General features: G+C 52.0%; 9 protein-coding genes across 25 annotated transcripts; 4 read left to right on the top strand and 5 right to left on the bottom strand.

Annotated features, from left to right (window-relative positions):
* Positions 1-9,153: 9,153 nt before the first annotated feature.
* On the top strand, positions 9,154-11,330 carry GP1BA (glycoprotein Ib platelet subunit alpha). The gene is made up of 2 exons (XM_068530812.1): positions 9,154-9,197; positions 9,426-11,330. The coding sequence occupies exon 2, from the start codon at positions 9,432-9,434 to the stop codon at positions 11,328-11,330; it is 1,899 nt and encodes a 632-aa protein (XP_068386913.1). The 5' UTR covers positions 9,154-9,197; positions 9,426-9,431.
* A 2,136-nt stretch (positions 11,331-13,466) lies between these two features.
* Positions 13,467-16,414, bottom strand: SLC25A11 (solute carrier family 25 member 11). Its single transcript, XM_068530024.1, has 8 exons — positions 16,167-16,414; positions 15,414-15,566; positions 15,124-15,330; positions 14,847-14,937; positions 14,675-14,765; positions 14,489-14,588; positions 14,357-14,408; positions 13,467-14,220 (listed from the first exon to the last, which is right to left on the bottom strand). Exons 1-8 carry the CDS (start codon positions 16,259-16,261, stop codon positions 14,065-14,067), a joined length of 945 nt encoding a protein of 314 aa, XP_068386125.1. The 5' UTR covers positions 16,262-16,414; the 3' UTR covers positions 13,467-14,064.
* A 132-nt stretch (positions 16,415-16,546) lies between these two features.
* Positions 16,547-21,259, top strand: RNF167 (ring finger protein 167). The gene is made up of 10 exons (XM_068530023.1): positions 16,547-16,708; positions 16,845-17,343; positions 17,426-17,506; positions 18,764-18,889; positions 18,995-19,082; positions 19,272-19,362; positions 19,592-19,697; positions 19,838-19,931; positions 20,580-20,660; positions 20,750-21,259. The coding sequence occupies exons 2-10, from the start codon at positions 17,260-17,262 to the stop codon at positions 21,046-21,048; spliced, it is 1,050 nt and encodes a 349-aa protein (XP_068386124.1). The 5' UTR covers positions 16,547-16,708; positions 16,845-17,259; the 3' UTR covers positions 21,049-21,259.
* Positions 21,260-21,718: 459 nt separating this feature from the next.
* On the bottom strand, positions 21,719-24,619 carry PFN1 (profilin 1). The gene is made up of 3 exons (XM_068530025.1): positions 24,315-24,619; positions 22,660-22,852; positions 21,719-22,050 (listed from the first exon to the last, which is right to left on the bottom strand). The coding sequence occupies exons 1-3, from the start codon at positions 24,444-24,446 to the stop codon at positions 21,953-21,955; spliced, it is 423 nt and encodes a 140-aa protein (XP_068386126.1). The 5' UTR covers positions 24,447-24,619; the 3' UTR covers positions 21,719-21,952.
* A 735-nt stretch (positions 24,620-25,354) lies between these two features.
* On the top strand, positions 25,355-32,254 carry ENO3 (enolase 3). 7 transcript variants are annotated; one of them, XM_068530016.1, is made up of 13 exons: positions 25,831-26,146; positions 26,552-26,660; positions 28,014-28,100; positions 28,370-28,465; positions 28,616-28,674; positions 28,850-28,919; positions 29,318-29,451; positions 30,341-30,563; positions 30,655-30,852; positions 31,054-31,255; positions 31,687-31,795; positions 31,958-32,016; positions 32,103-32,254. In XM_068530016.1, the coding sequence occupies exons 1-13, from the start codon at positions 26,012-26,014 to the stop codon at positions 32,170-32,172; spliced, it is 1,551 nt and encodes a 516-aa protein (XP_068386117.1). In that variant the 5' UTR covers positions 25,831-26,011; the 3' UTR covers positions 32,173-32,254. The 7 variants fall into 7 exon arrangements, with proteins under 7 accessions (XP_068386121.1, XP_068386117.1, XP_068386118.1 ...); XM_068530020.1 differs by lacking the exons at positions 25,831-26,146; positions 26,552-26,660 and adding an exon at positions 25,355-25,704; XM_068530017.1 differs by lacking the exon at positions 26,552-26,660 and having other exon boundaries at positions 26,063-26,146.
* Positions 32,255-33,069: 815 nt separating this feature from the next.
* SPAG7 (sperm associated antigen 7) lies at positions 33,070-37,889 on the bottom strand. Of its 2 annotated transcripts, none has more exons than XM_068531597.1 (7): positions 37,280-37,889; positions 34,733-34,800; positions 34,408-34,496; positions 34,183-34,267; positions 33,841-33,930; positions 33,585-33,741; positions 33,070-33,470 (listed from the first exon to the last, which is right to left on the bottom strand). In XM_068531597.1, exons 1-7 carry the CDS (start codon positions 37,362-37,364, stop codon positions 33,361-33,363), a joined length of 684 nt encoding a protein of 227 aa, XP_068387698.1. In that variant the 5' UTR covers positions 37,365-37,889; the 3' UTR covers positions 33,070-33,360. The 2 variants fall into 2 exon arrangements, with proteins under 2 accessions (XP_068387698.1, XP_068387699.1); XM_068531598.1 differs by lacking the exon at positions 37,280-37,889 and adding an exon at positions 36,124-36,531.
* A 242-nt stretch (positions 37,890-38,131) lies between these two features.
* Positions 38,132-53,380, bottom strand: CAMTA2 (calmodulin binding transcription activator 2). Of its 4 annotated transcripts, none has more exons than XM_068531595.1 (22): positions 53,152-53,380; positions 51,771-51,865; positions 51,424-51,527; positions 50,977-51,044; positions 50,759-50,894; positions 50,088-50,174; positions 49,674-49,827; positions 49,192-49,326; positions 47,699-48,642; positions 46,831-46,957; positions 45,000-45,134; positions 43,288-43,403; positions 42,476-42,660; positions 42,095-42,173; positions 41,725-41,947; positions 41,241-41,542; positions 39,953-40,149; positions 39,516-39,621; positions 39,238-39,309; positions 38,749-38,936; positions 38,498-38,572; positions 38,132-38,398 (listed from the first exon to the last, which is right to left on the bottom strand). In XM_068531595.1, the coding sequence occupies exons 2-22, from the start codon at positions 51,799-51,801 to the stop codon at positions 38,335-38,337; spliced, it is 3,528 nt and encodes a 1,175-aa protein (XP_068387696.1). In that variant the 5' UTR covers positions 51,802-51,865; positions 53,152-53,380; the 3' UTR covers positions 38,132-38,334. The 4 variants fall into 4 exon arrangements, with proteins under 4 accessions (XP_068387696.1, XP_068387694.1, XP_068387695.1 ...); XM_068531593.1 differs by having other exon boundaries at positions 39,516-39,699; positions 53,152-53,379; XM_068531594.1 differs by having other exon boundaries at positions 39,516-39,699; positions 50,088-50,159; positions 53,152-53,379.
* A 293-nt stretch (positions 53,381-53,673) lies between these two features.
* Positions 53,674-61,246, bottom strand: INCA1 (inhibitor of CDK, cyclin A1 interacting protein 1). Of its 6 annotated transcripts, none has more exons than XM_068531684.1 (7): positions 61,050-61,246; positions 58,525-58,612; positions 55,714-55,827; positions 55,438-55,477; positions 54,967-55,160; positions 54,337-54,502; positions 53,674-54,101 (listed from the first exon to the last, which is right to left on the bottom strand). In XM_068531684.1, exons 1-7 carry the CDS (start codon positions 61,171-61,173, stop codon positions 53,955-53,957), a joined length of 873 nt encoding a protein of 290 aa, XP_068387785.1. In that variant the 5' UTR covers positions 61,174-61,246; the 3' UTR covers positions 53,674-53,954. The 6 variants fall into 6 exon arrangements, with proteins under 6 accessions (XP_068387785.1, XP_068387786.1, XP_068387789.1 ...); XM_068531685.1 differs by having other exon boundaries at positions 61,080-61,246; XM_068531688.1 differs by having other exon boundaries at positions 61,099-61,246.
* Positions 60,498-83,069, top strand: KIF1C (kinesin family member 1C). Of its 2 annotated transcripts, XM_068531682.1 has the most exons (23): positions 60,498-60,700; positions 62,402-62,522; positions 62,785-62,917; positions 63,327-63,403; positions 63,745-63,924; positions 64,558-64,623; positions 65,342-65,520; positions 65,626-65,737; positions 66,201-66,278; positions 66,429-66,494; positions 66,586-66,661; positions 67,163-67,241; positions 67,445-67,590; positions 68,580-68,749; positions 68,860-68,939; positions 69,068-69,143; positions 73,681-73,760; positions 74,610-74,704; positions 77,888-77,971; positions 78,374-78,560; positions 78,709-78,781; positions 79,582-80,196; positions 81,838-83,069. In XM_068531682.1, the coding sequence occupies exons 3-23, from the start codon at positions 62,812-62,814 to the stop codon at positions 82,519-82,521; spliced, it is 3,309 nt and encodes a 1,102-aa protein (XP_068387783.1). In that variant the 5' UTR covers positions 60,498-60,700; positions 62,402-62,522; positions 62,785-62,811; the 3' UTR covers positions 82,522-83,069. The 2 variants fall into 2 exon arrangements, with proteins under 2 accessions (XP_068387783.1, XP_068387784.1); XM_068531683.1 differs by lacking the exon at positions 79,582-80,196.
* Positions 83,070-113,280: the final 30,211 nt, after the last annotated feature.

Raw genomic sequence — 113,280 nt, 5'->3', positions numbered from 1 at the left:
TTAGTTACAAAAGGAAAAATAGTATCTTGATAATGGAGACTGGGTGGATTCCCCTTAACCAAACTCTCAAGGTTTTAACATCACCAGTAATGGGTCAAATTGATATAACATATCTCCTGAAATAATGCACTGAGAAAGACACACCACTCTTGTAATATTCCTGCCAGAAAAACAACCCAAATCCAATCGTGAGAAACATCAGATAAATTGAGGGAAACTCTACATAATTGAGGGATATTCTTTGTAAGTACTGGATGATAGTTTTCAAAAATGCCAAAGTCATGAAAAATAAAAACAGGTTAAGGAACTAAAGGAAACTAAGAGATATGGTCCTGGATTGGATTCTGGACTGGGGATAAAAGCTATAAAGGACGTATTTCAGACAATTGGCAAGATGGGAAAATGAACTATGTATTGGATAATAGTATTGTATCAATATTAAATTTCTTGAAATTAATAACTATACTGCAGTTATGTAAGAAAATGTCCTTGTTTTTAGGAAATATGTTAAAATATTAGTGGTAAAAGACATGATGTCTCCAACTTACTCTCAAATGGTTCAGGAAAAAACACGTAAGAGAGAAAAAGTGATAAAGCGAACGAGACAAAATGTTAACAAATGGTGAGTCCCAGCCAAGTTGATACATAAAATTAACCATCACAATATACATGTGATGTTTATTGTCAACTGCAATAAATTTAGAAGTTTGCAATAAAAAGTTAGCCAAATCCACCTGAGAGCTTTCTGCTCCTGGGATGATGGAATAGATTTACTTTTTCCTATTCCACCTGCTAAGTACAACTAGACATTATATATAAAGCAAACATCAAGAGACGAAGATGGAGAGAAGAAGGCAGAAAGGCTAGGGACCTCGGGATCCAAGGAATAGCATGAAGATGGTGAGTTCCCTGGGTTTTCTTTTTGCCTCAAATGTCCCAGACTTGGAGGTAAAGAAATCAGCAACCTGGAAACACCACAGACACATCCCCAACAAAAGCCTGCTCTCTCTAGCCAAAGGGGCAGGAAAGGGACAGCCTAATAAGACAGAAAACTTCGAAAATAACCACTCCATTCCAGCCAAATATTACAGAAAAACTTCAGCCCCACCCACACCCATACTAGCAAAGACCAAGTGATGAGCATAGATTTCCACCCTCCCCAGGCTTGCCACGAGGCACCCCAACATCTCTGCCAGGGTGGTTTCCAAGAAGGCCAAGGAGGATGAGGGGACTTTCACCCCAGCCCGCTGGTAATGAGGCCTCTCACACTCAGGGTCCATGGAGACTACGTGGGAGCCTGGATTTCATCCAGACTGGCAGTCGCGAGGCATCCCTGCTGGGCTGGTGTCCGAGGAGCCCTCCTGGAGAGAAAACTTTCACTCATTTCTGCAGTACTGAGGCCATTCTCATCCAAGGGGCAGTGGAGACCACGTGGGGAACTAGAACTCCCACCCTCATCCATGAGATGTCAACAGAGGCTGAATGGGAAACTTGAACCTCTGCCTCCACCTGGCAGTAAAAGTAAAAAGGCAGCAACACCCTTTTCCCTGCCAGAGCAGTGGCAGAAAAAGCCAGCTGAAACAGAAGGGTTAAATAAGATCCAGAGTCTCATAAAATAACTTTAAGATGTCCATGCTTCATTAAAAATTAGTCATCATGGGGCTTCCCTGGTGGCGCAGTGGATGGAGTCCGCCTGCCAATGCAGGGGACACGGGTTCGAGCCCTGGTCCGGGAAGATCCCACATGCTGCGGAACAACTAAGCCTGTGCGCCACAACTACTGAGCCTGCGCTCTAGAGCCCGTGAGCCACAACTACTGAAGCTTGCGTGCCTAGAGCCCGTGCTCCACAACAAGAGAAGCCACCGCAATGAGAATCCCGCGCACTGCAACGAAGAGTAGTCCCCACCCGCCGCAACTAGAGAAGGCCTGCATGCAGCAACGAAGACCCAGCGCAGCCAAAAATAAATAAATAAAAATTTATTTAAAAAAAATTTAGTCATACCAAAAACTGGGAAGAGCTCAAACTGAATGAAAAAAGCCAATCCGTAGCTGCCACCACACAAAGGACAGAGATGTTAGGACTATCTGAAAAATATTTTAAAGCAGCCACGATAAAATGCTTTAACAAGAAATTATGCATATGCTTGAAACAAATGAAAAAATAGAAAGCTTCAGCAAAGAAATAGAAGATCTAGAGAAGAATCAAATGGAAATTTTAGAGCTGAAAAATATAATAACTGAAATGAAAGGTCAGGGAACAGGCTCAACAACAGAATGAAGGGGACAGAGAAAAGAATCAGTGAGCTGAAAGATTTAATAATAGAAATCACCCATTCTGAATAACAGAGAGAAAGAAGGCTAAAAAAACATAGTCTCCCATGGGAGCTGTGGGACTATAACAAAAGATCTACTATTGTGTCAACAGAGTCCCAGAAACAGAGGAGAAGGAGGATGAGGCTGAAACAGTTCTCAAGGAAATAATAGCTGAAAACTACCCAAATTTGGCCAGAGACATAAACTTACACATGTAAGAAGCTGAGCAAACCCCAAACAGGATAAAGTCAAAGAATAACCCAAAGATAAAGCCCCCCAAAATAAACATGCAACTACCATATGACCCAGAAATTCCATTCCTGAGCAATTTTTCCCAGGGAAATGAAGACTTATGTTCACACCCAAATCTGCACATTAATGTTTATAGCAGATCTATTTGTAATAAGCCAACAGCTGGAATCAGTCCACACGTCCTTCCGTTGGTAAACAGATAAACTGCAGAACATACATACTAGGGAAGACTACTCAGAAATAAAAAGAAATGAACTCCTGACGCACACAACAACCTGTACGAATCTCCAGAGAATTATGCTGAGTGGAAAAAAAAAAGTTCCAAAAGGTTATATACTGTATGATCCCATTTATATAACATTCTTGAAACGACAAGATTATAGCAATGAAGAACAGATTAGTAGTTGTCAGGGGGTAAGGAGGGGTGGGGAGGTAGGAAGGAAGAGGGTGAGGCTATCAAAGGGCAACATGAGGGAGGCTTATGGTGACGGAAATGTTCTGACAGAACAATGTCAGTATCATCGTTTTGACATTGTATGTACTACAGTTTTAAAAAAATATTTATTTATTTGGCTGTGCCCGGTCTTAGACGCGGCATGCAAGATCTTTAGTTGCGGCATGTGGGATCTAGTTCCCTGAAGGGGGATCGAACCGGGGCCCCCTCCCTTGGGAGCACAGAGTATTAGCCACTGGACCACCAGGGAAGTCCCTGTACTACAGTTTTGCAAGATATTACCATTGGGGAAAATTGGGTAACGAGTACACGGAATCTCTGTCTTATTTCTTACAACTGCATGTGATCGATAATTATCTCAAAATAAAAAGTTTAATTTTTAAAAGTCTACTTGAAATTTAAAAAATCTTTGTAAATAATTCTACTTTTAAAAAAAGACAAGAAAAAATAGAAAATACAATCTTTAAGCCCATTATGTTGCAAGTAACAATTCCAATAGCAATCAGTTTAAGAAATAAATAAGAGGATTTTTGGCTCACTGAACTTCAAATTGGTTTGATACAGCATTTCAATGATGCCAAGGAGATTTTTTTTTTTTCATTATACCTCTCCTGACATTAGCTTCATCCTAAGGCCAGATCCCCTTGTGATCACAAGATGGGTGCCAACAGCTCACCTGGGGTTACATATTTCCTTGTCTACAGCCAGAGGAAGTATGTATACCTCAAGCATCCAACAGAAGTCTTGGGCTTCATTATGAAAGGACCAACTTACTTCCTGTGTCTGTGCTTGGACCAATCACTCTGACCATGGAATACCCTGACCAGCTTGTATCAGGGTACTTGTCAAAGGGGAGGAAGTCTAGTGACTGACTTAGGTTCACTCATGCAGCTGGGACAGAGTCATTCGCACGAAAAATTCTAAGGATGGGGTAGGAGTAATTTCTCAAAAGAAAAAAAAGAGGAAAAGCTGAATGGGTCTTGAGTAGACCTCCAACTAACGACTTCTGCTCAAACTCTTTAAAAATGAACCACAACCAGAGCCCTGAATTGGATTTCTTTGGATGCATGCAACAGAAATCAACTCTACCTAACTTAATCCAACACAGACTTCTTGGAAAGATGCAGAAGCTCACGGGGTACAAGTGAACACTGGAAATCCAGGACTGCTAAGGGATTAGGTGAGGCTGAGGAGTTAGTAGCAGGAACTATTCCACAGCTTTTCCTGAGCACTTTGTTGAAAAGAATCAAGTCCAGTTCTATTTTCTCTTCTTTTGTCACCTCATTCACCATTTGAAATCCTAGGAGAGGGAGTATGGTTGTCCATGATTAGGTCACATCTCTGGGCTGAACTCAGGTGGTAACAGGAAGGATCTAGTGGAAGGAACTTCCAAAGACATTTTGGTTTCCAAAGCAAGAGGCCAGAATATCTACTCCCATCAAGTATACACTAATCTGGGGAGGTGTAATCTCTTAAAAGGAAATGGGGGTCCTTATTTTAGAGGAATAGATGCTGCATATAAAAATTACAAATATTCATCTTAGGTATTAGATGATAAAAAATGTGAGATGGCACAAAGCAGCACTCAAATGAAAAGTATAAATTAAGTGAATTTACCTGCAAAGCAAGAAAGATTGAAAATAAGTCAACGAAGATTTCAACTCAAGAAGGTAGAAAGAGAACATGAAAATAAGCTCATCAGAAACTAACAAAATGTTGTAAATCAACTATACTTCAATAAAATAAATTTTAGGGACTTCCCTGGTAGTCCAGTGGTTAGGACTCCCTCCCAATGCAGGGGGCCCGGGTTCCATCCCTGGTCGGGGAACTATATCCCAGATGCCGCAACTAAGAGCCCGCATGCTGCAACTAAAAAAAAAAAAAAAAAGGTCCCACATTCCCGCATGCCACAACAAAGATCCCGTGTGCCGCAGCTAAGACCCGGCATGGCCAAGTAAATAAATAAATAAACAAAAATATTTTTTAAAAAGACAATCCTTTAAAAATAAATTAGTTAAAAAAAAGAAAAGAAGCTCAAAGTATGAGAAATTATTAAAGATAAAAGTAGACATCTGTCATCAAATAAAAAAACCCAACAATTGACTAGTAAAAATAATAAATCTGGTTCCTTAGTCCAATAAAATAGACCAATCTTTGGCAAGTCTGGTGAATAAAGAAAGAAGGGCAGGGAGGAAGACAGAAAAGAGGAAGAGCAAAAATACAAACAAACAACATTAGGGGTCATAACTACACATATGGAGATTTTAACAAATGATAAAAGTATAAAATGCTCAAACTTGCAATAATAAATTGAACTGCCACATGAAATAGATATTTTATTAGAAAAATATCAGTTACCAAAATTGACTCAAGATGTAGAAACTTCAATAGACAAACAGAGTAGGAACTGGAAAGGTATCCAAGGAGCTTTCCCCCAAATGTCATCAGGTCCAGATGGTTTTATAGGTGAATTCCACCAAAACTGCATGGAAAATCCCTATGATCTCTAACTTTTCCAGAGGCTCTAAAAATTTCCAACCTATTTTACAAGGCCAGTATAACTCTGACAACAAAAGAAAAGAACAGAATAAGACAAAGGCCCCTCAAAAGAAATCTATGGGCCACTCCTATTTTCTAACTTCGATGTAAAAGTTCTAAATAAAATGTGAGCAAACCAACCTATAATTATATCTAAAGAATAACTCATAATGGCCAAGTAGGGTTAATCCCAAACATTCAAAGATGCAAAATTAGAAACAATTCAGGACGTCGACATGTGAAGAAAATAAAACATTAGGACTGGGCTTCCCTGGTGGCACAGTGGTTGGGAGTCTGCCTGCCAATGCAGGGGACACGGGTTCGAGCCCTGGTCTGGGAGGATCCCACATGCTGCGGAGCAACTAAGCCCGTGAGCCACAACTACTGAGCCTGCGCATCTGGAGCTTGTGCTCCGCAACGGGAGAGGCCGCGACAGTGAGAGGCCCGCGCACCGCGATGAAGAGTGGCCCCCGCTCGCCACAACTGGAGAAAGCCCTCGCACAGAAATGAAGACCCAACACAGCCAAAAATAAATAAATAAATTAATTAATTTTAAAAAAAAAACAAAAAACATTAGGACCATTTCAGTAGGTGCCAAAGTATATGAATCTCTTCTCTCTGTCTGCAAAATCCTTCAACTTAGAAATCTTTGGAGAAGCAGAACCTGCCTCCTATTACAGAAGCTGAAAATGCCAGATACTTGCTTTCCCAGACTCCCTTGCAGCTGGGTCACAGGTACAAGACGAATCAGACTCACACCCAGACTCTGAATCAGGAGCTAGTATCACAAAGGGGTAGGGATGATGCAGGATTCTCTCTCTGCAGCCGGGAGGTTGTGGTAACGCTGAGTTCCTGGCTCAGCAGCTGCAGCGGAGCAAGCTTCAGGGACCTGGTCTTGCAGCAGGTGCAGAGGTTTGCTCACCAGACTGGTTCTGCAGACTGGCTCTGGGCACTGCTCCTAGCTACACAGTCCCACGTCTGGTTCTGCAGCCCTCACTGAGAAGTCTGTGAAGTAGCCAACGTATTTTTATTTTTATTTTGGCCTCACCACGCGGCATGCAGGATCTTAGTTCCCCGACCAATGTCCCCTGCAGTGGAAGCGTGGAGTCTTAACCACTGGACTGCCAGGGAAGTCCAAAATGTATTTTTAATAAATTCCTTTTCAGCCTAAATTAGGCAGAACATTTCCTGTTACTTACAACTAAAAATCCTAATTGGTGCCAAAGTGGCAAAAAAACCAACCACCTTAGGGGCCTTACTCCACGTCAGGGCCTCTGTCTATGCAGCTCTCCCCCTCACTTCTTGCTGCTTAGTGCCTCGTTTCCTCCATGTTTTCAAGTACTTTTTGCAGCCGGCAAATTATATAAATGGCAAATCTATGGATTAACTGCATCTGGCTCAAGTGTCCACCCCTTGTCCAGTCACCAGTCAGCAGATAGGGGCAGGCTCACGCAGCTGCATGGTGCCCCTTCTAGGGACAGTTATAGGACGTTTTCATCATTGGAAGGGGCCATGGACCAACAGATATGATGGCTGACTTTCTGAAACAGGCACCTAACCTGGTCTTGGGAAATCCTAACAGGGTTTCCAGAGGAAGAAATCCTGGGCTGGAACTTTCCAGATAAGTAAGAGTTAGGCAGAAGGGGATAAGGGGTGAGAAGGGTCCAGGCACAAGAAAGAGAACAACCTAGAGTGAAGGGTGGAGTGTTAAGAGATGGGGCTGGACAGGTGAGCAAGGGTCAGATCATGCGGGACCCTGTAGGCCACATTAGGGATGTTAGACTCCCTCCTGAGGGCTACAAGGAGCCATTGGTGACTTTCAGGCAGTGGAAGGATATGAGAAAATCTGCATTTCTGAAAGACCACTTGGGTGGGGAGAAGGAGGGGAGTTAGAAAGTTGGGAGAGCATCGGGGAGGCTGCTGCAGTGAAGCAGTGGAGAGAACATGGCACCCCGGACAAGGAATGGTGGCAGGGGGGATGGGAAGGGGTGGGTTTGAGGGGCATTAGGAGGTAAAATCAGGGACTTCCCTGGCAGTCCAGTGGTTAAGACTCCACGCTCCCAATGCGGGGGGCCAGGGTTCAATCCCTGGACAGAACTAGATCCCGCATGCCGCAATGAAGATCCCACATGAGGCAACGAAGATCCCGTGTGCTGCAACTAAGACCCGGCGTAGCCAAATAAATAAACTAATTAATTAATTTAAAAAAAAAGAATTCTTAAAAAAAAAAAGGAGGTAAAATCAGCTGGACTTGGTAGCAGGTTGCATGTGGGATTGGAGGGGGGTAGTTAAGGATGACTATCAGGGATTTTGTTTGTACTGGTTGAAGGGCTACATAAATGAGTGGATGACAGAACCACTCACCAGGTTGGACAACACAGGAAGATTAGCTGTTTGGAGACAGATGATGAGCTCAGTTTTGAACATATTGCTTCAGGGCCTTTGGGAGAGCCAAGAAATCCAAAAGGCAGTGGGACATATGTGTTCGGGTCTCAGGAGAGGGGTCTGGGCTAGAGACAAAGATTTGAGAGTCACTGGGGGACAGGTGGTGGTCGAAGGCAAGGGAATGGATGAGGAGACTCTCAGGTGTTTGTGTAGCGTAAGAGAAGAGGAGGGCCAAAGACCGAATTCTGGGGGCATGTTAATTTTTCATGAAGGGCAGGGGAAGAAGAATCCACAAAGGACATTGAGAAGGGTCAGCCAGAGAGGCAAGAGGAAAACCAAGAAAAAATTACTCTCAGATAAACAACAGGGTCCTAATGTGTAGCACAAGGAACTGTATTCAACATCCTGGGATAAACCATAATGGAAAAGAATATGAAAAAGAATGTGTATATGTGTATAACTGAGTCACTTTGCTGTAACAGCAGAAATTAACACAACATTGTAAATCAACTATACTTCAATAAAAAATAAGCTTAAAAATAAATTTAAAAAGAAAAAATTACTGTCATGAGTCCCAAAGTGGGAGTGGCCACAGGTGTTCAGGCTTCGGAAAACAAGTAAGATCATGTGGAGGAGTGTCCAGTGGATGGAGAGTGTTGGGGGTCAATGGTGACCATGGTAAGAACTGAGTCAATGGAGTGGGGGTGGGGGAGAAACAGCCTAGAGTGGGATGAGGAGGGAGAGGGAGGCGAGGGTTAAAGTTAGGCAATTCGAAGAACGCAGCTGTGGGACTTCCCTGGCAGTCCAGTGGTTAAGACTCTGCACTCCCAATGCAGAGGGCACGAGTTCGGGGAAGATCCCGCATGCCGTGCGGTGTGGCCAAAAAAAAAGAAAAAAAAGAAGAAAGAATGCAGCTGTGAAGGGGAAATGAGAGGGGCAGCTGGAAAGGTTTTTTTAAAAGCTGGAAGAGAGTGGTGGCTGGAGTCCACTCCCAATCTCCTGGTGTAGAAGGACAGTAGGCAAGAGCGGGACCAAAAGGAGGGCTTGGGGAAGGTTGTGGAAGGAGGTGATAAAGGCCTGTGTCCGGGAGGGAGACCGTTCCCCGGGTCCCCGGAGCCCCTATCAGGCTGGCATTTCCTCCCCATCTCCACCCCCTTCCTGCCGCTGACCAGGCCCTCCCTGGAGCTGGAAGAGAGAAGGACCAAGTCACACCCTGAAAGAAGCTCTGTGGCTCCGGAGGTCTTTCTGCTGGCCTGTAAGCTGGGGCAGGGGGAGGAGGGGGCCTGAGGGACGGATACCAGCCAAGGACCTGGAGCTAGCAGTTTAGGCTTTGGGGGGCAAGGGGAGGAGAGGGGAGTGGAGGCAGGGAGGTGTGGGAGCTGAGTTTCTGGAAGGGATCCTGGAAGCTGCAGTGCGGGCTAGGGCCTGGAGGAATACTGCCGGGGGGTGGAGGGGTGCCCACTCAAGCCCCCCTTGCCCACAGGTCCCCATGCCTCTCTTCCTCTTGCTGCTCCTGCTGCCAAGCCCTTCACACTCCCACCCGATCTGTGGCATCAGCAAAGTGGTCAGCGAGGTGGAAATGAACTGTGAAAATAAGGGTCTGAAGGCACCGCCTCCAGATCTGCAAGCAGAAACCAACATCCTCCGCCTGGGTGGGAACCCTCTGGGCACCTTCTCCATGGTGTCCATGGTGAATCTGACTCACCTCACTCAGCTGCACCTGGAGAAGAGCCAGCTGACCAGCCTGCAGACTGACGCGACGCTGCCCCGGCTGGAGACCCTGATTATATCCCACAATACGCTGAGAAGCCTGCCCTTGTTGGGACGGGCGCTGCCGGCACTCTATACCCTGGACGTCTCCTTCAACGAGCTGGCCTCAGTGTCTCCTGATGCCCTGGATGGCCTGAGCCACCTCCATGAGCTCTACTTGCGTGGCAACAAGCTGAAGACTCTGCCCCCGCGGCTCCTGCAGCCCACGCCCAAGCTGAAGAAGCTCAACCTGGCTGAAAACGGGTTGAGTGAGCTGCCCCCTGGGTTCCTGGATGGGTTGGAGGAACTTGACACCCTCTACCTCCAGCGGAACTTGCTGCGCACAATACCAAAGGGCTTCTTTGGGGACCTCCTCCTGCCTTTTTCTTTTTTCCACGACAACACCTGGTTCTGTGACTGCGGGATCCTCTATTTCAGCCGCTGGCTGCAGGACAATGCCAACAACGTGTACATATGGAAGGAGGGTGTGGACGCCAAGGCCATGACCCCCAACGTGACGAGCGTGGGGTGTGTCAACTTGCCCAACACGTTTGTCTACACCTACTCAGGGGAGGGCTGCCACACCCCTGGCGACAGGGACAGCATAGACTACGATGTCTACGAAGAGGATGACGAGGTGCCTACCACAAGGGCTGCGGGCAGCTTCTCTACCCACACCAGCGCCCACACCACCCACTGGGGCCTGCTTTACTCAGTGCCGACTGCTCCGCTAGGCCCCCAAGTGTCCTCCTTGCCTCCAACTAAGGAACAGACCACGTTCCGAATTTCTACAGGACCCATCACATTCTCCAAAACTCTAAAACCCACCCCAGAGCCCACAGCCCCGAGCACCCCAGAGCCCACAGCCCCGAGCACCCCAGAGCCCACAGCCCAGAGCACCCCAGAGCCCACAGCCCCGAGCACCTCAGAGCCCACAGCCCAGAGCACCCCAGAGCCCACAGCACCGAGCACCCCAGAGCCCACAGCCCCGAGCACCCCAGAGCCCACAGCCCAGAGCACCCCAGAGCCCACAGCCCCGAGCACCCCAGAGCCCACAGCCCAGAGCACCCCAGAGCCCACAGCCCCGAGCACCTCGGAGCCCACAAGCGAGACCTCAGAACCCACCATATCCTTAACCTCCACAGAACCCACTTCACTTCCCACTATCTTAGAATCCACCACAGCCACCATCTCTGAATTTGTCAACCTCCTGAAGGCCCAGGGGGTGGCTCAGTGGAATGCGGAGAGTTCCAGAAACGACCCTATCCTCAACTCTGACTTCTGCTGCCTCTTCCTGGGCTTCTATATCTTGGGTCTCCTCTGGCTCCTCTTTGCCTCTGTGGTCCTCATCCTGCTGCTGTTCTGGGTCCAGCACGTGAAACCACAGGCCCTGGCCACAGTCACGCACACCTCACATCTAGAGCTGCAGAGGGGAAGGCAAGTGACAGTGGCCCGGGCCTGGCTGCTTTTCCTCCAAGGCTCGCTCCCCACTTTCCGCTCTAGCCTCTTCCTGTGGGTGCGGCCTAATGGCCGTGTGGGGCCTCTGCTGGCAGGACGGCGGCCCTCAGCCCTGAGCATGGGTCGTGGGCAGGACCTGCTAGGGACAGTGGGCGTTAGCTACTCTGGCCACAGCCTCTGAGGGGGGGTGGTTTGGGGACCTCGAGAGAGGCTCTGATGGGCTTTCCTATTGGGATCTAGCTGGGGGCGGGTGGGTACAGACTACAGGGTCGGGGGAGGGCTTCATTACTGCTTCTTTGTCAGGAGCCTCCTCTGCCCACCCCGGGCACACAATCCCAGACCCAGCATATCTGGAGAGGTAGTGAGATGGAGGCGTTGGGTGGGTCACAGAACAAAGAGAGCTCCTGATGCTGCATGGACAGCGGGGTTCCCAGACCACTAGGTTACTACCATCACTTTGGGGAAGTTTTAGGAAAAAGCAAACAACAAACAATATAGCACGGTTCCCACATGTATCCGTGTATTGAAGGAAACTTGGGAAGAGATGTCAAGATGTGAGCCCTGATTGTCTCTGGATGGTATAAATACAGGTGGTTTTATTTTCTATTCATCTGCTTAGCATTTTCTGGCTTTCCACCATCATATATTATTTGTATCATAAAAATAATTTAAAAATAAAATGTTCGTTCTTTTGGAGAGAGAAACGAGGCTGGGGCACCGTCACCAGTATTCCCAAGGCCCCAGCTGCCCCACCCTAGTTGCACTGCTCACTCCCAAAAGCTCTAGTCTTGGCCTGCACTTCCCCTGCCTGGGGTGCCTTTTCCCTCCTCCAAGGGTAACCACCCACCAGGCCAACCACAAGCAAGTTCCAGCTCAAGATCCAGAAGTTTCCTGGGAGCTCAGTGGTACTACTGAGGCTATCTGCCTGCAACCTGCAGTACTAGGAGGACAGGTGGGTGCCTCCTGGCACCTGTGGCCTCAGAAACGCAGCTCTCCTGCTCTGCCCGGGGCAGCAGGACTGGGGAGGGGAGGGCCTGGCAGTGAGTGCCATCTTGGTGGGTTTTACTGAACTACTCTCGGTTTCCTGCTGTCAAGCCAGGAGGTAGGCAGATGGAGCCCAGTTCTCTCCTCTGGTGCCATGGATTCTGCCATTCACCTGACCACGTTGGGTAGGGCTTTCTCTCCTGCCTCCAGCCCAAGCCAACACTTAGGGCCCAGAGAATGGGAGTGAGGGCTGAGCCTTTCTGGCTCCACGGAGACCCCTTCCTCCAGACGGTGCAGGAAGAATCCTCCTAACCTGCAACCCTGACCGCATCTTTCTCCTGCTCTGAACTCTTTCCGATATAGAGAACAACTCCTGAGCTTGGCGATCGAGGACTTCCGTGCACCAACCCATCTAACAGTGAGGTTTCCCCTCCCACAGCAGACACTTCACAGCCTGTGCTCCAGTTATTACAAACTTTGCAGAGATCACCTGCTCCCCAGCGTTTCTCCTCTAAGCCTTTGCTCTCAGTGGGCCAGGGGTGCTGCCCCTCCCCACTTCCCTGGCCAGTCGGGTACTGTGCACCGTCTCTCCTCGCCCAGGCTGGCGCGGGTGCCCCACATCACCCTGCAACAGTCTGTTGCTGACTCCCAGTTTCCCTGTCATCCTCCCCTCTGGACTTAGCACTCCTTAAGGACAAGGTCCAGGCTTCAAGTGTCTCAAAGCAGCCCCTGTGGCCCAGGCCAGCATGTGCATGGAGAGGGTAAGAAAAGAGGCAGAGATGGGAGGGCCCAACTGCACCGCCAGGCTGCTGAACTCAACTTCCACTGACGAGGTTCTGCCAAGGCGACAGTTCCCACCTGCCGGCTGCCTGTCCCCTGGCCTGCCTGTCCCCTGGCCTGGCTCTGGAGAAGCCTTCGGGCCTCGTGCAGCCCAGCCCTCCTTCCAATTGACCTTCCTATGCCCTTTTATGCCCCAAGAGGTTCCTAAGCTCCTTGAGGGCAGGGCCTGGGAGTCTCACATCTCCTAAAGAAATGGAGAAGGCAGTCACTCTCCCCAGCCTACAGCCCACATCAAGCCTCCAGGCTCTGGGGGCCCGGCTCCGTGCCCACTCTGCCCCCGACAGGTCAGCCTTCCCCTCTCAGACTCTATTCCCTCCCTCTTCAGGCTGCGGAAACAGTCACCAGACCCCAGAGGGTTTTTCCTGGGGATTACATGAGATGACCTGGGCGTCTGTTGCATTCTTGAGCGAGGGGCTGGGAAGCAACCCGCAGGGCCTGGAGTTTGGGTTTTTCTCACCCTTCAGCTGCTGCGACATGACTGATTTACATAACATTTGCATAAAAACAGCGGATACTTTTTCTTTAATAATTTTTCTTAAAAACTCCAGTTCCTGTTCTCCAGGGGCATCCGCTTCTTTGTCCAGTCTCCTCCCCCTCCTGCGCCCACAACTCTCCAGATTTGGGGGTGGTGTCATCAATCCAATTTATTGATTACGTCCTCAGTGAGAGGGAGGAAGGGCGGGCCATGTCCTCCCACTGCAGACCTTTGATCATCTTGACAGCTTCGGCTCTCTCCTGTTCCCTCAGCTCTGCCTTGGTTTCCCCACTGAGAAGGGGGGCCTCTGCTGTACTATGTGCCCTGAAACTAATACCCAAGAGGAGGCCAGAAATCTGCAGGGAGCTTTCCACCTCCGTGCAAGGCATAGGCAGGGACAGAGAGATCATGATGATTAGGACAAGGAGGGCGAGCTGGAGCAGGGGCAGGACAGACCAAAAGTCCTTTATCACAGAGGAGGGAACCATACTGTGGAGGGAAAATAAATAGAGGGGCCCAGGACAGCAGAGTCTAGGTCCCCTGGGGGGCACACTGACTGTAGGAGCAGCGGGCGAGTGGGAGCCCCGGCACAGCGGCTCCAGGCCCCTCGCTCGCCTCAGCCACTGAGGAAGAGACGCTTGTAGGCCTTGTTCATCTGCTCCAAGAAGATGAAAGTGAGGACAGTGTGGGGACCCAGGCGGGCATAGTATGGTGTAAAGCCCTTCCACAGACTGAAGAAGCCCTCGTAGCGGACGACCTTCACCAGCACATCCTAGACAGTCAGGCAGGCACGGCACTGAGGCTGGGACCTGGCCTCTGGGACCCTCTTCCTCTTACCCAGCTATCCCCCACCCCCACTCCCAGGGCATCCAATCCTGCAGCCCAAGCCCCTAGCCCTGCTTCCTCACCAGCCCGTTCTTGTATTCCGGCTTCCCGTCAATCATTCGCATGTTCTGGATCCTGAAGGAGAGGAGGCAGGGGCATGAGAGACATAAAGGGGGCTCTCCCGTCCGTCTTCAGGCCCAGGTCTGCATACTCACCGGGTCTTGACAATGTCCACAGGCATAGAGGCAGCAGTGGTGACCAGGCCGCTGATCATGCTGGCACAGAAGTGGCACAGGATGTTGTCAGAGAAGTAGCCTGGAGGAGGCAGAGCAGGGGGTGGCAGTCAGCTCACAGCTGGCCCAGGCTAGGCTGGGAGCTGAGGGCCCAGCTCGGGGTCTCACCTGAGTCCAGTAAAAACTGCTTGGACTGGGAGTAGGAGGCGAGCTGGGCGGCATTGACGACGACGGCCCGAGCCATGGTAGGGATGCAGCCCTGGGGTGGGTGGGATGGGGGAGAAGTCAGAAATGTCCAGGACCTGACCCCACATCCCCAGTCTCCAGCCCCTTCACTCACCCTCCAAAGTGTGGGGACGCCCTCTTCCCGGACAATTCGAATCAGGGCATTAAACACGTTTTTGTAGCCACGGCGCTGGTCAGCTGGAAGCCTGGTGGGAAGGTAGGGAGAGGCCAAGTTTGGGATAGACCACCCTGCCCCCACAGGAGCAAAGAAAGGAAAGCCAGAATGCTGTGAACAGGTGAATGCTGTGCTCTAGGTCTAGAATAAGAAATCAGTTCTTTCATTCTAGATTCCAGGGAATGGGGCTGGGGGCAGGCTCAGACCTGGAACTCACCGGCCATCAGCGGTCATGCGGATAAGAGCCACCTCAGCTGGTGTTCCCACAAAGGCACCAGTTGCACCTGCAGTCATGCCAATCAGGGCCTTCAGCAGAAAGCCAGGGGGTGTACCATCAGCCCCAGTCAGGCGCTCAAACAGCACAGTATAGATACCAAGGCGAGTAGTGGTATAGGTGGCCTGGCGCAGCAGGCCAGCTGACAGCCTGGGGAGCGAAGGGGTCAGTGCATCAAGCCAAAGTCTAGACCTGTCAACCCACACCCTACCCCCATCCTTTGGCCCCAGTACCCGGTGTAAATGCCCCTCAGCCCTTCTGCCCTCAGAATGCTGGTGAGGGCATGGAAGCTGGTTTTGTACTCTCGTGTCTTGGCTCCTTCCCCACTCAGCTGCATCCGGTTCTTCACCAGGTCCAGGGGCTGCACAAAAACTGTAGCTCCCATCCTGGGGGAAGACAGGGGTGGAGTCAAGGGCTAGGTGTCCCAGATCTACCAAGGCCCCCTGGAGCCCAGCAACAAGAGATCACAAAGGGCAGGGCCTGCCATGCGATTGACTACATATTCAGGAGGCTGGTGGGCATGTGTACAAAAGTCTCTGCGTGTACCAAGAGCAATGGGTCTGAAAAGTCCAGCGGTCCAGTAGGGGCCATGCAATGAAAGTGTTCCATGCAGCTCCCAGGGTGTCAAGCAGTGACCCAGAGACTGCATCCAGTCCGACCCAAGGAGGAGAGGTGGGCATTCATGACCTGGGACTCCACGTAGTCCAGCAGGAGCCATGCAATGACCTGAAACCCCAAACAGCCCCGCAGAGCCAAGCAATGGGTTGGGAAACTCAGGTGGCCTGGTGGGGGTCGTGTATGCAGCCCAGAAGGGGCCCTGCGATGGGTGAAAAGATCCTAGCAGCCCATCAAGGACCTCGTAATACGATGGGGACAGCAATGACCCCGTGTCACCTCGGTTCACTGCAACACACCCAAAGAACAGGGCCCGGTTCCTGGCACCCGTCCCTGCCTCCTCCTGTCCCATCCCTGGGGCCTGAGCTTACCCGGCCAGGCCCCCAAACAGGAACTTGACGGACTTAGGAGAGGTACGGGGCTTCCCGTTCACCCCAGAAGCCCCGGGACTCGCCGTCGCCGCCATCGCCACTCAATGGCCCTCGGCTCCCGGACCCGTGCGCGCGCAGCCCCGCTCGCGCCCAAGGTGACACCGCGCGCGCAACAGGGGCGAGGGCGCGCGCGTACGCCCCGGAGCTCAGGTCCAGCGCCAGCTGGAAGTTGGCGCAGGCGCGAGCGCAAAGGCGTCCGGGAGTAAGGCGGAGCTGCAGGAGGAGCTTCAAGAATGGGTGAGGGGACGGGGTGCAGCTATTTAGGCAGCCAGAGCACAGGCGCAATTTTCGTCGAATTGGAGTCGCGGGAAAATAGAGAGGAGGGTATTTGAAGATCTCGCGAGATCGAGTGAGCTAGACTAGCCAGAATTAGGCGGTCTCTCGCGATAATACAGGAAGCCGTCAGCAGGTGGGAGGGAGCGTGGTGACGACTCTCGCGAGACTTGAAGGTACGGCGGCTGCGGCCAGAGGGAGCAGGAGAGGTTCGTAAACCTGGCCCCTGAGGGATCCCGGGCACTAGCGGAGAAGCGACTAAGTCGTCTTCTGGGACCTCGGTGCTCCTTTCATCTCCACAGGCACTCCCTCCACCTCTAACCTTTCTTTTAATCGGCCTTTTAGGACCGGAAGTCCTTCGTCTTGAGCGTCCATTGCTGGAAGCGGCCTGACTTTCTTTGCCGGAAACCCTTTTCCAGGGGATGGAAAGACGGCCCACCTGGCCGGAAGTCCCACCTCCTTGAGCTCCCCCACCCTTCCAGAAGTTTTTCTGTCACCTGTGCTTGCCTCCGTTCTCTTTCCCCGTTTTATTCCTGTACCAGAAAGGGGTATTTTTGGTGTCTCCCAGCTCCATTAAACGGGTTGGCTGTCTCACTCCCCGAATCGGGGGTCCTTCCCCGCGCCCCCATGTAGCTGGGAAGTGGGACCTGGGGGTGGTTGAACCCCTGGGATCCTGAAGGAGGGCAAGAGAGGGCGCAGAACTCCGTTTCTGCTCCTGTTATCGGGACGCGGCCCCCTCCGCCTCTCCCCTCCCGCTACCATGCACCCTGCGGCCTTCTCGCTTCCTGTGGTTGTGGCCACTGTGCTGTGGGGAGCGGCCCCCACCCGGGGGCTCATTCGAGCGGTGAGTCTGAGGGACCGTTAGGAGAAGGGCGCTGAAGGGATAGGTTGCAGGTTGAAGGGCAAACATGGACTCTTGTCCGCAGATCTCGGACCACAATGCCAGCATGGACTTTGCAGACCTCCCAGCTCTCTTTGGGGCTGCTTTGAGCCAGGAGGGACTTCAGGTGATTTTCTTCCCTCTTTCCTGTTTCTCTGAATTCTCATTCTCCCTGCTGGGTAGGGGTTGAGGAGCCTTTCTTGGGTGAAGCTGGAGGTAGGAAAAGAGTCAAGTTAGGAACTAAGTGCAAGAGCACATCTAGTGTGGTGGAATCCAGAATCTGGAGGGAGAATACAAAGTCTACTCCTAGGACTCTGAGCCTTAGAAGGGAGACTGAAAGTGGACTAATAAAAGGCAGGACGAGTGGTGCGTATCAGTAGGGTCTCTAGAGCCAGTTACTGGTTTTATGACCTTGGACAAATTATTTCTCTGAGTCTTAGTTTTACTGTAAAATGGGATAGTAATAGAAGTTATCACATGTATTATTTTGAGAATTAAATTAGATAAGCAATTTTGTAGTAGTTTTTCACAAAGACTGCCACATAGCAAGAACTTAGTTGGGTCATAGATATCAGTATAGTTGTTTGTAAGATAGGTAATTGGAAAATTAAAGGGAGGTGTTAAAAAAATTCAACTGAGTAGATTTTAAAGCTCTTACTGGCTTTTATTTAATGACCCATGAATCAGGCAGCATTCCACCGAGCAGAAAGGATCTTTGAAGAACTATACAAAATGAAAGACTCACAGCCAGAAGGGGGTGGGGCAAGGAAGTTATACTAGCAAAGATTTGTTTGTCTGTGGCAAGATCTCCTTTCTTTAGGGGACTGCAGGGGGTCCACCAGGCAGATTACCTCACTAGTGCTGACCAAGTAACTCCAGATAGAGTGGTTTAAGATTCTATTCCTGGGGGAGGCTAAAATTATAATTAAGTATTGAGTTTGGTGACATGGGGGTCAGCACAAATAACTCCATTTGGGTTTGGTCTTGTGTATTTTTTAAACAGGGGAATATGTTCCCTAAGAGTATGTATTAGAGCAGGGAATGTGAAACAACTTGAGAAAGTGACGTGGATGAATGGAGAATTGAATTACAATCAGTGGGAAACTGGAAGGCAAAAGAATTAGCTAGGAGTGTGGAGTATATATTAGCTTATCTGGGAAAGGGGGAGGGATGATGGAGGGTCTGGTAAAGGGATGTTGTTTGATGTGATTGCATCTTCAGGAGGCTAAGAGAAGAGGTAGATGTCTGACTTTGGTGGGATGCTCAGACCCCAGGAATGAGCTCAGACCCCACTGACCTGTGGGGGCCAGTGTGCTTGGTGGGACCTGTGGGGAGCAGCACCTAGGGAGATGAAATCCAGCTGTTGTTTGCTTCTCTTCTCCAGGGCTTCCTTGTGGAGGCTCACCCAGACAATGCCTGCAGCCCCATTGCCCCACCACCCCCAGCCCCGGTCAACGGGTCAGTCTTTATTGCACTGCTTCGAAGATTCGACTGCAACTTTGACCTCAAGGTTGCTGAATGTGGAGTGGGAGCTGGGAGGCTGAGGGTAAAAAAGGCACCAGGAATGAAAGGTGGCAAGGCCCATGATGGCTCCTTATCTGCCTTGTCTCCCTAGGTCCTAAATGCTCAGAGGGCTGGGTATGGTGCAGCTGTGGTACACAATGTGAATTCCAATGAACTTCTGAATATGGTGTGGAATAGTGGTAAGGTTGGAGGATCTGGACAGCTGGGTTTTCAGTAGAGCTTAGACTGAGAGATGGCGGGAGGGCTGAAGCCTTAGGGAAAAGAAATCAGTCCTTTAGGTGGAATGGGGCAAGAGAGCCAAATGCCAGGGTTACCAGAGGATTCGTATGGAAGGTTGGGTCCCAAGTGTAATGCCCTAATCCCTGCAGAGGAAATCCAGCAGCAGATCTGGATCCCGTCTGTGTTTATTGGGGAGAGAAGCTCCGAGTACCTGCGTGCCCTCTTTGTCTACGAGAAGGGGTAGGACGTGTCCCTCCTTCCCACTCTTCCTTCAGCACTTCCATGCCAGCCTGGAGTCCAAGCCCGTGCCCCAACCATTCAGCCTCAGGCCCATCATGCTCTGCCTCTTGGTACTTTCCTCCCATCCCCTTCCGCCTCCATGGGCCCTGTCCAGAGCCAGTTACTTTGTCCCTCTTCCTTTGTCCCTTTGCCTTTCCTGCCCCTCTGATATTCGTCTTCCTTTTCCCAGGGCTCGGGTGCTTCTGGTTCCAGACAATAGCTTCCCCTTGGGCTATTACCTCATCCCTTTCACAGGGATTGTGGGACTGCTGGTTTTGGCCATGGGAGCAGTGATGGTGAGTAGCTCAGGGACCAAGATGGGAAGAGCTGAGGCCTTTAAAGCCAGACTGGCTCTGGGGTTGCAAGATAGGGCTGGTTTGTATGGGATTGTCCAGATTTTTCTCCAAGACTGATCATCCACTCCCCCTTTCACCAGATAGTTCGTTGTATCCAGCACAGGAAACGGCTCCAGAGGAATCGACTGACCAAAGAGCAACTGAAACAGATTCCTACACATGACTATCAAAAGGGTGAGGAGGGTGGAGGAGAGCAGGCCTTTCCCACTATTTCCCTGGTTCCGAAGGAGTTGGAGCCCAGGAGGAAAGAGGCAGAGATGGCAGGGAGGTGTCAGCTTGAGATGCCTCCTTTCCTCCTCTTTTTACGCATACATACAACGAGGACAGGACAGGATTAGAGCAGGAGATGGAAAGCAAAAATGATTAAATGTAATAGTTGGGGTTGGGGGGGGGGGAGATGGAGGACCTTGCTCATAAGAGGGAAGGTGGAGAAAGCAGAAAAATGGAAGGAGTGGGGAAGATTCCGCCAGAGAAGCAAGACACAGGTAAGGAGGGGCTGGGTCTTAGGCACTGGAGCCTCCAGTGCCCATATAAGGCTATGGCAGAAGCCCTGCCCCATTTCTGCTCCTCCCACTCCCTATCTCTCCACCCTCACACCTCCCCCCAAAAACCCACTTCCCTTCTTACCTGTTTCTCTGCTTGTTCTAACCTCGGATTCCTCATGTTCTATCCTGCTCCAGTCTCAGCTCTTCTACTGGCTCTGTAGAACCAGAGAAGATAACTTTTGCAGGGTTTAGCTCCACCACAGGCCTCCCAGAGTGAGTTCTTGTGGGCCCTGGTCCAGAATGGCTCAGTAAAAGAACTCCTTTCTTCTTCCACCAGGAGACCAGTATGATGTGTGTGCCATCTGCCTGGATGAATATGAGGATGGGGACAAGCTGAGGGTGCTCCCCTGCGCTCATGGTGAGGCCCTCACTTCCTGTGCCCGTGCCCCCCCCCACCCCCCACTCCACCAGCAGGTACCACACGCTTCACCTCATTCCTCTTGGCAGCTTATCACATCCGCTGTGTGGACCCCTGGCTCACTCAGACCCGGAAGACCTGCCCCATCTGCAAGCAGCCTGTTCATCGGGGTCCTGGGGATGAGGAGCAGGAGGAAGAAACCCAGGGGCAAGAGGGTGATGAGGAAGGGGAGCCAAGGGACCACCCGGCTTCAGAACGGACCCCACTTCTGGGCTCCACCCCCACACCTCCCACCTCCTTTGGCTCTCTAGCCCCAGCTCCCCTAGCCCTTCCTGGGTCTTCCACAGATCCCTCACCCTCTACCTCTGCAGCTGCCATCCTGGTCTAGTAGTCCCCTTTCCCCTCTCCCCTCCACCTCTGATGACCTATTTGCACAGCTCCTCTTCCTCTCTGCAGTCTTCTACGTTGAGGGATAGGAGACGAGGAATAGGATTTCCACCCCAGGTTTCTCCCTTACCCAACTCCATCCTCTTGAAGGGGTTGGGGGTACAAAGGGATGGGGTTTTCATTTATTGGGTTAATAAAATTGTTTTTGTGGACTAAGGGTGAGATCATTCTCACACGGGTAAACTTATCATTTTGGGGAATTGCCCCTTTTGCCATGCATGGGCAAGGGAAGCGGGGAGGCTAACCTGTAGTCCTAAGGGCAGCCCCAGTAGGCATCTGTTGTGACTCCGAGAGGGGGAGCCCCACCCACATTTGAGGATGACTCAACTGGCCCTGCCTTGCACGCAGGCCTGGACCCATTCTTAGTCTGGATGGCTCTATTCCATTATCCACCAATTCAGTTAGCACCCTGAGGACCTAGGTAGGGCTGGCCCACCTGGCCAGGTAGGCCTGAAGCAGGTGTTTAATCCTGGACATGAAAGCAAGCTCAAAACCCTAGACTTTGTAGTGCTTCAACCCTTCTGCTGCTTCTAACCCCAAGCCAGGATGAAGGAGGCAGACCACAGTGGCTGTCCTCCATCCTGACACCCAGGCTAAAACCACACAGCACCTTGTCAGTATAATCTTTTTTATTCAGGAAAAAAAACCAAAAAAAAAAGTTTTCCAACCACACACAGGAGGGGTATGGGTTGGGGGAAGGGTGTCTGTCCATCCAGCCCAGGCCCCCAGCCCATGTGGTTTTGGCAGCAATAAGGGGTGTGGGGTAATGGCCCAAAAAATAAAAATGGTGTATGTATGTGTGGGAAGGAGAGGGGTGCAAAAGCAGTGGGGAGTGACAGACGAGGTCAGTACTGGGAACGCCGCAGGTGGGAGGCCATTTCATGACATTTCTTGTTGATCGTACCACCGTGGATACCTTCTTTGCCCATCAGCAGGACTAGCGCTGGAGGAAAGAGAAAGGAGGCTAGGACCCAGGTGTCACAATCCCACCCCCGGCCAGCTGTTCAGCAGCTGTCCAGCCCTGGGGGCTGTAACCCAACCTCATCTCTCCCAACCCCCCACACACAGGCAGGCTGTCAGTCACCCTGAAACAATAGGGCTTTTCAAAAGAGGAAAATCAAGCTTAAAGGCTGGAAAGGAACATAGTAAAATTTAGAGGTCAAAGGCTTGTGGACAGTTGACTCGTGTTCAGGCTAGAAATGGCTGTGGATGAGCCTGCCACCTCCAATTTTTAAGAAAAGAGCTCAAAACACAAGAGCTAAGTGCTGGCTTATGACCAATAGTCTACCTCCTCCAAGAAAATAGTTTCTCATCTGAAAAGGCTCAAGGCAAGAAGGAACTTAAGAGGTAATACAGTTCAACTTCTTCACACTGTAAGATGAGGAACTGAGAACTGAAGGGACAATCCAATGTCCCAGCATCCAGCAGGCTGGGAGTAGAAACCTGGTCTGATCCCTTCATACTGGGTGTTCCACACAGAAGAACCCAGAAGATTAATAGAAGGAAGTACATTAGATTTTGGAGCTAGAGAAAGGGTAAGACTCAAACTCACTCTTGGTAGTCAGGGTGACAGTGATATTGAAGGTGGGGGCTCCGCAGCTGCTCTTGGTACGAAGATCCATGGTAAAGTCCCCTTCCTGCATCATTGAGTCCCGGATCACAGAACATTTCTGGCCCCCAAGCGTTAGCCCATTCACGAAAAAACTTGACCGGTCTTTGCCAACCAGGGTACCAACCTCAGCTGGCTGGAAGGGGAATCAAGCACCCATCAAGTTAGTCAGTACACCAAGGTTCCCACCTTCTTCTCCAAGGACCCACCTGCCTTCCATTTCTCCGGGAAGCTAAACCCCTGGGTGGGGGGAGATGTGTATGTTATGTGCTTTGTACACATCCATGAAATTTGAGATACTCAGGACTGTTGGAAGTTAGTACACCAAAAAAACACGATCTTCAAACCTAGAGAACGGTAATAAGGGACAACATATTCCTCTGGAGACTTAGATGTCGTTTAATAGGGAAAGCAAACCCAGGAACTAAAGGGGGACAAAAACCAGTTAAGAGACTGGAGTGGAATGGAGTGGGGAGCCTTTGGATGCTCAGAACTCCTTCAGGAAAAGCAGAAGCAAAGAGGGGAAGGGAGGGGGCGGGCAAAGCAGGCGAAGCAACTTTGCCCTTATTTGGTCAAAGGTTCTGCAGGAGTTGTTAGGGGCCCGGACGCCTGGGTCTCCAAGTAACCTAGAGTTTAGGTCCAGGTATTTATGCTGTAAGATGAAGCAGATGCCTGGGGGCTTTCCGGGAAAGTTGAAAAACTTTTGGAGGGGACCTGGGTCTAGACCCAGCAAGCCAGCTCTCGGGTCTAGATACCCAAGGGAACGTATCTCCCCCTCCCCCTTAACACCCCAAATCCCCACATCCGGTACCCTCCCGCCCGGAAATCCCCTTCCCCCCCATTTCGAACTTCCGCTCCCCCTCCCCACTTCCGGGCAGTGTGGACAGAGGAGGTGGTGATGGGGACAGCAGTAGTCGTCCCTTGTTCCTTCACTTATACTGTCCTAGAACTTCTCACAAAGTTCCCCTGCTCCAGGCCCCGCCGGATGGCGGGAAGGGAGGGTGAGGGGACTTCCGGGGCTGGCCTCACAGGAATGTTGAGTCCAACGTGCCGACTTGGGGTGGGGGGAGGTCGTGTGGCGGCCTAGCCCTCTCTTACGGAGTTGGGAGGGGCAGGGAGCCCACGGAGGACGGGCATGGGACCCAGGCCATGCGACTGGGGCTCCCTCCCCCATAAAGAGGAACAATGGTGGAGGGGGCGCGAGCTGGCGGCCGGAAGTGGAGCTAGGGGTCCAGGGGTCCCCAAGTCCCTTCTCAATCACAATCCCGAGCGGAAATTGCGGTGCGTGCCCGACCCACCCTGGAGGAGGCGGAAGTGGGCCGCCGCACCGGGCGGTGCGTCCCTCCCCGCCCTGTGTCCCGGATGTAACGCCCCGTCGCGGAAAGCGGGGCGGCGGGCTGGCTAGGCGCCGCCGCCCGGGGCGTAGGACTCAGGCGGCCAGGGAGGGACCCGCTCACATGCAGCCGCCATTCGCGCCACTTCCAGGACAAGGACCGGGTCACGGCCTTTCGCTGCCCTCCCCAGACCGCGCCCGCCACCACCCAAGTCCCTCCCTCAGGGTGCAAGCCCGGCCAGTCTCAGCGCAGGCCTCGCAGTACCGTGATGTTGACGAAGGTCTTCCCGGGGACGGCGGCCCAGACGGAGGGCGAGTCCTTATAGCCCACGATGGCCGCGTCCTGACACATCCCGTCCGCCATGAGGTTTTCGATGTAGGCGTTCCAGCCGGCCATGGCGCTGCTACTGGGGTGCTCTCGGGGCTGCTGCTGGGGCCACGGGCTGGGCTCGGGCTGCCTCGGGCTGGCGGGCGGGGGAAGGCGGAGAGCTTGGGGCACGCGCTGCTGTCCGGACCGCGGCTCTGCTAGCAGTGCAGCAGCCCTCGCACCGCCACTTCCTGCTCCTCCCCACCCCCCTAGATTTTTATTTGCAAAGGGAGGTGGGGGCGGGGCCTGCTCCCCATCCCCTCCCTCCCTCTCCTCGCCTGCCCAGATAGCGAACTTTGCAAATGCAATTTAAAAAATCCCTCCCCCTACTGCAAAATTTGCAGAGTTCGATGGAAAGCGACGCAAGAAGGATGGGGGGGCGGGGGTGGGTTAGGGTTAGGGCTCCCTCCACTTCGCATAGAATATCAGTCAGACTTTGGTGTACGGAAAGGGAGTGAGCCAGAGGGAGGAAGGAAAGTGAAAAGAGAAAGAATTAGCAAACTGCAAATTTAGCAAATTAAAGAGGGTTCGGGTAACTCAGGGTTAAACGGAATGACTCCCCCTTCCCCCACCTCTGCCGGGGCGGGGGGGGGGTGTTGGGGGAAAGGAACGGCGGGCGGGCGGCGGCGGCGCCTGCGCCCGCGCCTGCGCCCGCGCCTGCGCCCGCGCCTGCGCCCGGGCCGGGAGGGAAAGCGCGTGGCGCGGTTGGGGTTGGCAGCTGGCTTCGCGGGCGCACGCCCGGGCGCACCGGGCGGGACGGATTTGGACCTCTTGCGAAGGAAGGCTGGCCGGGGACGTGTCTCCCGCGGGGCGGAAGGGGCGGGGGCGAGGCGTGCGCATTGCCGCTTTTAACCCCTTGATTTTATTTATTCAAGAAATAAGGGAGTAAAGGGAAATTTGACAAAATACCCCGGCCGTTTTCAGAGTTGAAGGCATCCACCAGGGACACTTCTGTCCCCAGCATCTACCCGGGCGGCACAAGTGGCACTGGCTGGAGCCCACCTCGACTCCAGGGGATTATCCCTCGCGCTGGATCAACTCCAGCCTCAGGCCTCACCCCCACGTCCCAGCTCCGCCCGTCCCCCGGTCAGCAGTTTGGGTCACCGGCCGTGCCCCTTGGCCCGTCTCTGCAGAGGTCACTGAGCGACCGTGGGGCGAGACGGGCGGGCCTATTTTTCAAGGCGGAAGAATACTAAGTGGTTTCAAGATTGCAACTTTTTCAAGAAGGGGAAAGTCCCTTCTACTTTGGCCCGTTAGGTTTTTTCCTTCTTTTTCAGTAAAACTTATGGTAAGAACTTGTGTCCGATTAGTTCACTCACCGCCCACCGGGAAGAGGGTGGGGCAGGACCCAGAGGCCTGCTTAGGTGAACTAGCCTTTGCTGGCCGCCCGGGCAGCTGAGGGGCTTGGCCACTTCCGGTCCCTCGGGGGAGGGGCGCCTCCCGGGCGGGAAGGGGCTCCGCTCCTCTCCGGTCCTCCGCAGCGAGCGCGGTGCCCTCGCGGCCACTCCGAACCCCAGGGGCATCCGACGCTCCCCGAACCCCTGTTCCTCGACAGCCGCGGTGGCTGAGTCACTGGGCGGCTCGGGTGGGGCCGCATGCGGGCACGTGGCGGCGCTCCCCGCCCGCCGTCTCCTGACCCTTGGCCTGCCGCACCCACTACCCCAGGGTGGAAATCTCCCGAGAGGGAGCGGCCAGAGATAAGGCGGGGAAGGCGAGATGGAAGACCGGGGGTAGGGATCCTGAGGTGGGGGCTGGGAGACACACCGCGGAGCAGGCAGGGCGGGGAGGGGAGCTCGGGAGAGAGCCCGGGGGTGAGTCACCGGGCGACGGCCGCTGCGGCGCCGGCGGGAAGGGCTTCCAAGTCGGGGGCGACGAGCAGGGAAGCCGATGACCCTCGTTCGCCGGCCGGCCGGCCGGAGCCCGGGCGTGCCCTCAGCTCCCGGCAGGGGCTGCAGCCAAAGTCGGGGCAGACCTCACTCCCGCCAGGCCCGCCGAGGCGGAGAGAGTCACCGAGTGCAGAGACCCACTTCCCTGCAATGCTGCTAGCCGACCACCCGACTGGCCCCCGGCGGTCAGACGCTCAGAAAGGGCCACCCCCTCCTCCCGTCCATTCATTTTTTTCACTTTTGATTCAGCATCATTCACTGATGGGCTGGGATCACGACCTGAAGCGCCTGCGGTCGGTGGGGAAACGGCTCCTGACTGTCTCCACGCAGAGCGATAAGTGCTGTCCTAGCGCTATCAGTAGGGCGCCGCGCCAACTCTGAGGGCCTGTCTAAATTCGTCAGCCCGTCCCCTCCCCCACTGCCCTTGCTGGCCGAGAGAGGGTAGGATGGGGTGGAGCCGAGGGAGGCCGCAATGGGGACCCTGAGAGGTGAGGCTCTCTCACCTTCTGAGTGGGGAGTTCAATTTTAGAGCTCAGAGCTTGCCCAGAACCCCCTGCCCCTGCCCCCATTGAGGACAGAGGCAGTCCCCCGCCCTCTAAGTGAGCTGAGCACGTGTGGATGTCGTTCCTGCAGCCCCTCTTCCAGGCCCCCTCCCCAGCCCTGCAGGACTCAGGTTACCCCTGGCCTTTCCTGAAGGGCACTAGTTCCTCAACCTTTGCAAAACAGAAATAGAATCCTGGGGAGGGGAGAAACACCCCCCCAATTCTGAAGCCCCTCCCCTGTTTCTCCCCAGGAGTGGAATTAAAAATAAGGATTTTATTGGGGAACAGAGAGAAAGGAGGGGGTAGTCATTGATCTTTTGGGAAGGGGGCAGGTGTCTAGGGCCAAAGGCTTCTGTTTTAGGCTATAGTGGGCACTTGGCTGCCAGCCCGGCTGGAGGGGGATGATGGAGAGGGTGAGAGGCGGGGCTGGCTGGGGTACAGGGTGGCTGGAGGATAAATGCCCAGCCTGAGAGGGGGTGAGCTGACACTGTCCCAGCTGCCACCTAGACTCTGAGCCCAGCGAAGAAATCCCAGGTCTGGTGAATCTTTCAGCCCTGGGGGGTAGGGGTGGTAAAAGGTGAGGGTGGTGCCACTTGGAGAAGGGGGAGAAATGTCAGCATTCTTTTCCTTCTGGGACTGGGGGTGCTTGAGAAGCCTGGAGGGGTTGGAGCAAGCAGGATGGGGGTGCCCAAGGACAGGGAAACAAACGAGACTGTGAAGAGAGGCAGGCAGAGACGATGGAGAAGCGTGGTTAGAGTTGGAGCCAGGTGGGGGAATCTGGGGCCCCTGAGGATTTGGAGAAGGCTGAGGAGCAGGAAAATGAGGTAGACTAACAGGAGAGGATCCGAGGGCTAGGAATCCGGGGAGAACAGAGTACTTGGCCAGAGGGTGGAGGGAGAAGGCAGAAGTGCAGCTTTGCAGGAGGTGGGGTTGAGCAAGTAGTGGAGTTTTAAGAGAGGCCTCCAGATTCTTAAGATGGGAGAGTGGAATAGGAGCTGTTCTGAGTGGGGGAGGGGCTGAGCCTGCCACTTTGGTCTGTGACCTTTTTGTGGGATATTTTTAGCTCCAGCACCTGCCTTCTTGGGGCGGGAAGACTCTTAAAGGGCAAGGGATTTGGGGTTCCTTAAGGGGTCAACTGTCCACACTCACTCACACCTCTCGCCCTGCAGCCATGGCCATGCAGAAAATCTTTGCCCGAGAAATCCTGGACTCCAGGGGCAACCCCACAGTGGAGGTGGACCTGCACACGGCCAAGGGTAACACAGGCCCATTGAATGGGTTTACCTGGGAAGACCCCAACTCCATCTGCCTTTGCCCCCCAACTCTATGCCACATCCACTCCTTTCTCTGGGATCCCCTCTCCCAGCCTTCTTCCCAGGCCTTGCTCTTCCAGCCTGCTCCCCAGCAGGGAGCAGCACAAGTCTCTCTACACTGCCTCCTGTCCCTGGGCTCAGAGAGGAGACATCAGCCCTTTGGGGGTGAATGGGACTGACTCTCTGTGATCTTCCAATTCCTCCCACCTCAGGCCGATTCCGAGCAGCTGTGCCCAGTGGAGCTTCCACAGGTATCTATGAAGCTCTGGAACTAAGAGATGGAGACAAATCTCGCTACCTGGGGAAAGGTGAGGAAAGACCAAGGGGGTGGTTTCAGGACGTGGTATGCGATGTCTGCACAGGGTAGAGGACGGGAACCCAAAGCTCTTGAGGAGCTGGGGGCCACGGGAAGAGACCTAATTGAATAGAAGATCTGAACCCCCTGCTTTGGCCTCTAGGGGTCCTGAAGGCCGTGGAACACATCAATAAGACTCTAGGCCCCGCACTGCTGGAAAAGGCAAGTGGAGGGAGGACCCTCTCTCCCCCTCACCTGCTACCTGGTCCCAAGCAGCTCAGGCTTGGCCAACCATCCCATCCGCCCCGAATACCTGCACTTCTGTTTCCTCCAGCACATGCCCTGACTCCTGAGAAATCTAACCTCTGTTCTCCCCTCCTCAAACCTGCCCTTCCAGAAACTAAGCGTGGTGGATCAAGAAAAAGTTGACAAATTTATGATTGAGCTGGATGGGACAGAGAATAAGTGTGAGTGAAGGGCTAGGGACAGGGGACGGGATGGGCTGTGGGAGGGGCAGGGGAGAGACCGCGGACTGAGGTCTGGTTAGGATTATTTCTGTGTCTCGCATTTTGGGGCACACCGTAACTGGCTGGATTTGTATTCATCGCACAGGCATTTCCTGATGCCTGCCCTGTGCCAGGCTTGGGCCGGGCTGTGGACACAGCCGTGAAGCCGACACATTCCCCTGGGCTGGGTGTTCCCAGAGCACCTCAGGCTGCTGGGGAGAGATCTGTTAACAAACTCGGTGCCCAGTGGTTTGGAGTTCTGGATTCTTTCTGGGGGTGACCAGAAGGGACGTTCTAGGAGCTGACCCTAAACCCTGTGCGAGGGGCTCTCACACTTTCTTTGTACTTGCTTCCTCCAGCCAAGTTTGGGGCCAATGCCATCCTGGGCGTGTCCCTGGCCGTGTGCAAGGCCGGAGCAGCTGAGAAGGGGGTCCCGCTCTACCGACACGTTGCAGATCTCGCCGGGAACCCAGACCTGATCCTCCCAGTCCCTGTGAGTGCAGCTGCCCCGCCGCATCCCGCAGTGACCCCACCCAGCAGGGAGGGCATAAGCAGCCCCTGGAAAGTCCACCTTTCAGACCCAGCTCGAAAGAAATGGTTTCCTGAAATGGAACCTCTCCAGCTGCGGTCCAGCCCTCCCCCTTTCCCACTATCCAAACCTTCCCTTTAACCTCTCTCTGCTTCTTTCCCTTGATGTAACCGGGTTCTTTCACATTCCAGTCCCAGGCTCAGTAACTCCAATTTCTCATTCTGCCCTGTGCCCCAACCCCAAATCAGATAGAAAGCTTCTTCATGGCAAAGATCTTGGCATTTTATTTTTGTATCTTCTTTAATACTTATCAAACCAAATTTGCTCTTTATGGAAATCCTTTGAATTTCATTGCAATAATAATGTTACCACTTATTGTTACTTACTAGCTAGATTGTATAAGAGCCTGAGATCTGGAGACAAGCTGCTGGGTTCGAATGCTGGTTTTGTCCCTTTACTAGTTGTGTGATTTTAGGCAAGTTTATTTAATCTCTCTATGCCTCTGTTTCCTTATCTGTAAAGTGAGGGATAATAAATTGAACCTAGTTACAGGGTAGTATTGAGAATGAAATGAGCCAATAAAATATATGTAAAGCACTTAGAGCAGTGCCTGGCCTGTAGTAAGTGCCATATCAGTGTTAGCTGCTACACCAGGCACAGGCTAAGAACTTTACATCCAGTTGCTCTAATTTTCCACATAAGATCCTGCAGGTAAGCAGGTGGTGTCCCCATGTTATGGAAATGAGGAAGGAGTCTCTGAGGAGTAAAATTATTCATCCTAGACCATTCAGTAAGTAGGGGATCCAGGATTCCACATCGATGCCCAGGTCTAAGCACCCTCTCCCCATCTCAGGCCTTCAATGTGATCAACGGGGGCTCCCATGCTGGAAACAAGCTGGCCATGCAGGAGTTCATGATCCTGCCCGTGGGAGCCAGATCCTTCAGGGAAGCCATGCGCATCGGTGCCGAGGTCTACCACCACCTCAAGGGGGTCATCAAGGCCAAGTATGGGAAGGACGCCACCAATGTGGGTGATGAGGGCGGCTTTGCACCCAACATCCTGGAGAACAATGAAGGTCAGTGTGAGCACTCGGAGGGGCAGAACCCCTGGGTCCCCATGGAGACAGGGTGCACCGGAGCCTCAGGTCCTCTCTTTCCCTCCCCCAGCCCTGGAGCTGCTGAAGACCGCCATCCAGGCGGCTGGTTACCCCGACAAGGTGGTGATTGGCATGGACGTGGCGGCATCTGAGTTCTATCGCCACGGGAAGTATGATCTCGACTTCAAGTCACCTGATGACCCCGCACGGCACATCACTGGGGAGAAGCTGGGGGAGCTGTATAAGAGCTTCATCAAGAACTATCCTGGTGAGACCCTGGGTGTTCCATCGCTCCTGCTTGAGTCTCTAGCAGCTGCCCTACACACTGGCTTCGGCATCTGCACTGCCACCACCTCAGTCCTTCCAATCCTTAGCGCCATTGCAATCTCCACCCAAACTCTTCTGACCTGTCACTCCTCTGTGAGGCCCTTCTGACCTTTAACCCGAATCTGCTCCCCTTTCCCACCAGTGGTCTCCATCGAGGACCCTTTTGACCAGGATGACTGGGCTACCTGGACCTCATTCCTCTCGGGGGTCAACATCCAGGTCGTGGGGGATGACCTCACAGTCACCAACCCCAAGAGGATTACCCAGGCCATTGAGAAGAAGGCCTGCAACTGCCTGCTGCTGAAGGTCAACCAGATTGGCTCAGTGACTGAATCCATCCAGGCGTGAGTGCCTCTGGCCCTGGGGCGTCATGGCCTCCCTCCACCCATACCCAGTCCAGCTACAGTATTGCCCACTAACTCCAAGTCTGACTTTCCCTTGGCTCCTGACCCACCCTACCCTTTCGACCTCAAGGCTTTGATTAACTCTTGACCTCACCCCAAGAGCTTTGCCATTGTTGCCTTGCCATTCCTCATCCCCACCCCGACCCTATGCCATCCCTGTCTCCCAGATTCTGCTTCTTCCCACCAGCATCTCAGGAGCCCAAATTCAAGATCAAGAATCTCCCCTTCTCTCCTGCTTCCCAAAGAACTTAGTCATCACCCTCCCCTCAAATCTCCCACTCCCCAAAACAGAAGGGAAAAGCCCCACCTAGCCCCTGGCTTTCCCACTGAGGAGGTCCCGCCGGACCTTATTGAGTGTCCTCTCCACCTAGCTGCAAACTGGCTCAGTCTAACGGCTGGGGGGTGATGGTGAGCCACCGCTCCGGGGAGACCGAGGACACGTTCATCGCTGACCTCGTGGTTGGGCTCTGCACGGGACAGGTACTCGTGGCCCCCCTCTGCCGACTGTCTGACTGAGTTTTCTTGGGATCCCTGGCCTCCTGCCCTGGAGTTGAATGCCACCACAGGCTGCTCCCTCAGGGCCAGGCGCAATCCCTCGTCCCTGGTCTCATGCAACTCCTGGAATTCCTCTTCTCTCTTCAGATCAAGACTGGTGCCCCCTGCCGCTCAGAGCGTCTGGCCAAATACAATCAGCTCATGAGGTACAGTGGGTGCAGTAGGCCTGGGTGTAAGGAGCTGAGGGCTCTTGGGTTGGAATATCACAGCCCTGACTTTGTCTGCCTTCCAGGATTGAGGAGGCTCTCGGGGACAAGGCTGTTTTTGCTGGACACAAGTTCCGTAACCCAAAGGCCAAGTGAGAAGCAGGAGGCCCCAGAATCCCACGGGACAGATCTAGGTCTTCAAGCCCTTCCCCCTGAAATAAACACTGGTGCCAACCAAGGCAGTGGCCTGCTCGTTTGTGGGAGGGAGGGAGGGAGGAGATGCTGGTCTCTGGGCTGCATGAGACAGGAGGTGGCGAAGTAGGGGCAGGAAGGGAAAACGGACGTGGAACCTGCTGGGACAAGGAAGTGAGGGACTGGCCAGAGAGAAAGCTGGGCTGGATCTAGAACCACAAAGCTCACATTATGGAAGGAGGCTGGGGGAAGCAGGTGTATTATGTGAAATGAAGCTGAAGAGGAACTGACAGAACACTGAACCAGCTCCGGAGAAGGGGAGCAGGGTGGGGGGGCCAAGGCCTGACATCACCATGAAGGGGAAGCTGGATCAGACCTGCCCATAAGTTGAAGTGCACGGTCTGCAGAGGGCACTGCAGTGTGAAGTCTGAGTGCTCGTCCTTATGAAATCGAAGTGCTTGCTGAGGATGAGAGTGTAACCAGAGCAGCTACCATTTCCATGGAGCTTGGAGGATGTGAAACTATTCTAAATATTTGACATATACTGGCCTGTGTCATCTCTGAAACAGTCCTATCAGATAGCTACCATTTATTATCCCCATTTTACTGGTGAGGAGACTGAGGCACGAAAAGGTAAAATACTTTAACCAAGGTAACAGTAAGTGGCAGAGCCAGGATCCAAACCTAGGCCCATTTGGCTGTAGTGACTGTGCTCTTAAAATACTATCTCTTATAAATGTCTACAAAAGTGCCAATATTTGGCCATCTTTGGCCCACAAAAACAATCTTATACTGTTCAGTCTATAATTGTTTCTCTTCCTCTCCAGGACCCACCTTTCTCTGTTCAAACCAACCAAGACATTGGGTCAAACAGTGTTTATTTAATGTAAAGTAACCCCAGCCCCATGGGGAAGAAATTTCCAGGGAGAACAGAGAATAATACAGATTAAATACCCACCTGTACATTCACACACACACATACACACACACAGAGACATCCAAGCTCCAACAGTGACAAATCAAACACCTCTTTCCCGCAGCCTGAGTGACAGCTGTTAGGAGGTGCTTCAGAGGTGGGGCTCCAGGATGGGTTCTAATAGCAGCAGCCTCGTCCCTCCCTGCCCTCTGCCCTGCCCCAGGGAGCTGGGGTGTCTAGGAGGTAGGTGGCAACTCTTCCCCGCTCTGCCGCAGACGCTTCTTGGCCCGGATCTCATTCATGGCCTCTTCAATGGAGCGTGTGTCCCTCTTGTTGGCCACAGGCACTGGGGGCAGAGGGGAGGGTGGGAGGGCCTAGGAGCCCTGTGCCTCAGCCTCGCTCCCCTCCCCCCATCCTGTGCTCCTCTCCCCGGCCCTCCCAGCCCCCACTGTGGCCTCACCACAGACGTAGGTCTTGTTGGCCTGTAGCATGTGGGCCGCATCCTTGGCTGCCCCCTTCCCAATGAGGTGGCTGTACTTGTCCTTGTAGTCGCTGGCAGGGCTCACCACCACAGGTCCCTGCTGGGCTGCCTCCTCCTCCTGCCGCTGGGCCAGCTCCTAGGGGTGCCAAGGTGAGGCACCAGAGCTCAGGGCCTGACCCCAACCCCTCCCAGGTGGGGAGCTGCAGGGCCCCAGGGACTGCCAGGCGTAACTCACCTTCAGCCTCCGTTTCTCCTCAGCCTTCTGGGGGTCCCACTCCTCGCCACGACGGTAGGAGTCCAGCTCTTCATCTGAGGGTGCAAACTCCTGGGAAAGAAGGAGATGATGGGGTCAAGGTTCCACATACATGTTTTATCTCATTCCTCTCCCTCAGCGTGGGGCACAGGCTGAAAAGGAGAGAGGAGACAGCGGGGAACTCAGGCCTTTTACCTTTTTTTTTTTTGGCAGTGCGGCGCGGCACGCAGGATCTTAGTTCCCTGACTAGGGTCGAACCTGTGCCCCCTGCAGTGGAAGCTCAGAGTCCTAACCACTGGACCACCAGGGAGGTCCCCCTTTTACCTTTTTGAAGATCATGACATATCGACATTCATCATCTTCCCCAAAGGAGAAGGATGTCAGGCCAGCCACTTCCACCACATCGTGTCTGGGAAGGGGGAGCGAAGGGTAAAGGCTATGTAGAGCCACGAGGGGGCCCAGCGCCCTCCTCTGGAGGGTTCTCCCCTCTGGCCCTTTCATGCCTCCTTGGCCACCCATTTCTTGCCTCCCCAGCCCAGAGACACTCACAGTATGCTCCTCTCTATCTTGTTCATCGGCTGAAACTTTTTCTTGATCTGCCCACTGTCTTGGATGAAATCTGACACCTCTTTCTCCATCTTCGTAAAGGGAAAAGGGAAGAAGATATGAGATGATGGCCCCACCCCAATACCCCTCTCCCCCGCCGGGCCAATAGACCTTGGCCTCCCACGCCTTTCCCAGCCGCCGTGCCACTGGCTTCTGGGTTTCACCTCTCTCAAGACAGTTTCCAAACAAACTGACTCTTCAACCTTCCAATTCTAACTTATTGGAAGTCCCTTCTGAGGCTGCCTTTGATCTCTCCAGTTGTTCTCACCCTTTTACGAAACTCCACTTTCTGCTGTTTCTCTTGTTCCTGTAGTTTCTTCAGGCGGGCTGCCTGCTCTGGGGGTGAGAATGGCAGCATGAGGCCAGGGGTGGAAGCATGGGTGGGGAGAGTTTGTAAGGCTTTAAAAGGGATCTCATGTCCACTGGGAGGGTATCAGGCTAGGAAGGTAGGATGACTGTTTATTTGCCAAGCACTTATTGATAGTTCCTCTATACCTGGCACCGTGCTAGGACCTGGAGCACAAAGAGGATTAAGACATAGCTTTGCCCTTTAGGAGCTCACAGTTTAGTGGGAGTAACAAAGATTAGAATCATGCTCAACCCCACTTCCCAACCCACTGGGGAAACCAACTAACAAACATTTATTTAATGCCTGCGACATACCAAGAACTATAAAGCACTTGGGGAGGTAACGAGAACAAACCGAGCCCTGGCCTCAAGGAGCTTATCATCTCATTGTCTACATAGGGAAGGGGAAATTATTTAACTTCCTATATTGTGTAACACCCCCACTTTTTACTTCTACAGCCAAGATGAAGCTGAAATGGCCACTCTGACACTCTTCTCCTTTGGGAGTGTAGGTGTCTGAGGTGAGCTGTAAAGGGAACTCCCTACCCTTGGGTCTCACTGTTCCCTCTTCTCTCTTCCGCCATTTCAAATTCTTTATAACCTTAAGGCCCACTTCTTCCACAGGATTGGAATTCCTTCAGCTGCACTGAACCTCTTCCCATTTTCTTAATCACTTCATGTCTTTGCACATGTTGTTCCTACTGCTTGAAATGCTCTTCCTCCTCTTGCAAACTTTGAGATCCACCATGAGTCAGAGTTACTCACTTCCTCCTCTGGGGCCCAAGCACATTCGGTTCAGACACCCACTACAGCATGTGCTGAGAGCTCACAGAGTGTAACTTTTGTCCTCCCTACCCCACTCTGAGCTCCTAGAAGCTACAGACCCTGTTCATCTCCTATCCAGTTACTCTCTGTGGCCCCAGGGCCCCGACAGCTCAGGAGCTCTCCTCTCTCCCACCTCAAGGGCTCTGACCATCAGCACACCCCATATTGGTCACTGACTGTTCTTGAACTGGCTTATGAGTCATGTCTCTGCATCTGAGAAAGTGGCATAAGATTATGGTTAAGAACATAGCCTTAAAAGTCACACATGGGTTTGAAACCCCACCACTTAGTAACCGTGTAACGGCAGGCAACTGACTAAACTCTGAACTTCAGCTTCCTAGTCTGTCAACGGCCGCTGGTGAACCCACCTAGTCAGTCATGGTGTTATATAATCCCAGTTCCCAGGTCCCATTATGCTCCCTCCTTCCTCAGAGCTTTCAGAGCTCTGCCTGGAGCACTGCGCTCCCCTCTCACTCACTGACTTACCTGTTCTTCGCATCTCAGCTCACTGCAGACTAGGTTAGGACCCCTAGGTAGCCCCTCTCATAAGTTATTTTTCATTCAGAGCACTTATAAAGTTGGTTATTAAACTCCTGTGTGATCGTTTCATCAATGCGCATTTCATCGATGCTCCAGACTGTGGGCTCCTTGAGGGTACCCTGGCCCCTAGCAACCATTCAGTAAATATGGATGTTAGTTCGATATTAAGCAGCACTTGAGCTCTTTGAAGGCACCCAGGCTGCCCTGGCCTCCCTCGGACGGGTCGGGAGCCGGTGTCCTCCCCAAGGTAGTCAGTCATTCTGTCAGACTCATTCACACTCCGCAAAGCGAGCAAGAGAGGCCTGCACCGACCGGCGGGCCGCGCCCTAAGCTTGCAGCCCAACTTCAGCCGCCTGCTGGGAAGTTACTCGGAGAACACAGGCGAGGAGACCACGGCCAATCGGACCGGGTAGGGGCATTCTCATCCCTCCAATCAACATTCACGACCCGCCCGGGGAGCTCGGGAATTTAAGGGTACAGATGAGAGAAAGGTTGGAGGGCGGCCCCAAGTAGGAGGGGCATAAGAGCACCGAAAGGACTCAGCAGCCAGTTAGAGGTGCTGAGGGTAGGGTGGGCTAGAGGAAGGTCGAGCAAAACTTAATAGGTAGACCTTTAAGTTGAGGTGGCCAATAGGGGAGAAAGGACTGCGGATGGGCGTGTCCTGGATCCAATCGGAAGGGGGCGAGGCGCAGGGACTCGAGCGACGGGAGGTGGGCGGGGCCGAGCGGTCGAACTCACACCGCCCCCCCCCCCCCGATCCGAAAGCGGGCCGAGGAACACCAAGGGGTTGGGTGGGGTTGAAGGCAGCCTACCAATCAGAGCACGCCACCGGCGGACAGGCGAGCGCATCAGCGAATTGAAAACAAGGACTGCGGAAGGCTAGGGTAGAAAGAGCCAAGGGCCTGCCGCTGGGCTTCAGGTAGCCAATCATCGTCCGCTAAGAACGGCGGGCGGGTCGGCACCCCTTTTAGGGAGTCGGGGGGTCTCTGAAGGGGCCCGTGAGGGGTCTTTCAAGGTTGAGAAGGTGGGGTCGTCCAAAGGGGTAGGAGTGCGGTCCTGAGAACCGGGCGAAGAAAGCCGGTTGTGAATTTGGGATCCTCACCTCGGGCCTTGCGCCGAGTCTCCTGGTCACCGAGGCTGGGTGGCTTCTCCATGGAGCTCAGGATGGAGCCCAGTAGGTCCGCCATCTTGGGAGTGACTGAGAGGGGGCGGCGCGTCTTAAAGGGAAGGGCAAAATGCCTTTAAGGCCGGAAACACGTCGGAGGCGGAAAAGCACGCACCCGCCCCGGCGCGGCTTAGATCCCTGCCCTGCGCGCCTGCAGCCTCCCGCCGGCCGAGGCCCCGCCCCCCGCAGACAGAGGCCGGAGGCTGGCTGGTGCAGCGATGTTTAATGGCAACTCGTAGAAACCAAGCCCATGCACAAGTAGAAAGTGCTCGTGGAGCCGGCAGGAGGCCCCCGCCGCGCCTGGAGCCACAAGCCCGGCCGTGCAGCCCTCCCTGCGGCGCCTTAAATAGATTCTTCACTATACTCTGTATGTTACATTATGTACAAGCCCCCTCCCCTCGGGGACGGGGCGGGACTCCGCAACGCGTTCCTATATACACCCCCCTTTGGCCAGGAGGTTGGTGGTCAGAGTCTGTCGGGGTGACGGGGGAAGACAGGGCAAGAAAGGGAGGAAACAGACGCAGACATGCGGAGTCGGGGTGGGGGCACGGTCAGCCCTGAAACACGAGGGGCGTGCGCGTAGCGAAGGCAGAGTTGGGACCGAGGCGGATACATTCAGAGACGCGTCGAACAAATAAATAAGGCAAGTCAGGAAGGGGCCGAGGTGGGTACAGGCAGGGAGGGAGCTGTGGAGAAGGGGCAGGCAGGGCTCCGGAGGTCACAGCTGAAGATGCAGGAATGTGGGGCGTGGGTCTTCTGGAGCCAGGGACTAAAAGAGGGGGGGCACGACCCGGAGGGAAGAGGAGAAAGAGCCGGGGGTGGGAGAGGGAGTTCAGCACTTCGGAGGGGGAGGGGGTGGAGACCGAGGACGGGCTCCAAGAGAAGTGATGGGAAAGCTGCCGACAGGGGGCTCCCCCTCCCCCAGAGAGCCCTGTCCCTGTTAAGACTGCAAGAAGCGGCCCCCCAGGGTGATGAGAAAGGCAGTGGAGAGGTCAGGTGGCCAGTCCGGGTTGGGGAAGCCCTTCCAGCTCCTGGTTCTGCTTCAATTCCCTCATCCTGCGGAGAAACAAGGAAGGAGTCAGAGGAGACCCGCAGATCGGGGAGGTGGGGTGGGGGAGGTGGCAGGCCCAAATCCAGTGAGGGAAAGGGCAGCACCTGTGCCGGCAGCGCCGCAGGAATCTCATGATCTTCCGGGCTGCCTGGTCCTGCTTCTTGGTGAGAAAGGAGCCTCTGGTGGAAGAAAGAAAAGATGAGACCTCCCACGACACTCAGGCATCCCCTGCCCTCCGCCCCTTAGGGACCCTGGCAAGGAAAGGCAGGGGGGCAGGATGATGAGTCGGGAGTCCACGGGCAGTGGGCATGGACACAGTGGGTGGGCAGAGAGGGCCGGAGGGCTAGCGCCGTACTTGTTGCGAGCAGGCAGGGTGCCCGTGGGCCGGTGGGGAGGCCCGGGCCGGCGGCGGTAGGAACGGTAGTGCTGCTGGATGAGCACCGCCGCCCGGCGGCTCTGCTGAAACCGCTTCTGTTCATAGTAGCTTCGGAACTTGCTCTGGATCAGGATGGCCGCCTGGGTCATCTTCTTATAGAGTGCAAACTGCAGGAGTGGGGAGGAGGGGCAGGGGCTGAAATGGACAGAGACCCAAACCCCTGAGGGTCACCCCCAAGTTCAGTCGATGCAAGTCTATTTCTCTAATCCACACGCTCATGGAAAGGCTGAATCATCACAGACAACCTCACACCCAGGTCTCACGCCTAATACCTTGAGTGCAATCCAGGTCAGCTTGTGGAGAGAGAAGGGGAGTTAGGGCTCCGGCAGCATTCTGGATGCTCTGGGCTGGAATGGGTGTGTGTGGGTGTGGGTTGGTGGGTATGCTTTCAAGAGAAGACGGTCTCACCTGCTTGTACTTCCGGTAACAGCGCTGGATCACAGCTGCTGCTACCTCCTGCTGCTCCTTCAGCCGCCGGCCCTAAGGGGAGAGAAGGAGGTCTCAGCACTTAACCGCCCACCTAACGGACATCTGACCTGCCCTTCCAACTTGCCTGGGGTCCCCTGACCCTTCACCCCATCCCAGGCCTGTGTGGATGACTGTTGTCCCTCCCAAAGTCCTGGGAACCTGTAATCTCCCCACTCAAGATTGTGTAATTCACCCCCTGAAACGCCCAGCCCCCTGACCTTGTACTTTCGGAAGGCCGTCTGGATGACTCGGGCTGCCTCGTACAGTTCCCGCTGCTCGTGATCCGATAGGGTCAGCAGGGCAAAATCACTCTCCATCTTGCCACTGGCGGATGCAGAGAGAAACTCTGCCCAGGAAGGTGCCGGAGGGATAGCCAGGCGACCCCGCTCAAAGGGCAGTTCGCTGCAGGGACAGGGAGAAGGGAGGCCGTGGGGCATCTGAAGTCCCTCTTCTCCCACCTGGAGACTGCTGTGAAGGCACAGCCCCAGCAACAGAGCCTGCAGAGTGACTTCAGAACTCAGCAGCCAGTGCCAATCCCCTTTTCAAAGGCCCTGGGGCCTGAGCCAGGATGGAGCTCTGGCCATGAGGAAGCTTCCTCCCTCCCTCCCATGTTCCTCTGAAGAAGGATGTGGAGGCTTTGTCCTGAGCTGGTCACCTGGGAGGGGCTGAGCTGGGGAAATGGTCCACATTCTCCAGGTAGCTGGCCAACCAGGACATGGTCTCGCTGAGCCCCACGGCCCCTGTCCGCTCCCGCATTGGGGCTCCGGCCTCAGGCAGCCCGACAAAGTCCTCCCGTTTAATCCGCTCTGGTGTGGCTTCGATGATCTGCTTGGCCAGTGAGATCATGTCCACCTGGATGGAGGAGAAGCTGGGTGAGCCTCAAGGAGCCCCGACTGCCAGCTGTTCCGGCCTGTTCCGGCCAAGGCCGTAGCGTCAGTCCACTTTCTATCTCGTTCCTCCTCTCAGCACCAGACGATGAGGCCTCAGGGACGGCTGTCCCTGCTAACCCTGTCTTTCTCCGCCAGTGTTCCAGATTCATTTGTACTTCTTGAGGTCCCACTCAGGAGTACAGCCCTCTGTGTTGAGGCATGGAAAACATAGGCTAGGAAGGACATATACCACATGGGGATTCAGGAGCTGGGCAAATGAAGGGCTTACCCTTCCAGGCTGACTGCCCACTGTCCCACCCGGCCTGCCCCATGCCAGCTCCCACAGACTTGGCCATGCCCGCCACCCCGTCCCACGCTCCAAGAATCAGCTCAGAGCCTGCCAGTCACATGACACCCTATTGAATGGCTCCAGCCTTGCCTTTGCTCCAGGCCTGAAGCCTGCAGCACTTCCTGCTGGCCACACATAAAGCAGCCTACCTTGTGGAACTGTCTACATTTTTTGTACTCCAGTGCTACCCAGTTAATCCGTTAGCCTCTCTTAAGCAGATATGTCCCCAGTCCTAGCGGAGGATTGTGCTGCTGCACTTGAAGATTCACTCTCTCGCTGTGTTCATTCATTCCACAAGACTCTCTTAGCTCTTACCCTGTGCAAGCCTCCCCACCCCACCCCACCCCACCCCCGTGCCCCAGGTCACTGCCAGATGCTTCCATCTTGCCAACTTCTCTGCGCCTCACTCCTCCCAACTTCCTGCCATTGCTCTCGTTCCCCAAGAACCTTGTCCCTTCGTGGATCAACAAGTAACCCCTACAGCCCAGCTCTAACAAGATATTCCCCAGAATTTTTAACCTCGGATGCCTCATGACTTCTAAGTCACAAGCTCTGACAGGAGCTAAGCAGAGGGTAAACTTGCCTGTCCCTAAATGAGGGTAAATGGCCCCTTCTTCCCAAACTGCAGCCAGACTCTGATTCTGTTCCATGGAATGGTCGGCATCACCCCACCCCGCGCCCCACTCTACTTCTAGCCCTCGTAATTCCATCAACATAAGCGGTACCGGGATCACATCCACAGCTGGTGGGCTGTCAGTTTCCTCTGGAGCAGCCCGACCATCTGGGGCTGGTGGGAGAGGAGGCGGTGAGGGTGGGGGCCCTTTGGGGTTGGTGGCTTCATAGTCCATGAGGAGTAGGGGGGCCTCTGGGGCACCAGAGGAGAGCCGGCCTGGGACCATCTCCATAGTAATCTCAGAGGTTGGCAGAGGAGCAGGGGGAGGACTCCCATCCGGGGCACTAGAATAGGCTGATGTGACGGAGAAAGTGCCATCCGATAGCTCCGAAGGCGAGGAGACGCTGCTCAGACCTGTGAGGTGAGGGAAGGGGGTGAGGACAGAAGACGCCACCTGCCCCCTTGCTGCTCTCAACCTCCCTGGCCTTGCTGCTCTTACTTCCCAATCCCCGCTGCCTCCTCTCGCACTCTGTCTCCCACCCTCTGGCTTTCCCCTGGCCTGTCCTCCCACCCACAGTCCCCTCTTAAACCCTCACCAGTGTCTGGGCTGGAGGAGGGCGGCGACAGGGCAAGCGGGGGCTCAGCTGAAGCTTCCTGTCTCTGAAGTTCCTCAAGGCAGCGGGCGAGGCGCACGTGACCCCGGGAATGAGCCACGGACAGGGGCAGGCGGCCCAGAGAGTCGGGAATGCTCAGTGCCTGTCTGTTCCAACGGAAAAGGAGCACGGCAGCCTCCAGGTGGCCCAGGGCACAAGCCCACATCTGAGGAGAAGAGGGTGGAGGTGGAGGTGGAGGTGAGGCCTGGGGCCCGTCCTCACTCCTTCCCTGTATCCCTCAGAGGATCTTCCCTTTGAAGAGCCGTTCCCGTTTCCCATTGCCCACGTGCACTCAGGAACCCAGCATCCTCACCAGAGGAGTGCAAGAGAAATGGTCCACGTTGAGTGGGTCAACCTCTTGCTCTAAGTCCAAGCTTCCGGTCTCCACACTCCTGGAGGGTTTGGGAAAGGGACAACAGGGTCCAGTTAGGGAGAAAGGGCGCCCAGTAGGAACTTCAGAGTCGAAGGGACTGGGAAGCACTAAGGTCAGTGGGATAAGCAGTCAAAGAGATTAATGAATGTAAGGAGGTCAAGAGGTCAGCGTTGTAAGTCTGGGGACATTAAAACTCCCCCAAGTGCAAACCCTCTTCCAGCCCCTCTTCCTTTCCACAGTGACCCCAGCTCCCATGGCAGGGCTCCAGTTCCTCCTCAGTCCCTGGGCACCCCCGCCCTGCACCCGCTGGCCCCGGCTCACCGCCACTGGCTCAGGGTCTCGATGAGGCGGGCGTAGCCCTGGGCAGCGGCCAGGTGCAGCAGGCTCATGCCCCGGAAGGGGCTTCCATGGGCCAGACGTTCAGGACCCCTCCAGGTGGAGCGTGGGATCATGCTCTCTACCAAGACTACCACCCGTGCCTCGAACCCGGGCCCCTGGCCTTCATCCTGTGGTGCACACACCCTTAGGTAGAGACCTGAGCATCCCCAGCCTGGCATGGCCTTAGCCACCCCGCGCCTGTCCTCTCAGCTTCCAGTTCTGCCCTCTCCCCACACGTCCCAGTCTAGGTTCCCACCACTCGGATCTCTGATGGCCCATCAGTCCTCCCAGTTCAAGTTCCTGGGTGTCCCCTCCCCCCCACAGGCAGCTTCCTCCAGGTGCCAGACCTCACACCCACTTGCCCATGTTGTGCCTTCACTTTGGCTCAGATCAGTGCCATATCCACAGATGACCTCTCCCCCTCAGAACTCAAGAGTCCTCTCCCAGCCTTCTTCCCTCCGAGACCTGGGACCCCCAGAGCACTGAGCCCCAACTCCCTGGATCCCCTCCCCCACCCTCTCCCTCACCTCCACCCTCTGTCAGGCCAGAAATAGTCTGAAGCCTGTCATGCCAAGAGGGTGCCCAGAATAGCCACTCTTGCCGCGGGGCGGGGGTGGGAGCAGGATGACGTCAGGGAGCAGGGAGGAGGACTGGCTGGGGACCGGAGAGCAAGGGGAGTCACACACTAGAGCCTATTTCTACAGGAAGACCTTCCCCCTGCTCCCTACCGTAGAGTGCCCTCCTCATGGAGGTACCTGAATTGGAGGGGCATCAGGACCCTGGTAGGGGGCCTGCCCAGCTGCTGCAATCTCTGCCATCCGCTTCTCCATCTGCTCCAGTCGCTCCAGGATGGACATCCGGAACTGGTTGTCTGAGAGGGAGTGGACATGGGGGGCTCAGTGGGCAGAGTCTAGGGGATGCCCTGGACACCAAAACTGGACCCTGTTCCAGAGTCTGGGTGGTGAAGACACAATCATATCCTTTCCTCCTCTCCAAACAACGGCCCTTTACCCACCCATCTTCTGAATACAGCCCCCCAGGACCAGTCCTCAAACTAGAGGTCTTCATACTATCCATCGACCTAGGACCTGAATCCAGAACCAAGACTGTGTCCTTGAAGACACAGACAGTAGGACTCCCCACAGGGAATCCAGCCCTAGCTGCCCCAGATCTCACACACACACACACACACACACACACACTCCCAGCCTTCTCCCAGGTGGACAGTTCTGTTCCTTCTTGCCCCAGACACTACCTCTGTAGTGGGCTGGGGCTCAAGGACTCCAGGGTCCCTCCTCTCTGTTAACCACTGCCCCAAAGAGCTCAGAGACTGTGATTTGAAAAGCACCACCCCCTCCTCCTGGCCCCCCGCAGCTGTCCACAAAGAGGATGGCGGGGAGGGGAGGTGACAGAGACGGATGGCCACGTCCATTCCTCCTCCTCCTCCCCCACCCCATGCACAAATGCACACGCGCACATGCACACATCCCAAGCTATATCTGTTCCCTCCTGAGATCACACAAGGACAAGGAGGGGAGGCAGGAGGTGATCAGAGCCATGGGGAAACAGAGAAACCGGTGCAGGCTGGGGATGTTCTGAGATGCCAGGACAGAAGGGCATGAAGGTAGAGAGGGGACAGTGGGGAGGAGGTGGAGAGGGATGAGCAGAGACTCAGGTGTGACAGGAGAGTGTGGAAGAGGTAAACAAGGAGAGGAGAGAAAGGGCAAAGGAGAGCTGGGGGATGTACCAAACAGGCGATAAGGAAGAGGGGAAGTTAAGACAAGGGTCCAAGGAGAAATGGAAAGAAGAGGGAGGCAGGAGACCCACAGGAGAGACGGTAAAGCACAGATTAGAAAGGGACAAGAGGAGACGGAGACAAGCAAACCTTGAGAAAGAAGCAGATGCGGAGAGAAACAATTCTGAAAGCCACAGGAGGGATAACCAGTAAAAGGGACAAACACAGTTCTGGATTTAAACAAATACACACACGTACACGTGTGTATGTATGTGCACCTCTGTAAGAAAATATATTAAAGGTGGTGTATGTTACTGAGCAATGTTATAGTCAATTTTCATTTTCTACTTTGTGCTTTTCTATAATTTCAAAATTTCCTATAATAAATGGCTATCTTTATAATTACAGGGGAAAATGATAAGAAAGTTTCAATACGTGTTTAGGTACACGTGTACACTCATGTGTATTCCGTGTATGTTGCTCTAGACCCTGTCGCTGCCCCTCCCATCCTTTGAGATGCAGAGGACAGGACAAGCACTGGGACAAAGCTGGCTCCAAGATTTACAGGGAAGAGGAGATGAAGGAAGTTTGCTGCCTCACCCAGAAATGACCAGTGAAGCGGGAGCTGGGAAGAGTGGTAAAGGAGGGGCAAGGCAGTGGCTGCCTGAGTCCTGAGGGGTCTAGGAACATGACATGCTCAAAGGTTGTGGGGGCAGAGGGCTAGGTACTCACCGTCCAGTGACAACCAGTCAAGCTGAGTACTAGGCAGTGACAGGAATCGGCGGGCTCGATACTCAAAGAGCACAGAAGCAGAAAGGGGTCCCTCCCGCCCTGCCACCTGCAAAGACACCAGCCCAACCTCATGGGCTGGGAAGGGCAAGGATCAGCGAGGGGGCTCTCTTTCCTGGGCTCTTTCTCTGACCCCTGTGTCAGGGTCACAGGTGATCATTTCACATCTACCTCCCCTACTCCCCCTGCTGTGGGCCCCAGAGGCTCCTGGCTTCAGTGGCCTTGGCACTAACTGGGGAGGGATTCCCTTCATTTGAGAACTTAATACCTACTATAGGCCAGAGACCCCTTGGATTCTAGACCCTGTACTTAAGGATGTTGTTGTTCAGCACCAAGGTATAGAAGCAGAGGATCAAAAAACACCTATACTTATGAACAATTTGATGATGGTGAAATCTCTTGATTCCCCAAGATCAAGGTCCAGAGGTCATAACCCTGTTACTAAGATGTGGAAAAGGAATTAGCTGCTCACCAACAGGGTCTAATAAGAGCTCTTTCCCAGGGTCTCAATGTCTATAGCCTTGAGAATGAAACCACCAGGCCCTGGCCCCAAGACCAGAAGCTGAGACTCCCAATTCCTAGCTTCTCTGGTCTCAGCCCCTCTCCTGCAATCCAGGGCTGCTGAGACTGGGGGAGGACACACTCATAGACAGCAAAGCTGTCAACCTGTCACTCTAGTGGTCCTTAGGGTCCCACAGCAACATTGCTGAGTGCCGGGTAAGGGGCAAAGTTGGTGGCAAAAGGGCAGAGATGAGCCTTGGCAATGACATCTAGACCGGGGCTGTCCAAAAGAACTTTTCCTCAGTGATAGAAACATTCTGCATCTGCACTGTCCAATAGGGTAGCACTAGCACATGTGGCCACTGAGCACCCAAAATGTGGTTAGTGTGATGGAAGAAGTGAATTTTAGGGCTTCCCTGGTGGCACAGTGGTTAAGAATCTACCTATCAATGCAAGGGACACAGGTTCGAGCCCTGGCCCGGGAAGGGCATCCCACATGCCAAGGAGCAACTAAGCCCGTGCACCGCAACTACTGAGCCTGAGCTCTAGAGCCCGCAAGCCACAACTACTGAGCCCACGTGCCACAACTACTGAAGCCTGCGCACCTAGAGCCCGTGCTCCGCGACAAGAGAAAGCCATGACAATGAGAAGCCCGTGCACCACAACGAAGAGTAGCCCCCTCTCACCGCAACTAGAGAAAGCCCGCGCGCAGCAACAAAGACCCAACACAGCCAAAAAAAAAAAAAAAAAATTAATTAATTAATTAAAAAAAAAAAGAGAAGTGAATTTTAAATTTTATTTAATTTTAATTCATTTCAATAGGCACATGTGGCTAATGGCCACCATATTGGACAGCACAAGTCTAGAAGCCAATGTCCTTCAGTCCCAAGACTGGTTGGAGGAGACCAACATCTCTCCCTTCTCATTCTCCCAAGAACTCCCTGGATTGGAGCCAGAGGGCCTGGACAGACATTAGAGACTCCTTGGGTCAAATGCCTGACCTTACAGGAGGGGAGGCCAAGGACCTAAAAAAAGAACAGACTTACCCAAGGTCACCAGTCAGCTAAGAAGTAGATTTCTTAGACCAGAACTAGACCTTCTGACACCTAAGCTCAGAGTCATCTGCCTGCTGGCGGACCACAGGGCTCAGCCCCAGGACTGGATGAGGTCCTTCCACTCTCAGCAACAACCCAACACGTTTGTTCCCAGTGCTTCCTGGAAGTCCTAACTGTCCTATCTTAGTCCCTTCCCCTACCATTCCCAGCCCCCATACCGGGACAGTAGCAGCGTAAGACACCAGGCTGGACAAGGGAGGCTGGCACTGCGATGTGATCGAAGACGCAGGAGTAATGCTCGGCGGCCTCTGTCCAGGGTCCTGTGATGAGCACCTTGACCCCACCCTGCAGACGGAAGTCAGAGAGCTGTGTGACTGGGGCTCTCTCTGTTGATTAGCCCTTCACTCACTCACTCATTCATTCATTCAGACCCTGAGAGAGTATCTACTGTCCTCTGTACACCCCTGGGTGTGGGGTGCAGGGATTGGACAGGACCCAGTGGAGTGAACTCAACCCACTGTCCCTTCTCCCCACACTCCTGTTCTCTACCTGAATCTGCCAGAAATGGGGAACTCATTGCCTCCCCCAAGGCTACCAACCCATTTGCAGATAGCTGTCACTGGAAGGAAGTCCTTTTCTCAGGTCCCCTCTGGACCCCCACTGAAGTTCCTGCTTTCCCTCCCTGGAGCAGCAAAAAGCAGAACTTCTCCATTGCTGAACACAGTCTTTCAGCTTGCCAAAGTCTGCAGTCACATCCCAGTTGTATTTTCTCTTCTCCAGGCTGAGGTGTCCCAGTCCCTCCCCGGCCCCACCCCACCCCACCCCACCCCACCCCATGAAACAGTCACCAAGGAATGAAGTCCCCTGGGGCACTTGAGGGACTCATGCAATCACAATTCACAGGTGGAAGGAGGAAGGAGGGAGAAAGGGTTAGTCAGAGGCCCTATGGAAACAGGAAAGGAGCTACACTCTACGAAAAATAGAGGTTGGGAAGAGAACTAAGCAGCCGTGGGAACGGAGGGAAACTAGGTCACAGACCACGGGGTAAGAGGGATGCAAGAGGGAGGAGAGAAGCCTGAGACTCACCTCAGGGTAGGACCACTCTGGGGAGAAGTCTGTGATGGTGCTAAGAGCAGGAGAGAGCTGGGGGGCTGGGGCAGGGCCACTCGGAGGTTCGTCACTGATGAGTTCTCCCATGAGGTCAGGGAATGATGAAAGACTGAAGGGCTCCAGTTCACTGGCCCCACCAGCTCCTCCAAACAAGGCCTCCCCTCTTCCTACTCTGCCCGATGGCTCCAAGGGGGAAGGTGAGGGTGCGGGTGAAGGAGGGGGTGAAGGTACAGGTGGGGCAGCCCCCTGGGCCTTGAGCTCCTCCCCACTGTCGTCATCTTGAATGAAGAAGCAGTTTCCTCTTCTCCCGCCTGCTCTGGGCTGTGGAGGGGGACCCCGAGCAGCTGCCTGGGGCTCCAGGGCAGCAGCGGGCTCTAGGGCAGGACAGGGGGTATGGGCGGCCTCTGTCTCAGGGAAGTCTGGGCTTACCCCCTGCCCTCCTCCATATGTCTGGCCCCTCTGTGGGCTGTTGAGAAAACGATCCGGGTCAAAGGCAGGGCTGGGAGGAGCTGGCGGCGGGGCAGAGGGCTCAGAGCCTACGACTACAGCCAAGCTCATGGAAGGCCTAGGATCGGCCTGGGAAGCCAAGTGCCTGGTGGGCGTCAAGCCCCCAGTTCGCTGCTCCAGTCCCGTCAGGAGGAGGATAGCGGTGCCTCCTGTCGAAGAACCCCCTCGGGAGGTGGGAGGGCTAGGTCTGATCTCTAGGGGTTCCGCAAAGCCGGAGGAAGAGGAGGAAGAGGAAGAAGAAGATGGGGAGGTATGTGCCTTGGGGAGCTCTGGGGGAAGTGGGGCTATCAGTGGAGGGGGTTCAGGGGGATGGGGATGGGGGACAGAGGTCAGGGTTAAAGCTCGGGGCTCCACTTTGGGAGAGATGATGCGGTGTTTCGTGCTGCTGCATTTGTGGGTAAGGCTCCCAGAACCTGCAGTGGAAGGGGTGGTGGGGAGAGAAGGGATACGACACATCTTTCTCCAGCCTTCCCTTACTGGAAAGCTTTCATGCATTTCCTGAGATGTCACTAAATACCAGAGGTGCCATACTGATTATGGCCACTGGGAGGCGGCAGAAATATTTCTCCTCCCCCTCCCTCCCCCTGGAGGAGCACTGCAGGAGAGGATTGAGGGCTTGGCGGAATAGCTGAGAGAAATAGGTAAAGGCATAGAAAAAGGACAAAAGAACAGAAGCAAATGGGTACCAACTAAGAATAAAGCTAAGCCTGTGTGTAAGTGGTAGTGCTGGGGTGGCCAGGAGCTGCTATATGAAGAAAGCAAATAGAGAGCCTGGGCTGCCAGGAATCACGTGAAAGGAACTGGGCAGTGTGCAGATGGGAAGGCCTCTGCTCATCTGGCCCATCTTTCTGGAACATGCAAAAGACATGCAAATAAGCATGCAAATCCCAGCTATCCCCCCTGGTGTGAGTAAGGGCAGCACACTAGGAGGGAGGAGGGTTCCAAGGTCAGGGGTCACTAACCAAGGCCCCCACTGCAGAGACAGGCATGAGTTCGGGGTGCAGGCTTGGTCGGGTGGGTGTCCAGGATCTGCTGCACCAGCTGCTCTACAGAGAACTCCTCTGTCCCGTTCCCACAGCTCCACTTGATGCCATGAACTAGAGGAGAGTTGGGGGGAGGTGCTGTGGGACCCCCACAAAATAGTCACCAGGGAACCTTAATGGCTCTTCCAAGCACCTGAGATGCTCTAAGACTTCTGGCCGGGTGAACAGAGGCCAGCAGCCTCAAGACGGCTCTGACCTGTAGCTCACAGCTGCCCTCCATATTCCAACACCTTAGATCACATCAGGGACCCTGGTACCCACCCACCCACCCAGGAAAGACCCCTCCTGGCTTGGGGGGAAATGGTCACCCCACAGACTCCTGAGTATAGAACCCTGGTCCCTTTGGGAGCTCCCTATGTCCACTCTCCCCATTGAGAGCCGTCCTAGCCCTGCTGCCTTACACATGGGCTTCAGCTGTCCCAACAGCTCCTCCCGGGACCACCTGAGCCACTCTCGACGGTCGCTGCTGATGGAACAAAAGATGGGGCTGCAGCCCTTTCCACAATCCTCCAGGGCTGGGACGTTCAGGTAGTGCACAAGGACGATGTCAGGGTTCTGAGAGCACAAGGGTACACGCAGAGTGCTATGGGGTCCTGCTGCCCAGGGGTTCAGCCTCCTAGTCCTCACTTTCTTCCCAGCCACCCCCAACCTCAGCCCCCAAGTTCTGGCTCTCTCCATCCCCAAACCCCTTTCTCTTCTTCCCAGTTGCCTTTTCCCACTCAGAACCTAGTCATCCTTCCACTTGATTCTTGCAGACCCCCACCTCCCTCAAAGAGCCAGGTAGACTCTGTCTCCCTGAGCTCTTCCATCCTCACCTGGAGCAGCCAGTAGCAGCGCCGATGGAATGTGGGGACGATGGAAGAGTGAACGTAGCAGCCATAGAGACACTGCCAGGAGACAGGCTGGGGTGGGGGGAGGGCTAGTCTGCTCCCCAACTCTTCCTCTGTTCAGTCCCTTTGCAGGAATCCCAATCTTTCCACCAGTTCCTCTTTAACCCTCACCCACCCCCACCTATTCCCCACACCTTTCAAATCCCAGCACCCCAAGTCACCCCGGGACGGAGAGGAGGGAACAGTGGGGCCAAGGCCTTACAACAAGGACCAGATTTGCCATATGGGACTATCCAAAAATCAGAGAGCATGGCAACAACACATCCAAGATGAGGAGCAATGATTTGAGAGAAGAGAAACCTGTGCTTAGAGGGTCATTACTCGGACCCCTGCGGGAAATGCAAGAGAAGTAAGGGGATTGGGCATCTGTGTCCTCCAGAGGGAGGTGTGGCCTAAGTCCTGGAGAATTGGGTCATGGAGGGAAATGGGAAGCAGCGAGTGGGCTAAGCAACCACCTAGCGGATCCAAAGTGAGTGAGAAGGGAAGAGTGACTGGGAGGGTGGTAGACAGAGAATGTCACCAAGCGCTGGCAGGGCTGGAACCCAGCTAGTGGGGAGAAGGAGGGCCAGGGCAGGTGAGCTGGAGGCCTCGCTTACCTCCATGCCCTGGACCTTCAGCTTCATGTGGTCCTCTCGGGTGGTCTTCCCGTCCTTCCGCTTCTTCCAGAGGTAACCATCCTTCCGGTATTTCACCTTCTTGCGGTTGTAGAGGATAATAGAGCCGTTCTGAGGCCTGAGGAGAGAAGGACTGGCCTTGAGTTCTGTGTACAGAACCCAGGATCTCTGCCACTCCCCACCTTCACAGAATTTCTCACCTTGTCTTGGGTGCACAGGATAGCCACTCATCATGCTTCTCGAAGGTGATCAAGTAGGATGCAATCTCCTGCAGGAGAAGAGGCACTCAGGTGGGTATCCCCTTTCCAAAGTCTCAGGCTGGCCTCCTGGTCATTCTCATCTATACCTCGGGGATAACAACAGCATCTGCTCTACAGCGTCCTTGGAGGACTGAAGGAGATAATGCAGGACGAGTACGGAGCAGAGTGCTTGGTTTGTAGGAAATACTTTGTAAGTGGTAGATAGTATCTTTACACAGGTGGATATGCCAAGGAGAAGCAAGCTACTACAAGATGCAGGGCTTTATACCTCTCCTATGATCCTCAAAGAGCCTAGAGAATGTCGACAGGCACAGCAAGACCCCCATTCACTCTCCTCCAGCCCACCAGGCCCTGCTACGCCCTAATCCCCCAGGCTCCCTAGAAAACCTCATTTGTATTCCACCGTAGCCGCTCTGGAGGCAGCAGCGCACAGCGAGGAAGACACTCCAGCAGCTTCTTGGGTAGAAAGATCTTCAGGTGGTGGCTGTTCTCTAGAGGGGATGAAAGGGAGGACTTAGTGTGCTGCTCCTGATATCCCTGTGATAATCCAGGGGAAAAGGGCCAAATCCAGAGCATGGGGCGGGGTGGGGTGGGGCGGGGTGGGGTGGGGCAGGGTGGGAGGGGTGGGATGAAATGATGACAAGGAGAGCAGAGATCCAAGAATTAGAAGGTCACCACTACTTGGGGAGAAAAAAAGGCTGTGCCCAAACTGGGAACCTGGATTGTGAACTCACCAGCAACCTCAGTGGTGTCCTTGGTATTCATGGTGAGGGCTCCAGGGGGCAAGGTCACCCCCGGCCTGAGGGGCCGGGGGGAGGGGGAGTCTGTGCTGGGAAGGGAGAGAACAAGGTCATGGCAGAAGCCTCCACACTATCCAGGATGAGGAGGATGAGGTGGGAGACCAGGTACAGAACTGGGTCGTGATATCTAAGAAAGATGAGGAAGTGAGAGGAAGGGGCTGGGCTATGATGTCAGAGTACAGCCAGGGAATGGAGGAGAGGGAGAACCCAGACATGGTGCCAGGAACCAACACGAGTGGGAGACACAACAGAACAGAGTAATCAGGAAGAGACCGGCAGGGTGGGGGAGGGGCGAAGGCCGGCGGGGCTGGCGTTGGGCTCTTGCGAGTCTGGGGCTACAGTGGGGTCAGGTCCTGGGGCTGGGACTCAGAACATCCCGTTCTTGGAGGATGCTTTGGCAAATGAGAGCCTGGATGCTGGGGGGAGGGCAGGAGATCTAAGTCCGGGTGGAGAGCTAGGCCTCAGAAGACACACCCTGAGTTACTTCTCTATTTGATTTTTTTCGAAGGGGAAGGGCATATCTGACAACTGATCTTAACCTACACCCTTCCCTCCAGATTGGTCAGGGCCTGGTAGAATCTGGGCTAGACACCAGGACCCAGCTACCCACCCTCAGGACAACCCATCCTCCATCCTGAGGCTGACCGCCCTGTGCACCCCGCCGCACCTCTCTCCCCAAAGCCTCTGTCTCCCTCGGCCTCCAGGCCTACTCTACCCCATCTACCACTCTGGCTCCAGCCTGAGCCCCCACCCTCCTGGGGGAACCGATGGAGGCTGGAGGATGCTCTCAGCGCGGGCTCCACCAGGTGTCCGGGGATGGGGAGGGGGAAGAGGCCCGTCCGAGCTCGGCTGTGAGCACTGGAGCCTGGGTTGGGGTAAGGACTCCGCCCTAGGGCGCAGGTGCGCAGTCCAGGATGGGGAGCCGGCCAGGGTGAGAAGCGGGCCCGGGGGCGGCCCCCCCACGGCGGGGCGGTGGTCCCCGGAGACGCTCCGAGGTGGGAGGATCCCGCCTCCCTCCCGCACGGAGGGATGTCCTGCAGGAGATGCGGAGCAAAGTCTGCGGGCGCGTGGCGGGCAAGGGGCAGTGCGGGTGCCGGGGTGCGGGGGTCCCCGGGACGGTCCGGCCCGGCAGGTCCGCCGTGGGGCCCTGCGCCGAGCTGCGCCCCCTGGCGCAGGGAAGGAGGACGGAAGCGGGGAGTGGGGGCGAACCGGGAGAGGGCCGGTGGTCCCCGGCGCGGCGCGCAACGTCCGGACCGGTGGAGCTGCGCCCCCTGGCGCGGGGGCGGAGAGGCGGGCGGGAAGCCCCGGCTCTTACCTCCCGGGGTCCCGCGGGTGACGGCGGCAGCGGCCATTCTACCCCACACCGACCCCCCCCCCAGCGCCGGCTGACAGCGGCGTCCAACGTCACTGCGCACGGGGCGGGGCCTCCCAATTAAGGGGATGGGGGTCGGGACGACAACCTGGGGTCAGCACACGTGGGGCTCTGGGTGGGGCGCTGGCTGGAGGGACTCGGCTTCCAGGGCCCCGAGCCAGGCGGAGGGACGGATTGCCGGGAAGTCCCGGAAGGAGCAGCAGGGCTGAGGGGCAGGATGCGGGGTCCCGGAGGCGGAAGCTGGGCCGATTGACGTGACCTCGGCCGGGGGAGTGGGGCGCGGGCGGCCGGCAGCGCTGGGCGGGGGACGCTGGAGCCGGCAGGACTTTTTTCGGGCACAACTCCTTGAATTTGGGGGACACAGCCCGACTTCATTTTAGCGGGGTCCTCACGAAGGTGAAAGGAGCCCTCCCGCCCCACGAGCCTCTCCATCACTACTTCGCGGAGAGAAAGACAACTCCAGGCTCAACTTGCTTGCTTTTTAATAACAGAACAAGAAGAGAACACAGTGGCAGGGAGCCGGCCTGCGGGACGACAGGCCTTGAGGAGCTCCTGTGAGAGGGGCGGGTAGAGATGGGAGGCCAAGGGAGCCCCGTTCGTGCCTAGTTCAGAGGATGGGAGAGGAAAGTGAGAAAGGTCAGGGAAAGGGGGAATGCCTTGATGTCAGAAATGCTGGAGATTCCAGCGCCCAGAACTAGTCGTGGGCCCCGGAGCACGCTAGCATCTTGGGCGTGGGCGGTTTCTCCTTACTCCTCCGACAGCAACTCCAGCCCCCAGGGATTGTAAAGGGGGTCCCTACTGGTTGTGACAGTGCTGAAGGAGGCCAGAGAGCTCGGCCGCCCGGAGAGACAAGACCCCTCCTGGCCCAGGGGACTCCAGGGAGACCAAAGCAGCTGTAAGAATGAGAAATTGAAGGAAAAAAAAGGAAGAATCAAAAAATAGGTCTCTCTCCAGATTTCCTAGTCCCCAAACCCAGGCACTCCCAAGTCTCTGGCTCTCGTCTACTTTATTTTTGTTCCTCTCAAATCCAGCTATCCAACGTGCCTCTTGGCTCCCGCTGTCTCTCCATGCAAGACGAGGCATCCACATCACCCTCCACCACCCCACCAAGTTCCTGCTCAACCGTACCTGGGCCCTGCCAGGAGCGAGGAAGTGGTCCTCTTCCCGTGGAGAGTTTGCCCTCTCCTCTTCCAGACCAGGGTGTTCGGTGGTGTTGGGGAGTCCACAGCCATCGTCGTCAAGCACCAGGGGCTCAGATGCAGCCCTAGAGCTGCCCCACTGGGCCTTCTTCAGTCTGTGGAGACTTCAGACTTAGGAAAGAGGTGTCTGGAGGCCAGGCTTCCTGTCTCTCCATTCTTCACCTTTCTGCCCTGAAATACTTCCTGCTGGGACCCAGGAGTGTTGTCATCTGACTTCCAACTCTCCACTCCCAACTTTCTGCTCCCCTCAGACTGAAGTATTTTCAGTCCAGGGGCTCAAGAGGTGACCTCTAGCTCTGCACTATCCTCCAGTTGTATGGAGTGCTTTCCTGTCTTCAGTGACCTGGTTTCCACTCCTTTCAGCTCATGTGGCTCATCCCCCATCCCTTAGTTCCCTCCTCATTCCCATACTATAGAAATTTTGCTTCAATCTCACCAAGACCGTGGCACAGTCCCAAACAACCTCCAATTCCTTCAAAGCTCTCCACCTCTTCTTTAGTTCAAACCGTCCTGTCCCCATACCCTGTTTGGCTCCCGGAGCCCAAATGTCTCTCCTTACTCATTGATGATTCTCTGTCGCCTCCTTAGATCCTCCAGGTGATAAGTGACAGCCCTTACCCGGGCTGGGATGCCCCCAGATCCCTGCTGCATTCCCGCCAAATGTGGCCTCCTTCTCTTTCTTCTGCAGAGCACCTCAGGGGGTGGGAGCCCTTCGGGGGGGTACAGGCCAGGCTGGGAGCAACCAGTGGCTCTCTGTGCCAGAGAATAGGGAAAAGGAGCTAGAAGGCAGAACTGAGTCTCTCAGGGGAGCTGGGACTGAAATAGGGAGTCAGGGGTCTTGGGAAGCCCAGATCACAAAAACACAGCTGTGATCTGGAAAACATGGTGACTGATTCATAGGAAGGAGGGCCTGGTCAGTGCACTGGCTGGGGGACACCAGAGGGAAGGGGTAATAAGGAGAGCTGGGGATAGGATAGCAGTGGGTGCAATCTTAACTGAGAGGTGTCAAAGGGCAGAAAGTTTGTCATACCAAAAGGGGTGGGATGTACTGTTCCTCCATCCAGGTGGGGCTGTGAAGCACAAAAAGGGGGCTAAGTACAGAGAGAACATCCCCATCCATACTGTTTCTCTAACAACCTCTCCCAACCACCTATTTGGCATTAGGAGCTAAAATGTCCATCAGCTGGTGGGGCAATTATCCCCAGACTAAAGCTTATTGCTACCATAAGGCTTTATGGTAGTTTAAAATTGTAGAGCTTCCCCTCCCTACCTCCAGTTAATCCCCATTTTCTCCATTTCTACCCACCTGGGCCTTTGACTAAGGTTCTCCCAGAAGGTGTCTCCATAGCGCTGGGGCGTCAGTCTGAGGCTCCGGGAAGGCAAGCTGGGTGGTGGAGATCGGCTGACCACCCTGGAACACCTGAGGTGAGGACAAGGTAGGCTCAGGTCTGGCTCTTCCCTTACAGCATCTACTCACTCCAGGAATTTAGGAGTCTTATCTTACAACGGGACCATACAGCTGTCCAGGCTCCCTCAGGCCTTGTCCTCCCTTATCCATTTTAGCTGAGGAAGGTGGTGAGGCCTTTTATTTGAAAGGAGATTGGAGCTGGAGTGAGCATGGAGATTAGCAACTGTTTGAGCTTCAGATCTCGCTGAATCTCAAACGAGTACACCTCGCAACCAGGGAACATCATATTGAGCAAGCAGGGCTGTCAAAGACGAAGGCCCCCACTACTCAAGTGATGCGACAGGTTCCTTTTAGTCAATGTAAGTATCCAGGAGAGCAGGGCCTCTGTTCACCCCTGCTTTATCTCCCCATCTCAGAAATACTAATATCCTTTAGGTAGGGAGGGGTGTGCAAAGCTGTTTGAGAACAGTTCTCATCACTCCTAAAGCCCCCAGACTGACTGATGTCTGCTCTCCTGCTCTCTAGAAGAGTGTCCTAGGGCTTCGTCTTCGGCGCTTTATCTTCTTTATCTCCATTCCTCCTTAGGTGATCTCACCCAGGCCATTACTTTATTTATTATCATCTTTTTTAATTGAAGTATAATTGACTTACAATGCTGTGCCAATCTCTGCTGCACAGCAAAGTGACTCAGTTATACACATTCTCTTTTTTAAATATTCTTTTCCATTATGGTTTATCACAGGATATTGAATATAGTTCTCTGTGCTACACAGTAGGACCTTGTTGTTTCAGGCCATGATTTTAAACCACCAATGTGCTGACGACTCCCAAATCTGTATTTCTTGCTCTGGCTCCTCCCCTGGACTCCAGACTTGCAGGTTCAACTGCCCACTCAACATCTCCTCCCTCGCCTTCCCCATCTCGCTGAAAGGCACCCCAAATGCCCAGTTGCTAGGGCCAAAAATCTGGTATGCCTTACTTCCCTCACCTCCCATATCCAATCTATCAGCAAGTTCTGTGAGTTCTACATCTAAAATACACTAAAACAAAGAAAATAAACCCGATGGCGCAGTGGTTGAGAATCCGCCTGCCAATGCAGGGGACGTGGGTTCGATCCCTGGTCCGGGAAGATCCCACATGCCCCGGAGCAACTAAGCTCGTGAGCCACAACTACTGAAGCCCGCGCACCTAGAGCCCGTGCTCCACAATGAGAGAAGCCACCGCGATGAGAAGCCTGCGCACCGCAACGAAGAGTAGCCCCCGCTCGCCACAACTAGAGAAAGCCCGCGCACAGCAACGAAGACCCAACACAGCCAAAAATAAATTTTTTAAAAAATCATTTTTTCTTTTGGCTGCCCCACACGGCTTGTGGGATCTCAGTTGCCCAACCAGGGATCAAACCCAGGCCCTTGGCAGTGAAAGGATGGAGTCCTAACCACTGCACTGCCCAGGAACTCCCCCCTAAAATACACTCAAATTTGACTACTCCTCACTATTTCCACTCCCACCATCATATTCCAGCTCATCTTCCCCTCTCTGGACTACAGAGATAGCCTCCTCCTCCATTCCCTCCTTCCATCTGAATCCCTCAATAATCTATTCTACACGGAATAATCTTTTTTTTAAAAATTTATTTATATTGGCTGCATCAGGTCTTAGTTGCAGCATGTGGGATCTTTAGTTGCGGCACGCATGCAGGATCTTGTTCCCCCACCAGGGATCGAAACCGGGCCCCCTGCATTGGGAGCACGGAGTCTTACCCACTGGACCACCAGGGAAGTCCCAAGAATAATCTTTTTAAAATGCTTATGTGAAATGATATATGGTTTAAGATTTGCTTCAATATAGTCTGAGTAGCAGGAGGCTGAATGGGTTTATCAATAAAAAGATTATCTATGTAATGATAATTACTGCAGCTGACTAAAAAGGATACTCCAGGTTCATGATTACTATTTTCTCTACTTCTGCAGTTGTTTGAAATTTTCCATAATAAAAAAGTTGAAGAAAAAAAAAAAAGGTCTGCTTATGTCATTACCTTGCTTAGAACCTTTCTACGGTCCTTAGAATAAAATTCAAACTCTTTTCAATGGCCTATAAGATCCTATAGATCCTATATGATCTGGCCTCTGCCTGTCTGACTTTACTCCACTTTTCCCTTAATCATTAAGTTTCAGTTACGCTAACCTGCTTCCTGGTCCTAGAAGGTAGCAAGCTAGTTTCTTTCCTGGGCTTTTTTTTTTTTTTAAACCTACTATTCCTTCTTTTGCTCCCTGGTTCTTATCAGAATGGCTCCTTCTCATTTTTCAGATCTCAATTCAAACTCACTTCCTCCTCCTCTTCCACAATCACCCTATATAAACTTCTGTCTCCAAGACAGTCTGTTTTACATTATGTTGTAGGTCTATTTTATTTTTCTCGTGTACTTATTACTATTTGAAATTATATTTATTTGTATGCACATTCTATCTCCTCCCCCTAGAATGTAAGCTCTATGAGCAGGACCCCTATGTTCTAACTGCTGAATTCCCAATGCCTAATATACAGTGCCTAAAACATTGTAGTGTTCAAAAGCAATTTGCTGAATAAATTAATAAATCACCAATCCCCTGAGACCAGGCACTGAGCTTCTTGTTCCTTATTTCCTACTCCTCTTAGAGAAGAACCCAGGCATGCAATCTTCCCTCCTCCCCACTGCGGGGGAGGACTCACTTGGCAAAAGGGATAAGGTTGTCTCCATCTTCCTGCGCTTGCATGACCGGACTGGGCTGGGCGGCTGGACTGAATCTCCTCATTGGTGCTGGGGGGATAATGGAAAATGAATCATTCACTCATATAATGGCTGTAGGAATGAACCTGCAGCAGGTCTAGAGATTGGAAAGAAGATGTATGGGGCCAGAAAAAAAGAAAGAGAGCTGAAAAGGTATTTCAAGTACTGAACATTTCTACTAGCTGAACATACAAGTTCAAGATGGCAGACACAGGAACTGTGGATGTGGTAAAAGAGAAAACAAAATAAATGTTCTGAAGCCAAACATACAGAGTAAGTGAAATTTACAGATGGCAGTGGAGTGAATTAACTGGCAACATGGGATAATGAAACGAAAAAGGGTGACAGGGGGACTAGATAGGGCAGAGGCATTTGGGGATAGTTGGTACAGAACTGGTGGCTGGGGTCAGTTAGAGAATTCAGGGTTGGTAAATAAACCAGGTACGAGGGGTTAATAAAAGGTAAGTGTGGACAGAGTGGTCAGTTGGTGACAAGGAAGGAGGAGGCAGCTGGGAAAGTCTATAGGTGAAGAAGGTGAGCAGAGAGGTCAGTTACACAGAGCCAGAATTCGGGACAGCCAAAGGTGACCTGACAGCCAGTGGGGGGTTGGCAGAAAAGGCAGATAAGAATGTTAGATGAGTTAGGAGAGTGACTGTAGGCAGCATAAATGTCAGAAAATTGGAAACTGTTGCAGGTGAATAAGTATTTATCCAAAGGCAACTAAGGATGGGCTGAGAAAGGAGTTAGGCGAAGTGAAGAATGGAGAGAGGAGTATTTAGAGCTGAGGTGGCAAATGCCGTAGTTAAAATCTGGCTGAAAGGGCAGATGGGATCTAAATTGGATGTCTTGGGCCAGAGCAGGGCAAGCTGGAGTAGAGGGCAGGTGGGAGCTGAGGGGCATTCAGACCTCAGGTAATTGGGTCTAGGTGGGTGACCCAGATCTATGAGGAGAATGGGCCTAAGGAAGCTAGACAGAGGACTGGACAGTTGGCCTGGGGGCAGCCAAGGCTGGGAGGGCAACCTGAGCCTGACAAGGCAGCTGAGGACCTGAGGGGTCCGGCTGGTCTGAGGAGTTGGCCAGAGCCTGGGGGTCTTGGGGGGTGGGTCCCTGCCTGGAGGGAAGGCCAGGCCTTAGCGGGCTCAGGGGACCCTTGGCAGGTGGACTGGGGCGTGGGACACAGCTAAGCCTGAAGGCACAATTGGGGGCCTGAGGAGTCGATGTGGCCCCCAGGTGGTGGGCCCGCGCCTGAAGGACTGCCTGAGGCCCGCGGGGGGCCAGGCTGGGTAGGCAGGGGTGGCCTGGGCCTGAGAAGGCACCGAAGCCTGAGGGGACGACCCGGGCCTGCGGGGCCTGTCGAACGTGAGGGCCAGGCAGGGACCCAGCGCCCGGGTAGCCGTGCCGCCGCCGACTGCCCCTGGCCACGGCACCTGAGGCAGCTGCGCGGCGAGTTCTAGAACTATACGCCGGGCGCAGAGGAGGCGCGAGGCGGCGTCGGGAGCCGAGGGCGGAGCCGGCCGGCGCCGCGCGCCTGGGGGCGGGGCCTGCGCCGAGCCACTCTCCTGGGCGGGGCCCTGCGGGCGGGTCCGCCCCCTAAGCGCGCCTCCGACGGCGGTGGCGTGCGCGGGTCCGGGTCCTGGGTATCCTACAGGGGTCGCCCGCCACTTTTCCCGGCTATTTGGGCGCTGGCCACCTTCCCGAGTGCCTGCGTCCTGCTCGCCCTCCCGTGTCCGCAGCTCGGTTCTCCCGTCTCCGCCCGGTGGGCCCCGCAGTCCTGGGGACATTGCCCCTTTAACAGCTGTCCGGGTCGCTGCCTAGCCCTTCTCGGGACGGCGCGCGCCCGCCCGCCCATCCGCGCGCGCGCGCGCGCGCGCGCGCCCGCCGATCCCCCGCCCCTCGCTCCCTCCCCAGCTCGTGCTGCCCGGGCGGGCGCCGGCCGCTGGCGCCGCTACTGCTGCCGCCCCCGGGGCGCGAGTCCGCCGCCCGCCGCCCGGGGACCCGGCGAGGGGCGGGGGCAGCCCCGAACCGACCCCGGATCGCCCCCGCTCCCGTCTCACGCTTCCCGGAAAGTTTGTCCCTTTGCACTCTGCCCCGCCGCTCCGGGAGCCCCGCCGCGACGAGGTGAGAGCTGTGGGAGAGGGGGGGTGAGGGAGGGGACGCCCGCGGAGGAATGTGCCGGGCTGGGGGGCGGGGAGCCGGGGTCCCGGTTTTCACCACCCGGCGGGGGCCGGCTGGCCGCGGGAGCCGGGATCATGTGCTATTTGTCCCGCGGAGGCGCAGAGAGGTGCCAGGCCCGGGGCGGCCGTCGGTTGGCTGGACCGGAGGACACTGTCCGCATGGCCGCCCAGAAAGGCCGGGACGGGGGCCTGTGTGAAAACTGCTGGGTGAGCAAGGTGCAGGTGGCCCTAGGCCCCCTTTCGGGTCGCTCGGCCTCGCCCCAAGCCGCGGCTTCTCCCTGTACCCCACTGACCTATTACGCTGCACCAGCCGACCCCTGTACCTCTCTCTTGGTCCATTACCCCGCCATCCACCAGCAGTGCCACCTCATTCCGTGCCCCGTTAGCCACAACGGCGTTACAATTGCGTGTCTCCATCAGTGTCCTTTCCCTCCCCTGGTCAGGGTCTGGGGGTCAGGGCTGTTCTTCCTGAGACAGCCTCTGTGGTTTCAGCTACTCCCTTCCTGTCCTGGGACAGACCAGCCCTCTCACCCCTCCCATGCCCTGGCCAGAAAGGCTGGTGAGGTGAGGCCCAAGCAGGACAGGGGTTTGAGGCCCTTTGCGGCCACAGAAGGGGGCTCAACATCTCTGATCGCTCTTCACAACCCTCCCACCCTGTTGTCCGTGGGTGTGGGCTGCTCAGCCTCTCCTCCCAGGGTGTGGGCACTGGATCACCCACATTCCTGGGCTCCAGCCTGGCACTTTCCCCAGGGCAGTGGATGCCATAGCACTAGCCCCAGGCTGGAGCTGGGACCTACCTGCTTCCTTTCCCTTCTCTCCCTCTTCAGGGGGACCCTAGTGCTATCCTCCCTTCCCATAAACACAGGTATTCTGGATCCTCCAACAGAGGACCCTGGTGGTTGGTAGGATGGTTACAGGATGACCCCACCCTCTCCTGCCCATTGTCCTGGATCCTAAGGAGGAAGTGCTGGGGGCTGGTCAAGGGGTTCGGGGCTTATAGGCAGGCCCTGTGGATCCCAGTTCTGGGCTGTACCTCCAGCCATTGGACTTTGCCCAATCAGCAGTCCCTCCTGTGTGGAGGTTATGGACCCTAGGTGGGAGCTGGTTTCTACTTGTCCCTGGCTGACCCTGTGGGGGAATTTTAGGGCAGGTCTTATGTTTGGGATTTTCTCGCATCTTGTTTCTCTTCTGGGCTTCCAATTTGTGCTTTACCCCTACCTGTTCAACATTTCTGTGTTTGCTGTCCTCTTGTGTGTCCCCTTCTTTTTCTTCCATTATTTCCTAAGTAGCATGACCTCAGTCTCCTTGTCTCTCTCATTTTTTTGGTGTTTGGGACTTTCTGCCTCTCCTCTCCCCGCTTCCCACCACCCTCAGTGTCTCTGCCCATGTGTCCCTCTCTCTGAATTGCTCTCTGTCCAGCCTCTTTCTCTCTTCTCTCTCTGAACGTTCAGTGCACTTGTGAGTGACGAGGAATAAAAATATCACCGTCCCTGCCCTTGGATTCACATTGCATTCGACCATTCCAGAGGAACAGCCATCCGCACCTTTCCTAACATTACCCCCACCCCTTGTCCTCCAACCCTGGAACCCCAGACACAGCTCTGGAGCCACGGGTGCCTCCTAACCACTCTTCCCCCGCAACCAGGGTTTCCTCTACAGCCCCAGCTGGCGTGGCCGGGCCCCCAGTGTAGGATGGGGCTCCTCCTACGAGGGCCGGTGGCAGCCAGAACTGATACAGCCCCCCTGGTCTGGGGCCAGGACACCAGGTAACTCTGGGGTGACATCCCAGGTCCCTGCCTGCTGGGAAAAGGCTGGGGAGAGGGGCAGGAACACCTCCGGGAGTCCCTGAGGAGAGTGACATTGGGGAGGAAGGCCAAGGAAACAGAAACTGGGTCCTTGAGGGGCTGGGTAGCCGGGGAAGGGGGTGTGGAGAGACTGGTTCCTGGGAGAAGTTGGGAGGCAATGTCTGGGTCCCCCAGACATTGCCTCCCAGTAGCTCTGACCTCCTCTTCTGTCTCTGTCCTCCAGCTAAGGAGGGTGGTAGTATCTGGAGCCATGGCTGGCGCCTCGGTGAAAGTGGCAGTGAGGGTTCGGCCCTTCAACGCCCGTGAGACCAGCCAGGATGCCAAGTGTGTAGTCAGCATGCAGGGCAGCACCACCTGTGAGTGAGTCCCGCGGGCCCGTCTGGGCACAGGCAGGGCAGCCCGGGCCCAGTGTACGGGCCAGTCCTGCCGGGCCGAACCAGGAGGAGGGCTGTGCTGGGCACGGAGCAGGTGCTAATTGTAAGGAAGGAGGCTGGGGCAGGCCGGCCTTTCCGTGCTCCCAGTCCCTGGGAGGGGGAATGTTGGCCTGGAGCCCTCCGTTGCCCAATCCAGGGAGGCAGCCGGGAGGGGGGCGGGTCCTGGGAAGCCAAAATTAGCTTGGGTGGCTGGAGGGGGTGGGGAGTATTAAAGGGGAGAGATGAACTAGGACAGAGGTGGGGAGCGGGATGCCTGGCTTCCGAGGGCTTGTGGGGAGTGGGCAGCGGTGGGGAGTACCTGACCTTGGCCTTCATCCCTTTGCTTTCTCAGCCATCATCAATCCCAGACAGAGCAAGGATGCCCCCAGAAGCTTCACTTTCGATCACTCCTACTGGTCACACACTTCGGTGAGGCTGTTAGGTTGGGGGGAAGGGCTAAGCAAAGAGGGACGGGGGATTCAGGTCCTGGGGAGGGGGCATTGCTGGGAAATAGGACCTCCAGGGAATTGGTTGGGAGGGCCAGGACCCTTGGGTGGGGGTGGGTAGGAGCCCGAGCTTGTGACTAGGACCAGGATGGGGGAGGCAGAATCCCTGGGATAATTTGGGGCCGGCAGGAGACCGGATGGGATCCTCAGGGCTGGTTAGGACCGTGAGGGGGGTGGGGGGCGCACGAGGTCTTTGGGCACCCAGGTACCAAGGGCGAGGTCATCTAGGGTTCCTGCTGTCTTTCCTGGCCCGCTTCCGCCTAGGCCGAGGACCCCCGGTTTGCATCGCAGCAACAGGTGTATCGGGATATTGGAGAAGAGATGCTGCTCCATGCCTTTGAAGGCTACAACGTGTGCATCTTGGCCTATGGGCAGACGGGAGCTGGGAAGTCCTACACCATGATGGGGCGGCAGGAGCCAGGGCAGCAGGGCATCGTGCCCCAGGTACACTCGGGGCCTGGCAGGGTGGCCAGGGCTGACGCACCTTCAGCCGACCCTAGGGGAGCAGGCTGGGTTCCAAGCGTTGCGGAGCAGAGACCGGGCTCTCTGAGGTTGTTAGTGGTGGCGAAGGTGATGGGGGATGAGGTTGGCTCCAACCTGGGCATCAGGGCCAAGGAGGCCCCCCGTGAGAACAGCCACACCTTTGGCGGCAGAGCGCCCAGGGTTTGAACCTTGTTCCTACCACTTAACCCGCCGTCGTGCCTTGTCCCGTAATTACTCGTGCGTGTCGTTCCCGTGTGGGCTTGTGTACCGCAGTCAAGGTGTTTACTGCAGGAGAAGCCAGTGGTGGCTAACTGAGAGTTGACCACACGCTCCCCGACTGCAGCACAGTGACCTTGCATGCAGGCTCCGGGTTTGCATCTGGGCTCACTGAATACTAGCCTGTGACCCTGGGCAAGCGCGAACCTCTCAGAGGTTGCTTGCCCATCTGTAAAAATGGGAACGATCCCGTCCCTCCCTTGGGGCTGTGGTAAGGGTTAAACAGGGTCACTTGAGACCTGGCCTGGCCTGGGTGCTGGGCGCCACAGGTGTGCCATGGACAGCGGCATCTTTGTGCTTCTCTGTGTCCCCCTCCAGCTCTGTGAGGACCTCTTCTCTCGTGTTAGTAAGAACCAGAGCGCTCAGCTGTCCTATTCTGTGGAGGTAAGCCCAGGTCTTGGGAGGGGCCTGGGAGGGGAGCCACAGTGTCCTCTGGGTAGGGAGGAGGTCAGCAGCGCGATTAAGACAAGTGCAGTCTCTGGAGTCAGGCAGCCTGGGAGCTACTCTAGGCTTTACCAGTTAGTAACTGTGGCTTTGGGCAAACGATCTCTCTCTCGGCTCCTGGAACGATAATGATCAGGGGTCCCCTCCTAGGGTTGTTGGAAGGCTCACTGAGCTTGCACACGTCAAATGCTTAGCAACACCTAGTAAACACTCAGTGTAGGTCACCCGTATTGTATCCAGTGGAGTCCGCGGTAAGTTTCACATTGGGTATGGTTGTTAGCTTTTTGACTTTTTCTGAAAATTTATTTATTTATTATTTATCTTTGGCTGTATTGGGTCTTTGTTGCTGAGCGTGGCTTTCTCTAGTTGCATCGAGCGGGAGCTATTCTTCGTGGTGGTGCACGGGCTTCCCGTTGCGGTGGCTTCTCTTGTTGAGGAGCTCGGGCTCTAGGCACGCGGGCTTCAGTAGTTGTGGCTCGTGGGCTCCAGAGCGCAGGCTCAGTAGTTGTGGCACACGGGCTCAGTTGCTCCGCGCCATGTGGGATCTTCCCGGACCAGGGCTCGAACCTGTGTCCCCTGCATTGGCAGGCGGATTCTTAACCACTGCGCCACCAGGGAAGCCCAGCTTTATTACTTTTTATTTGCTTCTCCCACTCAGGTGAGCTACATGGAGATCTACTGTGAGAGGGTACGAGACCTCTTGAACCCCAAGAGTCGGGGCTCTCTGAGGGTCCGAGAGCACCCCATCCTGGGCCCCTACGTGCAGGACCTGTCTAAATTGGCTGTGACCTCTTACGCAGACATTGCTGACCTCATGGACTGTGGAAATAAAGCGCGGTGAGGCAGGCTGATGGGGCGGAGAGCAAGGGAGCCGGGGTTAGGAAGACGAGGGGCCGGACCCACTGACCATTCCTTCCCCCCCCCGCCCCCCCCCGCCCCCAGGACTGTGGCCGCCACCAACATGAATGAGACCAGCAGCCGTTCCCACGCCGTCTTCACCATTGTCTTCACGCAGCGCTGCCACGATCAGCTCACTGGACTGGACTCAGAGAAGGTAGGACCCCCCCCCCACCCCACCCCCCACCCGCTGCAACCCCATCCCACCTGGTAACAGAGACAGAGATGTGATCGGCGGGCCTTGCGTCCTCCCTCCCTGTCCAGGCTTGGTTGAGTGCCTCCTCTGAGCTTCCACAGCCCCCTGTGCTTCCCCTATCAGATCAGTGGGATAGTCTCCTTTTGCATGTTTGTTCTTCTAGCTAGGCTCCTTGGGGCAGGTCTTGGAGCCCACTGTGTGCCGGGACAAGGCACACAGTGGGCATGTGAATATCTGTGATTGAATAAATGAAGAAACGGACAAGTAACCAAACCCTCACTGTCATCTTATGTATCCCCCTTCCGTCCCCCACTCCTGGCTTTCTCCATCCCTTGCCAACTGCCTAGTCCCCTTGCTGGGTGTTCCCTTGATATGCCTGCCCCGCACTGACCCAGTCACCTCCTGTCTCTTTCCTCTGACCCAGGTCAGTAAGATCAGTTTGGTGGACCTTGCTGGCAGTGAGCGGGCTGACTCCTCAGGGGCCCGGGGCATGCGCCTGAAGGTGAGGCGCTTGGGAGGGTCGGACAGGGCAGTGTTGGGGGCTGTGTGCGGTGGTCTCAAATCATAACCTGGTGCTCTGGCTGTGGGGGGAGCGGGGGAAGGGGATCGGAGTGGGAGAAGAAGGCCTCATTCCCCCCGTTCCTCTTGCCAGGAAGGCGCCAACATCAATAAGTCCCTGACTACTCTAGGGAAGGTGATCTCGGCCCTTGCGGATATGGTAAGACCTGGGCGTGGGAAGAGAAGGGGCTCTGGGAAAGCGGACAAAGCGGGTGGCCCACCGTAACCCCCTTCCCCCTTCCGTCCCTCAGCAATCAAAGAAGCGGAAGTCGGATTTTATCCCTTACAGGGACTCTGTGCTCACCTGGCTGCTCAAGGAGAATCTGGGTGAGGGGCTTCTCCTCTCTGTCTCTCTCTGCCGACCCTGCCACCCGTCCTGCCAACCTCCTTTTGATACCAGTCCCGTTGACACCCCTGGAACCTCAAATCCTCCAGTGGTCCTTTGACTCTCCCCCTGATCCCCAGGGGCATCCTTTGAAGGTGTCCTGATGCTGAGATCAAGGCCACACCCTCCCTGCCAAGCCAAGGGCCTCGCTGACTTGGCTACCCATGACTGCTCTCTGACCTCACACCCACCTTTGACTTCACCCTCCTCCCACTGATCTCTGACTGTCCCACAGATGTCTGATGTCTCCCTGACCTCACCCCCACTTCCTCTGACCACCAGATTTCACGATTAGCTCCACAACTCTTAGCTTTACCCTACCTTGGACAGTGGCCTTATTGGACCCCTGCCTGAGCAATGAGGCCCCCCCTGACCCTGTGACCCAGTCTGACTTTTCTTAGGACCCTGCCCAGCTCAAGCTTTCCCCTCCTTTCCATTCATAGGTGGGAATTCACGCACAGCAATGATTGCGGCCCTGAGCCCCGCGGATATCAATTACGAGGAGACTCTTAGCACCCTCAGGTGGGGCTCTAGTAGGGGTGGGGCGGGACGTGAAAAGTGCCAGGAGCTCAGCGACTGGTAGCTCAGGACCCTCCCCATGAGTTAGGGTTGACCCTCAGCTCTACTGCACTGTGATGAAACCTGGGAGGGAGAGGGAATCGGGCAGCAGACCAAGGTCACCCGTGTCTAGGCCTCACCGGTCCCGCTCCTCCCTCCTCATCCAGGTACGCCGACCGCACCAAGCAGATTCGCTGCAATGCCATCATCAACGAGGACCCTAATGCCCGGCTGATCCGGGAGCTGCAGGAGGAGGTGGCCCGGCTGCGGGAACTGCTGATGGCCCAGGGGCTCTCCGCCTCTGCCCTGGGAGGTGGGACTCCGGGAGGGGCAGCTCAGGGAGGCTCCTTGGCCCAGCTCATCCCTCCTCATTTGCCTTTGCCCAGGCCTGGGACCAGGGAGGGACCACTGCCCAGAAAGCCCAGCAAGTGCCCCTTGACCTAGATGCGGATGTGGAGAGGGGACAGGTCACGCCTTTAGGTGTTACAGAGCTGGGAGGGACTGATCCTCCCGGGGAGAGGCAGGCAGGATTCAGAGGGACCTTAACAGGCTCCTGGAACTACTGAAACGACAGGAGCAGGAGTAAATGGCAAGTCATGCGTTTATGATTTAAACAGTAAGTCATTAAGAATAGGCTGCTGGGCACCTGCCTTGACAGAAGTTCTTGTGAAACATTGGGAATTAAATTGACCGTAAGCTTAATAATAGTCAACAGCAGACTAATTTCTGAAACGTAAGGCTCAGCCTCCTTACTGTGAAATGGCGTCTGTATTAGATAATCTGTGATCCGTGTTGGCTGTGCCTGGTGTGACTGTGCATTCAATCTTGGGGTCCATCCCACTGAGGAGTTGGGGTGCTAAGGGGCACGGTGGGGAGAATAAGGGTTCTTGGGAAGAGAGGGTAGACACGATGTTCGCCTCTGCACATTTGAAGGGTAGTCTTGAAAAAGAAAAAGCAGTGTAGTCTTTCTCATCCCAGAGGGCAGAACTAGAAACAGAGCTACATGTAACATGGGGCAGATTTCAGTTCAACACAGCTAAGAACTTTCTGATGGTACGAGTCATCCTACGATGGAAGGAACTGGCTACCTTGTTCAGTAATGAGCTTTCCATCCCTGGAGGGGAACAAGCAGAGACTCGGTGTCCATTTGTCAAGGCTGCAGTAGGAGGGTTCTCTACTTTGTGGAGGTGGACCATGGGTCTTCTGCAGTCCTTCCAGGCTGGTCCGCTGTGAGACCTTCCCTGTTTCCGATCAGTTCCATCTTTCCTTGGCCTCCTTCTTTTACCTTCTTCTCCCTCCTAGGCCTGAAGGTGGATGAGGGGAGTCCCGGAGGTGCTCTGCCAGCTGTATCATCTCCCTCTGCCCCAGCTTCGCCCTCGTCCCCCGCAGCACACAACGGGGAGCTGGAGCCATCGTTCTCCCCCAGTGCTGAGCCCCAGATTGGGCCTGAGGAGGCCATGGAGAGACTGCAGGTGGGAAGCTGGAGCTGGCAAGGGGTGGGGCTCTGGGGGCTGCTGGGAAGCACCCCCTGGGAGGCGCTTGTCCCAGACTGTCCTGATCCCTGCCTGTCTTGTGCCCCCAGGAGACAGAGAAGATTATAGCTGAGCTGAATGAGACCTGGGAGGAGAAGCTACGTAAGACGGAGGCCTTGAGGATGGAGAGGTGTGAGGATGGGGCCGACAGCTGGAGCCCTGGAGGGAGCGGGGTGGGGAGGGAAGGTCAGGCCCTGCAGGGAATGGGTTCATGGGTACCGATGACAAGACCAATATTTGCCTCTCCTTTGCCTACAGGGAAGCGTTGCTGGCTGAGATGGGGGTGGCTGTCCGGGAAGATGGGGGAACCGTGGGCGTCTTCTCTCCGAAGAAGGTGAGTGAGGAGGCCTCGGAGACTCTGGATGCTGAAAGAAGAGGGTTGGGGTGGCAGGGTCATGAGTTCTAACTCTGATCTCAGGTCTCTGAATTGTCCCTCCATCATCTCTGTCCCCACTCCTGCTCCCTCCTCTCTGTGTTGTCCGGCCATCCCTGTCTTCTCCCTCCATCTAGGGACCACAGGATGCCAGGGTCCCTGCCCTTAGGGGGATTGCAAGAGCTGCTTAGAATCTAGGTATTTATAAACAGAAGCCCACACACGTGTGTGTGTGAGTTCACGCGTAGAATGTATCTCTGGATTCATAAGAAACTGGTTATGGCGGTTACCCCATGGGGAAGGGAGAGGACCTGGGAGATTGCAGGTTGGTTGGGATAGCAACTTGTCCACCGTGTGCTCTTTTGTATCATTTGGATTTTGTAACCTGTGTATGTGTTAGCTATTCAAAAACAAACAAGCAAAAACAAAAAACCTGAAAAGTACGTTTTGAAAGGATAACTTGGGAAGACAAGACTGTAAAAGGAATAGGGGAAGAGTAAGCACTCACCTGGAGGATGTTGATTGTAAACGCAGCGAGAGGTTTTTTTTTTTTTAAACTGTTGAGCTGTTCAGAATTCTTTTTTTTTTTTTAAACTGTTGAGCTGTTCAGAATTCTTTTTTTTTTTTTTTTAAATTGGTGAGTGACTATCTGTTTGTTTATTTTATTTATTATTTTTGGCTGTGTTGGGTCTTCGTTTCTGTGCGAGGGCTTTCTCCAGTTGCGGCAAGTGGGAGCCACTCTTCATCGCGGTGCGCGGGCCTCTCATTATCGCGGCCTCTCTTGTTGCGGAGCACAGGCTTCAGACGCGCAGGCTCGGTAGTTGTGGCTCACGGGCCCAGTTGCTCTGCGGCACGTGGGGTCTTCCCAGACCAGGGCTCGAACCCGTGTCCCCTGCATTGGCAGGCAGATTCTCAACCACTGCGCCACCAGGGAAGCCCCAGCGAGAGGTTTAAAGATGGAAGCGTCAGTGCAGCCTGGAGATGTATGGAAACTGGTTTCCTGGAGAAGGTGGTCTGGAAAGTGGAGCCTGAAAGATGGACGGGGGTGTGGTAGAGAGGAGCAGAGAGAACATCGGGCCGAGCAAATGTCGGGTATTGTCGGCCGAGTGGGGCGCACCAGCACCTGTCACGTGCCCGCTGTGTAGTAAGTGCTCAGTAAGGCTTTGTGGAGAGGAAGGAAGGGAAGAAGCAGGGCAGGAATGATCAGGCTCAGTTGGAGGCAGGAGTGGTATTCAAAACCTTTAGCAACCAGCACAGCACGGGGACCAACCAGTCAGAGTGGATGCTGGCTTCCGACGGCCAGCACAGCTGGAGCGGTGCACACTGGTGAAGCGGTGATGCAGAGGCCAGTTTGGGCAAAGCAGGAACTTCCAGTCCCAGCCCGGGAATGGAGCCAGCCACGCCTGTCAGAGCCGTGGTACGAAGCATCATAGGATCAGGCTCTAAGTGAGATACACCTCTTCCAGGCAGTGGGTTACTGGAAGGAGACCCCTCCGATTTTCATACGGACAAGGCATCTGGGTGACTGAGCAAGCAGGGACCATTGAACAGGGATCCAGACAGAGGAGAGGGGTTTGCCTGGCCTGAGGCACAGCCAGGGGCGAGAGAGCTGTCGGTGGGTGATTGAGCGTGGCAGGCAGGGCTGAGGGGTCAGGTCCGGGGCTGGGCACCCAGGGCTTTGGGATCCCCCAGAGGCGCACATCTGGGAGGAGGGACTGCAGGGGGCTCTCAGCGTGGCTTGCCAGCCACCTGGGGGTGCCAGGTACCTGTGGAGCTTCTGCCACAGCTGCAGGGCTAGGGAAAGGTAGAAAGGGATGGACAGACTGATGGATGGGTTTTTCTTTCCTGGAGAGGTTTACACTGTGCAGGGTGCCACCTGCTAGAGCTTGGGACCAACAGGAGGGGCTTTTGTTTTGTTTTGTTCTTAGTTGTTCTTGTAAAGGTGGCACGCCCCACAGGGAACGTTTACTTTTTACAGTGAGGTGAAAAGGAAATCTCTTTCTTTCCCACCCTCGGGTTCCCCTCCCAGAGGCGAGTCCTGTTGCTGGCTCCTGATGTGTTCTTCTAGAGGTAGTCTCTGCACGTACAGGCGTGTGGTATATAATCATCCACGTACGCACGCACACATCGCCCCTCTTTGCCATGGTGCTGGTTCCATACTTGACATGTTACTTTTTCACATAACAGTGTATCGCAGTTCTGTCTGTTTTTTTTTTTTTTTTTCCCCCCACAGTGTCAGAATATTCTATTGTATAGACGTAGGATAATTTTTTTTAACCAGCTTCTTACTGATGGACATTTAGGTCGTTTCCCATTCTTTGATACTATAAACAATGTTACAGAAGATAGTTTTACTAATAGTCTGCTGTCTGTAGAACAAATTCCTAGAAGTGGAGATTTGGGGTCCACCAGTAGCCAGGTGAAACTTTGATCTCTTTTGCCAGCGTGCCTCCAGAGATTGTAACCATGCCCACTTATACTCCCAGGAGCAGCATACAAGAGAGCCCGTGTTCCCTCATCCTCTTCAACTTTTTCATCTTTGCCCATCTGATTGGTAAAAAAAAAAAAAGTGTCTTAGGGGAGGTAACTTCTGCATTTTCTCCAGGTGGCAAGAATGAACCCACTCTCATAAGTTTAAAAGTCATGTGGATTTCAGAGAGAAAGCTGTTAGACTCACAGGAGAAACGGGTTTGGTGGGGGTGACTCCAGCCTAGGAAAGGTCGAGTGGAGAATTGGGTCCTTGGGGCAAAAGCTCCAGTTTGTCCCAGAGAGAGCCAAGGGCCTTAGGGAAAGCCCCTTCTTTTCTGAGACCTCGCCACCAGGCCGAAGGACTTCCTAAGTCAGTAATTTTCAAACCTGGCCCGGAGCTTCCTTCACAGGGAATGGGGAGGGGGGAGCAGGACTGGACTATGGGTCCCCTGCCCCCACCTCGGCCTGAGCGGCTCTCTGCTTATCTGCTTGACGTGTTAGGCTTCTAAGGCTTCTAGGTAAGGTTTCTTGTGAACAAAGGGTTCCAGGGCTGAATAAAGATTGAAAAGCACTGCCCTAAATCATGTCCCCTCTCCCGAGGGATAGATCGCTTTCTGCTTCCAGGACCCATCCACGTTTGCCATTCCCAAGCAGGCCTGACACTGCAGTGTCGGGAGGGGCGTGGTCATCCCTCAGGAGAAGAGGAAGTGTTGGCAGAGTCTCGTTGGAGGGGCCGACACAGAGATACACGACACATCCACCGTAGACATAGCCTTGGGCTTCCTGTTCAGGGGGCTCCCAGAGAACTGTGGGGCCTTGACTGCTGGCTGTCTTCCCCTACACCCTGTGCTCCCCTGCCTCCGTGCCTTTGTTCAGACTCCTCTTTCACCTGGAACCCTCTTCCTTCTTCATGTCCACGTCCTCCTCATCATCAGAGACCAGCTCCCACACTGCCTTTTCCATGAAGCTCCCCTGACCCCCATGAGCTCCCATTGGTCTTCATTTTATTCATTTTTGTGTATGAGCCCCTCCCAGGATACAGTGGGATGAATGAATGATTGAATGAATGAGCTAAGTGAGGGCGTGAAAAGTTCAGGAAGTCTGTTATGAGGCATGTGTCTCTCACCTGCAATGGTGTTTCCACGCCAAGTCTTATCTCCCCAAGTTGACTCTGATTTCCTGACCGACGGGGCAGCAGCCTCTGGGTGTGACTCATCTCTGTGTCCTGCTGGGCACCTCAGTGGGGTCTTGCACGTAGAAAGGCCACGGTATATCCCTGCAGAACAGAGGCAGGGGATCTTGTGTTCGGGTGGAAGGCTTGGGAAAGCTCTGTGGAAGAAGTGGCATTTGAGACGCACCGTGAGGGACGGGACGTGAATGATTTTGACAGGTGGGGATGGGGGTGGGGCCAGGAGGGAGGCTGTTCCAGGCGAGAGGATGGGCAGGGATGAGCCCGGCTTTTTGGAGTGAGTGCTCAGAGTACACTGGGTGCGAGCACAGAAGGGGAGAGGGGGCCCCGGAAAGGGGCTTGGATAAGTGGGCTGGGGCCCTGCCGTGGAGGAGGCCCAGGAGTACCGGCATAAAAAGCAGACTCAGGTCAGGCAAGCATGCAGTGCGTGGGCTGGAGAGGTCTGAGCAGTCCCCTCTCGTACCCTCCCGAAGTGGCAAGATACATTTTGAGGGAAGAAGTGATGAGCCCTGGGGCCAGAGGGAGTACAGGGAAAGCAGAGAGAGGGCAGGTAGCTTCTAAGGTTTCGGGTCAGGGAGACTGGTGTGTCCAGGTGCCTCTGAAGAAGTGGGGCCTGGGGAGGGGCTAGAAGGGTGAGGGCATCTTGTGTGCGAGGAGAGGGTGGGTCGGGCTGCCCCAAAAGCATTGGGGTAAGTGGGAGCAGGAGGTGGGAGAGCTCACCCTCCGAGGGAGGGGGAGGGGCGCAGCGGGGAGCCTGCAGGGATGTCTGCGAAGCGCCTTCCCTCCCTCTTGGCTGCACCCCTGGCGGCTCTCCCCTGACTGCCGCCCCCTCCCCACCAGACTCCACACCTGGTGAACCTGAACGAAGACCCCCTGATGTCTGAATGTCTGCTCTACCACATCAAAGATGGTGTCACCAGGTAGCGTTTGCTCGGGGCCCCTGGGGCAGCCTCTCCTTTTAGGGTGTGGTTGCAGAGGGAGGGCCACGCTGGCGACTCCCTTCTCTAGTGATCTCCTGGGGACGCCCCAGGTCTCAGGACAGCTCCACTGCAGCCCTGTCAGCTCCAGGCTTCCTGAGAACTTGCTGAGCCTGCCTCCACCCACCGCTTTGGTGTGGGTGACACCCCTCCTGGGACCAAACCAACCCAGCGCTGGCAGGGATAGGTCCTGATCTACTGGGGCAGAGAGTGGGTGGGAGCTTGGACTGCTGCGTTCTTGGCCCCCGGCACCACTGCCTGGGCATCGCTTAGTGGGACCTTCCCTTGGGGTGGGAGAGAGAAGGGAAACATAACCCTGGCCCCATGCTGTTGAGGGCAGTGCCCACGTGACAGGTAACTTCACTGGCTAATGCTAATGAACCCCTGGGGCTCAGCGCCTCCAAGGTCACCTCGTGGAGTTAAAGGGGTGAGGGTGCTCCTTCCTCTCCCGGCACAGGCTGTTCAGCTGTCCTTGGTGATCATCACGGGAAGGATGCAGGAACCCAGGCTGAGGGCACCCACCCCACTCCAGGTGCCCTTCCCCCTTTGCTGTATAACAGTGAGGATGTGGGCTTTGGAGCCAGGCAGATCTGGGCTCACGTCCCAGCTTCACCACTGCCGGGCTGCCTGACCTTGGGCAAGTTACTTACCTCTCTGAGCCTCAGTTTCCTCATGTGTGAAATGGGAATAATTACACTCGGCTTACTGAGTTGGTTGAACTTGTGTTCAGAAGGGGCTTGGCGTATGTATGACTGGCACATGCTCAGAACATGTTGGCTGTTGCGTCCCCAGGGTCGGCCAGGTCGATGTGGACATCAAGCTGACTGGGCAGTTCATTCGGGAGCAACACTGTCTGTTCCGGAGCATCCCTCAGCCGGACGGAGAAGGTAATGGCTAAGGGGGCGAGACTGGGGTGACCCGACAAGGAGAGAGACAGGTCCCTCACTGAATACAGAGCCCTGGCTCGGGCGCTGGGAGTGCAGCCGCCGCGTGAGAGGATGTGTCCTCACCCTGAGAGGGGCCTTGAACTCCTGGTCAGCAGTGGGGGCCCTGCTATCTGCACCTGCCCTCAGGGCGCAGACTCTTATTATGAGCTGGGAGTGGTGAGGGTCCCCAAGGCAGAAACAGAAGACTGGCTTCAGAGGGTGAGGTTTTGGGAAGAGGAGATCCTGCCCTCTTCCTTAATTTTTTAGCCTCAAATAGCACCCTGGTCCTTTTTTATGAAAACCTGTAGGTTTTTCAGTGGGATATCTGAATTTATCTCTGAAAACCTGATTATCTACGTAGCTATGACTACAAAAATTTCGGGCAGTTAGGCAACCCATGTCTCCCTTTGGTTCCAAAACTTTCAGAGATTTTTAGCTGTTTTTGGCCACAGCAGCAAAAGCTTTTAGGAATCACAAGCCCTCAGGGTGTAGGTAGTAGTCTGTCTGACAGGTAACAAGACAATGCTCGTGGTTAAGTACCACTTAGGGCATATTCTGAGGTCAGTGTTTTGTTCTGGGTTCAGTCTTTTTTTTTTTTTTTTTTAATATTTATTTATTTATTTATTTGGTTGCGTCAGGTCTTAGTTGTGGCAGGTGGGCTCCTTAGTTGCGGCTCACGGGCGCCTTAGTTGCGGCTCGCTGGTTTCTTAGTTGTGGCACGTGGGCTCCTTAGTTGCGGCAGGCAGGCTTCTTAGTTGTGGCTCAAGGGCTCCTTTAGTTGTGGCTCGCCAGCTCATTAGTTGTGGCATGCGAACTCTTAGTTGCGGCATGTGGGATCTAGTTCCTGGACCAGGGATCGAACCCGGGTCCCCTGCATTGGGAGCGTGGAGTCTTAACCACTGCGCCACCAGGGAAGTCCAGGTCATTTTTTTTTTTAATGGACTGATTTGGGTTCAGTTGTGCCCAAGTGAAGTCAAGCTCTGGGAAGTGAGTCGGGCAGGGAGGCTGGCCGTGTCACACCTGAGGTCTCCCTCACCTGGAGCCCGTGCTGTGTGCCTCAGGTCTGATGCTTCTGGGGGACAGGAGACAGGGCACCCGTGGTCAGCGTGTGTTTTAAAATAAGAAAAGATGCTCTCGTGTGGCCTGCAGCTCAGGTTGAAGACCTGCCCAGTGGACTTCAGTTCCAGTTTCTGGTCAGTGGATTAACGCAGTTGTTCTGGTCTCGTTCAAGTCCCTAGTGGCAGCAAATGCTTCCGGCCCTGTGGGCTGCGAGCTATTGAATCTGTTCAGCCCAGTGAGTTATTGCCGAATTCCTGTTCTGCGGTTCCCTCAAGCCATGTGCTGGGGTGATACCAAAACCACACAAGGCCTGCGGAGGCAGCCCACCCTCGGGAGCTCAGGGTGTGTTTGGGGAGGTGACAGGCCCGAATAGGTTACGTCACAGTGAAAGCAGCAGATGGTTCTGTGCCCCAAATGATGGAGGCTCTATAAAGGGTTAGTCCATTTGGGCCTTTAAGATTTAATACTTGACCAAAGACGCCTAGAAGAGCAGGCAGCACGGATAGAGGTGTGAACACAGAAGAATAGTTATTACTTGCCATCTACTTTGTGCCTTTGCATTTTCGCACACAGCTCACAGGTGAGGGAGCTGAGGTTCCCAGGGGTTAGGGAATTTGCCCGAGACTACACAGCTAGAAGATGGCAGAACTGGATTGGGACGCAGCATGGCAGGCTCTAGGGCCTGTGCTGTGAGTCCTGGGCTGCCTCGGTTCAGATCGCTGTGGGTTCGTGTGGGTTCTCACCTGGCCCCATTTCCCTCCGTAATAACTATCCCCGCCCAACCCTGACTTTAGATTACTTGCTCAATTACTTGTTTATCATCTTTCTTATCAAGTGGAAGTGATCTCTGTAAGAGCAGGCATTTTGGTTTTTATCTCTCCTGTATTTCCAGGACCTAAAATAGTGCCTGGCTTATTACAGGGGTGCAATATATTTGTGGAATGGATGGATGAATTTGGGGCGTGGTGGGAAATAAGGGTGGGGATAGACTGGTACCCTTATAGCCACCTCATCCTCTTCTCTGCCACCTTCTTCCATTGCTGGTCACCGACGTGGTGATGCTTTAGCTCTGTCTGACATCTTCTTCTCCATCGTTTCTGCCCCTTCATCCAAGTTTCCCTTTGAGCATCAGCTCAGGAGTTACCACCTTCCCATAATCATTTCCAGTCCTCTGCCCCTAAGCCGAGTTACTCTTTGCTATTTTTGTGCTCCTACAGCGTCTGTAGGCTCGTCTCTGCCTTACGTTACCATTCATTCTGGTTTCTCTGTTCCCTGTAAGGTAAATAATATTTCCCACATCACTTTATTTGAGCCTTTCAGCCACTCTGTAAAGAAAGACTTTGTTATCCCATTTTATGGCTCACAGAAGTCGGGTGACTTGCTTAATGTCCCTCAGCCAAGGAGTCATAGAGTCCGGGTCTTTGGAACGCGGGGGCCCCTCTGTGACAACGGGGCACTGGTCCTCAAGGACAGGGAAGTGCCTCAGGCATCCTCGTGTCCCAGCAGGCAGCAGGCTTGGTGATTTGTACAAGGAGCACCTTGAGAGATGTTTGGGTTGGGTTGACTTTATCTTCTCCCGTGAAGATAGTGATCTTGACTGAAGATAGTTGACTGTGGCTTAAGGAGATCCGTTAGGTAGCAGTGTGCAAGATGCATCAGACAGAAGTGGGGCTAGGAGCCTGCTGGAGGAATCCAGACCTGGCCAGTAGTAGCAGTGTTGTTTGGGAAGGAAGGAGTGGTCATCTGGAAGGCAGAAATGACAGGGCCTGCCGACCAGCTGGACCTGAGAGACCACGCCCTCTGAGAATTCCGGGCTTGCTAAACCGCTGCTGGGGAGGATGGCAGAGGGTGAGAAGGGAGCCCCCGCAGAGGCTCCTGGGAACCGTAGCTGGGGCTCTAACCCTCCTTCTGCTCTTCCTTTCCCGTGCTGCCTGCCACCAGAGGGGCCATGGCACCCCGACAGGTACTGGGTGGTGGGACTGGGGGTGTTATGTGTGTTTTGGGGGGAATGCAGGGTGGGAATCTGTGACCATACCCCTCCTCCCCCAGGGTCTGATCGCTCCCTCTCCTCTCTCCCTGCCTCAGTGGTGGTCACCCTGGAGCCTTGTGAAGGAGCCGAGACCTACGTCAACGGGAAGCTTGTGACTGAGCCCGTGGTGCTGAAGTCAGGTAGAGGAGGGGGCAGTGAGGGTCCTGGGCCCTGGCTGTGCAAGGAAGAGCTTCTTGGGTGACTCCTGGGCAGGACCCAGAAACAAATAGGAAACAGCGTGGGCACGTGAAGACGGAACTGGGAAGGGAAGAGAGAGGGAGTCAGGTTTTGGTTTGTCTCGCTGCCTCAGGGCAACAGGAAGAGGATGCCAAGCTCCTGATTTCCTTTGGCTGTCAGCGATAGGGCGGTTCCTGGGGTCAGCTAGGGGAGCCTCGGCTCCGACCGCTCTTGGATTTGGGGTGATGGAAGAGATTGTGTTGGGGCTCCTGGGATTTGTGGGCAAGGCCCTGTGCACCTCGGGCACGGGGAGGGGTGTGCTGCCGTGGGCGAGTGAGTCCACTTCTCCATCCTCCTATCTCCAGGGAATAGGATTGTGATGGGCAAGAACCACGTTTTCCGCTTCAACCACCCGGAGCAGGCGCGGCTAGAGCGGGAGCGAGGGGTCCCCCCGCCCCCAGGACCGCCCTTCGAGCCCGTCGACTGGAACTTTGCCCAGAAGGAACTGCTGGAGCAGCAAGGCATTGACATCAAGCTGGAGATGGAGAAGAGGTGCGTGGGGAGGGTGCTTGCGCCCCAGGGCCCTGCTGACCGTCCCCCCCAGGTGCCCAGCCGCCAGCGCCCTCCTGTTGCGAGGGGCGCCCTACTGAGGTGGCTCCAGAGCCTCACAGCTCCTCCTCCCCTCCTCACCCAATCCCAGGCTGCAGGATCTGGAGAACCAGTACCGAAAAGAAAAGGAGGAGGCTGATCTGCTGTTGGAGCAGCAGCGGCTGGTGAGGGGCTGGCCAGGGGTGTGGTGGGGCAGGCAGAGGCGGGAGGTGGGCTGGTGGGCACTGGAGCAGCCGGCCTGGCAGAGCTTCAGCCTGACTCTGATTTTGGTCACACTGCCTGGGCCAGAGTGGGGAGTGGGCCCGGGGCTGGGGGGTAGAGGTGGCATCTAGGAGGAGACAGGAGAGAAATGTGACCCAGGGAGGAACCCACGCAGGGAACTAGGGTTCCTCCCAGGTGACTGGGGCTTCCTGGACTCTAGCTGATCCTGTGCCACCTTTATGATTTTTACCAAATCCAAGTACCGCCCGTGTTGTTATTTACTTAAGATTGTTCTTCGGGGACTTCCCTGGTGGTCCAGTGGTTAAGACTCCATGCTCCCAATGCAGGGGGCCTGGGTTCGATCCCTGATCAGGGAACTAGATCCCGCATGCCGCAACTAAGACCCGGCGCAGCCAAATAAATCAATAAATAAATACTTAAATAAAAAAAGGATTGTTCTTTGAATGGACTTACTTTTAAATCTTTAACCGCATCCTGAGCGATATATACACACGAAACCCATACTTGGTACGGCTACAGCTAATACTCACTTTCTCTGTGCCACACGCTCCGAGCATGTTAATCCTCAAATCGTATCTGTGAGGAGGTGCCGTCATTACCTCCGCTGTGCAGACGAGCAGAGGTTAAGCCGTGCACCCAGCACCGAGCCGCTCTGACCATGGTGTTTCCATGTCACTGGGACACATGGCTCTGGGGTGCCCTTAGCCCTCTCCCCGTCTGTCTTCCCTCTCTGTGGCCCCAGTATGCGGACTCTGACAGCGGGGACGACTCCGACAAGCGCTCCTGCGAAGAGAGCTGGCGGCTCATCTCGTCCTTGCGCGAGCAGCTGCCGCCCACCACGGTCCAGACCATCGTCAAGCGCTGCGGCCTGCCCAGCAGCGGCAAGCGCAGGGCCCCCCGCAGGGTGTACCAGATCCCCCAGCGACGGCGGCTGCAGGGCAAAGACCCCCGCTGGGCCACCATGGCCGACCTGAAGATGCAGGCAGTGAAGGAGATCTGCTACGAGGTGGCCCTGGCCGACTTCCGCCACGGGCGGGCCGAGATCGAGGCCCTGGCTGCCCTCAAGATGCGGGAGCTGTGCCGCACCTACGGCAAGCCTGAGGGGCCCGGGGACGCCTGGAGGGCCGTGGCCCGGGATGTCTGGGACACGGTGGGCGAGGAGGAAGGCAGCGGAGGTGGAGGTGGTGGCAGTGAGGAGGGAGCCCGTGGCGCAGAGGTGGAGGACCTCCGGGCTCACATCGACAAGCTGACGGGGATCCTGCAGGAGGTGAAGCTGCAGAACAGCAGCAAGGACCGCGAGCTGCAGGCCCTGAGGGACCGCATGCTTCGCATGGAGAGGGTCATCCCCCTGACCCAGGTAGGACGGGCCCTGCCCGGCTTTTCACCGCCTGCATCTCTCCCCTGTAGGAACCTGAACCTCCCACCTCAGAGTCCAGCCTCCTTCCTCCTCTTCCTTTAAAAAATCTTATCGAAGTTTAACACAGCATAGTTTGTGAATCACCTGCCTCACAATCACCAGGGCACTAACTGAAAATGCAGATTCCTGGGTTCTGCCCCAGACCTACTGAATCAGCATCTTTGGGGACGAATCTGCATCTATAATAAGTACCCCGGCTGGTTCTGAAATACAATGAAGTTTGAGAACCACTGATATAAAGGGTACCGTCCTTAAGTTACCACTTAATGAGTGTTCCCATAGGTGTCCACTCTTAGAACCTCCCCTCTCCTGGGTGACCCTTTCTTTACTCTGGTAGCCGCTGTGCTGAGCACTTCTCCTGTGTCACCGTGTAAATCATCACAATGACCCTGCGAGTGGGAGTGTTCTCACCTACCCATTTTCCATGTATTCACCCAACAAGTAAATAGTTGAGTGTTTACTGTGTGCCAGGCATCGTGCTAGCTACTGGGGTTACTCACAACAGACGGAATTTCTGCCGTGTTCCCGCTTGCCTTCTAAAGGGGGATGACAGGCAGCCAGTCATAACAGCAGTCATGGTTGTTGAAGGCTTACGGCTCCAAATGCAGCTCTTACCCCTCTCCTCACCCTCCCCTCTCCACACCCTTGGGCTTCCTTGCTGTTCCTTGAACTTGCTGGGTGCACTCCTGCTTCAAGGCCTTTGCACATGCTGTTCCCTCTGCCCAGAACGCCCTTCCCTCTGAGAGCCATAGAGCTCGTCCCTCAGTTCCTTCGGGTGTTCCCTAAAATGGGAACTTCTCCGTGAATCTCTTTCGGTCCTTTCACTGCATCTACCCCCACCCTGGCCTCCTGTCCTTTTCCTTGCTCTGGTCTTTTCCATGTGAATATATATTTTTATTATGTGTATAAAAAAAAAAAAAAAAAAAAATATATATATATATATATATATATATATATATACACGCATTTATATAAAATATATGTAAAATATATAACATGGTACTTCTATATAATGTAAATAATATACATTAAATAACTTAAATACATATATTTATATTTAACTTGTTATGGAAGTACAGCATATGTACCATACTATATATTTTTCTTATTTATTTATCAACTGTGTCCGTCCACTAAAATGATGGCAGGTATTTTTCTTCCCTCTTTGTTGACTGCTGTATCCCCAGGGCACGTCATTTATTCAGCAGTATTTGCTGAGTGCCCACTAGGTGAGGCATGGTAGAATTTCTCAGGTAATCTTACAACAGCCCTGTGTGATGGGTACTATCACTGTTGATGTCATCTTACGTGTGAGGACACTGAGGCACAGAGGCTACAAGCCGGAGATCCAGACCCACAGCTAGGAGGTGGCAGACCTGGACTGAGTCGGCCACCTGACTCTGGGTCCGGGCTCCTAAACCAGTGTTCCTCCAGCTTCCTCGTCCCCATGCCCCTCTCTCTCAGGACCCCTGGACGTCCAGCTGCTCCAGGGCCTTCCAGCTTGTCCTCCCGAATCTGCACGTCCTCAGGACTCCACTCTCCTCACGTGTCCCCTCTTCTCTCACCCCCTCTCCCTCCCAGGATCACGAGGATGAGAATGAAGAAGCCGGTGAGGCCACGTGGGCCCAGCCCCAAGGGTCTGAGGTCGCGGAGCAGGAAGCCCCCAGTGACCGAGCACCTCCCACACGGCCCTCCTCGCCGCCCCTGTCGAGCTGGGAGCGGGTGTCGAGGCTGATGGAGGAGGACCCCGCCTTCCGTCGGGGGCGCCTTCGCTGGCTCAAGCAGGAGCAGCTGCGGCTGCAGGGACTGCAGGGCTCCGGGGGCCGGGGCGGGGGGCTGCGCAGACCCCCCGCCCGCTTCGTTCCCCCTCACGACTGCAAGCTGCGCTTCCCCTTCAAGAGCAACCCCCAGCACCGCGAGTCCTGGCCGGGGGCGGGGGCCGGGGAGTCCCCAGCGCCTCCGCAGCCCCCCGAGGAGCTCACCCCCTTTCCGGCCACCCCTGCCCGCAGGCCCCCAAGTCCCCGCAGGTCCCACCGTCCCCGCAGGAATTCCCTGGACGGAGGGGGCCGATCCCGGGGAGGGGGTTCTGCACAGCCCGAACCCCAGCACTTCCAGCCCAAAAAGCACAACTATTATCCCCAGCAGCCCCAACCATACCCAGCCCAGAGGCCCCCAGGGCCCCGCTATCCCTCGTACACTACGCCCCCGCGGATGAGACGGCAGCGCTCAGCCCCTGACCTCAAGGAGAGTGGGGCGGCCGTGTGAGCCCCGCGTCTTGGGCAGAGAGGGCCTGGCGGAGCCCCTCGCTGGGAGGAGATGCTGCTTCCCCAGAAGCCCTGGGGCAGGAGGCCCTAGAGACCAGAGAGAAGGTCCGAGTAGGTGATAGAAGATGTAGGGGTAACTGGGCCGGAGGCTGAGGGAGGAAGAGGGCACGGAGCTGCCAGGAGCGAACCAAAGTGAAGGAGAGCGACGGGAAGCTGTCTCGGGGCTGCCCCTTGCGGGGGAGGGGGTCCCACAAACGCTGCTAGGGTGGGTGGGGGGCTGGGGTGCCGCGTAGTCGGTGTTTGACTTTCTTTTCAAGTGGGGGCAGAGGGGAGAGAACCTAGAGGGAGGTAAGGTCTCCCCACCTCCTGGCCCTGTCTGTCTGTCCGTCTGTGGTGGGTTTCTGTTTCCAGGGAGGTGTGGTGGGATCATAAGTCATTCCTCTCCCCTTTCAGGCCTCCTGCTATATTTGGGGGACCTGTCTGGCGTCTGGTTTGCCTGGGGTCCCTGAGGATGTGGGACCTTTCAATAAAGGATGGAAAACAGGGGGAGCTTGTGGCTGGTGGTCATTTGGTTTTGGTTTTCAATGGAGGTTTAGATTATATAAAAGTAAAGTGCGCAGATCTTAAGTGCGGCTCGGTGAATTTTTGCGTAGGTCACCACTCAGGTTAAGGTAGAAGAATGTTTCCATCATGGTTTCTGGAATGTTCAGCATCACGTCTCCTCTTGAGTGTGTAACTCATTCCTTATATCCCTTTCATTTTTGCTTACCCAGTGTCTCCATCTCTGCCCCCAAAACTGCTGTCATTGTCCTGGAGGGAGGTGAGGGAGGGATGAGAGGGGAGGAAGAGGGAGTCTCAGCCTGGCAACGCCCAACTGGCCGTTCCTAACAGGAAATAGAGGAATTTGGGGGACAGGGCGGGGGGGGGGGGAGGGGGTTCTGCATCTTTGAATCACTTAGCTGTTCGGAAGGTCTCCCAAGCAGCCACAACTTCCCCAGGTTCTGTTCTGTCTTGGGCGTGTTTTACAATGAACGTGTTGATCAAGCTTACTGCACCCGCCTGATTATTTCATCCCGTTCGTGTTTCCTGCCTTTTATCAGGGTGCATTCAGTATTCCAAATAGTATTTTGTCTTAAGATTGCTTTCAAGGAGGATGCTGCCTGCTTGTTTTAACGTTCTGGCTTGGAGGAGCATGTCCATGGCAGTGCCATATTGTACGTGTTTTGCAGGTTAAATTGCAACCCTGCTCTGCCTGCACCAGGCCAAACCCCAGAATCCCCATGGTTTCAACCTCAGGAAAACACTTCCACCCATTTGAAAAATTGAGCTGCTTGCCCACAGCCTCCTGATGTCAGTCTTGAGGTGCAAGCAGCCAAAACCATAGACATTATCCCAGTTGCAGCCAAACCGCAGCCCTGGGCAAGGCTACAATTGTTTACTCTTGGTTTCTGCACCCTGATGCTGGCTACCTTTATTTTGGCAACTTTGAATGCCAGGTCTTCAGGGATCTGTTGACAGTGACCCAAGATTTGGAATGTAATGGATGGTTTGTCGACTGTGTTTATTTGAGCAGTTTACAATCTGGTCAAGGAGACTAAATGTGAGCAAGAAAATGATAGACTACAAAGTTCTCTGCACGTCAGAGCAAGCTGAGTGGTACAGGCAGTTTGTGGGGTTTGAGATGGGAAAGATAGCTCACTAATTTAAAATACAGTGGGATTATTTTCCCCTCAAGACTACCTTGTAAAAAAAAAATACCTTGTATAAATGTTTTCTACCATTTTTATCCATTTCTCTCTTCCAGCTCAATCTTTTATTTTTGGCTGCATTGGGTCTTCGTTGCTGTGCGTGGGCTTTCTCTAGTTGTGGCGAGTGGGGACTAACTACTCTTCGTTGCGGTGCGCGGGCTTCTCATTGTGGTGGCTTCTCATTGCAGAGCACGGGCTCTAGGCGTGCAGGCTTCAGTAATTGCGGCATGCAGGCTCAGTAGCTGTGGCGCACGGGCTTAGTTGCTCCGCGGCATGTGGGATCTTCCTGGACCAGGGATCGAACCCATGTCCCCTGCATTGGCAGGCGGATTCTCAACCACTCTGCTACCAGGGAAGCCCTCAGCTCAGTCTTTTAAAATGTGATGAATTTTAGATTTTATTCAGAGAATTGCCCACTAATCTCTTATCTGTTCTACACAGGCTAGCATCCCTTATGCATATCAGCCTTAAAACTGTAAAGGACTCTTTTTGTCTCCATTTTTCAGATGGGAAGACTGAGGTTTGAATAGATTAATGAGTTGCCCAATGTGATACAGTTCCTAAGAGGCAAAGTTAGGATTCCAACTCAGGTCAACTTGACTGAAGCTCAGACTGTTTCATGCCTCTAGGATGATCATCTTTCCTTCTAGAAACCATGTTGCCTTCTCCTCACATGAGTCTGCCTCTAGTTTCTGGTCTCTTCCAAAGCTGCCCTGAGAAGAAGTGAGAACCACTATTTGTAAGCCTCCTCCAGGATCGTGGACAAAAGTCACGCAGACAACCTGCCAGCTTTCTAGCTCCCTCAATTTTACCCTTGGTTTCCTTGGAAATTCAGGCCAGCAGCCTCTGCCTCATTATACACATTCTCACTCCTCCCACCCACTTCTGTCTCTCTTGAAAGGCAAGAGGAGACTGTGGCATCATCTGGATAGTATGTCTCTCCTAAAGATCTGGTCACCAGATGGATGTTGTAGAAGCTGCTTCTCTCATCCCTAAACAATCCCGTAGTTATAGGAGCTGACATTAACCTGCAGTGCCCCGATAGCCTCATCAATGAGGATTTCCATCTCGACTCCTCCAGGTCCTTTCTCATGCTCCCTCTGCCCCCAAACCTGGAGAAGGACTGTGTGTTCCGATACCTGGGAAGGTCTTGCCCTGAGCTCCCATAGCTCTTAGGCTGCAGCTGGGTTCCTGCCTGATGCCCCAGGCACATGGACCAGCCTGAAAAGTTCTCATGCCTAATGAGCTAAGCTTCTTTAAAATGACCATGGAAACGGTTCTGGCTGTTCTTACAGAGACTTCTCAGCCAGAGAGGAGAAGCAGGGTCTCGTTCTTTAAGCCCAGGGCCCCATCTCCAAAAGGTTAGGGCTGCAGTCAAACTTTGGAGCACATAGACCTGGGTTCCAGACTCATCACTAGTTAGCTGTGTTACTCTGGGTAAGTCACCCCCTCTGGGCCTCAGTTTCCTTCTTTGTAAATAGGACTAATAATCCAGTGGGAAGATTTAATGAGATAATACCTGAAAAGGGCCTGGCACATATTGGGAGCTCAAGGTTGGTGCCTTCCCTTTTCCCTTGTTATGAACTGGAAATGAAGACTGGAAAAAGAAGGGAGGTGTCGCAAAATGAGGTCGGGTCCCCCAAAATGTCAAAGGTGTTCTTCAGCTCAACCCTCCACGATGGCTGGTACCCCGTATCCACCAAAGCCTCGCCCCCAAGCCCTGTTGTTCCACTGTTGTCCGCGAGGGGGAGAAAGGGCGCGCGTTCGCTTGCGGGTAGCTTTCGCTAGCGCGTACGCAGAGCCTTGAGAGAGCGCGGCCTTGCGCGCTCCTGAGTCTCCGGGGGGCGTGCACGCGCAGGAGGCTGGGCGTGACGCGGCGCCAGGTTGGGCTTCCCTTTCCCGCGTGCTTGGAGCTGCCCAAGGTTGAGGCTGGGGGACTCGGGGGCCCGAGGAGAGCGGCACGGGTGTGGAGTGTAGGGCCTGGAGCTCTGCGGGCATTTCTTCTTCCGAGACCAGCTATCGTCTTCGTTTTCCAGAGGGAACGACCTGACTCCCTTCAGAGTTAGTATTTTCTTCCCCATCATGGATGATCAGGAATTCCAGAGAAAGGGAAGAGAAGCGACATTCATCGGGCACCCTCTGACATAGGGACGGTGCAAGGGGAAGTGGACCAACCTTAGGGGCAACGATGCCCCTATACTAGAGGAGCTTTTGGATTGGGGTTTGCTTTGTTCGAAATTTGGTAAATACAGAAAAGTAGGAGGAAGAAAATGGAAATAATCCACATTTCCTCACCACAGAGGATCTCTTGTTGTCTCCTATAAATGTACCCTAAAATGTTTGTTCAACAAGTATTTATTGAACACCCACCAACTATGTGCTTAGCACGTTAGGTTGTGTGGGACTGCAGAGGAAAAAGAATGATGACCAGGAAACAGGATTTTCAGAAATCTGCAAATGAGTGCATGTTAGTGTCTTAAAGGGAAATTCCCATAGCAAAAGCGAGACAATCACCTTAGGAAGATTTCAGAGAAGAAAACCCACAGAGGGAATTCCCTGGTGGTCCAGTGGTTAGGACTATGTGCTTTAACTGCTGAGGGCACGGGTTCTATCCACTGATCTGGGAACTGAGATTCTGCAAGCCCTGCATGGAGGGGCGGGGGGAGGGGGGGACAAAACCAAAACAAAACAGCAACAAAACAAGCAAAACCAAACCACACACACACACACACACACACACACACACACACAAGAAAACCCACAGAAGAGAGAAGCTGTGAAAATGATAAAGGCATTACCTGTATTTGAATTGAATGCACATGAGAGAATATATATGGGAAAATTATTTAGCCGAATTCTCTGATTTTTTTCTTGTACGTTTTTTATTTGACTTTAAGTCACAAAATAATGCATGTTAATTGTATACAAAATTGTAAACACTATCAGAATTTTAATACTCATGAGGAAAATGAGGCCCAGAAATGCTAAGTAACTCGCTTAGAATCCAGTTAAGTCTGGGACCAGATCTCAGATTTCCAGGCTGGTACTGTTTCTGTTGTATCATAATAGGCAAATGTGGTTCAGGCTTTAAATGAATTTCTCACATTATTGAGTTTCAGAGAATTCATCCTGGAGGGAAAAAGTCTACAAATTTAATCAAAACTTGAGTTCTCAGATAATAATTAGTTCTTGGATAATTCTTACTAAGGAGATAGTCTGTAAACATAATGAATAGCTTTTGGCTCTATCATAACTCATAGTAGACAGCAGGAGCTATATTGGAGAGTAACTAAATACATTTAATAAATATGGTAAAAAGTCAGATGGATTCTTATCCTTGTTAAATTCCAGGGCATCCACACTTGAATTAGCTCCTGTGAAAGTTTATGCAGAACTGGGCGGGCGGCTGTCACTCCCGTGATGGAGGAACCACCCAGCTTGCTTTCTCTATGATTCAGAATGTCTTGATCATTCTTCAGTCATGAAATGGGCAGGATGTGGGACTGTGAGACCAGGACCCAGCTAGAAGCCCTTACTGCACACTACATGGTAGGGGAAAGAAGGCCTTTGGAAATATCCTTTCAAGAAGATTCTAGACAGAAGATCCAGAGTCAGACCTTTGAGGGGAAATGATTAGGATGCTATAGAGTTCTTAATTTGGTTGTACATCAGAATCACATATGAAGCTTCTTAGAAATAAAGCTTCCGGGGCCCAACCTCACAGCCTCTCTCCTCTTTCAAATCTGTGGTTCCCAGGACACGTAGATTGAGAGCCAGTCTCCTTACCATGGCTCATGAGGCCCACAGGATCTGGTCTTCACCCACCTTTCTCACTTTATCTCTGAGTGTCTAAGCACTTTCTTTCCCCATCTTTGTGTATCATTTATGTCTCAACTGAATCGGGTTTCCTCAGAGAACCTTCTTTGATTTCCCATCATGTTACCCAGAGACACCCACACTCTCTAGCGTATTTCACCCTGTTTTATTTTCCACATAGCCTTCCTCTCTCTATGAAAGGCTACTTTGTACTTCTTCACTTGTTTATTGTCCATCTCAGGGGTCTCTCTGGCCCGCTGCCTTTTTTTTTAAATTTATTTAATTTTTGGCTGCATTGGGTCTTCCTTGCTGCACGCAGGCTTTCTCTAGTTGCTGTGAGCGGGGGCTACTCTTTGTTGCGGTGAGCGGGCTTCTTACTGCGGTGGCTTCTCTTGTTGCGGAGCGCGGGCTCTAGGCACACGGGCTTCAGTAGTTGCGGCACACGGGCTTCAGTAGTTGTGGCACGCGGGCTTCAGTAGTTGCGGCAGGTGGGCCCAGTAGTTGTGGCTCATGCGCTCTAGCGCGCAGGCTCAGTAGTTGAGGTGCATGGGCTTAGTTGTGGGATCTTCCTGGACCAGGGCTCGAACCCGTGTCCCCTGCATTGGCAGGCGCATTCTTAACCACTGCGCCACCAGGGAAGTCCCCGCCGCCTGTTTTTGTATGGCTTGAGAGCTAAGGGCAGTTTTTACATTTTTAAATGGCTGGAAAAAATAAGAAGAATCACAACAATGTATAGACAAAGTCGCCTATGTGATAGGGGCCTTGCAGAGAGGGGAAAGGAAAATAATTAAGTGCAGATGCTTTTCTGGGAATGAGTTTGAGACTAAAGAAACCTCTGTGTCTTAGAAATGAAGCTCTGTAACTGAAGAGAAGCAGATGCTAGAAAGACTACAGGAGAGGCAAGACCCACAAGACGGAGATCAAGGAGTGGGCTTTGAACAGGTATTATCAGAAATAAGTGTGCCTGGGGACTTCCCTTGTGGCGCAGTGGTTAAGAATCCGCCTGCCAATGCAGGGGACATGGGTTCGAGCCCTGGTCCGGGAAGATCCCACATGCCATGGAGCAACTAAGCCCGTGAGCCACAACTACTGAGCCCACGTGTTGCAACTACTGAAGCTCACGCGCCTAGAGCCTGTGCTCTGCAACAAGAGGAGTCACTGCAATGAGCCTGGGCACCACAACGAAGAGTAGCCCCGCTCGCCGCAACTAGAGAGAAAGCCCGTGTGCAGCAACGAAGACCCAATGCAGCCAAAAATTAAAAGAAAGAAATTTAAAAAAAGAAATTAAGTGTGCCTGGGGTGCTCATGGCTTGTAGGATTATAAGAGCACCTCTTGTTTGGGGCCCAGGGAGGAATGGATACTTGAAGTAGGAAGTGGAATATTCCTTAAGGAAGAATATCAGTGGGCACCTGCAGTGAGCCAAACGCTGAGACCCCGAGGTTTACAGCAAAGTATTTATTCACGAGGCAGGCGAGGAGACAGGGGAACAAATCTCAGATCCGCCTCCAGGAATGAGAGGGGTTGGGGTGTTTATGGGATGAAGAAGCAAGGCCGTCTGAGGCCTGGGGAGCGTGGGGAAAGGTGATGGGAATAAGAAAAAGCGAGGTAATCCACGTTCTGTTCTTCGCAGGTGCAACTAAGCTACAGGGTTCTTCATGGGCCGGGTGTTGAGAAAATGGCACCATTAGCACGTTCTGAGGGTGGAGTTGGGGGCCCGCTGACGTCAAAAGGTCACCGCGGGGACACTTGCGCATGCCCAGGTGGAAGGCCCGCGGTCTCAACCAGTCTTAACCGGCTAGAGCTCAAACTGGGCACAGCTGACTGGACGACAACTCAGGCAAACTTCTTTTTTTTTTTTTTTTTTTTTAAAGCAAGTTGGGGGCCTGTGAGTCTGTAAATTGTTCTGAATGTTATTCTAAGTGTTTGGATTTTATCCTGTGAACACTGAGATGCGGTGAGGAGTTTTTAATTTTTATTTATTTATTTATTTATAGCTGTGTTGGGTCTTCGTCTCTGTGCGAGGGCTTTCTCCAGTTGCGGCGAGCGGGGGCCACTCTTCATCGCGGTGCGCGGGCCTCTCGCTATCGCGGCCTCTCTTGTTGCGGAGCACAGGCTCCAGACGCGCAGGCTCAGTAGTTGTGGCTCACGGGCCTAGTCGCTCCGCGGCATGTGGGATCTTCCCAGACCAGGGCTCGAACCCGTGTGCCCTGCATTGGCAGGCAGATTCTCAGCCACTGCGCCACCAGGGAAGCCCCCAAACTTCTTATCGTTTAGGCTACGTGAAGCTTAGAGGACATGCAAGTTTTGTAAAAACAATTAAGGTGAGCCTGATCAGTGAAGGTAGGTTACAGTGTATTATTTATTAAGGAAGTTAGAGTTTCATGGATCTGACTGAAAACCACCCTCGGTTTCACTTGTTCACGTCTCGGGTGAGAGGGTGGACGTAAATGGAAGGAAGGTCACCGTAGGTCTCAGTGGGAAGTGCCTCAAACCTGGGATTCACCATGAATTTTCACAAAAGAGTAGAAGCTGGGGGACAAGGCATAGGAGTGGTGGCCCTGGGGAGGGGATGGGGGCGGGGGAATGACCAAGGGGAGCAGGGGTCTAACATGCCCATCTCACCTGGAGAATCCCTGTTCTTCTTGGTGGACGGCCTCACGGTGCCCAAACAGCCCTAAGGCTCTTACCTGCCAGGGGGAATAGCACTTCTTTCTTTTTTTTCTAGTTTGAAAGATTTTTTTATTTTTGAATAGCACTTATTAGATAGGGAGTCAGTGAGTTAGGGGGACCTAACACTGTTTTCATTCTGCAGCCAAGAAAGATGATGGTTCCTCGTGGTCCCTCATAATATCCAGTCCAGAGGGCTGGGAGGGGCAAGTGGTAAGGATTCTCCATCCCCTGCCTTTTCCCTTCCTGTAATTTCCTTACCTATTAGCCACAAAGTACAGTAAGTTCCCTACATACAAACGAGTTCAGTTCCAAGAGTGTGTTTTTAAGTCCAATTTATTCGTAAGTCCAACAGAGTTAGCCTAGGTACCCAGCTAACACAATCAGCTATCTAGGATTGTACTGTAATAGGTTTATAATACTTTTCACACAAATAATACATAAAAAACAAACACAAAAAATAAAACTTTTTTTTTTTTTTTTTAGAATTAAGTTGAAAGTAGCTAAGCTATTTCCCCACCTTACTCGTTTTAATCTTAGCTATGTGACTTGCTTTCGACAGTGGAATGTGGGTGGTAGTTACAATGTGCTATTTCTTATTTATTTATTTATTTATTTATTTAATTTATTTATTTTTGGCTGTGTTGGGTCTTCGTTGCTGCTCGCGGGCTTTCTCTAGTTGCAGAGATCAGGCGCTACTCTTTGTTGTGGTGCGCGGGCTTCTCATTGCAGTGGCCTCTCTTGTTGTGGAGCACGGGCTCTAGGCGCATGGGCTTCAGTAGTTGTCGCTCGCGGGCTCTAGAGCGCAGGCTCAGTAGCTCCATGGCATGTGGGATCTTCCCGGACCAGGGCTCGAACCCGTCTCCCCTGCATTGGCAGGCACTACTGCACCACCAGGGAAGTCCCCCAAAAATAAAACATTTTTAATCTTACAGTGCAGTACCTTGAAAAGTACAGTAGTACAGTACGACAGCTGGCATACAGGGGATGGCATCGAGTTAACAGGCAAGAAGAGTTACTGACTGGAGGAGGGAGAGGAGGTGGGAGATGGTAGAGCTGAAGAATCATCAGCAATAGGAGACGGAGGGCAAGCTGCAGTTTCAGTCATACCTGGACGCACGTTCGCATCTTTGAAAGTTCACAACTTGAAGGTTCATATGTAGGGGACTTACTGTACCTGGAATCCTAGACAATTGCTAGGGTTTCTATTGTGAAGACCTCACAGCAGCATTTAACATTCTAATATTGTGGGTGGGTAGGAAGGGTGGACACAAAATCCTCATCGCCTTGTGAAGACTGGCCTTGGGGTGGGCACTGTGAAGGCCCTTAATTCGTGAACCATTGTGCGTGGGGTAAACCCTTCGTACTGATTTTAGTGACTTATCCCACGTCTGAGTCGCCTAAGGAGATCACAGGTGAGTGCTGCCACCTTCCTGCTGTTTGCCTTCTGCTCTGGCAGCACAGCGCCCCCGTCTCCTCCCCTCTATCTCAGGGGCACTGGCCTCAGAGGTCAGAGGAGACAAGCCCAAATCAGCCTGATCCTTATCTTGCTTATTACCTCTGCTTCAACGTGTTGGTTTTTTTTTTTTTTTTTAATGTTTGATAGAATTCGCCTGTGAAGCCATCTGGTCCTGGGCTTTTATTTGTTGGAAGATTTTTATTTATTTATTTATTTATTTATTTATTTATTTATTTATTTATTTATTTATTTATTTATTTATTTATGGCTGTGTTGGGTCTTCGTTTCTGTGCGAGGGCTTTCTCTAGTTGCGGCAAGTGGGGGCCACTCTTCATCGCGGTGCGCGGGCCTCTCACTATTGCGGCCTCTCTTGTTGCGGAGCACAGGCTCCAGACGCGCAGGCTCAGTAGCTGTGGCGCACGGGCCCAGTTGCTCCGTGGCATGTGGGATCTTCCCAGGCCAGGGCTCGAACCCGTGTCCCCTGCATTGGCATTTAGAGTCTCAACCGCTGCGCCACCAGGGAAACCCAACAGGTTGGTTTTAAAGGGTCACAGTTCTTACCCCTCCCGTGTGATCGTCCCCAGCCCAGGGCCTTGTTTTGACAACTCACCCAAGGGCAGAGCAAACCCAGCAAACAGTATAGTTTACCTTTAAGGTAGGTTTAACATCTTCCCCCTCACCCAAATAGATACTTCTGTGGAGCACACTTTCTGGAAAATAAGCCCATAGATGAGGTTTGATATCTCCCATTAGAAACTCGCAATCTTTGGAACTTAAATCTCAAAGAGGCCTTGAGCAGCAGCACTGACTTTGGGGGACTGCAAGGAACTTTAGAGAACATTTAATCCGTCATCTTATTGTATTTATTTTTTAAAAAAAACTGTGGAGGGTCTACTGCTTAGGACGCATTCTCCTATGTGTTTTGGATGACACAAAAGTCATATTAAATATCTCTATCTTCCTCTCCTGCCTTCTTTCTGGAGAGCTCTCTGCCTCCCACCAAATTGTTCTTTACAGACCCCATACTTTTCTACCTCTGTGTTTTTCCTAGAAGGTCCTCCACACCTGACAGCCCCCTTCGACTGGCTTCCTCCTGTCACCCAGGAGTCTCAGCTTAGCTGCTGTCATATCAGGAAACCTCAATTCCCACATTCTGGGTTGGGGACCCTTTTCCTTTCCAGCTTATCCTGGACACATCTCTGTCACTACATGTACCATGTGATGATGCAGTTGTGAATTTTGTCATCTCCCCTTGACTGTGGACTCTTTGAGGTTAGGGGACTGAACCTGTTTATCTTTGAGTCAGACCGAGATTCTCCTCGAGCAAAGACTAGCAGGAGAGAGAAGCCATCATGAGGCTTATAAAAGGAGTATATCAAGGTAGGCATGGCAGATATCACGAGAACAGTAAAAGAGTAGCATTAAGTCACTCTCGGCTTCTTGGCAGTAGGCTAGAGCTAGAAGTCCACCTCCAGCTGAAGGAAGTAGCCCGGGAAGCAGTCACTTCCTTCTAAACTAAAGACCTTGAGTCCTGGGGAGGTTCTATCAAGCGTAGAAGCCTGAGTCATCAACAGGTGAATGTTCTGATTGACAAGGCAGTGAAGGGTAAGGGAAGGAGCCCAAGATGGGGTGTCAGGAGACCTGGTTCTAGTTCATACTTTTTCCATCTGATCCACTTTGGTCCACATGAGAACCCATTGGCCAAATGGGACTCCCCAATATGTCATATCTTTTCCTCGGCCTAGAACAACTTCTGTCCTTCCCCAACTGTCTTCTGGTCAGAATACTGCTCTCCTTTAAGATCCAGCTCAAATCCCATCTCCTGAGTGAAGCCTTCAACTTCCAAACCAGATATGAGGTAAGGGTGCCTCCTCTTTGCTCTGAACCCCTATGGAAAAATGTATATACCTCTTTTAGGAAACTTAATCTTGTTCTGCTTCACTATTTACTTATGAACTTCTCTTGTTTCTCCTACTAAATTACCCCCATTAATTTTCCCCTCCTTGAGAGCAAAGATCATATTTGTGGAGCTCCCTTATTTTATTACCTAATTTATGGTAGATGCTCAAATCTTTGTCGACTGAGAGAAAGATTCCCTTTTATTCAGTAAAGAGTCGTGGCCAGTGGCATGGACTCTGAGCCACTCACAAGCTGTGTGACTCTGAGCAAGTTACTTAAGCTTTCTGTGCATCAGCTTCCCCGACAGTAAATGGGAATAGTAGTACCTACTTCACAAGGCTGCGTTAAGGAGTCAGTGAGCACTTAGCCTGGAATACTGTGTTAACCATTAGTCCAGTCCTCCTTCGAAGAGTGTCAGCAGGAAATGCTGTCATTAGTATGGAAACACCAACAGGTAATTCGAATTTTTCCCTCCCTGACTTAGTGACTTCTTCCCCCATCCCCAAATCTGCTGTGACCGAACCACTGGTGAGTTGTAAAATCCTCCCAGACGGCTTTACATTGTTCTAGATATTTGTATGGATTCCTTGGTTTGGGTACACAAGTGAGTTTGGAAAAGTAAGATTCTGCATTGTGTTTTCCAGTTAATCTTATAGATTTATTTGTTAATTTGCATTTGTTTTGTTTTTACAAGAAGGAATGCCTTTCGATAGGTTCCTGAGAACACACAGAGGTTTTTCTATTAGTGGAGTTAATTAGAGATAGAGCAGTGATGTCCCAGAGGGTTAATAGTGACCAGGTCCCCCAGTAAAGTCAATGTCTTGTGATGATTAACACAGTTTACAACTTAAGTGAACAAAGACAGCTTTCTATACCAAACACTCAAACAAATGAAGATTCCTGTAACATTCACAGGCTCGAGGCTACAGACAAATGATTCTTAGAATCATGAAAACAGCCCTTCTAATATTGATGGAAAAAGCTCTTCGACCCTTTAGAAAAACTAAAGGAAGGACCTACTGTATAGTACAGGGAACTATACTCAGTATTTTGTAATAACATATAAGGGAAAAGAATCTGAAAAAGAAAAAAAAAATATATATATATATATATATATAAATAACTGAATCACTTTTTAAAAAAATAATTAGGTTGTGCCAGGTCTTAGTTGTGGCAGGCGGGCTCCTTAGTTGTGGCATGCATGTGGGATCTAGTTCCCTGACCAGGGATTGAACCCAGGCCCCCTGCATTGGGAGCACAGAGTCTTAACCACTGTCCTACCAGGGAAGTCCTGATAACTGAGTCACTTTGCTGTACACCTGAAACGTTGTAAATCAACTGTAGTTCAATTTAAAAAATAAGTAAATAAATAAAATAAAATGGGAAGGTTAAAAAGAAAAAGAAAACTAAAAGATCCTGAACCCCAGTTTTTGCAGGACAGGATACAGAACAAGTAAGGATTTAACTTACATTTTGTGGTCCCTAGTATGTAAATATTTCCTCACCTATTTCTTATCTTTCTGGAAAACCAAGGTTAATGGCTAGCCCAGGGCTTGCCTTTCTTAAGCACTTCTATCCACACCAAAAGTATTTGGTGTTATAGGTTTTTTAATTCCACCTGCTAAGGTTGGATTATCAGATGAAAGGGGTCGAGATGCTACAGGGAGAAGAGGTGAGATAACATAACTAGTGGAGTGAAAGGGAAAAGAAACATGTTGCTCTGATTGTGATTCTCTGCTGTTAAGCACGGCGAAGTTGGGTGCTGCTGGCCCCCGGCCTGTTTTGCTGCCCTCCACCACAAATAACTTGTTTCAGAAGCTTTTCCTGTTGTAAGGCCTGGGTTGGAGCGGTGCTTTTTACAGTACCTGCATCTGGCACCAGGGGGAGGCCTGCAGGGAAAGGGAGCCTTTTCAAGCCCTGCTTTCTTTCAAGGAGGGGACAGACTACAGACACCCTTCTTTGGGATCTTCCCCGGCACGGACCCAAGCTTGTCTGCCTGTCCCCTGCTCCGTACAGGCTGGAGCGGGCTAAGGAGGAGGCTGCCTGGGCGAGCATCGTCCTCCTCTGCAGTTGCTTGTTTCCTTTTAAGGACATTTATTTTGTCTCTGTTCTGACAAACAAACATTAAGATTTTCCATGGAGGACTGGACAATCAGAGGAACTTCGAGGCAGGGGGCCTGTTCCTGCTTCTGTACAGCTTTGCAAGGGGGAACGGAAGGAGAAGGGGGAAGAGACCTTAGAAAGCTTAACTGTGCATCCTGAGCAGGTTTTATGTTTCCATTAAAAGAACACTGCAGTTTACCATCATCACGCACTGAGTGCTCCCCTGCAGCTGAGAGGGAGTTCAGGACAGTAACCATGGAGACATGGGACTCCCAAAAGCAGCATTCCGGTGTTGGAATGCTGCATCCAGATTGAAGAAGACTAACAGCCTGAGGAGGTTCAGAGGTTAGACTTCTTTGAGCTTTAGACACTGGACTAAATCGTTGAGTCACTGAGGTTATGAGAGACATAAAGAAGCAATCGCAACATATTCTCTGGTCCCATTTTTTAAAATTTATTTATTTATTAATTTATGGCTGTGTTGGGTCTTCGTTTCTGTGCTAGGGCTTTCTCCAGTTGCGGCGAACGGGGGCCACTCTTCATCGCGGTGCGCGGGCCTCTCACTGTCGCGGCCTCTCTTGTTGCGGAGCACAGGCTCCAGACGCGCAGGCTCAGTTGTTGTGGCTCACGGGCCTAGTTGCTCCGTGGCATGTGGGATCTTCCCAGACCAGGGCTCGAGCCCGTGTCCCCTGCATCGACAGGCAGATTCTCAACCACCACGCCACCAGGGAAGCCCTCTCTGGTCCCATTTGTATGAACTATTCAGGACATGTAAATTTCTAGAGACAAAGTAGACCAGTGGATGCCTAGGGCTGGGGTGAGGTATAGGATGGAGAGTGACTGCTAATGGGTACATACAAAGTTTCTTTTTGGGATGAAAAAAATGTTCCAAAATTAGGTTATGGTGGTGATTGCACAACTCTGTAAAACCACTGAATTGTACACTTTAAGGAGTGAAATTTACGGTATGTGAATTATATCTCAATAAAGCTATTAAATCAAAGCTTCCTCTACCCTGTCCCCCAAGAAAAGCAAATTCCAAATCTAACTGTAGTTAAGGAGGCAAATGTCCCCACTGAGGGTGGGGTTATAGATGAAATAAGATTGACTGTGAGCTGATGGTTGCTGAATGAGGGTGATGAGTACTTGGAGGTTCCTTGTGTTATTCTCTCGACTTTGGTATGTGTTTGAAAATTTCAGTAGTAACAAGTCAAATGAATTTTTAAAAACTAAAACACTCACAAATCACCTAAAATGCTGTGAGAAATGAAAGGACAGAAAATGGGCGATGGTAAAAGCTGAATCCCACAGTTACCACCTAAAGAAGGGTTACCTCACGTGTCAGGGAAACGTGAAGAGAACAGGTTCTGTTGTAGGCATTGAGAACCTGGCCGACCAACAGAGAAATCTAGAAGGTCCATAGCTGGTAATTTGCATCGTCACTAGTTTTTCTTATCTTTATTCAAGTTTTATTTTATAGATACCAAAAAGTGGGTGAGAGAATGGCTGGGCAAGAGAATGCCAAAGCGAAAATAATCTGTTACCTTTTTTGAGACGAAATAAAGATTTTAAAACAATCACTCTGAAAACAGCACGGTAAAAAAAAAAAAAAAATTCATGTGAATATGAAAGGATATGTATAAGGAAAAGTAGGTCTCCTTCCTATGGTGGACCTCAAGTTTTTTTTTTTTTTTAATCTTTTTTTATTGAAGTATAGTTGATGTAGGGCCTCAAGTTTTATTCCCCAGAGACAATCGCCAAAACTACCAGCAGTTCTTATAAATGCAGAATGTGTGTGTTTGTGTGTGCGCTTGCGCACACGCGCATACAGGTATACACGTACACACCTTACCTTTTTTCTTATATATATGAGTATATGTATATATAAGGCATACCTCAGAGATATTGCGGGTTCAGTTCCAGAACACAGCAGTAAAGCGAATATAACAATAAAGCGAGTCACACGAATTTTTTGGTTTCCCAGTGCATATAAAAGTTGTGTTTACACTATACTGTAGTTTATTTAATGTGCAATAGCATTATGACTAAAAAAAGAGAATATACATATCTTAATTAAAAAATACTTTATTGCTAAAAAATACCGTCATCTGAGCTTTTAGTGAGTCATAATCTTTTTGCTGGTGGAAGGTTTAAAATATTGGGAGAATTACCAAAATGTGGCTCAGAGACACAAAGCAAGCAAATGCTCTTGGAAAATGGTGCCAATAGACTTGCTCGAAACAGGGTTGCTACAAGCCTTCAATTTGTAAAAAATGCAAGCACAATAAAGAGAAGCACAATAAAATGAGGTACACCTGTGTGTGTGTGTGTGTGTGTGTGTGTGTGTATTCTTTTGCACCTTGCTTTTTTTTCACTTAGTTTATCTTAAAGGAAACTTAATGGTCACATTTTTTTTTTTTTTTTTTGGCTGCACCACGCGGCACGCGGAACTTCCCCAACCAGGTAACAAACCCGCGGCCCCTGCAGTGGAAGCGCAGAATCTTCACCACTGGACCGCCAGGGAAGTCCCTGGTCACTTTTAAAATATCACTAAAATGTCCCCCTTGCCCCCCACAAGTTAGATGGTGATTTTCAATAACCAAAGAGAAGTCTCAGCCCTACAGCAAAATAAATCTCTAAGTCAGGCAAAGGACAATTCTCCCTTTGCCTTTCATGAAAGAATCATAGGTCCCCAGTAGGTTTGAAATCAGGTCTGGAGGCAGGACTGGGAGAAGAAAGAAGGAAAGACCTCAAGGTGCGTGGGGCAGTCAGACCTGAGTCAGGCTCCGTGCTCTTAGTCTGACTGCCACAGCCTTGCTGTTCTCCCTGCCCAGGCACCTTTGAACCCGTGGGGAAAAGTCCCGATCCATTTCTGAGTGTTGTAGACCCTACTTCTCCTCTATTACTGCAGGAGTTCCCAAACACAACCTGCACACTGGGGTTTGCCCTGGACCCGAAGGAAGTGCTTGGGTACCCCGGACGGTGTGTGTGCAACATGTGTGAGAAGGTTACCTTTGTTGGGAAGGCTTTTCCTTCATTCTGAAATTATTTCCTTCCTTGTTTTCTTCTTTTTCTTTCTTTCTTTTTTTTTTTTAAATAAAATGATGTTGATAGTGTTCCCCTTGCCAAATATCTTTATTGACAAAACTGAAAGACAAGTATTTGTATTAGAAAAATGTTCTAAAATATATGTTGGGCTCCACAATTTAGATTTCCCGGGTAGTAAAATTGAGAATAAAAATGTTGGGAAGCACCATGTTGTCATACAGTGAGCCCCTTTGTCAACATAGCCTGTCTACCCTGTTGCTACAGACTGCTCTCCTTGCCCCATTCCTGTTCGTGGAAATTCTCATCATCCAGGCTGAGCTCAGAATGCCACGCCTGCAAGCACAGAGAGGTTAATAAGAGATAGTAGTATGAGAATGACGAAGGTCATATTACAAAATTGTGGGAAGGGGGAGAGTGGAAGGATTATTCAATAAATAAATGGGAAGTACAAGTGACCAGTAAGCATATGGAAAAAGTGCTCTCTCTGAATAGGTATCAAAGAAAGACAAAGGAAAACATATTCTATCAATATTTTTGGTTGGTTAGAATTCAGGGAAAGTCTCAAACCCTGCTGGCATAAATTGGGAGATGAAAGAAGGATCTAGTTACCAACAAAAGGAAAAGAAACACTGGGTAGGTAAAAACAGCAAGGGCCCATTGCAAAAGTTTTCAAATTCTGGTCTTTTTTTTTTTCTGGATAAATTCCCAGAAATACAATTATTGGGTGAAAGGGTATGGACACATTTAAGGTTCTTGTTTCTTTCCCAAATGATGCTGATTTATCCTCCCATTAGTATAGGAGAAAACCAAGCTTTGAAAATTGAAGATAAAATAACCTATGAACCAAGTGAAAAAGTATAACAGAACTATGACTATATCTAAGCAAACTGTTGAGTGCTTGGGAATCTCAGGGAGTCTAGTCCTGGCTCTGGGTTCTGGGCTTGGCTTGGACACCAAACTGAGCTGTGAGCAAAACTCCTGCTTTTTGTGTCTCATCTTGTACAAGTACTAAAAGAGAGTCTTGGATTAGCTGATTTTAAAAGTCTCTTGCAGCATTAATATTTTACAACTCTAGGGACTTTCCTGGCAGTCCAGTGGTTAAGACTTCACTTTCCAATTCAGGGGGTGTGGGTTTGATCCCTGGTTGGGGAGCTAAGATCCCACATTCCTCGTGGCCAAAACACCAGAACATAAAATAGAAGCAATATTGTAACAAATTCAATAAAGACTTTAAAAATGGTCCACATCAAAAAAAAATCTTTAAAAAAATTTTATAACTCTATAATAGCAGTTTCTATACAGCTTTCAAAGGTTTGGAGCATTTAACAGAGGAATAATAGCTGACATTGTTTGTTTCTAGGAGCCAGGACAAGTTGATACCCAGTGGAAGGAGTCCTGAGCAGGAGAAGTGCATGAAATGTCTGGTGTCAGCCTGTGGATGACCAGCCTTGTTCATTGGTACATGTAAGACCTCCTTTGGGGACCCCTACAATTACCTGGGGGAGCACTTTGCCTGGATTTATGGGTCCACATTGTGAGGTAGAGGCAAGATCTGCTACTGAAGACAGAAGAGCACGCATATTGATTAGGTATGTCCTAACTGTACTTTTAGTCAACAGTTATTTATAGAACACTTGTTCTGTGCCAGGCACTGTCCTAGGCTCTAAATATTTAACAGTAAGAAAAAAAGCCTTTCCCTCAATGAACATTCTCATGGAAGGAAAAAGCAATAAAGAAAGCAAATAAGTGAAATAAATAGTATGTCAGATGGTGACAAATTCTATGGAGAAAAATAAAGCAAAGAGAGAATGAGGGAGCTGTGGGAAAGATCACAATTTTTATTTTTTTAATTTTAATTTTATTTTTAAAAATTAATTTATTTTTGGCTGCGTTGGGTCTTTGTTGCTGCACGCGGGCTTTCTCTAGTTGCGGCGAGTGGGGGCTACTCTTCGTTGCGGTGCACGGGCTTCTCATTCCGGTGGCTTCTCTTGTTGCGGAGCACGGGCTCTAGGCACACGGGCTTCAGTAGTTGTGGCACGCAGGCTCAGTAGTTGTGGCTCACGGGCTCAGTAGTTGTGGCACACAGGCTCAGTAGTTATGGCGCACAGGCTTAGTTGCTCCGCAGCATGTGGGATCTTACCAGACCAGGGCTCCAACCTGTGTCCCCTGCATTGGCAGGTGGATTCTTAACCACTGTGCCACCAGGGAAGTACACAATTTTTAAATTTTTTAGAGCAGTTATAGGTTAACAGCAAAGTTGAGAAGAAGGTACAGAGATATCCCATGCCAAGCCTCCCACATTAACAGCATCCCCCATCAGCTTGGTACGTTTGTTACAATTGATGAACCTACATTGACACATCATCAACATGTTCCAAAGTCCATAGTTTACATGAGGGTTCACTCTTGGTGTTGTACATTCTGTGCATTTGGACAAATGTATGATGACATGTATCCACCATAGTATCATACCGACTTGATACAGGGAGGAGGAGGTATTGAATAATATCCTCCAAACTGAGAAGGAACTTTGAGACAGAAAAACGAAGCAGGCAACTCCAAAGTACAGTTATGAAGTTTATTGTGGGGAACTTACATATGGGCAGGAAGACTTGGGCAGATGGACAATCCAGAGGGTACAAGGGGATGTAAAGTGGCCAAAGCTAATAATAGAATCTGACTACCAAGTGAGAAGCATGGCTGCACAGACTGGAACCTGGGTTTTTCCTCCCCCGGGGGGTATCATGACCATTAACTATCTGCACCAGCAAAAGACATTCTTCCAGCTTTCATATCAGATGAAGGTAAGGGTAAAAGTTGATAGGAAACTTATCTGGCTTGGGCGCATTCTTTGTGAACACAGAAAGGTGAGGGAATAGAACTGCGGTCCTAAGGTGGAGCTGACAGAATGGAGTCAGTGTGGTGTGGTTCAGCCATACAAGAGCATTTTCACTGCCGGAAAAATCCTCTGTGCTCTGCTTATTCATCCCACCCTTCCTCCTAACCTCTGGCAACCGCTGATATTTTTACTGCCTCCATAGTTTTGCCTTTTCCAGCCTGTCATAGAGTTAGAGTCATACAGTATGTAGCCTTTTCAGATTGGCTTCTTTCACTTAATAATATGCATTTAAGTTTTCCTCATGTCTTTTCATGGCTTGATAGCTCATTTCTTCCTAGCAATAAATAATATTCCATTGTCTGGATGTGCCACAGTTTATCCATTCACCTACTGGAGGACACCTTGGTTGCTTCCAAGTTTTGGCAATTGTTGATAAATTTGCTTTAAGCACCCATGTGCAAGTTTTTGTGTGGACATAAGTTTTCAACTCCTTTGGGTAAATACTGAGAACATGACTGATGGATCATATGGTAAGGGTAGGTTTAGTTTTGTAAGAACTGTCAACTGCCAACTGTCTTCCAAAGTGGCTGTACCATTTTGCATTCCTATCAACAGTGAGTGAGAGTTCCTTTTGCTCCACATTCTTGCCAGCATTTGGTGTTGTCAGTGTTCTGGATTTGGGGCATTCTAATAGGTATGTTCGTGGTATCTCATTGTTGCTTTAATTTGCATTTCTCTGATGACATATGACATGGAGCATCTTTTCATATGTTTGTCACTTGTGTATGTTCTTTGGTGAGGTGTCTGCTAAGCTCTTTAGCCCATTTCTTAATCAGGTGGTTTGTTGTCTTATTCTTGAGTTTTAAGAGTTCTTTGTATATATATATATATATTTTTTTTTTTTTAAATTTATTTATTTATGGCTGTGTTGGGTCTTCGTTTCTGTGCGAGGGCTTTCTCTAGTTGCGGCAAGCGGGGGCCACTCTTCATCGCGGCGCGCGGGCCTCTCACTGTCGCGGCCTCTCTTCTTGCGGAGCACAGGCTCCACACGTGCAGGCTCAGTAGTTGTGGCTCACGGGCTTAGTTGCTCTGCGGCATGTGGGATCTTCCCAGACCAGGGCTCGAACCCCTGTCCCCTGCACTGGCAGTTGGATTCTTAACCACTGCACCACCAGGGAAGTCCCAGGTATTCTTTATTAAGTAGAGGAAGTTCCCTCTATTTCTAGTTTGCTGAGGGTTTTTTTTTTTATCATGAATGCATGTTGGATTTTGTCAAATGCTTTTTCTGAGTTTGATATTAATATGATCATGTGATTTTTCTTCCTTAACCTGCTCATGTGATGGATTATATTAATTGATTTTCAAATGTTGAACCAGATTTGCATACCTGGAATAAACCCACTTAGTCATGGCATATGATTCTTTTTATACATTGTTGGATTCTATTTGCTAATGTTTTGTTGAGGATTTTTGCATCTATGTTTATGAGAAAAATTGGTCTGTAGTTCTCTTTTCTTTGTCTGGTTTTGCTGTTAACGTGATTCTGGCCTCATGGAATGAGATAGGAAGGATTCCCTCTGCTTCTATCTTTTGAAAGAAATTGTGGAGAACTGGTATAATTTCTTCCTTAAATATTTGGGAGAATTCACCAATGAACCCAAACTACTTTCTGTTTTGGAAGGTTGTTAATTATTTATTCAATTTCTTTAATAGAAACAGGCCTATTTCTATTCTTCTTGGGTGAGTTTTGGCATATTGTGTCTTTCAAGAAATTGATTCATTTTATCTGAGTTATCAAATTTGTGGGAATAGGGTTGTACATAGTACTCCTTTCTTATCCTTTTAATGTCCTTGAGCTTTGTAGTGATGTCCCCTCTTTTACTTCTGTTATTAGCAGAACACTCTTTTTTTCTTAGTCAGCCTGGCTAGAGGCTTGTCAATTTTATTGATCTTTTTACTGTTTTTTATTTTTTACTTTTTAATTTTTTTTGGCTGTGCCACGTGGCATGCAGAATCATAGTACCCTGACCAGAGGTAGAACCTATGCCCTCTGCAGTGGAAGTGCAGAGCCCTAACCACTGGACCACCAGGGATTTCCCTTTATTAATCTTTTTAAAGAATCAGGGGCTTCCCTGGTGGCGCAGTGGTTAAGAATCCACCTGCCAATGCAGGGGACATGGGTTCGATCCCTGGTCCGGGAAGATCCCACATGCCACGGAGCAACTAAGCCTATGTGCAACAACCACTGAGTCTGCGCTCTAGAGCCCGCGAGCCACAACTACTGAGCCCTTATGCCACAACTACTGAAGCCTGCGTACCTAGAGCCTTTGCACCACAATGAAGGGTAGCCCCCACTTGCCACAACTAGAGAAAAGCCCGGGCGCAGCAATGAAGACACAAAGCAGCCAAAATAAATAAATAAATAAATTAATTAAATTAAAAAAAAAAGAATCAGCTTTTGTTTCATTGATTTTCTCTATTGATTTCCTGTTTTCAATTTTATTGATTTCTGCTCTAATTTTTTTTTTTTTTTTTTGACTGTGTTGGGTCTTCGTTGCTGCACGTGGGCTCTCTCTAGTTGTGGCCAGCGGGGGCTACTCTTTGTTGTGGTGTGTGGGCTTCTCATTGTGGTGACTTTTCTTGTTGCGGAGCATGGGCTCTAGGCACGTGGTCTCAGTAGCTGTGGTGCACAGGCTTAGTTGCTCCATGGCATGTGGGATCTTCCCGGATCAGGGATCGAACCCATGTCCCCTGCACTGGCAGGTGGATTCTTAAACACTACACCACCAGGGAAGTCCCTCTGCTCTAATTTTTTAAAAAATATTTAATTAATTAATTTATTTATGGCTGCGTCAGGTCTTAGTTGTGTCACTCGGGATCTTCGTTCAGCAGGCAGGCTCTTTGTTGTGGTGTGCAGGCTTCTGTCTAGTTGTGGTGCACGGGCTCCAGAGCATGTGGGCTCTGTAGTTTGTGGCACGCGGGCTTAGTTGCCCCAAGGTATGTGCGATCTTAGTTCCCCGACCAGGGATTGAACCCATGTCCCCTGCATTGGAAGGCAGATTCTTAACCACCGGACCACCAAGGAAGTCCCTCCGCTCTAATTTTTATTAGTTCATTTCTTCTCTTACTTTAGATTTAATTTGCTCTTCTTTTTCTAGTTTCCTAAGGTGTAAGCTTAGATGATTGATTTTAGATCTTCTTTTCTAATATATTCGTTCAATGCTATAAATTTCCCTCTAAGCACTGCTTTCACTGCATCCTATAAATTTTGATAAGTTGTGTTTTAATTTTCATTCAATTCAAAATATTTTTAAAATTCTCTTGAGATTTTTTCTTTCTTTTTTTTTTAAAATTTATTTATTTTTGGCTGTGTTGGGTTTTTGTTGCTGCATGCAGGCTTTCTCTAGTTGCGGTGAGCAGGGGCTACTCTTTGTTGCAGTGCGTGGACTTCTCATTGCAGTGGCTTCTCTTGTTGCAGAGCATGGGCTCTAGACGCGTGGGCTTCAGTAGTTGTGGTGCAGGCTCAGTAGTTGTGTGCTCCACGGCATGTGGGATCTTCCTGGACCAGGGCTTGAACCCGTGTCCCCTGCATAGGCAAGCGGATTCTTAACCACTGCGCCACCAGGGAAGTCCCACCCCTAGAGTTTTTAACTCTTAGACTTGTTCACACTCTCAGAATTGCCTCCAGTAATTCATCAATTTCAGTTCAGACTTTCCTAGCCCAGCACTGGTTCCAGTGGAGGTTTCTGCTCCAGTATGTTGTGATTCTCTGTATTTGCCTGTCTCTCCAATTTTGGGGGGCAGTCGTTTGCCCTGTGACCTCACTTCTCTTATGGATCTTAGGAGAGTTTTTGATTTTTCAGCTTGTTTAGCTTTTTACTTGTTGTTAGGATGGAGTGGCAATTTCCAAGCTTTGTACATGTGGAACTAGAAACTGCAACAGATTACAGTTTTAAGTAATGAACTCTCTTGACTTCCTTGCTCTATCATAACCTTATCACCCGCCTGAATTCACATCTCTTCATCTGTCTCTTTTCTAGATTCCAGGATTTTTTCAATTTAATTCTTAAAATAACCAGTACATTTGTGTGGTACAGAAAACAAAACAAAAGGGCATCAGAACGAAGTTTTTCTCCCTAGAATAAAGATCTCCATCCTTTTAGAGACAGGCTGTGCATATACAATCAGCTTTGTGGGGTTTTCCTTCCTTTGTTTTTGTTTGTGTGCTTTTGGTTACACAAATGGTAATGTTCAGTAAAGACTATTCTGAACCTTATTTTTATTTTTAAGATAGTTTCATATTGGTTTATAAAGAGCTTCCTCATTCTTAGTCGTGGCTATAAGGTATCCCATTTTATGCATGTATCATAATTTATCTAACCACTTCCCTGTGGATCCATTTAGACTGTTTCAAACCATTTGCTATTATGAACAGTGTTGCACTAAATAACTTTGTACGATTGTGATTTTACACACAATAAAGCCTATCTGTAGAACACATTCTTAGAAGTAGAATTGCTCAGTCAAAGGTGCATGCATTTTTTCATTTGGGAAAATTTGCTCTCCCTGGAATTCGTACCAGTTGGCATTCTTCCGGCAATGAACAAGGGCTCATGTCCCCACCTTGCCTCACCAACAAAGTTTTATGAGGTTTTTGTTTTTGTTTTTAATCTTTACCAATGAGTTAGGTGAAAATATGACATGAGTGGCCGAAAAATGTACACCATACTCCATATAGAGTAATTCATACTGGAGAAAAATCATATAAACCTAATGAATACCAGCGTTTTCAAAGGGAAAATGGAATTCGTTAGGTATTATTGAATTCATAGTGGAAAAAACCTTAGGAATGTAAGGAATGTGGGGAAACTTTTTAGGTGGCAATCTTGACTTGCTCAACATCAAGAGAATTCACAGTGGAAATACGCCATAGGAATGTAATGAGTGTGGGAAAAGTTTCTGGAAGAGTTCATACATTGTTCAACAGCAGAAAATTCATTTGAGAGAAACCTCTATGAGTACATTGAGTGTGGAAGAACCCTCAGCTACAGCTTAGGTCTCATTGAACATCAATGAATTCACACTGGAAAAAAATCTTATGAATGTAAGGAGTGTGGGGAAACATTTAGATATAATTCAGCCTTACCAGTTCAGAGACTTCATGTTAGGAGAGAAACCTTGTAAATGTAATGACTGCAGGAAAGCCGTTCCTCAGAGCCTGCATCTTATTCTGCATCACTGAGTCTACTCATGAGAGAAACCCTATAATTTATTGAATGTGGTAAAACCTTTAATCAGCTCTTGAGTCTTATTCAACATCAAAGAATTCATTCTGGAGAGAAACCCTGTGAATAACATCACAAGTGCTGGAAGGCCTTCGGTTATAGTTGAAACCCGGAGAATTCATATGGGAGAGAAACTAGCTGTAATAAATGTGGAAATGTTCTCTGACCTAGGTCAAGCTTTACAGCAACATCAAAGAATTCATTTCAGGGAAGAATCCTATGAATGTAATGAACGTGAGGATACCCTCAGCTAGACCTGTGCCTGCGAATCTGCTTTGTGAAAAAAAGATGATAAAAACTTGAGCGATTGGAATGTCTCTGTGTATTTATTTTGTGACGCGAAGCTGCTAGCTGATTTCTGTATGTACTGCCTTGGTTCATGTATTTCTTATGCGAATAATGGATCAAATGGTAAACCTGGAAGTAAGTTTGTCTACAGTTCCTCTTTCTATATCATCAGAAGTGCCACATCAGTTGGAAAAGCACTGGTTGCAATTCTTGGAAATTAATGGAAACATTCTGACTTGTCATGCCATGTAAGTAGCTCAGACGTCCTTGTCAATAAGGGTCAAAGCTCCTGATAGCTCTTGTAGTAATTTCCTACCTGGAATCAGGGAAATGCAAGAAGGCCTTGAATTGAAGGGTCCTGGCAAATTTTCTCCTGCCAAGTACTTTATACTGGGAAGAAAGATTCCAGGGTGCTGTGGTAAAAGAGCCCTTATGCCTTTGAAACTGTTGAAGGGTAGAGGGGCCCTGGTAAAAATGAGAGAAGTGGGTGCTGGCATTAAAGTTATTTTCTGGTATTTAATGTTGATTGAATTACCCATTGGGATGGTGTATATTAAAGAGGAGGAAATGAAGATGCATTCATGCTCATATGAATTAATGCTTGACTCTTTCCCAGGACCTGGCTTCTGTGTTTCTTCTCATACCTGCCCACGCAAAACTGAGGGATACAGGTTCCCGTGCAGAGACTCTTTCAAGACAAAATGTGGTGCCAGGACGAGAGTGAGTGCCTGGGGTACAGAATTTACAGAGGCACTCGCTATCTTGCATGACCCTAAGAGTGATGCCACCTTAAATATTGTGGCCTTGTGCCTCATTTGCCTCATCCTACTCCTGGCCCTGGAGGGAAGCCCTAGAGCCTGAATGCCTTGCTTGGAGGGGACTAAATGGAAATCTGGATCTTGGCGGTCTTGGAACAGCTGGAGGAGAGAGAAAGGGATGGAAGGAAAAATGAAGGAAACACTTGGGAGGAAGCTAGCCAAGGGAAAGAGCTGTAGGAGTGGGCTTAGTCACAGAGCCACAGCTGGAAAAACTGGGCAGCTCTAAGACACAGATCTCACATCTCCAGAGGCACCAGTATTGGCCCTCCCTATATTCATTGACTCATTTACTGAGTGCTGCCACGCTAGACACATTGCTGTTAGAAATATGCTTTGATTGGTCTCTTTCCAAGGAGGTCTTCAGAAGCTAGCTCAGGTAGTGGTTCTTTATTATAAAGATGTTAGGTTTATTATTATTATTAATTTTTATGGCTTTATTGTAAAAATAGAGGGAGAACTCAGCAGGTCTGGGCTGCACAAACTCTGCACATTCCCAAGATTTTCAAGACTGGCCCTTAACCAGCTCCTGGGGGGATAACCTTTGAGCCCGGAATATCTTGCCTGCTAAAAGTATCTTTGTATATCTGAGGCCTTGGGCCATACCAGATAGTTTATGCTAACAATGTGATGCATGGTGAATACCTGTTTTTGTATGCCTAGGGGCTTTGGGCCACATCTGGGCTGGAGACTGAACAGCTAAGGTCAGTCACACAGGCTTTCCATGCTCACATGACTGACCCCCAACAGAAATCCTGAACTCCAGTGCTTGGGTGAGCTTCCCTGGTTGGCAACACTTTGTATGCGTTGTCACACATTGTTGCTGGGAGAATTAAGCACTGTCCATGTGATTCCCCAGGAAAAGGAGAACCAGAAGTTTGTGTCCGCTCTCTCCTGAACTCCACCCTATGCCCTTTTCCTCTTTGCTAATTTTAATCTGCATCCTTTCACTGTAATAAACCAGCTTTCTGAGTTTGGTGAGTCCTTCTAGCAAATCATCAAATCTGAGGGTGGTCTTGGGGACTCCCAACACAGATATTCTTGTAGGGGAACCCAGGAAGAGCAGAACAGGAAGACTTCAGATTGTTTTGGATCCAAGGCAGCTTGAAGGACTTCTATTTTTTCAAAAAAAATTCTCAAGGACTTCCCCGGTGGTTCAGTGGTTAAGACTCCATGCTTCCACTGCAGGGGGCACAGGTTCGATCCCTGGTCTGGGAAATAAGATCCCGCATGCCGCGTGGCGTTGCCAAAAAAACAAAAACAACTCAGTCACAGAACTTTATTTTTAAACCAATTATAAGTACCCAGAGATAAAGGTTCCCAAAAAAAAAACAAATCAAAAAGAGCACGAACAGCTATAGTTGTCTATATGTTGCTAAATCTAGCAGCCCAAGAAGAATTCCACCGAATATCAAACAAAAGACGTCTCTGGACTAGAGGCAAGGCAAAGGGCCTTGTTTGTTTCTGGCTATCTGGGAGGAACCCATCTGTGACTTTCCCATTTAATGGGCCTCTGGTCTTTACTCTCAAAGCATCCCTTTTCCCAGGGGAAATTACTACTACTAAATACGTAAGTACAGTGTATTATCTACTAGTCCTTACTACCATCCCAGAAAGTCTCCGTAAATATAAAAGCGAACTACTTGTTGGAAAAGTGCCTGTCCATGGTGACTCAATAAGGATTTATTGAATGATTAATACCTTAAACTTCACCTCCACTTGTTACTCTCTCATCTCAGAAACCTTTGGCCTTGATTAAGCCCCACTGGTTACTAGTTTGGTGACTAATTCAAACAGCTAGTGGGAGAGCCCAGCTGTCTCAACAGCAGGAGCTTTGCGGGTCTTCACTTAGTCTTCCCACTCTGGATTTTCCCTTCTCCTTCTCAGACTGCACTGAAAGAAGACTCAAATTAGTGATATTTGTTACTGTATTATTGCCCACATTTCCCCTTCTCTTCTCAGTCTTAAAAGTTTGAGAGTTGTGTTCACATCTCTGTCACCGTCTTCTCTATTCATCTTCCATTCTTTTTATCCATACATATATATTTTTTTACGCTAGGTTCCCCCCCATCTTGTTTGTTTATTTATTTATTTATTTATTTATTTATGGCTGCATTGGGTCTTCGTTGCTGCACGCAGGCTTTTCTCTAGTTGTGGTGAGTGGGGGCTACTCTTCATTGAGGTGCGCAGGCTTCTCCTTGCGGTGGCTTCTCTTGTTGCAGAGTGTGGGCTCTAGGGCGCGCGGGCTTCAGTAGTTGTGACTCATGGGCTCTAGAGCGCAGGCTCAGTAATTGTGGCACACGGGCTTAGTTGCTCCGCGGCACGTGGGATCTTCCCAGACCAGAGATCGAACCTATGTCCCCTACATTGGCAGGCGGATTCTTAACCACTGTGCCACCATGGAAGTCCCTTATCCATATATTTTTAAAATACAAAAGTATTCTTTAAAAACAAAACCAGGGTTCTTACATGGAGTATCAGTTGGATGGTGTTTGGCTATGAGTACCAAAGACCCCAAATAAAATGGCTTACTCGTGATTTAAATTTATTTTTCTCTCACATAAAAGGCCAGAGGTAGACAATTCGGAGTTCCTATGGAGCCCTTATAGTCTCATGGGATCATCCGTAGGGTGCAGCCCCAGGCTTCAGGTACAAGGTGGAGCTGCTGGCATCAAAACCATGTTGCAGGCAGGGAATGGAGGAAGGTACTTGCCATCTGTCTCTCAAGGAAATTTCCTACAAGCTGCCCTTTCCATTCACGTCCCACAGGCCAGGGCTTAGCCACACGTCCACACCAGCTCAAGGAGAACTGGGAATTGTACTCTTTATTGCAAGAAGCTATGCGCCCCGCTAAATCTCTGGGATTCTAGGAGGGCTGGGTGATATTGGGATAGGCAACCTCCCATCTCCGCCACAGTTGTCACGAATCTTTGTTACATTTTCCTCTTTTCTTTCTCCACCAGGGCCATTGTTTCAATGCCGTATTTGCCAACAGAAATGGCTTGTCTTGTTTGGGATGCCGGTTATGATATTTTTATATTAAGTAATACACATACATACAGTAATGCATGTTTCAACATGTCCCTTGATATAGGAATAACTAGAAAGAATCTGGATGAGGGGAACGGTCTATATATTGAATTTTATGGGTCCATTAAAATGTAAACACCTGACTTCAGACACCACATCTATTCAAAGTGGCAGCTGTGTCAGGTTGACAAGTGCTCTGAGATTCAACTTTTTCACTCCTCGTCTACTTTCCCAGGCACGGCTGGACTTGGTTTTTAGGCTTATTGCGCCACCTGACGCCCATTGAGGACACTGCGTCTTCATCCCCGAAAATCTCTCCTCTCCTATTTGCACCAGCAGTTGCTGCAGTGGTAACTGCCATTGCATACATTCTAGTGCCTGGCATATGCTAAGTGCTTTTTGTGCATTATCTCACTTAATTCTCACAAGAGCCCTATGTACTAATATTATCCCATTTTACAGGTGAGGACACTGAGGCACAAAGCTGAGGTCGTTTTCCCAAGTATGCAGAGCTAGTAAGTGGAGTGCAGGGCTGTCTCTAAGTCCATGCTTTACCAGTCGTTCTCAACCCTGGAAAGCACTTTTAATATTTATTTATTTAATTTATTTGGTTGCGCTGGGTCCTAGTTTCGGCAGGCTGACTCTTTAGTTGTGGCTTGCGGGCTCCTTAGTTGTGGCATGTGGGCTCCTTAGTTGTGGCATGTGGGGTCTAGTTCCCTGACCAGCAATTGAACCCAGGCCCCCTGCACTGGGAGTGTGCAGTCTTATCCACTGAGCCACCAGGGAAGTCCCTGGAGAGCACTTTTAAAGGTATCATTGTGTTAATGGATAAATACATTTTTGTGGGTTGTTAGGAAAACTTATCCAATAGTCACAACAATGTTCTGAAGGTAAATAAATGTATTTCTGGTTTCAATAACTAATCTAAAAATGAAATTTAGGAGCAGCTCCTGCATGTAGGCTGAAGGATGCCTGTATACTTATGTGTCTTGGCACATGCTCACTGAAATATTCATCATTCATTCTCTTGAGTGTGAATTTTAGCATCCAGGCTGGCTGTGTTGCTTGGATACTGAATTTAAATTGAAAGGCTGGGAATTCCCTGGCACGGGTTTGATCCCTGGTCGGGGAACCAAGATCCCACAAGCGTGCGATGCGGCCAAAAAAAAAAAAAAAAAAAAAATCGAAAGGATTGTTTCTTAGGATTAAGGTGACTTTTTTTTTTCTTTTTTTTTTTTGGCCACGCGGCATGTGCGATCTTAGTTCCCTGACTAGGGATTGAACCCGAGCCCCCTACATTGGGAGCGTGGAGACTTAACCACCTCGGAATTAAAATACAGATAGCTCTGACCCCGTCCTAGACCTTCAAAAGCACAGTCTGCTGAGGTGGGCCCCACAGTCTGGAATCTGTCTTCTGCTCAATAAGGGAACTGCCTTATATCTGTGTGGTGTTATTGGATGCATTTTATGAGAGGTTGAGTAATTTGAAAGCATGTGATATGAAATCCATTTAATACACAAAAAGCAAAATAAAGCCAATCCCCTCCAATTAAAACAAAATTTCAGGATTCACAATTTGAAAGCTCATGAAGGAAATTGGATACTGTTCACGCTAATGAACCGGTAAACAAATGAACCGGTAAACTCCTTTGTGAGTATCATGAGAACTTGGCAGTTGTTTTGATTTGCTTCTGCGCCTCCTGCGGTGATGTGGATTGAGCTGTTATTTTTAAATGTACTGCACAGCCAGGAGGAGCCTACA

Source organism: Eschrichtius robustus, chromosome 20 (assembly GCF_028021215.1).
Source record: "Eschrichtius robustus isolate mEscRob2 chromosome 20, mEscRob2.pri, whole genome shotgun sequence".
Classification (NCBI taxonomy): domain Eukaryota; kingdom Metazoa; phylum Chordata; class Mammalia; order Artiodactyla; family Eschrichtiidae; genus Eschrichtius; species Eschrichtius robustus.
Note: the sequence above shows the minus strand (reverse complement) of the source record. Positions and strands in the feature narration are given on the sequence as shown.

Coding starts and splice junctions, on each gene's coding strand:
- PFN1 (XM_068530025.1), bottom strand. CDS start 24,446: ATGGCCGGCTGGAACGCCTACATCGAAAACCTCATGGCGGACGGGATG. Junction 22,853..24,314: donor AGACCTTCGTCAACATCACG/GTACTGCGAGGC, acceptor TTCCCCTTCCAG/CCAGCTGAGGTTGGTACCCT. Junction 22,051..22,659: donor TGTCACCCTGACTACCAAGA/GTGAGTTTGAGT, acceptor TCTTTCCTCCAG/CGCTAGTCCTGCTGATGGGC.
- GP1BA (XM_068530812.1), top strand. CDS start 9,432: ATGCCTCTCTTCCTCTTGCTGCTCCTGCTGCCAAGCCCTTCACACTCC.
- CAMTA2 (XM_068531593.1), bottom strand. CDS start 51,801: ATGAATACCAAGGACACCACTGAGGTTGCTG. Junction 39,310..39,515: donor CGGCCTTCCGAAAGTACAAG/GTCAGGGGGCTG, acceptor CTCTCCCCTTAG/GGCCGGCGGCTGAAGGAGCA. Junction 38,937..39,237: donor GTTACCGGAAGTACAAGCAG/GTGAGACCGTCT, acceptor CCACTCCTGCAG/TTTGCACTCTATAAGAAGAT.
- SLC25A11 (XM_068530024.1), bottom strand. CDS start 16,261: ATGGCGGCGACGGCGAGTCCCGGGGCTTCTGGGGTGAACGGGAAGCCC. Junction 15,331..15,413: donor CTGAGGGGCATTTACACCGG/GTACTGGGGCCA, acceptor TTCGCTCCCCAG/GCTGTCAGCTGGCCTGCTGC. Junction 14,589..14,674: donor GCAGTTTTTACTGGACTCAG/GTGAGACCCCGA, acceptor TGCCTCCTCCAG/GCTACTTCTCTGACAACATC.
- ENO3 (XM_068530016.1), top strand. CDS start 26,012: ATGCGGGCACGTGGCGGCGCTCCCCGCCCGCCGTCTCCTGACCCTTGG. Junction 28,466..28,615: donor ATCTCGCTACCTGGGGAAAG/GTGAGGAAAGAC, acceptor TTTGGCCTCTAG/GGGTCCTGAAGGCCGTGGAA. Junction 31,796..31,957: donor TTGGGCTCTGCACGGGACAG/GTACTCGTGGCC, acceptor TTCTCTCTTCAG/ATCAAGACTGGTGCCCCCTG.
- KIF1C (XM_068531682.1), top strand. CDS start 62,812: ATGGCTGGCGCCTCGGTGAAAGTGGCAGTGAGGGTTCGGCCCTTCAAC. Junction 63,404..63,744: donor CCTACTGGTCACACACTTCG/GTGAGGCTGTTA, acceptor GCTTCCGCCTAG/GCCGAGGACCCCCGGTTTGC. Junction 73,761..74,609: donor ATCAAAGATGGTGTCACCAG/GTAGCGTTTGCT, acceptor TTGCGTCCCCAG/GGTCGGCCAGGTCGATGTGG.
- SPAG7 (XM_068531597.1), bottom strand. CDS start 37,364: ATGGCGGACCTACTGGGCTCCATCCTGAGCTCCATGGAGAAGCCACCC. Junction 34,801..37,279: donor GACTCGGCGCAAGGCCCGAG/GTGAGGATCCCA, acceptor TCTCACCCCCAG/AGCAGGCAGCCCGCCTGAAG. Junction 33,471..33,584: donor CAACAAGACCTACGTCTGTG/GTGAGGCCACAG, acceptor CTCTGCCCCCAG/TGCCTGTGGCCAACAAGAGG.
- INCA1 (XM_068531684.1), bottom strand. CDS start 61,173: ATGGAGACACGCAATTGTAACGCCGTTGTGGCTAACGGGGCACGGAAT. Junction 55,828..58,524: donor AACCTTATCCCTTTTGCCAA/GTGAGTCCTCCC, acceptor TCCTCACCTCAG/GTGTTCCAGGGTGGTCAGCC. Junction 55,161..55,437: donor AGTACATCCCACCCCTTTTG/GTATGACAAACT, acceptor TCTCTGGCACAG/AGAGCCACTGGTTGCTCCCA.
- RNF167 (XM_068530023.1), top strand. CDS start 17,260: ATGCACCCTGCGGCCTTCTCGCTTCCTGTGGTTGTGGCCACTGTGCTG. Junction 18,890..18,994: donor ACTGCAACTTTGACCTCAAG/GTTGCTGAATGT, acceptor TTGTCTCCCTAG/GTCCTAAATGCTCAGAGGGC. Junction 19,932..20,579: donor TACACATGACTATCAAAAGG/GTGAGGAGGGTG, acceptor TTCTTCCACCAG/GAGACCAGTATGATGTGTGT.